The 133,704-nt window shown below is 69.8% G+C and overlaps 6 protein-coding genes and 1 long non-coding RNA gene across 7 annotated transcripts; 3 read left to right on the forward strand and 4 right to left on the reverse strand.

The window, feature by feature from the left end:
• Positions 1-9,129: 9,129 nt before the first annotated feature.
• EGFL7 (EGF like domain multiple 7) lies at positions 9,130-16,018 on the forward strand. The gene is made up of 10 exons (XM_084239151.1): positions 9,130-9,396; positions 10,581-10,654; positions 13,097-13,218; positions 13,338-13,454; positions 14,264-14,379; positions 14,480-14,575; positions 14,642-14,764; positions 15,154-15,218; positions 15,559-15,721; positions 15,810-16,018. Exons 3-10 carry the CDS (start codon positions 13,139-13,141, stop codon positions 15,830-15,832), a joined length of 783 nt encoding a protein of 260 aa, XP_084095277.1. The 5' UTR covers positions 9,130-9,396; positions 10,581-10,654; positions 13,097-13,138; the 3' UTR covers positions 15,833-16,018.
• A 698-nt stretch (positions 16,019-16,716) lies between these two features.
• On the reverse strand, positions 16,717-25,286 carry AGPAT2 (1-acylglycerol-3-phosphate O-acyltransferase 2; the record flags this gene model as incomplete). Its single annotated transcript, XM_084236280.1, has 6 exons — positions 16,717-16,889; positions 17,255-17,327; positions 18,186-18,281; positions 18,423-18,598; positions 18,809-18,942; positions 25,105-25,286. The coding sequence occupies 6 exons, from the start codon at positions 25,284-25,286 to the stop codon at positions 16,717-16,719; spliced, it is 834 nt and encodes a 277-aa protein (XP_084092406.1).
• A 12,064-nt stretch (positions 25,287-37,350) lies between these two features.
• DIPK1B (divergent protein kinase domain 1B) lies at positions 37,351-41,494 on the forward strand (the record flags this gene model as incomplete). Its single annotated transcript, XM_084238266.1, has 5 exons — positions 37,351-37,413; positions 39,674-39,808; positions 39,960-40,067; positions 40,149-40,325; positions 40,685-41,494. 5 exons carry the CDS (start codon positions 37,351-37,353, stop codon positions 41,492-41,494), a joined length of 1,293 nt encoding a protein of 430 aa, XP_084094392.1.
• A 355-nt stretch (positions 41,495-41,849) lies between these two features.
• On the reverse strand, positions 41,850-44,821 carry LOC311172838. Its single transcript, XR_014617066.1, has 3 exons — positions 44,694-44,821; positions 44,011-44,163; positions 41,850-42,365 (listed from the first exon to the last, which is right to left on the reverse strand). It is a non-coding gene; the product is annotated as an uncharacterized lncRNA (long non-coding RNA).
• Positions 44,822-51,256: 6,435 nt separating this feature from the next.
• On the reverse strand, positions 51,257-53,458 carry MRPS2 (mitochondrial ribosomal protein S2). The gene is made up of 4 exons (XM_084236923.1): positions 53,396-53,458; positions 53,153-53,272; positions 52,587-52,716; positions 51,257-51,875 (listed from the first exon to the last, which is right to left on the reverse strand). Exons 1-4 carry the CDS (start codon positions 53,433-53,435, stop codon positions 51,266-51,268), a joined length of 900 nt encoding a protein of 299 aa, XP_084093049.1. The 5' UTR covers positions 53,436-53,458; the 3' UTR covers positions 51,257-51,265.
• Positions 53,459-54,185: 727 nt separating this feature from the next.
• PIERCE1 (piercer of microtubule wall 1) lies at positions 54,186-57,111 on the forward strand (the record flags this gene model as incomplete). Its single annotated transcript, XM_084237149.1, has 3 exons — positions 54,186-54,328; positions 55,443-55,521; positions 56,812-57,111. 3 exons carry the CDS (start codon positions 54,186-54,188, stop codon positions 56,998-57,000), a joined length of 411 nt encoding a protein of 136 aa, XP_084093275.1. The 3' UTR covers positions 57,001-57,111.
• Positions 57,112-59,681: 2,570 nt separating this feature from the next.
• On the reverse strand, positions 59,682-63,122 carry PPP1R26 (protein phosphatase 1 regulatory subunit 26; the record flags this gene model as incomplete). The annotated part of the gene is made up of 1 exon (XM_084236281.1): positions 59,682-63,122. The coding sequence occupies one exon, from the start codon at positions 63,120-63,122 to the stop codon at positions 59,682-59,684; it is 3,441 nt and encodes a 1,146-aa protein (XP_084092407.1).
• Positions 63,123-133,704: the final 70,582 nt, after the last annotated feature.

Raw genomic sequence — 133,704 nt, forward strand, 5'->3', positions numbered from 1 at the left:
CCCACATGACTGTCCTGACCTCTCGCGGGGACAGAGAACAGAGCCAGAGTGACGCCCCGAAGTGGGGCAGGACCTCGGCCCTCTCCACCCAGAACCGGACAGCCGCATGGAAAGCCAGGAGTTTCGGGGTGCAGACATGGGGTCCCTGCCATAGTCCTTCCTGCAGAGAGCTCTGGGGCCTCCCTGCAGCTGGCGTGAGCGGGGCCACTGTGTGAGCACAGGCCGGGGAGGTGGCTGCCAGGGCCCCCTGCCCACAGCTCTGTCCTGTGCTTTGCCTGGTACCCCCCAAAGCCCCCCCACATTCTCAACAAGACAGATTCTGGCCTCACGCTGGCACCCTGGGCATAGGTCCAAGCCCCTGTGCCTGCCCCCTGACCCGGGCTGGGAGGCCCCGGTGCTGGGCCTCAGCCATACTCTCCTGCCGGCCCCGCCGGCTCGTCACGTGGGAAGGGACCGCGGTCGCAGTCCAGGCCCGGAAGCACTAGCGGGCCCTTAAGACCAGGCCTCACCAGGCGGGGACCCCAGAGAACCAGACCCTTCGCAGAGGGTCCTGGGCCTCAGACGCTGTCCAGGTCAGCGCCCGTGGCCCCCGGCCTGCTGCTGTGCCCGGGGAGGGGCAGTCGCAGCTCCCGCCCGCGTGGTCACGGGGGCAGCCACCCGCCCTGTGCCCCTGCGGAGCCAGAGGCACCCGCAGGCAGGGCTTGGCACGGGGCCCACCCCCGCAGCCCCGGAGACTGGCTGCGCCCCCAGGGTCACCACTGGCTCCTGCGCCGCAGCGGGGAGGGGAGCGCTGCGCCCGGCATCGCGCTGAGGCCTCCGAGGTGAAGGGCGCGAAGAAGGGGGCCTGGCCGGCCGGCCTGGGGTCTCGGCGGCGGGTGCGCACGGTCCCTGGGGCCCTGTCCCTGCCAGCCTCCCCGTGGCCGGGCAGCGCCCAGCAGAGGCCGCGGGGCCTGGGGGCCGGACCCGGGGTTCCCCGGGGGGCGGGACGGAGGCGCGTGTCCTCCAGGAAGCCCCCGAGCCCCGGCCCAGGCCGCCGCTGGCGAGGCCCCCTCACGCCTCGTCCTCCCTGCGCCGTGAGTGGCCCGTCCCGTGGCCGGCCTGGGGGCGCCCCGGCCCCGCCCCTCCGGGCAGGTGGGGAGCGGCGCCTGCGGTCCCGCCGCCGGCCGGCAGGGGGCGCCCGCGCGGGGGCAGGTGGCCGCGCCCCCGCCCGGCCCCGCGCCCCCCGCCCGGCCCCGCGCCCCCCGCCCGGCCCCGCGCCCCCCGCCCGGCCCCGCGCCCCCCGCCCGGCCCCGCGCCCCCCGCCCGGCCCCGCGCCCCCCGCCCGGCCCCGCGCCCCCCGCCCGGCCCCGCGCCCCCGCCCGGCCCCGCGCCCCCCGCCCGGCCCCGCGCCCCCGCCCGGCCGGCCCCGCGCGGGCGGGCGCAGGAAGGCGGGAGCGCCGCGTTTCCGCCCGGCCCGCGCCCCCGCGAGTGCAGGCCCCGATAAGCGCGCACATGGCCGGCCGCACGTCCGCCCTTTGTCCCGGCCCGGCCGGCCTTTCCTGCCGCGGCGGCGGGCGGGGCGGGGGCGCGGGGCGGGGGCGGCGGGAATCTGGCCCGGGCCCTCCCGCCTGCGGCTCCCTGCGGCCTCCCAGGGCGGCGGTCCGGCCCGGCCCGGCCCAAAACGACCTGGTCAGCGAGCGCCCCGCATCGGGCAGCGCGCCCCGACCACTGCCCGGGGCGCTGCCCAGGCCCCGCAGGGCGCACAGCCGGGCACATCCAGGCCCGCAGAGGCCCTGCCCCGGCCCTGGCGCTGACCCCCACTGGCTGGGTTTAGGGGTCCCCTAAGAAGGCCCTGCTTGTCTGGGGCTGGTGAGAGCCCAACCCTGGAGGCCCTCGGCGGGGCGGGCGCCCTGAAATCCCCCAGACCAGACCGGGGCGTCTCTGCAGCGCTGGGCGCGGGGCCGGCCACCGGCCGCGCTGGGGTTCACATTTTCAGTCCTTTTAAATGTGGGGATCGCGGACAGCGCACAAACCTGCTCTTTTCACCCCTGTCGTGTGGCTCAGGAGCCTGCGCCCACACTGCCTGCAGCCCCCATGTATCGCCCACCGCAGCGCGGCTGCTCTCCAGGGCGCCCCGGGCCCCACAGCCACCGGCCCCTGCCCTTGGGGCCAAGCACCACCCCTGGCTCCACTCCCCGGGGTGTCAGCCTCCTCAGGCCCTCAGGGGTGTGGGCAGCCCCAGGCCGTGTCCCCCCGGCACCAGCTCCCTGCTACCCCTCAGTGGCTGTGACGGATCCACAGCTGCGGGGTCCCCGCCTGCCTCAGCCCCTTTGGTGCACCCCGGGACTGGCAAGCGGGTTTGTGCTGACTTTTGGAGAGGCCGTGGGCCCCCCTTTTAAAACGCATTTGTCATACACGGGGTCCACCCACCGCGGAACCCTGTTCAGTTACAGTGGGGCCAGGCACAGCCCTGTGGGGAAGCCGTTTCCGGAGTGGCGGAGGCCAGTGTGGGGGCCACTGTGGGGAGCGTCCACTGCCATCAAGAAGTGTCCCCGACAGCATGTCCTGCACGCACGGATTCGCGTCTGCACAGAACCAGCCCAGACCATGCCCCCAGCGAGCCTGAGGTCCACATGGGCCCTGGGGGCGGCTCAGCCTGCGACAGAGGCCCTGGGGGCCGCGTGGGGGGCCGCCACCCCTCTCGCAGCCGGGAACCCCCCACAGCAGCAGCCAGCCAGGACGCGGGGCCAGTCACCAGGCCCAGGCCCACACGCCCGTCCCCTCGCTGCCGGCCGCGCAGCCTGAGCCCTGCAGGGCCCCCCCTCTGAGAGCAGGGCGTGGGGGGCGTGGGGGGCCCGGGACCCAGAAACGGGGCCGGGCCCTGCCTCTAACCCAGCTCTTTGGAAGCGAGCACCTCCGCTCGGGCTGGAGGGAGAGGGAAGTGGAAGGAGCCGGGCCCGGGGCGAGCTCCTGCCCAGCACAGCCGCCCACCGGGGCCCCGGGCCCGCTGCAGACGCCCGCCCTGCGCCCGCACAGCCCAAGCCCAGCGCCCCTTGTCTCCCAGGAGCGGCTGCAGGGGCCTCTCTTTGTTCCCCTGCCAACACCCCTGTGGGAATGAACGGGGAGGTGGTCAGGCCCTGAAGCCACACCCGGGCGGTCGTGTCCACAGGGGCACCCTGGGAACCCGCTTTGCCTGTGAACCCAGCTGGGGCTCCTGGGGGCTGCGAGGAACTGGGGCGCCCTGTCACACAGGGCGGGGGCCGCGAGGGGGGAGGCAGCCATGGCCCCACAGCAAGGGCAGGCAGGGCCAGCGGGCAGCCCGTCCCCACTCCCAGGCTGCCCGGGCCGAGGCGGAGTGAGGCTTTTCCGGCCATTGTCCAGAGGGGCCGGCTCAGGAACCTAAGCTGCCGGCGCTGGCCGGGCTGGACTTTTGGCTGAGTCCAGCTGGTCGCTGCAGGGCCAGGGCGGGCAGCAGCACTGGGGGAGCCTGTCAGAAGCCGGGGGCATCGATGCAGGTCCCCCTGGCTCCCCAGGAGCGGGCCCAGGGCACAGCGCCCCTAGCAGGAACTGGGGCCTGATGACCCGGCCCCTCGAAGCCAGGAGTGAGCAGGTGCCTACTGCGAGGCCTGGGCCCCGCTGGGCATCCCCACCCGCTGCCTGAGCCCTCACCCCTCCACCATGCCTGGTGTAGTGGGGGTCAAGGTGCAACCCTAAGATTTACTCAAGGGGGCCTGGTAGTGCAGCAGGATCAAGGCCACTGCCGGAGGAGGCCAGGACGGCCCCGGACCAGGACCCTAACCGGGGTCTGCCCACACCCCTGTGCCGCTCCCAGCGGAGGGGCTGCGGCCCCCGTCCCGCTCCACTGCCCCGCATTGGGGGCCAGGGCGGGAGAGCCTGTCCAGCTGCAGAGGCTTCCGGCCCCCAGGCCAGCATCCCAGTAGAACATTCTGGGTGGAGTCCTGGGGACCCTGAGGCCAGCACATCAGGGGACAGGCTCCCACGGGGCCGCCGTGACCCCTGGCTCCCGGTCAGTTGAAGAGCGCCCCCTCCTCTGGGGCGCTTGGGCTGGGAGAGCAGAGTGCAGGCCCTGCTGAGCTGCACCCCGGACCCGCGCCCCCCACGTCTCTCGGAGCCTCCCCAGCGGCGCGCCCGGAGCCAGCTCCCCAGCGCCCCGCCCCACCAGCTGACCCTGGCGGCGCCCCGGGCCCTCGGCTCTGGTCAGGGGCCACCAGGCCTCCAGGCCGCACGCGGGCGCCCGCACCACGGCGGGAAACACCCCGATCCCCCGGGTCGCGGATGGGGCGGAGGGCGATGGGCACAGGCGTGCGGCCAGGCCCGCGGGGGTGGGGGCGGGCACTGGGCACACGCGCGTCCCCCCACAGCCGAGCGCAGGGGGCGCAGGGCGGGCCTCCGGGCACTCACTCAACTCCCAGAAAAGGTGGCCCCAGGGCTGGGGTCGCGGGGGTGCATGCCCGGCCTGGCATGCGGGCTCCTGGGGGGCTCCCACGTGTAACGGGAGCCGTCTCTTCCAAGGTGACCGTGTCCCAGAGCTGCGGGGCCGAGGACGCGCTCCAGCCTGCGGCCACAGGGGGGGGGGGTGAGGGGCTTGCCCCAAGGTCTGCCCTCCGGCCCCCGCCCCTAAAGGCTGGCAGAGTGGACCCAGGGGTGCGGGTGGAGGCCGCAGCGGTGTCGCCGGGCCTGGGGGCTCTGTCCCCCCCAGGGGGCCTCTCCGGACTCAGCCGAGCCCACACCCCAAGGCCCCAGGCCTGGCCCCCCTCTCTCGGCCTCACGGGCAGGCCTGAGGGCCGCGCCCCTCCCCCAAGCGGCCACTGCGCTTCTCATCAGAGAGGAAGCCCGCCTGGATGGACGCCCCCGCCTGGATGGACGCCCCCGCCGGGAGGTCAGGCCGGCCTCTGACGCAGCTCCCTTGGCGGGGGTGGGGGGCTCCATTGTTCCCCGGGCCTGGTGCCCAGCACCCCCACACTCACTTCCTGCTTCCTGGCTGAGAGGAAACAGAGATTTCTGGGCAGGCAGATGCCGGCCTTCCTCTTCCTCGCCCCTTGCACGTTTTAAGGATGTAACGGCGACACGGACGCGGTCTTCGGACCGCGGGCAGCTGGGCGCGAGGAGCCGCACAGCAGCCCCCGGCCCAAGAGAGGCCTGGGCACAGCTGCCCTCCTCCATGGGGGCTCAGGGACCCCCTCCCAGGGCTCCCAGGCCTCAGGCCCTGCTCGGGCTCATGGGGAAACTGAGGCGGAGAACCCTCTCTGGAACCCAGGGCACCCCACGGGGGAGACAGGCTCTCACTGAGACCCTGGGTGAGGGGCAGGGCTGGAGTCCCCCCCACACACAGAGGACCGGCGCTGGCCATGGGCTCCAGGTCAGGCCCTGCCAGTGCCGGTCTCACGGCCCCGAGGGGCTCCTCCCCCGTAGAGGGTCAAGGGGTGGCGTCTAGCTGCAGGGGGGCACGGCCGCCCCACGAGGTGCCCCGCAGCCTCTCCCTAAGTGGGCAGGGCGGGAGGGGAAAAGATGGCTCCCAAGGGGGGCTGGGGTGGGGGCCGGGCTGTGGCCCACCTCCATTAACCTGCCCCCCCCCACTTCCCTTTCCGTCCCGGGCGATAAAGTGTTTTTTCCCCTGGATGTTAACGGCTGCCCCGTCGCCCGCTTGGCAAACTGCAGCGGCTGTGACCGGGGCTCCATGCAGGGGCTCAGTGGCCAGGCAGCCCCTTCCCTAGTCCCCAAGGGGAGGCCACTCCAGGGGTGGGGGTGCCCCAGAGCCCGAAGCAGCAGCACAGCCGTGGGGTGGGGAGACGCTCCTGGAGTCAGAGCAGCCCTGTCCTGCAGGGCACCCGCTCTGGGGTGCCCACGCGTGAATGCCCATGGCCACGGCGTCCCTGCAGCCTCTGCTGTGCGAGCCACAGCCCTCGGCAGGGCCACACGTCCCTCCCCGCTGAGCCCCGGGGAGCTGGGCAGGCCTGCAGGGAGCACAGCACACCAGGGAGGCCCTGGGATGGTGCCCAGGGTCAGCGCACACAGGACGCCCCGCAGGCTGAGGGGGCCGTGCTGCCCAGCAGGACGCGTGGCCGGCAGGGACGGGCCATGGCAGCAGTGGCGAGGGGTTCCGGGGGCAGAGTTCGTGGGGTCCTGTGGGCAGTGGTGCGCAGGGCAGCCCCAGCCAGGGGCCCGGGAGCCGGGGGACAAGGCTGGGGGTGGTGGGGGGAGAAGGCCTCCTGAGGCTCAGGCACCCCTGGGCCCCACGTCTACCATTCCCAGTCCCCACGGCTGACCCTGACCGGGCAGCTGCCCCCAGGGCCCCCAGGCCCTGCACACCCCGCCCCGGGCCGCTGCCACACATCTGAGCGGTATGTCGTTCTCAGGTGGGGGCGTGACGGGGCGGACACCGCACCCAGCGCGGGCTCCCAGAGGCCCGTCCCCCACCGAGCCCTCTCTCCCCTCGGGCCTGGCCCACACCAGGCGCCACAGCTCACCTGGCCAGGGCCTCACACCAGGCCACCTGCCGACCCCCACTGGGCACCGGCCACGGGGCCAGGCGCATCCTGGATGCAGGTGCAGCCACATCTGGCGTGAAGCTGGGCCCAGCCGTGGCTGACAGAGCCCCTGTCCGAGCCCGCGGCCGCTGGGGGTAAACAGGAAGCCTGTCTCCTCCCTGCTCTCTCTGCTCTGCTCTTTCCTTCTGCGGCCACGCTCACAGCGCGCCTGGTGACCCTCTGCCCCACCGTGGGAGATGCCCACTTGGGCCTCTGCTGGGGGCTCAGTCCACACTGTCCTGGGGCTGCTGAGGCCAAGCGCTGGGAGGTGAGGGGCCGGGGCCGGGGCGGGCCCGGGAGGACCCTGGAGGCCGGGCCAGCACACCCTGGAAGGTAAGGCGGTGCCCTCCCCTCCCAGCAGCCGCAGAGCCCTGCAGGCGGCCAGTGCAACCTCGCCTCCTGGCCGAGGCGCAGAGGGGGAAGTTGAGGCCTAGCGGGGCAGCATTCAGCAACCGGAAGCAAAGCTGGGGTCCTGTGGGCAGTGGTGCGCAGGGCAGCCCCAGCCAAAGCTGGGGCCAGGACACCCCCCGCCACCTCCACCTGGGCCTCCACCTGGGCCCCACACCTGAGGTGGCGCCCCAGGCCTCTGAGTCTCCCGCCAGGTGCGGCCACTTGTTCCCAGCAGGTGCCACCTCTGTGCCCGGCCCGCCAGGGGCAGGGGCTGTGGCCAAGACATGCAGTCTCAGGAGTCACAGGCCCGCGGCAGAGGCCAGGTGACGCGGGGGCTCCTGGGGCGGGGGGCGCCTGGCCGGGCCCAGGCTGAGCCCCCTCTGGCCTGGAGCACGGAGCCCACCCCAAGGTCCTGCCCACCCCAAGGCCCCAGGGCGGCTCACAGCGCAGTGACCCCAGCCCTCCTACCCCGGGACCCTCCTGGGGCTCAGGGGCTCACAGAGCAGGTGACATGCGGGGAGACAGGACCCCGGCCCACTGCACGTCTCCCTGGCGGCGCCTGCTTCCTCGGGCGGGCTTCGGGGCGGGCCTCAGGGGCCGGGGGCGGGCTGAGCAGTGGGGTACCCCACAGAACACGTGGGCAGCAGGCCGGGTCCCCCCCGGAGGCAGCCGTCGGGAGGACGCCTGGCTTGCAATTCCCCTCTGTGCCCCGGCCATCTTTCCAGGAAGTTCCCCAACCTGCCCACGCTTCAGAGAGGGGGGCGGCCCACTGGCCATCAGAAATGTAGCTGACTGCGGCCCACCCTCAGCCGCTGGTGGGGGGCCGGAGGACCGGGGCGCCCCTGGGAAGGGAGAGCAGAGAGCAGGGCCGGGCCCGGGCCTCAGTATCTCCCGTGCCGAAAGGGCGGGTTCCTCCAGCCAGGGGCACTGAGCAGACCCCTGGCTGGGCCTGGGGACGTGGGTAGGGGGGCGCCTCCGGGAGGGGCACAACCTGGCCCTGACACGTAGCTGAGAAGGGGCCACGTGAGCGAGGGCCCCAGGGGTGCAGCCCTGTGGGGGGCACGAAGGCTGCCGCCGCCCCGGCCTCAGGAGGACTGCCCGGGAGGGACCCCAGCCGCTCCCTGTCCAGACCAGCGCTGGCGCCTGTGTCCACGAGCAGATGGGGACACCGAGGCCCAGAGAGGCCACCCCACCCCGAGTGGCAGGGCCGCCCCAGCCAGGATCCCCAGCACTGTGCCCACCGCGGGGCTGGCCCCTCTGCCCTGTGAGTCCAGGTGGGCTCTCCGGGGTCCCCAAGCTGCTCCAGCCTTGCCGCCCTCACGGGCTGGGCCCCGGTGGCGTGGGCAGAGTGGGGAGTGGCCAGTGGGGAGTAAGGGTGTCCCTGCGCGGGGGCACGAGGACGGGGACTCCCAGGGGAGGAGCACCTCGGCTGGCTGTGAGCAGGGGCCGGTCCCGGGCCCCCCACCGACAGGGAGCCTGCCTGCTCAGCCTGCGGGCTCCAGGGGGCTGCGGGCCAGGCCCTGGCTGGGCCACCCGCAAAATCTGCAGAAGCGCCTCGTGGCCGCCTGAGGACGCTGCATCGCCCCTGCCCGGCCTGCGGAGGCGGAGGGGGACAGGCCAGGGGACTGGCCAAGCCCTTGCCCCTGGGTCCTGGGTGTCATCACCTGTGCACCCCAGTGAAGTGAGACTGGGTGCTTTAGGGCCTGCCTGCACCCCTCCAGGGGTCACTGCCCCGCCCCCAGTCACGTCTCCAGGGGCTCACTGCCCCCTGCCCTGGGCGCCCCCCAGGGCCGCTCGCTCTGGCGACCCGGTGTGCTGAGCTGGCTCTGCCCCCGCCTGTCACCTTCACCACGGCCACTGGGGACCCAGGAACCCAGAGAGGCTGCTGTCCACCACCCTGGCCCCGAGGCCACTTCCAGCGGGCCCACCCACGCCAGGAGCCGTCCTGGCGCTCACAGCGTGGCGCACGCATCTGGGGGGCAGGGGGAGGTGCAGGTCGCCATCTGGGGAGCTGCTAAGGCTGGGGAACCTCGGCCCCGGTCACGTGTCAGCAGGGCTACCAGCCCACGGGCGGCAGGGCCTGGCTGCTGGCGGCCGCAGGGCTAGACTCTGGAGTCCCAGGGGACGGCGCCCCCACCCCAGCGCCAGTCGCCGGCCAGCCCCTCCCGCGCGGCCCCCGCCGCCCGCCCCGGCCTCCTGTTTGTTCGCTGACAGATCCCCGTTATCAGCGGAGAACACGCACAGGAAGTCCTGCCGGGAAGGGCCCATCCCAATCCCGATTTACAAGGGACGGCGCATAAAAAGCCGCCCTTCCTCAGCCCGGGAGGAGCCTCCCTGCCCGCGCCGGCCGCCCCGCACCTCCCGGCGGCGCTCGTGGGACCGGCCATGCGGCCTCAGCAGGTGCTCTGGGGCTGGGGCGGCTGCCCAGCCCTGGCAGGCGGCGCGGTGGCCTCGGCGGAGCCCGGCCGGGCAGCAGCAGGTACGGTGGGGGCGGCTGGAGGGCAGGCAGCGGGCAGCCGAGCGGGCGGGGGCCGCTCCGGGCTCTGCCATCTCGCCCCCGGGGCGCCCCCGGGCCCAAGTCTGGCCCTGACTCCACTGGCCCAGCTTTACATCAGGGCCGCGGCGGCTGCGATCCCCGCAGGGAGAAGCCAGACCGGCTGGCACCCCTGCCCCGACCCACGCTCTTCAGAGGGGACCTTGGGTTCCCCCCCTCGAGACGGGTGTCCCAAGGGCATCCCTGAGGTGGGCGCGTCCTCCCGGGAGGCTGCGGGGGTCGTCCACGGCCAGGATGAGGGTCGGGGCTCGGAACCAGGACAGGAGGCGCCCGCCGCTGCTGGGCGGGGGGGCAGCGGGGCGCAGGGCAGGGAGGCGCCGCCGCAGCCCCCTCGGGCCCTGGCCGCCCCGTCCTCCCGTGGCTGCCCCGCAGCCTGTCCCCGAGTTGCCCACTTTCCAGAGGAGACAGCAGAGGGGCACGGCCCGAGGGTCAGCAGAGAGGCACCAGCTGACCTAGGCCAGGCAGCCTTCCTGCTCCGCGGGGGCCACGCTGGTCAAAGGGTCAAGTGACCGCAGCTGAAGGCACAGGGCCACGCAGGGCAGGGCGGCGGCAGGGCGGGGTGGGGAGGCCCCACCAGCTCTTAACCCTTTGCCGCCTGGGGGTAGGGGAGGGCTGCCCAGCTTGGGTTTGGGGGTCAGGAGACCCAGGGGGCCCCGCGGCACAGACCGCCCCCTTTCGCGGTCACAGGCTTCCCAGAGCAGCTGCCCCACCGAAGGCCCTCGGACCCCCCGCCGCGGCCTCCCGCCCGGGCCAGGGCGGCTCTACAGGCGTGGGAAGGGGCCCCGCACAGACGCCCCCTGGCTCCAGCTCCCTGCACCCAGGCAGGCCTAAGCCCAGGGCCCCACAGGGGCTGCACGAAGCCCCCCCAGGGCCCTGCAGCACCCGCGCCCAACAGCGGGCTTGGCGGGCCGCTTCGGAAACAGCTGTTGCCACCTGTCTCTGGGGAGCCCAGAGGTGGTGGCCCCGTCCAGAAGGGCGACCTGGGGTGTCCTAGGCGGAGCCTGTGAGCCGGTGGGGGGGTCTCTCCGCAAGCGAAGGCTGAGGTGCCCCGTCCGCCCCAGATGTGGGGGGGCCAAGGGGCTAACCCCCACTGTGTCTCTGACCCGCAGCCCTGGCACCGGGGCGGCCTCCCCGCCCAGCTGAGCCGCCGGCGCCCCGGGGATGACAGCGCTCTCTTCTGCAGGTGAGCCCGGCAGGCCCAGCGCTCCGGAGGGAGGGCCCGGGCTCGCTGCCCACGCAGGCACCCGCCCCTGGCCAGGCCAGCGCTCAGGTGTGAGGGCAGAGGGTGCCGGGCGGCAGGCCCGCTCCTCACCCACAGCCGCGGCGCACAGCGGGGACGGGAGGGACCCAGGGGGCCGGGCGCGTGTGGGCCACTGTGTGCGCTGGGCACCGCCCCTCCTGGCCACCCCATCCTCTGGCCACGCGGGAAACGCATGCCCGGGGGGAGACAGGCCCAGGAGCCCAGCGCCCACGGCTGGCCGCGGGGTGGGCGCCCGGAAGCCCCACCACGCCCGGCGCAGAGCGGGGCGGCGGGACCCCAGCACAGGCCGGACGCGGCGGCCCCGCCGGCTCCTGGGGAGGCCTCTGCGGGGGCTTCGGGCCGGGAGGTCGGGCTGCCCGCCCAGGCGTGGCGCGCGGGCGAGGACCTGGGGCGCCGCCCTCCGGGGGTGCCGGTCTCGGGGGGCCCTCGGCTGGGGCTGGAGAGCCGCAGGGACCCCGCCGGGCGCGGCGCAGGCGGCAGAGTCGGGAGGGCGCGGGGGCGCGGGGGGCGCGGGGGGTCGGCGCCGGCTCCCGCTGACTCACCGGGGGCGTCGCGCGCCGCGGGGCCTCAGTCTCCGCATCCGCGCAATGGGGCCCCCGGGCGGGGGGGGCGGGGGGGCGGGGGGGCGGGGGGCGGGCCCTTGGCGCGGGGAGGCGCGGCGCGTGCGCGCCGGGCAGGGCGGTGAGGCGGGGGGCGGGCGCGGGGGGCGGGCGCGGGGGGCGGGCGCGGGGGGCGGGCGCGGGGGGCGGGCGCGGGGGGCGGGCGCGGGGGGCGGGCGCGGGCGGGTGGGCAGAGCCCTGCGGGGCGCCCGGGGGCCTCGGCGCCGCGGACCTGGGGCGGCCTCCGGGGCGACGCAGCGCGACCGCGGGGACCCGAGAGGTGAGCGGGCCGGGGGCGCCGGCGGCGGAGCCCCGAGCCCAGCCCGCCCCTGACCCGCGGCCGGCCCGGGGATGCGCCAGGGCCTCGGGGAAGGGCGCCCCCTGCTGGCGGCGGGGCCGCGGGGGGCGCCCCCCGCCCCGCCCCGCCCCGCCCCGCCCCGCCCCGCCCGGGGCTGCGGACCCTCGGGGCCCGCCCGCTCCCCGGGACCCCCCGGCCGGCGCGGGGGCGGGTCGGGGGCGCAGCCCCGCGAGCCGGCCGGGGGGCTCCCTCCGCCCCGCCCCGCCCCGCCCCGGCGGCCCCGCGCGCACAGCCCCGCGGCGAGAGGGGGTCGGGCCCCCGCCGCGGCGGACCCCGCCTGGGGCGGGCCGGGGGGCCGGGCCGGGCCGGGCCGGGCCGGCAGCCGCGGGGAGCGCGACTTTCAGAAAATGGCCTCACGGCTCGGGCGAGGCGCCGCGCGCTGGCGGGGGGCGGTCCCCGCGGGCCCGCCGCAGCCGGTGCCCCCCAGCCCCGCCCCGCGCCCCCCGGGCCGGGCGCTGCGGGACGCCCCGCACCCACCGCCAAGTCCCGCGCCGCAGCCCACTCTGTCCCCTGCGCGCCGCCTTCGGGCCCCATGGGGGGCGCACGCGGCACCCCCTCCGGCCGCCCCCCTGCCCAGGGCTGTGCTCCCCGTGACGGAGCGCGGGCTGGACTCCAGCTGCGGGCCGAGGGGGGGGCCTCGCCCCCCTGTGGGCCGGGCTTGCGGGGGGGGGGGGCACGGCCCAGCGTGGCCCAGCGTCAGGTCACTGGAGGGCGCAGGGCGGGAGGGGCCCCTCGCGCCCCAGGGAGGGACAGTCCCGGAGGAGACAAACCTCACTCGTGTTCTGCCCCCCACGTTCTTTCCTTGCTGTGCTGGGGGACCTGCAAGGAGCTGCCCCCAGGCTGCCCAGGAGCCAGACCCCCTCACACTGCAGCCCCCCGCCCAGTGCAGGCTGCTCACTCCCAGCTGGGGCTCCCCACATGCCCAGGATTCCCCCTGCAGCCTCCCTGGCTCCCCTCCACAGCCTGGAGAGGGCCCGGGCGGGGGCTGCTCTGCCCCCCAGGAGGTGCAGCTGGGCTGCTGGAGCCTGGTGCTGCAGACTGGCTTGGCCCCCAGGGGGGGCGTGAACCCCCCTGAAGACAGCCCACCCTCCTGCACTGGGGCCCCGGCACCCCCTCAGCCGGCTCCCCACTTGGCCCGAAGCCCAGAAGGGCTGGGTTCCAGTGCTGCCCACCAGCACCCCGTTTACAGGCTGAGCGGGGCACATGTGTGCCCCTGCCAGGCAAGGGGAGGCTCTCACTTCCCTTCCGGAAGCCAATGTCGGCGCCCCTCCGGGTCCCCAGCCGGTTTGTGGCGGATGAGGGGAGGGGAGAGCTGGCCGGAGGCTGTGGGGTGGGGGGCAGTGTCCTCCAGGGCGTGGGCTCCCACGAGGGGTCTGCAGTCTCACGGGGTCCTATTTTGTGCCCCAGGCCACCCAGCAGAGAAGGCTGTCCGGGGAGGACGCACGGATCATGTGGGGGCCCCGCGGGCTGCCGCTGCTGTGGTTCCTGGTGCTGGCCGCGGGGGGCGCGGAGCACCTCTACCGGCCCGGGTGAGCCTCAGGCCCCTCCCCGGGGCAGCCCCAAAGGCTCCCGCGGGTCCCTCCCCGGCTGGGGGGCCGGAGGGTCCTGCCTCGGGAGCCCCGTCTGACCAGAGCCCCCGCCCCTGCAGCCGCAGGGTGTGCGCCGTCGGGGCGCCCGGGAGCCGCGGGCCCGAGTCCTTCGTGCAGCGCGTCTATCAGCCCTTCCTCACCACGTGTGACGGGCACCGAGCCTGCAGCTCCTACCGGTGAGCCCGCGCGGACCGCGGCTGGCCTGGGCACGGGGGCCTGGCTGGGGGCCTGGCCCGTCTGGGGCCACCCCTCTGGGGCGTGCAGCTCCTCGGCCCCACCCTCGGGTCTCAGAGCGGTCGCCCGCCCTGTGTGCCCTCCCCACTCTCGCGCCCCCCCCAGGCACCGCCTGCAAGTCCTTTCCCACGTGCCTCCGTCCTGCCTCCCAGAGCCTGTCCTTGGGGGTCTGGTGGGCACCCTGGCCTGAGGGCCCCAGCAGTGACCACACCCCAGGCCCTCAGCCTGACCCCAGTGGGGGCCTGTGTCCCTGGCTCTCAGCCCTGGGGCTGGGCTTAGAAGGGGCTTTTCTGTAAGGCTCTGGGAGGCCTCCCTGGGGAGGGGGGGCCGTGTGGGGAGAGGCGGGGGGCAGGTCAGCCTCCCTCCCCAGCCGGGGGCACAGGGAGACTCATCTGCGGGGAGGCCGAGGCCGGGCCTGCGGGGTCTGGCAGCCGGCCGGGAGGCGCGCTCCACGCTCCACGCGCGCAGGACGGGGCGGGTGGGCGGCAAACCCTCCCCTCTGGGCGAGCCCCAACCCCTAGGGCAGGAGGCCTGCTCCGGGCCTCTGGGCGGCTCCCGGCCGGGCCTCCTGGTGCTGCTTGATGCCACAACTGGGGGGGAGGGCGACGCCCCTGGCAGTCTCCCCAGGGTGCCTTCCCCGGGGCAAGGACCCCCAGAGCACGCCTGGGTGGTCTCATTTGCGCCGGGACTCTGAGCATGGTGTGTGGGTGCTGCCTCTTGGCCCCCGCTGAGCCCCCAACACCACCCACAGGACCATCTACAGGACGGCCTATCGCCGCAGCCCCGGGCCGGCCACCCCCAGGCCCCGCTACGCCTGCTGCCCCGGCTGGAAGAGAGCGGGCGGCCTCCCCGGGGCCTGCGGCGCAGGTGAGGTGCCCCTCCTGCCCGCCGCCCCCTCCCCACCGCAGCCCTGTGGGCCCGGGCCCCTCCTCCTGCTTCGGTAACAGGCCCCTCACCCCCTCCGCAGCCATCTGCCAGCCGCCGTGCCAGAACGGGGGGCGCTGCGTCCAGCCCGGCCGCTGCCACTGTCCCGCAGGGTGGCGGGGGGCCACCTGCCAGACCGGTGAGGCCGGGTCCCGCCTGGGGGGGGCCTGCGGGGGCGGCCGCGGCTGACTCCCCTCTCCCGCAGATGCGGACGCGTGCCGTGCCCGGGGCGGCGACTGTCCCCAGCGCTGCAGCCCCGCGGGCGGCTACCCGTGCGGGTGCCAGGAGGGGCCCGGCCCACCTGCGGACGGAGGGGCCCTCGCCACAGGTACCCGCCCCTCGCCGGCCCAGCGGCGGGCGGGGCGCCACAGCTCCAAGGCTGCCCGGGTCTCTCCCAGGGAGGGGGGCGCGGCCTCTGCCCCGGGCGTGGCTGGGTCCGGCGGGGGGAGCGTGAAGGCGGGCGGCGAGACGAGCACCTCCGCTGGTGACGGGGCATTATTACTTTTGGTACGCGCTGTGACACTCCAAACTCGTACCGTGAGTAATAATGCGCCGTCGGCAGCCCGGCACCGCGCCCAGAGGCGGACTCGGCCAGCACCGGCTCGCGGACGCGCGCGGGGGGGGGGGGGGGGCGCCCCCAGGCTGGGCGCCCGTCTGGGATGAGGCTGGCCTCGGGGGCAGGACGGGGCCGCCCTCACGCAGCGCCTGGTCCCCCAGGAGTGGACAGCAGGGCGGAGGAGGAGATGCAGAGGCTCCGCTCAAGGGTGGACGTGCTAGAGCAGGTGAGGCCCGGCCTGGGCTCCTGGGGCGCGGCCCCTTCCTTGGGGTGGCTGCAGGACTCGGTGGGGCCCAGGGGAGGGCCCCGCGCCAGGCAGGGGCTGCGAGACGGGGTTGCCCGCAGGCCAGAGAGCCGAGCCAGGTCTGGCCCACCTGCCTTTGCCCCAGACGAGCCTGGTCATGGAGCACCGCCCGGGCCGCCCGCCCCCCGGCCCCTGCCCGCCCCGGGACTGTGGGCTGCAGCCCCCGTGGCACCGCCTCCAGCACAAGCCCTTGCTGACCAGCCCCGGTGGGGTGGGGGGTTGCCCGGCACGGCCCGTCCCCAGCCAGGCCCTCTCCCCACAGCAACTGCAGCTGGTGCTGGGCCCGCTGCGCGGCCTGGCCTCCCGGGCACTGGAGCAGGGCCTGGCGGATCCCGGCCGCCTCCTCGCCCACTCCCTGCAGCAGCTGGACCGCATTGACTCCCTGAGCGAGCAGATCTCCTTCCTGGAGGAGCAGCTGGGGTCCTGTGAGCCCCCCCAGTCCAGACCCCAGGGGGTGGGGGCAGGTCGCTGCGGGGGGCGGGGGGCAGTGCAGCTGACCCCCCGCTCCCCCAGGCTCCTGCAAGAAGGACCCGTGACAGCGTGACCCGCAGACTCGTCTCCTCGCCCCCGCCCTGGCCCGGGCTCCGCGGCAGGGGGTGGCCCAGCCCCCAGGACAGACCCCCACACCCCGGCCGGCTCGGGGCTGTGGGGCCCTGCTGAGGGAGGTACGAAGCTCCTGCCGGGGCCGGGCCGTGCTGCCCGCCGGGTTGGTGGGGAGCCCGCTGAGCCTCTGTCGGAATAAAAACGAGACCAAGAAACGTCTGTGTCTGAGGATGGATGGATGGATGGATGGATGGGGGGTGCCCAGTGCAGACCCAGCCCTGGGTTGGCTGCGCAGGGGGCCCACCCGGAGGGTGGTCTGTGGCGGCGACAGCCCCTCCCCGTGAGCGCGGTGCCCGCCCTTGCGCAGGGACTGGGGGGCGCCCACACTGTGGGGGGGGAGGTGCAGGCAGCCCGAGACTCCCCTGCCCGGCGGTGCCTCCCCGTCCCCGCCAGGACAGACGCCGCAGCCCCGCCGCCCCCAGCCCCACAGCACGCGTGCACTCGAGGCTCCTTTATTGACAGCGCAGTACCAGCGGCGCATGCGCGGGGGCACCCGACCCCCCCAGGCCCCAGGCCCGGAGCCCGAGCAGGCAGTGGCCACACCGGGAGCCTGCCCCGTACCCCGTACCCCGCGGCCAAGGCAGGAGGGCCAAGCCTCAACTCCGGCCGCGGCCGCAGCCCCGCAGCCCCGCCAGCAGCCTCAGCCCACCACGCCCGCTGAGGCCGGAGGCGCCAGGGCTGGGGCCGTCCCGCTGGCTCCGGAGCCTCAAGGGCCAGCCGCTGCTGCCCGGCGGCGGGGAGGGGTCCCTCTGTCCATTCTCCAGCCAGGCCCTGCCTCCCTCCACCCACCCCAGGTCCCGCCTGGCCCTGGCCTTGGCTACTTGGCTGCCGGGCTGGCCAAGCACCGGGCCCCGTTCTCCTGGGGTGTCTTTGACAAGCGGAAGAAGGTGGACCGCATGGTCCGGTGGCAGGTGTCCATGAGCTGGGGGATGTCGGCCACGGTGAGGCCTGTGGTGGGGATGGGGTCCAGCACCTCCACCTTGATGGTTCCTGATAAGGGGGTCAGGAGTCAGTGGCGGAGACTGACCGCCAGCACCACTGGGCTGGCCTCCCCGGCGCCCCCTCGTGGCCAGCCCCCAGCTCCGGAGGCCGCGGGGAAACAGCGGCTCCCCCTGCCGCCTGTCAACGCGGGCCCTCCTCCCCACCTGCGCCAGGGAGCCAGGCCGACTCGGGCTCCCAAGCCCCCCAAGTCCTGCTCTGGGGTCCCCGCGGGCTCAGCTGCCCCAGCTGGGAGGTGCCCACCCGCCGCACGGCCCACGACTGCTCCCTGTCCAGCTCTCACAAAGGCCACGGCCCACGGCGGCCGCCCAGCATGGGGCCTGTTCTGCTGGGGGGGGCCCAGGGGAGGCGGTTACCCGAAGTGAAGAGTTTCGTCTGGGGGTTGTAGAAGGAGGAGTAGGAGGAGTACACCACGGGGATGATGGGTACCTGCAGAGGGGGTGCAGCGTGAGGGGCTGGGGCCCCGAGGGCAGCGGGTCGGGGGGCCCCGCCGGCCATGCCCCAGCCCTGCACACACGCCAGGCGGCCAGGGCCCCAACCCCGTCCTGCACGCCTTCTCTCAAGCACCCCCCTCCGGGAAGCCTTCCCAGCTGGCTTACACTGCATCCCCACTGGCACCTGCGATGAAGCGGTTTAGGAAAGGGGTGACCGGCATCTCCCGCCCCGTCCCTCACCCCCAGCCCTGTGGGGTGTAGGGCAGCTCCAGCCGGGCAGGGGGTGGACCTGCTGCCCTTCCCGGCAGGCCCCAGGGTCCAGTCCAATGGTGACGTCAATGTGAAAAGCCATGCCTGGGTAATCATTAACCCAGGCAAGCGGCCAGGACAGAGCAGGTAGTGGGGGGCTGTGGCCTGGCCACCCCCAGGAGATGTGGGAGCAGCTCAGGGCTAAGGCTGCCCTGACCCGTGTGCCCCCAGAGGCCTGGGTGTCCCTTCTCCCACAACCCTCCTCCACGAGATTCCAGAATACCTGTGGGACTGACTGGCCGCCCAGAAAAGCCCCAGGCCGACCTCGCCGCGCCCCAGCAAGCCTCCTCCGCACCCGCAGCCCCGCCCCCAGCCCGCCAGGGTGGGCGCCAAGCTCCGGGCAGGCCGTGTGACTCCAGCGGAGGCCCGGCCCGGCGGGCACCAGCCCTGCACGTGGGGTGGGAGAGGGGCCGCCGTCGGGAGGCAACGGGGGCCGTCTGCGGGGGCGTGGCCCTGAGCACCAGCAGCCCAGCGGCCCGGGTCACTGCCACAGGGCAAACCCCGACGCGCTTCCCACACCCTGACCGGAGGGCGGCCCGCGCACCTGGGCCTTGATGGCCAGGTAGAAGGCTCCTTTCTTGAAAGGCAGCAGGTCCCCGTTGTCGTTCCGGGTGCCCTCAGGGTAGATCCACACTTTGAGCTGCAGGGGAAGGGGGCAGCTGCAGGGGCCAGGCCACAGCCAGGCCGCCCCTCCCGCCCAGCCCGGCCGCGCCTGTCGCGCGCGGTCCCTCCCAAGGGTCACCCGCCGCCCCCGCCTGCACAGCCGCCACCCAGCACTCACGTTGTCCGCGACCATGCGCTGGCCCACCTGGGCCATCACGGACACGGCCGTGCTGGAGCGCTGCCGGTTGATGAAGAAGACGCCCCCCAGGTACATGATGAGGCCCACCGGCCCCAGGAAGAGCAGCTCCTGCTTGGCGATCTGCACACAGCGCTCAGGCAGGATCTCCATGAGGCCTGCGGGGACACCAGCGGCCTCAGGGGCGGACGTGGTGGGGGGAGCGTCGGCCGGGCCATGGGCTGGCAGGGGCTGGATGGGAGCTCCCCGGGGCGACGGGAGAGGGCAGAGCCCGAGCTGGCCTTGGCACTGGCAGTCCCCTGCCATGCCAGCCCCATGTGCCCCCCACCAGCCTGGTGTCCAGGCTGGTCCTCTGGCGCCCGGCCTACCCATCATGTCCAGGATGCTCTGGTGGTTGGAGATGATGACGCAAGGGTGGTCCACCTGCAGCTTCTGGCGGCCCTTGATCTGGAAGCGGAGACCGTACAGGTACTTGAAGTTCCGGACGAACCACCTGATGATGCTGCGGGAGGACGGCCGGTGGGCACAGGTCCTGACGGACTGGCCTGGCTGTCCCCGAGTCTTCAGGCCCCGTCCCCGCAGGGCAGCGCTGCGCCAACTGGTCCCTAGCCCCGGGGGGCGCAGAGCCACCCGGTGGCGCCCGGCAGAGGGGCTGGTCACACATCCACACCGCCCCGCACCCCGTTCACTCGCCTCCCAGAGAATGCGCCTGGCCCTTGCAGGGACTGAGCTGGCAGAGCGAGGCCAAGGCCCAGGCCGCGCTTAGCACACGGAGAGGCCCATGGGGCACGGCGTCCCCTCACCTATGAGCGCTGAGGGAAGGAAGAGGGCTGGGGAGGCTTCCGCGCCCCGAGGCCTGCTCCTGGAGGACACCCCGGGACCAGCCCTGCCCTGCGAGCCCCCCAGCCCCAGCAGAGCCATTGCCCCCTTCTCATGAGGCGACACGGCTCACGGCTCGCCCGAGGCCACAGGCCACCCGGAGAGGCGGGTCCAGGATCCCGGGAGCCCCCACCTCCATGGGCAGCCACCCTGAGCCCAGAACGCGGGGGGCCTCCTCCAGACAGTTGGGAGGCGTCCGGGCTGGCGTCGGCGCCAAGAGCCGTAGGGACGGTGGCGGCAGGCGGCTGGCCGGGGGGAGGCGACTTTGCTCGTGCCTGGGATGGGACAGCGCCCGCCGGATCAGCCCACGGGTGACGGAGTCTGAGTTGGACGCTCTGAGGGCCCTGCGGGGTCCCTGTGCCCCCAGCTCCAGGCAGGGGTTGGCTGATGTGCCGCCGCCCACCCAGAACTCTCCCTGCTGCCAGAGAGCAGGCCCCCCCCCAGCCCTCCTCTGCAGCCCCGCAGGGAGCTTCCGACTGTAAACTAGACGGGCGGGGCCGAGCGGAGACGGACGAAGCAGACCCAGATCCGACCCCACTCGTCTGACCCCGTGGGCCGTGGGCCTGACCTCAGAAACACACTCCGGTGCAGGCGCGAACCCTCGGGCCCCGCCCGCTCCAGTCCCGCCAGGTCTCCCTGGACCCCAGGGCGCGGGCCTTGCAGGGTGTCCTCGGGTCCGAGGGGCGCCCTCACCAGCTCCCACAGAACAGAAGCCTGAGCTGGGGCTGCAGGGGCAGGTGGGACCCGGCCGGGGGTGCCTCTGGCATCAGGGGCCAGACCAGCACCTCCTGCTCCTGCCAGCCCCGCCTGCCCCCAGCCCCGGCCCCAGCCCCACCCTGCCCTGGCGGTCCCATCTGCCGTGGGGGGGCTCCGGGCTCGGCCGGCTTGGAGGGGACCGAGAAGTCAGGAGCTGAGGCTTCACGGAAAGAAAATATCCACGGGACATGGGAGTGAATCCAGTCCCACGGCAGCCGAAGACCGGCGCGCTGCACCCGGAGGCTCGCTCTCCCGCCTGGGACCGCGCCGAGAAGGCCGGTCACGAGGCGGTGCGGGCGCCAGGCTAGCAAGGGCCTCGGGCAGGCCAGGCCGGCCGTGCTGACCCCTGCGCTCCGCAGTCCTCTGCAAGAATCTGTCCCCAGGCCGGTCTGTCACCAGGCGGTCACGAGGCCGGCCACAGCCACCAGAGGTCGGAGTAGAAAACCCAAAAATGCGTCATGTCCAGCAGCAGGCAGGTGAAATGACCGGGCCACCTCCTGGCAGGGCGGTGGCCACGGGACTGGAGACCTTCCTGTGACTCTCACACCCTCGGGCCTCCTCTGGCAGCGGCCGTGGGCCCCGCTAGTGGCATCGGTGGGTCCGCGTCTCCTTTGTATTGCAGGAAAGTGCACGCGACTCACAGCCGCGGGCAAGCGCGGAGCCCAGGGTCCGGGGGTGCTTCCCCAGCCCCGCCCCCGCCCCCGCCGCTTCTGAACTGTCCTGTATTTTCTGTGCGCTGTTTCGGAACTGCGGTGGGGACCGGGAGCCCTGGGGTCTGGAGGCCTTCCCTCCCCGGTCTGGAGGTGGCCCAGGCGCCGGCGAGGTTGCCCAGGCAGCTGCCCCACCGGCTGGTGTGGTCACGGCAAAGTGCGGAACTCTGGGAAGGGCGGCGGCGGAACGAGCCGCTCACTGAAGGGGGTGCGTGCAGCGCCGGGCTCCCTTCTCTGAGCGGGTGTTCACGCTTTCTACACCAGTGGCAGCAAAGTTTCATCCTCACGCTTTCTCCAGGAGGAAGGAAGCAAATGGCGATGCGGAGGCGGCCGCGGCGGGCAGGCCTGTGGGCAGCCGGGAGCGGCCAGGCCCCGACTCTGTGAGCTGCCCCTCCTTCCCCCACGGGAGCCAGGGACCCAAAACTGGGGCAGGTGTCCCCAAACTGACCCTGGTCAGCTGACATGGTCACACACCTCTGCCCCACATATGCCAGCTCCCCAGTCCTGCCCGGGCCTCCCCGGAGACCGCAGGGGCCGGAGCCAAGGTGGCCCGAAGCCCGGGACCCTGGGGTGGCCCCAGAGGGCAGGCTGTGGGCTGTCGGTCAGCACCCGGGAGGGGCCCTGGCTTCCAGGGCCTGGTGCAGCATCCGCCACCGGACCCCGGGCCGGGCCGTTATGACTGCTGGTGCGGAGGGAGCTGGGTGGCGGCCCCAGCAGCACCCCTTGGCCCTCGGGGTCCCCTACCCCGAGCTCTGAGCCAGACCCAGCTCCCGTCTCACCTGCTGCGACCCTGGGCAACAGACTTGACCTCCCCAGGCTGCCACTTGTAAAATGGGAAAGGGGTGAAGGAAACAAACTCCCCAGAAATCTGGGGACGCTGGGAGCCCCCCACCCCCAAGCAGCAGCTGTGAGGCTGCACATGGCACAAGCAGAACAAGATCCAAAGTAAACCCGACCGAGGGGCCCCTCCGCTGACCGTCCGCCCTGCCCGCCGGCACCGGCCCAGTGGGGGTGGGGGGTTCAAGGCCAGGGCCCGGGCTGCCAACACCCTCTGCCCTCTGCCCCTGGACTCGGGCGAGGCGGCTCCCGGGGGCCTGGGCAGCTGTTCAGGCTGAGGCTCACAGTCCGCAGCCAGACCCCACAGGCCGTGCCCCGGACAGCGAGGGCCGGAAGGTGGCCCCGTCACAGGCTGCTCAGGGGACGGGGTGCTGGGAGGCTCCGGGCAGACCCGTGCCTGACCGGGGCGGGGGGGGGGGTGTCACGCAGACACCAGAAGCGTTAAGGGGGTAGGTGGGAGGGTCAGTCTCGAGGGGAGAGGGGTGGAAGGAGGGGTGCATCCCCCGGCCTGCAGGAGCTCTGGTTTCACCCCACCCAGGGCTGCTTTCCTTCCAGGCCAGCCCCCGGCCAGTCCCCAACGCCGCGGCCCTGCCCAGGCTGTGCCCATCCAGCCTCCTCCAGGCCGTGCGGGCGGCTGGCAGCTCTGGCTGAGGCTGTGGCCCAAAGGGCGCCCGCCCTCTCCCCAGAGTGTTCAGCTACGTGTTCAGTGTTCAGTGCTCGCTGCCCACGTCCCTTACAGCTAAGAGCAGCCGGCACGCCGGGCCCTGGGTCGTGGGGCCAAGGACGGAGCAGCCGAGGCTCCCCGGGGCCCCAGGGCAGCGCTGGTCCCGCGAGCGTGAAGGGCAGGCTCTTGGCTAAGCTACGGTTGTGAGGCCTCCCCGGGGGACGGGGCTGGAGCCCACACACAGCCGTCCGCTGCCACGTTGGCATGACAGGGCACCTGCCTCCTGGGAGCCGAGGCCGACACCTCCACCGCAGCCCTGCACGGCCGCCGGGAGGGGGCCCTGGTCTCAGGCCCTGCAGCGGGGTCAGAGCTGCCCGCCTGGCCCTTCGACTTCCATTGCTGGTCCCTGACACTCAGAGCCAGTCAGCACCGGGGCGCCCTGACCCCTGCAGCAGCCCCAGGAGGCCCCGCGGCCCCGTGAGGCCCAGCGAGTGCGAGGCAGGCGCCGGGAGCAGGAAAGCCGGGCGGAGGCCTCTTCAGAGGCTGCCCCCCAGTCCTCCTGCCCTGCTCTGCCCTGAGGCCTCGCCCCCCCCGGGCCTGGGGCGCTGCATCTCCGCAGCAGAGCTTAAGTCCCCCTCCCAAGGGCCAGGCAGCTGCTGCGCACAGTAGGTGCTCAGGAGAGGAGCAGAGACTGGCCTTGAGGGTGGCGGCAGAGTCCTCCTGGCAGCCGGGCGCGCGGGTGCTCGCGGGACCCTGCGGCTCAAGCCCTCCCCACCACTCCCCCCGTCCCGTCAGAGGCTGGCGCCCTGCAGCCCCCTCCCCGGCACGCTGAGGGCCCGCCCACCACACGCAGGCCCCTCGGGGGTGAGGTTCGCATGTGCACACGCCTGACTGCTGACCCTGCCCCACCACGGGCCACTGCTGGGGCGCCCTGGCCGTCCGCAGCCGTGAGAATGAGGGCGCGGGCGCAGGGGAAGGAGGCTGCCCCATCGCGCCCGGCCGGGGACCGCCCTGGGGAGGGCGGCAAGAAGCTGCCCACAGGCGCCAGACTCGGGGGTGCCCAAATCTGGGGTGAGCCCAGGAGCTGCAGCCGGGCAGGGTGGGGCAGGAGGTCCACGAGCGTCTGGCCAGCCTCTCAGGTCCAGCCGCCGTGTGGGCACGGGCAGCGGTGACTTCCGACGTGACACCCCAAGCAGCTTTGAAGTCCGGGCGTGCCCTGGAGGGCGTGTGGGGCTCTTAAAAGTCCAGGAAGCCACCTGTAAAGTGGCGGCTGGTGCCGCAGCTGGTCACCAGGTCCCGGCAGGACCTCGGGAAAGTGACCTGCCAGCCCCCATCCGCAAGGCCGCCCACCAGCAGAAAACCCCTCCTGCCTGCCGCCCCTCCGAAGAGCCCACGCGGCCGGCCCCCTGACCACCCCTCCAGGGGCTGCCGCCCTCCAGGCCGGGCCCAGCAGCACCTTGTCCAGGGGCGGCCGTTGCCTGCAGGGGCCTGCAGCCCTAGCTTCAGGCCAGGGCCCAGCCCAGAGCCCCGACGCTACCCGGGAGGCCGAGCAAGCAGGCCCTGGGCGCACCCCTTTCGGGGAAACAGGCCCCAGCCCGGCAGGGAGCGCCCCACTGGGGAAGACTGTGGCAGGGCAGCTCCTGGGCTGCCCGGAGGACACGGGCCGGGCCACTGGGGGGCGGGTCTGGGGAGGGCTGAGCCCTCGCCCCTCTCTGGGCTCCTTGGGGACCCCACGAGTCACAGAGCCTGCGCCAGGAGGGGCACAGCCGGCCAGGAACCTTCACCCACTGCCCGGTAACCACAAGGCAGGGCGGCCAGGGGACCAGGGTACGCCCGGCCAGGCCACAGGGGGCCCTTGCAAAAGCCGCCAGGGCGTCCAAACCGGGCAGAGAGAAGCCCAGGACGCCAGATCCGAGCCGGTGAGGGCATGGGGGGCCCCCTCCGCAGCCACGCCCCCAGCCTCTGACCGGGGAGGCTCGCAGCTCCGGGTCAGGCCGTCCAGCCCCACCCTCCACCCCACCCCAGCGGCTCTGGGAGGCTCCGTAGGAAAATTCCAGCCGCCGCCCCCTTCCTTCCCCGGCCTGAGGCAGGAGCCGGGGCCAACCCCGTCCGTCCTCCGGGCGCCGAGCCCCCCAAAGGGGCAGAGCGGGAGCCCGCGGCCGGCGCGGGGCGCAGGTGCACCCGGCGGGTGGGCGCGGGACGCGGGCGCCCAGGGCGCGGCCACCAGCCCCGCGGCCCCGGCTCCCCGTGGGCGAGGGACGGAGCCTCCCGGCGCGGCCCGCCCCTCCCCGCGAGAGCCGCCCCCGCCGGGCGCCGGGCGCGCCGCGGCCTTTCCAAGCCCCGCCGGGCAGGACGCGGGACTCTGTGACGCCGGCGCCCGGCAGCCCTGCCCGCCTCGCCTCGCCGCCCGCCCGGAGCCCGGCCCGGCCCGGGAGGCGCGCGCGGGCGGGGCAGGAGGGCGGGAGAGGGGCCGGGCCGCCCGGACGCGGAAGAGGCCGCCGGGGGTGCCCCCGCCCCGCGCGCGCCCCAGCCCTGCGCCCCTGCCCTGCGCCCCCGCCCCTGCCCCGCGCCCCTGCCCCGCACCCCTGCCCCGCACCCCTGCCCCGCACCCCTGCCCCGCGCGCGCCCCTGCCCCGCGCCCCTGCCCCGCGCGCGCCCTGCCCCGCGCCCCTGCCCCGCGCGCGCCCCTGCCCCGCGCCCCCGCCCCGAGCCCCTGCCCCGCGCGCGCCCAGCCCCGCGCCCCTGCCCCGCGCCCCTACCCCGCGCGCGCCCCGTCCCGCCCCGCCCCGCCCCGCGCCGCCCCGCGCCCGCGCCTTGCCTCATGTTCTCCACCGTGCGGCCCCCGTGGCGCAGCAGGCACACGACGGAGGCCGTGGCGGCCGTGGCGAGGCAGAGCGCGCAGTACAGGCTGATCTTGGCGTAGAACTTGGCCGCGCGGCTCCGCCGCACCAGCAGCAGCAGCAGCAGCAGCGCCGCGGTCAGCCAGGGCAGGAGCTCCATGGCCGCGGCCGCCCGGACGGCGCACGGCCCGCGGCGCCTCGGAGCCCCGACGGCGCCGGCCGAGCTGCCTCCCCGGGTCCCCTCCGGCCGCGCGCGCGGGCCGACCTGCGAGCGGGCGCCGGCTCGCCCGCCCCGCCCCGCCCGCGCCCCTTATTGCGAGGCAGAGGGGCGGGGCGGCCGCGGGAGGACGCGCCCCGGGAAGCGCCTAGGTGCGCCCGCCCCGCCCCGCCCCTTCCCCCGCCGCGCCCGGCCCGGCCCGGCCCGGCCAGGCGCCCGCCCGGCGTCTCCGCCCGCTCCGCGCCCCGCCCCACGCGCCCCTGCCCGCCGCCGACCCCTCCCGCTGCGGGGTCTCCTGCGCCCTGGCGGGGGGCCCCCCAGTCCGGGTCTCCTGTCCTGCCCGGCCCCCACCACTGGGCCAGAAACGCAACCCCGAAGGTGCCAGGGAGGGCCGCCAGGCTGGTGGCCACACAAAGGAGCCCTTGAACCCCGGGGTGATGAGGACCCCCTGGCCGGCACTGCCCCTGCAGCGGCTCCAGGGTGGACCTGGTGGGCTCACTGGAGGGGGCAGTGGGAGTGGGGTGTGTTTTGGGGCAGGCCTTGGGTGCCAGAAAGTGGCACCCCAGGCTGCTGGTGCAGGGCCAGTGCAGATAAGAGGCAACGGCACCCACGTGGGCAGAGTCCGCGCAAGCCTGGCACAGGGGGGCAGTACGCTTGGGACAGAGAACCCCTCTTACAGGTGGGGCTGTAAGGTGGGTCCCCTGGTCCCTTGTGGGATGACCTCACCAGGTGGGTGGGCGCCAGCCTTCGGGGCCAGTGCCCGGAGGCCAGTGCCCAGCGTGTGCTGAGCAACCCGTGCCTGGGCAGGCACATCCTCGGGTGTCACCCCCAGGCCTGGCTGCCGGGTGCTTGGCCAGGCACGCCGGCCCCGGGACCTCGCCCCTGGGGAGCCGGGAGGCCCGGCTGTGGTGACCGGCCTGGAGGTCTCACTGACAAGCACCGCGGCTTTGCGGTCAGAAGGGACGGCTGGCCCGAGGGAGGTGGGCTCTCCCTACTGGGGCTGAGGGGCCCAGGAGCTTTTCCTAAAGTGGGGGGTCCCTCCATGCCTTTTACCACAGACGTGTGGGCTGCAGTCCAGGCTGCCCCTGCCACGCCTACTCCAGCCCGGGCCCCGCCTGCCAGCCTGTCTCTCTGAACAGGGCGCCTGTCTGTCCATGGGCGCAGGACTCTGCCAAGGCCTCCAGAGGAGGTCTGTGCGCCCCGGGACGGGGGCATGGCTCTGCCCAGGCAGCGGTGGCAGGTGGCAGGGCTCCCCGACACCTGGACACTTGACAGCGGGACTCCGGGAGAAGGAATGCGCTGGGTGCAGAGGGCTGCGCCACCACAAGCCGGGCGCAGGGGCAGGTGCAGGCGCTTCCGGGAGGGGTGAGCCATTCTTGCAGCTAGGTAGGGGTGTACCTGTGAGTGGCCACCGGCCCTTACACCTGCACAGGACCCTAGGGCTCCCCTCCCCGTCCTGCGGCCCCGCCCACTCCTCTCCTGCCCGCACTGCCCCCCCCCACTGGCACACTGCTGGGGTGCCGCCCCGCCCCTCCCCCACACTGCCGCGCGTCCCCAGCCTCAGGACTGGCCTGCCACCGCCCGGCCAGTGCCTGCCCTTTACAGACGCGGACAGGCCCCGGGGCTGAGTCACCCAGCCAGGAAGTGATGGGGAGGAGGCTCCCCTGCTCACAGTGTCCCTGCCCGGCTGCCCAGCGTGTGCCTGACCTCCTGCCCCCGGCCCTGGGCGCCGGGGTGGCCTCAGGCAGACGTCCAGGCTGCTCCCAAGCTCAGCCCTTCCTTGCCCTGTGCCGCAGAGGAAGAAACGTGGGTTTTCCTCCAGAGACGAGGGGTGGCGGGCGGGCTGGGGCTGGGGGCGCTGGGGGGGGCGTCAGACGCTCAGGGGATGGGCTTGAAACCGCCGCCAGCTTCTCATGTTCGAGCAGCGCGGAAAGCTGAGGACAACTCTGTCTCGGAGAGGAACCCCCGGGTCGCCTGGGTCGGCGAGACTCAGAGGGAACTCCCCAGAGTCGGCCCTCAACCACCCCAGGTGGGGACCGCGGGGCTCCGCTCCGTCCCCCCCAGAGCACCCGGTGTCCCGGGGCTTCCCGGCTGAGTCGGCCGTCCCCCCGGCACGGCGGCAGGGACCCCAGGGCAGGGGTGGGGAGCAGGCCGGGGCAGGCCAAGGGGTCCCAGGGGGAGCCCAGCGCCTGCCCACTGGCCTCCTGCCGCCAGTCCAGCTGCTCCTGCGGTCTTGTGTACCAGGTTGGGGGCTGTCCGGGGAGCCGAGGTGCACCCCACACCTTGTGACCCCTCCCTGCCTCGTGGCAGTAGGGCTGGGCGGCCGGAGCCCAAACTGAAGTCGGGCCCGCTCCGTCAAATCCAAGCTCCCCGCCCGTGCCTGAGCCCCGGCCCCCATCTGTGAGGGGGGCTCCTGGCCCCCCCAGCTGGCTGAGAGCCACGTCCCCGTGCTGGAGCACAGCCAGGCTGCTCCGGAAGCTGCAGCCAGCCAGGGCCTCTCTGCCAGGACACCGTGGGCTCCTCTCCCCGCGACCCGCCTGCCGGGAGAGGGGAGGGGCAGACGGAGGCCCCGAGAGGAGCCGGGGTGCGGGGACGCCCTCCTGGGCGCCGCCCCGGGGCTCCAGGCCTGGAGCTGAAGCAGAGGGAGGGCCGGAGGGCTGGGCGCCGCGGGAGGCCAGGCTGCGGGCGGGGGGCTGGGCACTCGTGGGGGTGCCGCGGGGCGATGCCCTCCTGCAACCTGTAAGTGACACAGCCCGTGAATCTTTCATGGGTTTGCGCTGAAAAATAGATGAGGGGAGGCCTCGGCCCACTTCCCTCCTCCGCGGCAACCCCAGGGAGGCGGCCACGGAGAGGCCCCGGGGCCCAGAGCGGGAGAGAAGGGGCTGGCGCCTCGGGGCCTCTTGACCCGGGAAGAGGCAGCCCCTCTGCCAGCCGCTGAAGTGGGCTCCGGGGCCGGTGGGGCGGGCCGGCGGGGCGCGCTGGCCAGGGCTTGTGGCCCGGGCATGGGGTCTGGGCTCGGGAGCCAACAGGAGACGCCTCGAGTGTCCCAGCCCTCGCCGGGAGCCAGAGTGGGGGACAGGGGTTCCTCCTCCGGGCGGGGAGGGGCTCTGGGCTGGGAGACAGGGCGGCGAGGGCGAGGACAGCTGTCGGGGCCAGGCCCGGAGGCGCAGGAGCCGGACTGGGGCCAAGGGCCGCGGCCCCTTCTGCAGCGCCATGTGGCTGCCCGGGGGAGCCGGCGGGCGCCACCGCCAGCCTCTCACGCCCGCGACGTGTCTGCGTGCTGGGGTTCAGGCTCGCGCCCGGGGCGGGGGAGGGGGCTGCCGTGCAGAGACCCAGCACCCCGAGCCGAGGCCGGAGCCCGGGCTACCCGCTGCCTTGCTGCTCTGGGGTGGGCCCCGGGCCCCCCAGGAGCCCCGGGTCAGCCCCTGGCCCCGGTCAGGCCCTCCTCTGGGGCCCCTCTGTGGGGCATCTCTGCGGGGTCTCTCTTGCAGCCCCCCCCTCAGTGCCAGGGCCATGCTCCTGGGTGACCGCGGGTGGCTGGCACCAGGCTCTGGCGGTGCGTCCTCCTTGGCCAGGCCCCGGCTTCCTCCTCCGACCCATGGCACTGGGGAGGGGCGCAGGGACCGCAAGGGAAGGCCGCGTGCAGGACGCCAGCCCATCCGCAGCCCCTCCCTGCCGGCAGCTGACCTCTGGCCGCCTTACCCCGGGCCCAGCTGGCATCCAGACTCGCTTTGTTGCCCCAGGCCAGCGTGAAGAACTGGATGGTGCCAGAGGCCCAGCAGGCGGTCTTGCCAGGCCCCGGAGCCCACTTCAGCGGCTGGCAGAGGGGCTGCCTCTTCCCGGGTCAAGAGGCCCCGAGGCGCCAGCCCCTTCTCTCCTGCTCTCGGCCCTGGGGAGCGGGTGGCCTCTCCGTGGTGAAGCTCAGCCCCTGCCTCTGGCTGTGGGCACCAGGCTGGGCGGTGCTGCCAGGCCCCCCCACCGGCCCCCTGGAGAGCTCGGGGGCTGCTGCCCCCATGTATCTCCCGCCCCCTGCAGCCCCCCGGCCGGGATGGGGTCCGGAGGCCTCCGGGGACTCACACCCCCACTTCAGCGCGAGTCATTACTCTTCAGCAGGGTGGCCCCGTGGAGGCAGAGGGCCTTGCCCTCCGCCCCCCACGACTGCGGCCCTCCTCCGGGGCCCCTCTGCGGGGCATCTCTGCGGGGCTCCCCTGCAGCCCCCCCCCAGCGCCAGGGCCATGCTCCTGGGTGACTGCGGGTGGCTGGCACCGGGCCTCTGGCGGCCCGTCCTCCTTGGCCAGGCCAGGGCCGCGGGGAGGGCGCGGGCATGTGGGGTCCTCCCCGGCTCAGCTCCCATCATGCTGTCACCCTGGAGCCCTCTTGGTGCTGCCTCCGCCCCCCCCCCGAGCCTGCCTGCTGGCCCCCAGCCGGGGGGGAAGGACAGAGGGAGGCCCAAGGGGGGAGGACGGGGGGTGGACGGAGGGGGAGGACTGAGGGCATCTCCCCCAGAGCCCGGCAGAGGAGCCTGCAGGCTGGGGGTCCTGCCAGCTCCGGGCACCCGCAGACAGCGGGGCCCAAAGCGCTGAGCTGGGCCCGCCGCCCGCAGGAAGGGACGGGGCTCCCCCGGGGTGTCTGGGAGAAGCCCCTGGGGGGCACGCGGGCACCCGGCGCACACGTCGTGAAAGCGAGGAGCGGGCCGGGACCTGCCCCAAGCCCCTCAGCCTCGGGGCCGCCGCCAGGGCCGCCTCGGGCCGCATCTGACTGTCTGCCCGGCTCTGCCCCTCTGGGCCCGCCCCCCTCGGTTTCTCTTCCCCGGGGAAGACCCCACTCGGGGCTGGTGCCTCCGTCCCCTCGGGGCCGGCCCCGCTGTGTGTGCGCACAGGCCGCGCCCTTCAAGGGAGCCTGGACGCCCCCAGCAGCGTGTGGCAGTGGATCCGCCTGTTCTGCTCCCCACTCTGTCTCTGGGGAGCCCTCTCACCCCCACACCTCTGACCCACACCCCAACTCTTCTCCGCATACATACATAAATACAACCAAGGACACTCATGCAGCCTGGCAGGAGAGGCGAGGGCAGCCCCCAGGGAGAGGGAGCGGCACCCGGGGTCCCGGCTCAGCTGCGGGGCGGCACCGCGCACACCTAGAGCTTGTCGGCAGCACCGTGCCCGGAGCCGCCCCTTCCTGCCAGCAGACGCGGCTCTCTGCCCCTTGACCCGCGCCGCACCCTCGCCACCCAGACGCCCCCGGGACTCAGCAGAGGCGAAGGGCCCTGCCGCCTCTGGGGGAGAGGTCGGGGCTCGGCCCGCCTCCGCCGACACCGCCTGACTGCAGCTGGGCAGGTGTGGCCTCGGGGACCCGCCCCGCCCGGCCGAGCTCGCGCCCTTGACTCAGCGGCCACGGCCACGTGGGCAGCGCTGGCTCCGCCGCCCCCGGGCAGCAGGGAGGCTCAGCTCCCGAGGGGGTGAGCGGAGCTGACCAGGGGGCACTTTCGTGCCGGCCCCAAGGGACCTGCTTTCACCCAGAAAGACGACGGTCTCCCCAGCCCCGCGTGTCCCCTGGTGACCCCTGTGCCCCTGGGCTGGTCCCGGGTTCTCTGCCCTCAAGCCCCAGCAGGCGCCTGACCTCCCGACAGAGGCCGGCCCTGCCCTCTAGTGGACAGACCCTTCCGGCGGCAGAGGGCTGCAGGCTCCATCTCTGCCCAGCTGGACGCTACCCCCCCAGTGACCGCAGCCTCCCGAGGGGAGTCAGCTGCCCTCCCGGGGCGGGGACAGCGGGGCCTGGGGCCGCAGGCTCAGAGGGCTCCCCTCCATTCCCCTCTCTCCCTCGCCAGCCTTTCCTGCCCTGTCCCCCCAGCAAGCAGGCCCTGCGGGCACCCTCTGGGCAAAATCCTTGGAGACGGGCTGCCTGCCCCCGCGGCAGGCAGTGTGCCCAGGCAGGCCCTCCCAGTGGGGTCTCCCCGGGCCCTGCCGACACAGGGGCACCCACCTGGGTCACGGGCTGGCACGGATGGGGGGCTCAGTGGTCTGCTGGGGGGCTGGGCTCACCCACTTTCAACACAGCCAAAAGGGTATGCTGGACACCTGGACCGGCCTCCAGCTCTCTGGGAGTGCCCCCCAGGTGTTGTAGAGCAACCCCGGTACAAAACGGGGTGCCTGACTGTGAGTCCTCACCCGCGCGCTTAAAAGGACTTATCCACGCTCTACTGCAGGCGCACGCGGAAGGTTCATAAAAGGTTTATTGACGAGGGAAGGGGAAAGGAGGAGATGGACAGCTCCGGGAGAAAAGTGGGAGACCAAGTTTTAAATGCGTCCTACCCGATCCAGCGATCAGGAATCCCAGATGGCGCCCTGAGAGCTGGCGCGAGCCAGGAGCCGTGAAGCCGGGAGGCGAGCGACAGAGCGAGAGAGACCCCAAGGCCCGCGTGTTTGGTTTTTATACCCAACCTGGCTGCCCAACTCCACCCTCAGGTCCCAGCCTCCCTCCCTTTGGGGGTGACGGGATTTGTCTTTCCCAATGTCCTGATGGCTTTGGTCTGGAGTGGGGGTGGCGTCCACAAAGCCTGCATGGGATTAGCTCAGGACATCCCTTCCCCCTAACACAGGGACGCGGCCTGCACTGGGGTCCTTGTCCGGGGCTGCTGGTGGGGACAGCCTGCACATGGCCACCCCCGCTCGCCACACCGGTCAGGGAGCGAGCGGACGCCGCCCGGGGGGCAGCGGCAGATGACAGGATACATGGACGCGGTGCACACGTGCCCGGAAAGCCTGCCCAGGGGCCACCGCACACCCCCTGCAGGTGCCCTTCGAAGTAGGCGCAGTGGGGGCGGCAGGCGGCGAGGGGCTCCCGCGGCGGGGGCGGCCCCGGCCCACGAGCCCTGGGTGGAGGTGTGTGAGAACACAAGGAGTACAGTGCCCGAGGAGCCCCCCAGGCTGTCCCTCCCGCCCGGCCGGCAGCCCCGAGCACGCTGGGTGCTTGCTTGGGGTGGGGTCTGGGAGCGCCCGCTGGCGTAGGGAGGGCTGGGTGGAGGGAGGAGGCCGAAGGCACCGCCCAGGTGGGCTCTCCAGGCGTGGCTCCTCCTCTCACAGCGACCCCGCGGGCCTGGCACACCTCCACTGACCCCGCAGGGGCGCTCCCTCCGCTGGCATTTGACGAAGGACCGTCCACCACCAGTGGGGAGCAGGCTGCCCCTGGGGGAGGGGGACTGGTCATGCCAGCTCTTCCTCCTCCCTCTCCTCCAGCCAGGTCCAGGGAACATGCAGAGAGGGAGGGGGGCGGGGGAGGGGCCTGGCCCAGGCCTCTTGCTGACCCCACACCCTGATGCCTCCCTTCCCTTGGCTCCCTCAGATCCTGGCTGAGACTCAGCACTGGAACCCCCTCCTCCGGGAAGCCCTCCTGGGCTTCCTTCCCTGGTGCCCCCTTCCCTGTGCACACTCTGTCTGCCCTGGCGCTAGTGTCACTGTCAGCGTGTGTCTGCGGGGCTGGCAGCTAATTACACCTCTAACCCCAGCGCCTGCTGGTGCCTTCTTAGTAACAAGGAACCAAATTCCAAAAGCAAGAAGAGATTCCTGCCTGGGGCTCTGTCCAGATACCCTCTTGACTTCCCTAATCCACTGATTCTGTCTCCACTTGCACCCAGCCCAGCCCTCTAGGACTCTGCCCGGGGGCAGAGGTGGCTTGAGCTGTGAGCGCACCTGCGGAGGAGCGCACCTGCGGACCATCAGCTCAGCTCAGGGAGCTCTGAGTCACCATCCTGAAGTTCTCAGCAGGTCCCAGGGAAGGAAAGAGGGAGGGAGGCGTGTGGACGAGAGCTCATGGGGCACAGACACAGGCCTGGCCTTAGGCCTCCCCCACTGTGCCGGGCAGACGCCTGTATCGGCTCTGGGGCTCGGGGGCCGGGCAGATGTGCCAGGCAGTAAGCATGGGTGGGGGGCACCCGGCAGCTGAGGGGGCAGTGGGGTGGGCCTTCCAGAGCCTTCCCCGGGCGCACAGGAGGGCTGGCCCCTGTGTGCACATGCATGTGAGCTGGCGCCTGTGTGTGAGCGCGTATGTGCCCATGCCCGGGCTGGGGTCAGGGCGGCGGGGCGGGGCACAGGCCTCAGCCCTGGCTGCAGGAAGGCCCCGTGGAGAGCCCAGCATTAAGGGGGGCTCCTGGGGCTGTGTCCGAGGGCGAAACCAGCGTTCAGGGGGTCTGAGCAGTCCGTGAGCCCAGGAAGGGAGGCGCTGTGAGAGGGGCGGTTTCAGCCTGGCCGCCCCCACTGAGCAGGGCTGCCGAGGGGGAGGCAGCTGGTGGAGTTCCCCACAGAGGGAACAGCATTCCCAAGGCTCGGGGGCAGGAGAGAGCAGGTGCGTGCTGGGGCGGAAAGCAGGACGAGCGGGGCACGTGGTGAGGGGGTCCCTGAGCAGCCTGCAGCCCCCCGGAAGGCCGTGCCACTGGGCGGGAGGGAAGCAGGCAGGAGGGCTGAGCCCCCCAGGACACCCCACACCATCAGGGGCCCCTGGCCTGGGGCGGCCGCTCTTCGTTATCAAGGGAAGTAGCTTTTGACCTAGAAACATCCTGCAGGGACCTGCCTGTTAATGATTAAGGGGCGGGCTTGGGCTGAGCCGGGCGCTCCGGGCCCCTCTCGGAAAGAGAAAGGTCAGCGCGGGACGTCCGCGGCCACAGGCTGTGCACTGGCACCGGGTCCACAGGTCCCTGCGGAGCCAGCCCGCGCGCGCCCCGGCCAGCGGGAGACGAGGGAACACCAAGAGCAGGGCAGAGCGCCCCGGTTCTATTGAGAAAAGCAGGTCAAAGAAAAGTGGGGGCTATGGGACCCCCACCTGCAAGCGACACCCGTGGGCACGTGGGTTCCAGCTGCGGCGGCGCCCGTGGGGGAAGGGAGACCCCACGTCTGGGAAGCCGCGGGGCACGAGGCCCCCCTGGCTTCGCCGCCCACCCCGGGGCTGCCCTCGCGGAGGTGACGCGCCCGCAGCGTGATGGGCGAGGTCGGAGCGCGGAGCACACAGCGGCCTGCTCGCTGCTTCTGCTCATTCCAGAGCCTCGTCACGGCCCCAAGAGAGCCCCCCCTGCCCTGGCGGCCCCGAGGTGACCTCTGTCTCTGCAGATGGCCCCTCGCCCATCCTCCGGCCCGCCGCGCCCCGGGTGCCCCCAGCCAGCCTCGGCCCTCTGCCTCCCCCTCCTAGCTGGCCTCCCGCCTCTGTTGGGGCCCCTGGGCCCCGGAGGGGCAGCTCAGCCTCGGCAGTGGCCCCGCAGATCCTCAAGCACAAACGCCCCCAGCGCCCAGTGGACAGTGGGGGCCGAGCGCACAGGAACCCCGGCCGGTCGGGGTCAAGGTCACACGGGCGGCTGCCGCGTGTCAGCGGGAGGGAGCCGAGGGAGCAGCCTCTGTGGAGGTCACCGCAGCCCAGGTGCCGGGAGGATCCGCTGAGACCCCAAGGTCAGGCCCCGGTCTCGCGGCTCAGGCCCGGGCGGCAGGCACGCAGCGGCGTCCGGCTCCAGGTCCCAGGCCGGGTCCCCCTCGGCGGGCTGCTGTCCTCGCACGTGGGCGAGCAGCCCCCCGAGTCCTCTCCCGGGGCACCGTTCCCATCTTGGGGACCCCTCAGGCCTCAGCTAACCCTAACCACTCTCAGCGCCCCCTCCTGGCACAGTGAGGCTGGTTCAGTGGGCAACCCTCCCCCCCACAAGGCCGGCCGGCACCCCTGGGGTCCCGTGGACTGCAAGTGTGTCTCTGCAGGTGCGGCCAGTGGAGGGTCTGGACGAGACATCAGCCTGGAGTGGGAGCGCCCTAAATCCAGCATGTGAGCTTAAGAGTTGCAGGGAGGAGACACCGGGCGAAGCGGGAGGCCTCGTGGGGACTGGGCGGGGGCGGCGCTGCCAGTCGAGGGCGCGGGGCTGGAGTGGGCCATGCATGGGACCCTCCCCGGGGCCCTGTGGGGAGCTGGCCCTGCCGCGGCCTTGAACTCCGCCCTCCGCTCTCGAGAACTGAGGAGGGCACAGCCCGTGGTCTGAATCCCTGGGCCCAGCGCAGGGGCGGCAGCGCTGCTGGAGTCGTGCCCGCCGGCATAGAGCTGGGTGCTGCGACCCTCCCACGGTGCACCCCGTGAGCCAGGTGAGCACCAGGGCAGGAAGCGGGGGGTATTCGAGGCTCGAGGCCAGCGCAGACGTGGGCTGGGGGGCTGCGGCGGAGTGTGCCGTCAGCAGGGGCGAGGGGCTGGTCCTGCCAAGGGCGGAGGCCACCACTGTATTTAAACTGCCCTGTGGACTCCTCATCACTTGCTCTCCTTCCTTCTAGAACAGTCTCCCCATGGCAGATTCTTCTTCAGCCCCTGCACAAACACACTGGGGGAGTTATCTGCTGAGGGACAGGGCACCCCGACTCAGCAGCCAAGACGCTGCCAGGCCCGTGGGTGAGGAATTCGGGAGCAGCTCGGACTTGCTGCGACACGCTGTCAGATGCCAGCCCGGCCCCGGGCACCTGGAGGTGGCGGGCCGAGGATCCTGGCCGCGCCGCCTCTCACGTGGCTTCTACTGGAGGGCAACGTCCTAAATGTAAAACCCTAACACTCAGGACGACCAGAAGAAAACAAAACCACCTTTGTGACCTGTGGCTGGGCAAGATTTCTGAGCCTCATCACACACGGCCGCCGGGGAAGGCACGGTGAGTCGGAGCTCATCAGACGCGGAGCCCTGCTCTTCCCAGGCTGTGACAGAGAAAGACGAGGTGGCCTAGGGCTGAGCGTCAGCGCTGCCGCCGCTGGGCCTGGGAGCCTCCGCCAGGGGGCTACCCACACGGCGCAGCAGACCCCTCCTGTCTCCCCGCTGCCCCCTCAGCAGTGTGTTTCGGTGGATCCGCCTGTTCTGCTCCCCACTGTCTCTGGGGAGTCCTCTCACCCCCGCACCCCTGGCCTGCACCCCCGCTCTCGTCTGCATAAATAAATAAAAGCAAATCTTTAAAAAGGAGAGACGACAAGCCAGTTCGGGAGAAAGTCCAGGCAAGGCTCAAATTTGGTAACACGCTGGTGCCAGGAGATGCCCGGGGCCCGGGTGCAGCAGGGAGTCGGCACAGGACAGCGGCAGACTGGGCAGACCCTGCCCCGGGACACGGCGGACGGCGCGAGGCGGGTCCCCCTCCGCGGGCGCGTGGGTGCCGGGAACGCCGCCGAGACAGCAGGCGCCCCGCAGCAGAGCCAGAGGACCGCGGGGAGCCCCCAGCCTGCCCTGCCCGGCCAACCATTCGGTGCCGGCCTGGGCAGGGCGGCGGCTGCAGGGGCCTGAGACCACGCTGGCCCTGGCCCCGGCCCTCCCAAGGGGCCAGGAGACTCGCCCGCCCGCCCAGCTCCCCAGGCCAGCAGGGCACACGCGAGGCCGGAGAGGGGCGCAGGAGGGGCCGCGGTGGCCCAGCGCCCCGGGGAGGGCCCGGCCGGCTCCTCACGCGCGGTCCCCCGGAGGAACCTGTGACTCCTGCCGGGGCGCCGAGAGGAGTTTTCGGGCGCAGCGCCCCGGTTCAGAGAGCCGCAGGCAGCCGGGGGCCTGGGGCACCCCGCGCCCCGGACCCCACACCCCCGCCTCCCGGCCCCCAGACCCCGCCCCGGGGTCCCCCGGCTCCCGGCCGCAGCGGCGCCGGGGCGCACGGAGGCTCCAGCCCCGCGGGGGCCGCGGGCGCGCGGGGCGGGGCCTTGGCGCCCTCCCCGTCCCCGTCCGGGCCCGCCCCGGCCCTGCGCGCCCCCGCCCGCCTCCTCCGCGGGCCCCCGCCCCCGGCGCCTCCCCCGCCCCCGGCGCCTCCCCGCCCCCCCCGGCGCCCCCGCCCTCCGAGCGCCCCGCGCCCCGCGCCCCGCCCGCTCCCGGCCCTCCCGCCCCCCGCGCCCGCGGCCCCGCGCCGCGCGCCCGGAGCTGCGCGCCCTCGCCGGTGCCGGTGCGCGCGGGCGGCGGCCTGGCGGGGAGCGAGCGGCGGCCGTTCCGGGCCGGCCCGCGGGGCTGAGCCGAGCGAGCCGGGCCGGGCCGCGCACCGCCGGCACCATGCGGCGGCTGCGGCGCCTGGCGCACCTGGTGCTCCTCTGCCCCTTCTCCAAGGGCCTGCAGGTAGGGCCGGGCCCCCCTCGGGCCGCGCGGCGGCGGGGCGGGGGCGCGCGGCGGCCGGGGGCGCGAGCGCGGGGCGGGGCCGGGCCGGGGGTGGGGGTGCCCGGCTGCCGGGCGCGGGGGCTCGGGCGCGGCCCGGCGGGCAGCGTGCGGGGCGGGCGGCCGAGCCGAGCGGGGCGGGTTCCCGGGCCCCAGAAGGCCCCCGCCGCCCAGGAGCCGACCCTGCCGCCGCCCAGAGGCCACCCGAGGGGAACCGCCTCACCCCAAGCTGGGCTCTCCTGTCAGATGCTCCCGTCACCCTCCAGGGAGGGGTGTGCCCGACCCCGTGACCTTGGACAAGTCACCCTGCACCAGGCCCGTCAGCAGGGGGGGCGCGGGCACCGGGGGCTGTCGGGAGCCTGGTCACCTCCGCGGGGCGGGCAACCACCCGCCCCACCGCCGCCGCGCATCCCAGCGGGGATCAGAGGCGCCCGCCCAGCCTCTGCGGCCGTCCCGGGCCAGGACAGGCCAGGCCGGCAGGGCTGGGGCCTTCACCTGGGCCCGGCTGGCCTCAGCTCCGGGGGGGACAGGGGCGGCGCATCTCCCTGCCGCCCGGCCTGCGGCCCAGCCCTGGCCAGGGGGAGCTGAGGGTGCAGGGCCCCTGTGCCCGGCAGTGGCGGGTAAGGGTGTCGGCCTCGCCCTGGCACTGGTCCCCAGGTGGCCCTGGCACCTGGAGCCTGGGGGGGCTGGGGGGACCCTGCCTGAGAGAGGGGGCAGGACCTGGGGTCCGTGCAGGGTGGGGAGCGGGTCAGGCGCTGCTCCTGGGGAGAGAGCCGCTGCAGTCAGCCAGCCCGGGCTGAGGGCCCCGGGGCCTGGAGGGGTCTGGCTGGAGGATGGGTGGTGTGTGGGGGGCCCCACGGGCGGTCTCTCCTGTGGTCGCTGTGAAGCGGGGTCCCCTCCCCGGGCACCAGCCCTCAGGGCCCCGTGGAGGCTGAAAGCCCACCCAGAGGCCTGGTCACCGCGGCCCGGGGTGTTCTAGCAGCGGAGTCTCCCGACCTTGTCCTGCAGAGCAACACCCCGGACTGGGGAGCGCAAGCGCGCACACCCCCCGCGTCTCTGCTTTCCTGTTTTTCCTTCTGAACAAATCTGCCGGAAACAGACGTAGCGCCGGGGACCAGCAGGCCGGGCCCAGCCCGCACGCTACGCAGGGGCTGTCTCTGCAGCCAGGAGCCCCCGCCGCCCCCCACCCTAGCCCTGGGGACGTCCCACTGCGGGAGGCCAGCCGCGTGCTTGGCTCCAGGCGGCAGGGGTCCTGGTGGGAGCCAAGGCCGACCCCAGCCCCGTGACCCAGGCTAGCCCGCGCGGGAAGCACAGCCCCGGCCCCCGTGAGGGGCGCGTGGCCAAGGCGGCACGGTGGTCCACACTGGCAGTGGCCGTCCCGCTGGGGGCAGGCTGGCCACGAAGCCCCGGCTCCTGCCCTCGTGGGCCCAGGGCCCGCCCCCGCAGCTCAGACACACCCGCCAGACCCGCTCCTCGCTGAAGCCCGGGTTCTGCCACGCGCCGCCGCTCCAGAAAGTGCAGGCCAACCGGGTAACCCTGTCCCTCCGGCCGGCCCCCTGGACAGCCCCGAGACCTGGGGTGCGTCAGAGCAGGGCGGGAGGGGAGCTGGCACCCACGTGCGCCCAGGAGCTCCCGCTGTGATGCCACGGGCACCGGGCACCCTGGCAGAGGGACGGGGCTGGGCCGCCATGACCCACCCCACCTCCGCGGGCCGCGGGCGTCAGGGCCCGAGGTCTTATTTCTTCTTTCCCGTGACAAGTGACACGTCACGTCACATCACGTGTTCCCTGCCAGGTCCCGGCACAGCGGGGGGCACCAGCACTTGGGGCCACTCAGCCTCCCCGGCCTCGCCCGAGGCCGCTCCTGTCAGACACTCAGCCCCCCGGCTCCCCTCTGCCTGGCCCCCAGTCCCGAGGGCGGAGGTGTGTCCTGGGCCAGGCTGGCTGTCCCGGGGTCCCCGCGGGTTCCCGGGCGCCGGACCTTGCCTGCCCCAGCCCTGCCCCCCCGGACTTGGTGCCGCCGGGGGCCGCGGTTTGTGGCGCTGACGGTCCCCGGTGACGGCGCGAGGTGAGCACAGGCGGGAGGGAGGCTGCAAGAGCAGATGTCACCCAGCACGATACGCCTGCCCCCCTTTGAATGGCCTTTAACTGCGCGTGTGAGCGAGCCTGGGGCCGCTGGGGGGGCTGGGTCTCAGGGCGGCCCTCCTCTCGCGCCCCTCCCGCAGGGCCGGCTGCCGGGGCTCAGGGTCAAGTACGTCGTCCTGGCCTGGCTGGGCGTCTTCGCGGGCGGCTGGCTGGCCTACGTGCACTACGCGTCCTACGCGGGGCTCTGCCGCGGGCACGTCTGCCGCGTGCTCATCGTGAGTGCGGGGGCTGCGGGGGGCGCCTGCGGGCTGCGGGCCAGCCGGCAGCACTGGGGCCCGGGGCCCTGAGGGAGCCGTGCCCGAAGACGGGGGTCCCTGGGTGCGGGGCAGCCCCGGCAGGGCCGCCAGCCCGTCTCCTCCTCCGCAGTGCGACCAGTACCACAAGGGCATCATCTCGGGCCCCCTGTGCCAGGACCTGTGCAGCCTGCACCGGGTGGAGTGGAGGACCTGCCTCTCCTCGGACCCAGGCCAGCAGGTAAGCCGGAGGGCGGGTGGCCGGCCCCCTCCCTGCCTGGGGCCCGGGGGTGTGCACGCAGCGTCCCGTGGCCCTGTCCAGGTGTACAGCGGGCTCTGGCAGGGCAAGGAGGTGACCATCAAGTGCGGCATCGAGGAGAGCCTGCAGGCCAGGGCCGGGCCGGACGCGGCCCCCCGGCGGGAGCTGGTGCTGTTTGACAAGCCCACCCGGGGCACCTCCATCAAGGAGTTCCGGGAGATGACGCTCAGCTTCCTCAAGGTCAGCCCCGTGGCGGGCGCCCTGCACAGGCGCGGGCGGGAGGCGCCGCTCCAGGGTGGGCGGCCCAGGGTCCCAGCGGACCCTGCCAGGGAGGCCCCCTGGGCACGGAGGCCCTGGTGCCTGGGGGCAGCGTGCAGCGGAGCAAGCTGGGTGGGGCAAGGGCCACCAAGCCCGGGGGGCAGCAGGTGGCTGGTCAGGGCGCGCTTCCAGGGGGCGTCCCCCTTCCGGGTGGGCCGCGCCGGGCGAGGGTGTCCGGGGTCTCGCGCTCAGGCTGCCCGCCAGCCCCGCAGCGCCCGGCCGCGTCCAGGTGGGCTCCCGCGCCGCTGACCTCGGTTTCCCTCTTGGGTCCCAAACGCCAGGCGAACCTGGGGGACCTGCCCTCGCTGCCCGCGCTGGTGGGCCAGGTGCTGCTCCTGGCGGACTTCAACAAGGACAGCCGGCTGTCGCTGGCCGAGGCCAAGTCGGTGTGGGCGCTGCTGCAGCGCAACGAGTTCCTGCTGCTGCTGTCGCTGCGGGAGGGCCACGCCGCCCGGCTGCTGGGCTACTGCGGGGACCTGTACGTCACGGAGGGCGCCCCGCTCGGCGCCTGGCCCGCGGCCGCGCTCCCGCCCCTGCTGCGCCCGCTGCTGCCGCCCGCCCTGGCCCGGGTGCTGGCGCGCTGGCTGGGGCCCGCGTGGCCCTGGCGCGCCAAGATCGCCATCGGGCTGCTGGAGTTCGTGGAGGAGCTCTTCCACGGCGCCCACGGGACCTTCTACATGTGCGAGACCACGCTGGCCAACGTGGGCCACACGGCGCGCTACGACTTCAGGATGGCCGACCTGCAGCAGGTGGTGCCCGCGGCCGCCGTGCGCCGCTTCCTGCGGGGCCGCCGCTGCGAGGGCCCCGCTGACTGCACCTACGGCCGCGACTGCCGCGCGCCCTGCGACCAGCTGCTGCGGCAGTGCAAGGGCGAGCTGCTGCGGCCCAACCTGGCCAAGGTGTGCGAGTTGCTGCGCGACTACCTGCTGCCCGGCGCGCCCGCCGACCTGCGGGAGGAGCTGGGCCGGCAGCTGCGCACCTGCAGCACCCTGAGCGGGCTGGCCAGCCAGGTGGAGGCGCACCACTCGCTGGTGCTGAGCCACCTCAAGACGCTGCTCTGGAAGCGGATCTCCAGCACCAAGTATTCCTGAGGCCGGTCTGGCCCGGGGCTGTGCCGGGGCTGTCCCAGAACCGCCCTGGGGGCCAGGGCTGCAGGGACCAGCAGGATGAGGCCGAGAGCCCCGCCCTGGTCCGTGGAACTGGTGTAAATAGCGTGTAGGCGAGGGCTCCGCCCCAGCAGGGCCGCGTGGGCCTCCTGCAGCAGCCCTCAGGGCTCGGGCGGAGGCGGGGTCTTCCCTGGGCTGGGGGAGCTTGGGCCCCCGAAGCTTGGGTTCCTAGGTCAGGGCAGCTTCCAGAGCCGGGGGCGGAGGGCAGGGCGACACCCTGCTGTAAGCAGCGCCTCCCCCGCATTAAAGCTTCCCACCCAGCTGGCACCCAGCAGCCTGTCCAGGGACAGTTTTTAACACCCGGTCGTGATGAAACGCCGGAGGCAAGCGGCCTGGTGCTCCTGCTCCCCACTTTCCGCAGCCCAAGGAAAAGACAAGACGCGGCTCACCCAAGACCCCTTTATTCAAGTTTTGCCAACACAGAAGCGCCAGCCTTGAAACTTCTTCCCACAAACCCCTCAGCACGTCCTTATACCCCACCTCCGCACAGCCCCCCCCACCCGCCGGGGGTCCAATCAGCCAGCCACCCCCCAGGGCCAGGGGAGAGCATCAGCCAGCCCACTCCACGTGTCCACCCTGGGAGTTCCCAGGCCAGGGCGCGGGTCTCCTCGTCCCCACTGCGGGGCACCTTCCGAGCCCTTTCTTCAGGAGCGCCTGGGCAGACAGCTTTGCTCCCCAGGGACTGTGTGCTCTGGCGGGGGGTCCCCACAGGCGGGCAGCCACCCAGCCCCATGACGCCGGTGCAGCTGCTCCCAGGAAGAGGCTGGTGGCCTCCGGACGCGGTGCAGCAGGGTCTCTGGAATGCAAAGACAGGGCCAGTCGAGGCAGCCTCAGCACCCCCCACATCCTGCTTAACCACCCCTTTCCTGGTGGAATTCACCCCAAAACCACTCAGCCAGCCTCACAACCCCCATCCATCTTTTGCCCAGCCTGGCTCGCCCGGAGCACCCAGGACCTTCGCTGAGCCGGAGCCTGGCTCCTAGCGGGCTGTCATCCAGCCCCCTGCCACCCTGCAGGTGAGCCACGGGCAGCTGGGCCTGGAAGGGGCCCGAGAGCTGGGACCTGGGGGCTGCCACCCTTGTATGAGGGAGTCAGCACCTTGCCCTGCCCCCCACCCCAAGTTCATGAGGCCATGAATTTGGTGGTTAATACACCCAGGGCACGGGCAACTGTAACTGGAACCGCACCCCCACCCCCACCAAATCACCCACCTCCCAAACCCCCTGGCTTTGCGAGTGGCCTACCCAGGCTTCCCTCCGCACCCACCCCTCACTGTCACCTTTCATCCCAACCCTGGGCGGAGTCTGCACCTGGAAGATGCACAGACTGAGGCAACTACACATACCCCACAATCCTTTTAAGGGCAGCAGGGTGGTAAGCACAGCCTCCCCAAAGGTCTGGGGGCCCGGGCAACCCTCCAGCTCCTGCGGGCAGTGACCTCAACTCCCAGGCTCACCTTCCTTTCCTGGGAGGTGTAAACAGCCCAGGCTGGTGTCCCACCCATGTCCAGGGCAGGGGCCTTGCGTGGGGGGACGGCCCATGCCCCTCCTGGACCCCGGGGCTGAGGATGACAGCGGAAGGGACGCTGACCCAAACTTCAGAGACCACTGGAGCCTCCAAACTGTATTCAAGATGGGTTTTTTCTGGCCCCAGAGCAGGGTTGTCAAGTCTCAGTGCCAGACTCTAGTTCCACGAGTTGTGGGGCCACCTGTGCGGCAGCACCCCATTCCTGCCCCTCTCACCCAGCCATTGCCCTGGGAGCAGCGCTACAGCGCTGGGCAGCCTGCCGAGGTTCCAGGCATCTCCCGCAACCCTCCCCTGGTGTGCACAGCTGGTCTGACTGAGGCGGAGGCCCAGCTTGCTGCATGGAGCCGGAGCAGTGTCAGGCCACGAGCCATTCCCAGCGCCCACTGTTCTAAGCACTGAGTGTAGAAAGAGCCACTTTCTCTTTGCCCCGTTGTGCAGGCACAGCAGAGCCACTGGGTCTGGGTGCCCCAGGTCCCACATCACAGGGCACAGCCCCACCCACCCGGTCTTCGCCTTCTCCCTGGGGGTGGCCAGGCAGGCAGATGCCTGGGTGAGCTGCAGCCAACCTGTGGGCTGTGGCAGAGGGAGCAGGTCTGCAGGGCTGGAGAGTGGCCACAGGGCACCTTTCCACAGCTCTTGAGACCCCAGAGGGAGCGCCCAGAGGAGACTCGAGGACTCAGAAGGCCTCCACCAGCACCAGGCAGCTCCTGCCCTCCCTGAGCTCACAAGGCAGAGATTAAGGCGCAGAAAGAAATGCTCTGGGGCTAAAACCAACCAGCGAGCGGCCTGTGAGCCGGCCGAACCGCAGGCCAGTTTCTGCCGCCAGCTCGTAGTGTGTCCCGAGGAGCGGGAAGCCGGCCTCTCCAGCCACGGATGCTTTGCAGCGTTTTCATCCCTCAAACCACCGGACTTACGTCGGGCTGTTGGACGATGTCCCCCAACACACAGCTGTCGGGCAGGCGCACCCCTTGGCGATCGCGCGCGACGCCGACTCACCCTCCGGCTCCGCGGGCAGCAGCTTCCACCTGCCGAGTTCAGGGCGACCTCGCCGGGAGGCCGGGCGGCACCTAGGAGAGACCCGGGGGCGTCAGGGCTGCCCGGGGCCAGCGGCCGCGCGGGCACCCGCGAGTGTCCGGCTACCAATCACCCGGCGGCCCACCCGGGCGCCGGCGGAGACCAGCCGCTGCTGTCCAGCCTGACGACGCACGCGCCGCACGGCAGCCCCGCCCGCCGGCAACGCCTCCAGGGGCCGCGCGCCCCGCCCCCCCGCCCCGCCCCGGCCTCGGCCCCCGCCCCGCCCCGCCCCGGCCCCCGCCCCGGCCTCGGCCCCCGCCCGGTCTCGGCCCCCGCCCCGCCCCGGCCCCCCCGCCCCGCCCCGGCCCCCCCGCCCCGCCCCGGCCCCGGCCTCGGCCCCCACCCCGGCCCCGGCTCCCGCCCCGGCCTCGGCCCCCGTCCCGGCCCCCCTACTCCGCCCCGGCCCCGGCCCCCGCCCCGGCCCCCGCCCCGGCCCCCCGCCCCGCCCCGGCCCCCGCCCCGGCCTCGGCCCCCGTCCCGGCCCCCGCCCCGCCGGCCGCTCCCGGAGCCGCAGACCCCGCACCTCGCGGGTCCCGCGCCTCCGCCGCTGCCCACGGGGGACGGTCACCCGCCCGGCGGGAGCCGGCGCCGGCAGCCGCCCCTCCGCCGCGCCAGCCCGGGAGGCCGCGGCCACTCGGCCGCCATCGCCGCCGGAAGGGACGCGCGTGCGCGCGAGGCGCCCTTTATAGCGCGTACGGCGGCCCGCGAGGGCCACGCCCGCCGCCCGCCCGCCCGCCGCAGCGCCCTCTAGCGGAGCCGCCCCGCCCGCCCGCGCCCCCGTCTCTGCCCGTGCGTCCCCGGGCGCCCGCGGCCGTCCCCCCCCTCCGCCGCCGAGGCGGCTGAGGACTTGGGCGCAAGGCTCTTCCCAACTGCAGACGCCAGGGGACCTGGGGACCGGGCGGCGCCCACAGGCCACCCCCATGCACACGTGGCACACACCATGGACCCCAGCGACCCCCCAGGGCTGGTCCCGAGGGCCCCTGGGCCCTGCCACCTGCTCTGGGACCCCCACCTCTGCCAGGGCCCTGGAAGAGTTCCGCGGGCTCGCCGTGCCCCGGGGGGCAGAGAACAGAGCCGGGGGTCCCGTCTCCAGAGAGCACACCCCAAGGTCCAGCCGGGGCCCAGGGTCCTCCTCAGAGGAGGAGCCCGCTCAGAAGGGACTGGCCTCTGAACCTCAGGACCCCACTGTGGGTCACCCTCCGGCTGCACTCAGTGGGGCGGGACTTTGCTGTGTCCGGGTCCCTCCCCGGGGTGGGGTCTGCTGTCCCTGTGGCTGCAGGTGAGGACACCCCCCTGCCACCCCCGCCTCTGGGTGGAGGAGTAGGGCCTGACCAGCCACCTCGCCTGCAGGTGAAGGCCGACCCCACCACACTGCTGCCCCCCAGCTCTGGAGGGACACGGCTGTGATGATTGACAGCAGGGCTCACCTGTCCTGGGGGCGGGGGCAGGCGCACCTGTATGGGCGTTGACACCAGGAGACAAACGTGACGCTCATTTGTTATGAGCTGATGAGTTTTCTCCTGGTTGACGGTAAGGCTGGGGCTCGCGGTGTGGGGGCAGGTGCACTGTGGGTTCAGAAAACCAATAATGGGGGCCTCCCTGGTGGTGCAAGGGGTTAAGCGTGGGCACTGTGAAGCTGTCCATAGCCTCTGCGGCAGCACGAGTGCGATCCCCAGGCAGGGAGGTGACCCCCAGGGCACAGCAGACCTCTCCTGTCTCCCCGCTGCTCCCCTCAGCAGTGGATTTCGGTCCTTCTGCCTGTTCTGTTCCCTGCTCTGTCTCTGGTGAGTCCTCTCACCCCCACCCCCACACCTCTGGCCTGCACCCCAGCTCCTGTATGCATAAATAAATAAATCTTTAAAAAAAAAAAGAAGAAGAATATAAACCGACAACGGAGCCGGTGCAGACCTGCCAGGCGCTGAGGCTGCAGCAGAGCCTTGAGCAGATGTGGCCGCAGGAAGCGGGCGGGGCCGGCAGCTCTCCCTCCTCCTGGCACGCCCTCTGGCCTCCCTCTCAATCTCCCTCATCTCTGACAATCGCTCTGGGCGCCGCACCTGCAGGTGCTCGCCCGCTGCTCGGCGCAGGTGTCGGCTATCGCAGGTGCACGCCCCACGCTCACGTCTCTCGGCCCCGTGCCCTGCGTGCCGTGTGCTCGCGCCTCTTGCACCGACAGGCACGGTGGGTGGGCAGTGAAAACTGGCAGGCTAGCCAGGCGGCAGGTGCGGCCATGGAGGCCGGCGGGAGAGCAGGCCAAAGCCCAAGCCCCTGCGCTTCCCTCCGAGCCCCCGCGCTTGCCCGGCAGGGTGGTTTCCTGGGGCGCTTCTGGCCTTGAGGGCGGGGGCTCGCCACCTGCAACAGCCTGTTGGGTTTCTGCGCCGGGGAAAGGACAAGGTCCTCGTATTTTACCCGGTGCAGGAAACGAGGCCTCCAGCCTTGCTCTGTGTGTAAGCGACGCGCGGCTGACGACCTTCGGACCGTGCTGAGGCCCACGGCAGACGCAGCTTCCGCTGACGAAGACCGAGTCTCGCCGTCTCCACAGCCCACGCGGGAGGGCGGGTTCCGGGGCGCCCCATGAGAGGCCGTGCAGTCCCCTTGGCCTCCAGCTCCTCTCGGGCCTTGTTTCCTCGCCCGTGAAAGGCGCCGGGAGCAGCGGCCCCCCAGCAGGCCTGGGGCAGGTGCGGGCCTCCCTCCCACCGCCAAGGGAAACAGCCAGCGAGGGCGGAGGGCTGTGCGGGCGGGTTCCCGGCGGGCACGCAAGGACAGGTACCCTTGCCTGCCCAGCTGTGGGAACGGCGCCTGGCACAGCCTGCGGGGCCCTGGGGGGCTCCGCCTGAGGCTCCGCCTCCACTCTGTCCAGGCTGGTGCTGACCGCCTGCCGCCCGCTTGCGCCAGGAGAGCTGGGCCGGGCCTCTCTTGGGCTCCCAGCGGCGCCCACGTCGGGACAGGACAGACGCCAGATGCAAATGCCTGGTGAGCTGGACGTCCAGGGCCTTAAACACGAGCACAGAGGCTCCGGGCTGCAGCTGGCCAGAGAGCCGGCCAGCGGGGGAGGAGGGAGGAGCTGGCGCGGGCACGTGTGTATATTTGCGTGTGTGCGTGAGTGTGCACACGCACGCGCTCTGTGCACACACACGTACACGTGGGGTGGGCTTGGTCTGAGTGCACCAACGTGTGCTCAAAAGGATGGTGTGGTCAACCCTGCAGGCGGGGCTGGCCGGTGAGCTCAGGTGGCTCCGATGCTGTCCCGGGGATCATCTCAGGGACTCCAGGCTCTGCTCCTCAGCCTGGCTGCTGCTGGGGCCCCCACGAGACCAATGCACCCCCCGGAAGCCCCGCACGCTGTCCCTGTCACCCAGTCTGCAGGGCCACACACAGCACACAGAGCAGCGGCTGGTCACGGGCAACTGCAGGCCACAGTGTCTGTGAGAGCCAGTCTTGGAGAGGATTTTATTCTTTGGTGCTTGTCGGGCCTGGGAGCCACGGAGCCGTCAGCCTCGGCCCCGGAGATGCAGTTGGGAGTGGCGCCCCGAGACGTGCATGCACAGTGGGGCTGTCCCGCGCAGCTTGTCCACGGTGGGACGTGACAGCAGGCCCGGGAGGTCGGAGAGAAAGGACACACACTGCAGTCTAGGGGAACTTCCTGGAGGGGGTGCTGGGGCAGGTCTTCTCTGGAAGGCAGCGGGACGTGGTCTGTTGTGGGAAAGACCCACAGAGGGGCAGACGTGTCGGTGACCTCCTGTCCGGCGGCGCCAGCTCCAGCTTCCGCGTGTCACTCAAGGCAGCTCCCGAGCTTCAGCAGAGCCTCTGTCTGCACCAAAGCTCTCACCACCTTCCGTGCCAGATCGTCACCAGCCCTAGAGCAAAACCTGGCTTCAGAGCCACTGCTTCACCTGCCTGACAGACGGCTGGAAGGCCAGCGTGGAGCTGGGGCCAACTCCAGCGTGGCTCCTGCAAGCCCCAGACTGGTGCCAGCTCAGCACGGAGGCTGCCGTGCAATGCGGGCCAGCTCTGGCGCCAGGTCCGTCAGCTCCAGAGCTTGAGGGCTCCTCCGTTGGTTCGCGTGAGGGGCCCGGAACCACGGGCGGGCCTGGAGCCTGCTCTGGAGCCTGCTCCAGCGCCAGCTCTGCCAGCTCCGGGGAGAGCAATTTCTGGGCCAGCTCGCCCACCGACGTGTTTGCCCGGCAGCTCCGGCGGCCCTTCAGGTTGAAACAGAGGCGTGGGGGAGTGGCAGGCAGCCTCAGTGTGCTCACCGCAGCCCTGACAGCCCCGCACTGGTGTTGGAAGCTTCTCAGCCGCAGCGCGCGCTCCTGCCTGCAGAGGCCCCGTGCCGGGGCCACCCGCGGGTCCCGAGCCGGGCGGCCAGCAACGGGGTTGGGGCAGCGCTGTCTTTGGCCTGAGCCCGCCCAGCGCCCGCTCCAGCACCAGCTCGGGGCGCGGCCCCCGCGGTCAGCATCGTGGGGACCAGCATGGGGGTCCTGTCGGGCCCTCCGTCACCTCCACCCCTCCCCTCACTGCGCTCTCACCCCTGGGGATTTTGAACCCCCAGTTTCCCAAATAAGGCCTCAGGGGGATAGGAGGCCTCTGAGGTTGGAAACGGTGGCCAGACCTTAGCCTCAGTCCTGGAGCCTAACAGGTCAGCGGGGTGAGCGTGGAGAGCAGGAAAGGGCACAGGCGCAAGCGGGGCCTCTGCCTAAATCCTGGTGCGGGGCCGACAGAGCGGAGGACGAGGAGGACTGACTGGCCAGCGGCCCCCTGGGGCAGTGAGGTTCGGGAGAGCTGGGCCCCGGCACCCTCGCCCGCGCCTCCCGAGCCCACCCCCAGGACAGCCTCTGCCAGAATCGCCTGCACCTGCGCTGCGGGGTCGGGGCCTGGGGGCCGGGCTCTGAGCTGCTGCTGGAGGCGCTGCCGGCCGGGTGGAGGCACCTGGTAGGGCTCGGGCCTGAGCTCTGTTGCTGCTTCTGCAGCCGGACCAGCTCTTGGGGTGGCATGGGGGCTGCTGCTGGCACCACGGCTGGGCCCTGAGTTGCCCACAGAAATGGGAGCATTTCCGTGAGAGGAGCCAGAACAACGCGCCCGCCCCCATGGCCTGTCAGCCACCGACCCTCCCGCCGCCTGCTACAGCCAGAGCCACCGGCGTCTCTGCTACAGCCCGCCTGAGGGGGTCTGAGAATCGAGTTTGCTCCTGGTGCAGCACCAGCCTGGGGGGCTCCTGCCCTGGCCCCCACCCACTGCCCCGGGCCCCGCCTCCGTGGGCCCCAGGTCCTCCATCCGTGTGGGAGAAGGTGGACACGACACTGCAGGTTGGAGCGGAGCACGCTCAACAGGACACAGGGTGGTGGGCAGTGGCTGCCACAGCCCTGGCCTCTCCTCCCTGGACCAGGGGGCCGTGAGGGGGCTGGGCTCCTGGGCCCCTCCTCAAAACCCTGAGAGGTCAGCCTGCCCCCATGAGGTTGTCCAGGCAGGGGCTGCCAAGCCTCCCTGGGAGGGTGCCCTCCAAGGCCTCCACCCGCTGTCATCCTGAGGGAAGTGGCCGCTCCTGCCTGCCTGGCCCTGCCCAATGGGGGAGCCCCCCCGCCCCTCATGTCCTGGCCCCCATCAGTGTGGGTGGAGGTCCCCTCAGGTGGCCGAGCTCCGACCCCTCCCCTCCTGCAGGGGCCCCAGAACGCATGGAGGGGGTGCTGCCGCTGACCCCCCTCACTCCAAGTTCACTCAAAGCCCCCCCCTCCTGGGCCTGCAGGGCGGGCGCTGTCTGTCTAGAGGAGCTCTGACGCGCCCCACTCACCTGCATGGCAGCTGGACGCCGGGTTGGGGCTGCCCCACTTGGGGATTCTAGAAGCGCCTGCCTAGAAGCGCCTGCACGGACACCTGTGCCACCTGGGCCCCTCCCCTGCCCAGCCAGCGGCCAGGGCTCCCTGGCCTGGCCGCACCCCCAGCGGCTGCTCCCCACGCGTGGGAGCCAGGCTTAGCCACAGCTACGGGAGGCTCGCAAGACCAGCGCAGCCCGGCCAGCCAGGCGGGCCCAGGTCACCTTCGTGTCCCAGGCACTGACCGAGCCCAGCAAGGGGTGCGGGTCACCTTTTCAACAGCAGGTCCAGGGCCTGCTGGGTGGGGTGAGGGCGCTGCCCTGGAAGGCGGGGCACCCCCAGCCTCTCACAGGCAGGTCTCATTTTCAGCAAAGGAGGGACAGTCCAGAAAGCAGCCCAGGAGCCGCGTGTCCTGGGTGCAGCACGGCTGAGGAGTCAGCCGTCTCCTGGTGCCCGGGGGATCCTGTGCAGGAGCGGACTCTCCCCCAGGGGACCCATCTCCAGCTGGCCGGCCTCTTAGCGGTGGCTGGGCTGTGACCATCCTTGGCCGGGGGAGGCCTGTCCAGTTAGCAGCACTGGGCATTTCTACACTGACCTCTGATTTCAACAAACTCCCAGAGTTCCAAGTGATGGGAGAGTCAGGCGGCCTGTGGGGAACCCATGTGCTCCCGTCTGTGCGCGTGGACATCGGTCCCTAGGGCGGCACTGCTGAGGCCCGGCGAAGTGGCTCAGCTCCTGCGCCTCGCGAGGGGCTCCAGCGCCTGCCCCTTAGGCTGGCACCCCGTCCGGGCCTCGCCAGGCCCTGCTACTGGACGTGCCCAGCACAGGTTCCTGGCAGGGGGTGCTCAGGGACACCAGAGGGCCCCACAATAGCATCACACCCGGGAACAGCCCCGGGTCTTCCTCTCGTGGGCGGACCCTGCCCTCTGTCCCACCAGCCAGCGCGTGGTCGCCAGGCCTGAGCCCCACCCACGTGCCTGTGAGGGGCACCCCTCCCGGAGAACCCCAGGTGTCCAACATGCAGAGGGCTCTGCTGGGACCAGGCTGAGGGCTGGCCCTGCGCCCGGCCAGAGACCAGCTCCGGAGCAGACACCTGGGCGGAGACCTCGCGCACGGGCCCAGGCCAGGCTCCCCGGCGCAGGGACGAGGGGCGGTTGTGTGAGCAGGCGCTCACCGCAGCCTCCCTGGCCTCGCCCTTGGGCTGTGCATCTGAGGACACGGGCGGCGGGTGCCCAGATGCCCCGTGGAGGGGGAGGGAGGGCGCCCCGGCTCGAGAACAGTTTGGCGGCTTTTATTTGGCAGGAGGGCGGGCACCTCCCGGGGAGCGCTCCTGGGCCCACGGGGCTCCCGGGGGGCTGGGGTCCTGGGGCGCCTGGGCCTGCAGCCGGCACAGCGCATCCACCTGCCTCCGCTTCTCCTTGGCGCGGGTGATGGCGGCGCGGAAGAGGCCACAGAAGAGCTGCACGGAGGGGGGCGAGTCGTCGTTGCCGGGCACGGGGTAGGTGATGAGGCAGGGATTGCAGTTGGTGTCCACGATGCCCACCGTGGGGATGTTCATCTTGGCCGCGTCCCTCACGGCCACGTGGGGCTCGAAGACGTTGTTGAGCGTGTGCAGGAAGATGATGAGGTCGGGCAGGCGGACCCCGGGCCCCAGGAGGAGGGGGGCGTTGGTCAGCAGGCCGCCCTTGAAGTAGCGGGTGTGGGCGTACTCGCCGCAGTCCCGGGCCGTGTTCTCGATCAGGTGGGTGAACTGCCGCTGGCGCCCCACCAGCAGGATGATGCCCTTGCGGTAGGCCACGTGTGCCGTGACGTTCAGGGCCAGCTGCAGGTGGGCGGCCGTCTGGTCCAGGTCGATGATGTCCTGGCCCAGGCGGCTCCCGAAGATGTAGGGCTCCATAAACCTGCGGGGCGCCCCGGAGGCGGTGTGAACGGGGCTCCACGGCCTCCTGGTCCAGACCCACAGCACCCTGGGGCAGGGGCGCCCCCCCAGGCGGTGTGCTGGCCCCCAGCGTGAGGACCCCGAGCAGTGGACGAGCCATGATGGTCAGGGGCCGGATCGGCCACCTACAAGCCTCCGGCAGTGGCTTCAGCCCTCTGAGCGCCCACCTCTTCCCACAGGCACCCCCAGAGCTAGCCTGCGTGGATGGCGGACGCCCAGACAGGCCAGAGGCTCCCTGGCTGGTGCTGGGTTAGCGGCGGCTTCTGTCTGGACTGTGGTCATCACCACAGCCTCCGAGCCCTGACCGCGCGAATTCTCTGAACCCACGGTGGACCGCAGGCCTCCAAACTGACCCAGTGCCCGCGCCCAGGCTCCTAGGCTTGCCCCCCAACATGCAGCGGCGGAGGGGGTCCCCCTCACAGGTCCATGATCACAATGTCCTCCACCTCGGTCACCTCAGGAAAGGGCAGCAACACCCCCAAGGTCCCCTGGGTGGAGGTGGGGGGGCACCTGCCCCTCCTGCCTCTCCACCGCTGACCAGACCTGGGCCCCGCTTTGCCTCATCACCCCGGGAGGCGGCCTGGCCCGCCCCTGCCCCCGGCCCCAGGCCGCCGCCTCCTGCCCGCCCCGCCCCGCAGCGGCCTCCCCCGCGGCCCGCCCACCTGTGCCCGACCTGTGCCGGCAGCCGGCCTTGTGGCCCAGGTGCACGCGGGCGTCGAAGAGGCTCCGCAGCGAGAACAGCTCCCTCAGGTTGAAGAAGTCCGCGTGCCGCAGGGGCTCGCCCAGGACCCTGGCGCCGAGACCTGGCGGGGGGGGGGGGTGCGGTCGCCGCCGGCTCTTCCCCGGCCCGCCCGGCCCCAGCCCTGGGGTCCTCCCCGGAAAGGGGGGGCCCAGCGGGTTTCCGAGGCGCCTCGGGTACCGGCCAGGGGTCCCCACGAGCCGAGGGGGGCTCGGTGCCCGGGTCCCGCCCCAGGAGCGCGCGCGCTCACTCCCCGGCGCGGGAAGGAGGTGCAGCCCCGGGCGCCCCGCGCCCGGACCCCGCGCCCCGCGCCCGGCCCCCCGCGCCCCGCGCCCGGCCCCCCGCGCCCGGCCCCCCGCGCCCGGCCCCCCGCGCCCCGCGCCCGGCCCCCCGCGCCTCGCGCCCGGCTCCCCGAATCCCGCGCCCAGCCCCCAGCGCCCCGCGCCCGGCCCCCCGCGCCCCGCGCCCGGCCCCCGCCTCGGGGACCCCGCCGGCCTCACCGCTGCTGGCCTCGGGCTCGCTGACCGCCGGGGCCGCGGCGCTCCCGCGCGTCCTGCTGGTCCCGCCGGCCGGGCTCGCGCTCGGGCCGATCAGCGGCCGCCGCCACGCGGGCCGGACGCCTGCGGACAGGACGGGACGGGACGGGGGGCTCGGGCGCGCTCCCGGCCCGGCCCCCCGCCCGCCCCCCGCGCCCGCCCCCGCGCGCCCCCCGCGCGCCCCCCGCGCGCCCCCCGCGCGCTCACCCGCGCCGAGCAGCCGGGGCAGCCGCGGGCCGGGCGCCATGGCGGACGCGGCGGGCACGGGCGCTCGGGACGGCGGCTGCTCCCCGGCCCGCCCCGCCGCAGCGCCGCCCGCAGGCCCGGAGGACCCACCGCGCCCGCCCCGCCCCGCCCCGCCCCGCGCGCCCGCTCCGCCCCCCGCGCCCCCGCCCCGCCCCCCGCGCCCCCCTCGCCCCGGCGCCCCCGCCCCGCCCCGCCCCGCCCCGCGCGCCCGCCCCGCCCCGGCGCCCCCGCTCCGCCCCCCGCGCCCCCGCCTCGCCCCGGCGCCCCCGCCCGGCGCGTGGGACCCCCGCGCTGCGGGACCCCCCTCACCCCCGACGGGAGCTTGCCCCCCGCGTCCAGCACGGCCGCTTCCTCTCCAAGGTCGCTCTGTTTTCAGACATTTAACTTGGGAGATCGACGAATCTGAACCCTACATCTAGACTCATGCTGGGGGGCACGGCGGCACCGGTCCGAGCGCCCCACCACCCGGCGGGCACCCGCCACTGCCCGCCCGCGCCCCGCCGGCTGCCCCAGGACCGGGGGTGCCGCGGCCCGGGAACCCGCCGCTGCGTGGGGGCCCGCGGGGCCCGCGCCCGCTGAGCACCAGGAGCCCCCCGCCCCCCCGCCCCCCCCGCCCCCCAGGGCGCCGCGGCCCGGCGCGAGGCGGCTCCTTCAAGGCCCGCCCCGTCGCTTAGCAACCGGACGCCCCGCGCGCCGCGGCCAGGGCTGCCCAGAGGCGGTTCCCCAGCGGCTCAGGGGCCGTCGAGGCGCGATGTCCCCGGGGAAGCCCCAGCGGCGCGCAGAGCCCGTGGGCCCCGAGGCCGCGGCCGCCCCCGAGCGGACCAGCGACTTGTACTGCGTGAGCGACGGCCTGCCGGGCAGGTTCAACCACCCCGCGTGCTTCAGGGGCTACCGGTGAGGAGGGGGGGGCCCTGGGTCCCGCTTGGTTCGGGGGAAGCAGAAACCTTCAGCGCGGGGACTGGCTTCGCGGCAGGCGCTCGCCCCGGGCCCTCGCGGGAAGTGTACTCTGGAGGGGAGCACACGGCCTCTACAGAAGTGACCCCAAAAAACCAGCCCGCACCCGTGACCCCGCTGTCAGGCGGGGTGGGGGGTGGGGCGAGGCGGTGCAGGCCTGGGGAGGGCGTGCCTGCGTGCTGGTCTCGGGGGGCGGCTTGGTCGGCACCCGTTGCTGCAGGGGCTGCACGGGGGTGAGGGGGCCGCCCCCGCAGGACGCTTGGTCCAGCCCCTGGGTCTCCACGGGTCGGCCTGGCCGGGCAGGGCCAGCCTCTCTAGGCTGCCGAGGCTGTGGGGTCCTGTCGCCGCACAGAGCTCGCGGGGTAAGTCTTCACAAACTCTTGCCTTTGGCCTGAAAAACATTGGCCGGGTGAGGGCCGCCACTGTGGATCCTCTGGGGTCCGTCCGCTCACAGGGGTGAGCACCCAGGGGTGCTGCCAGTTAGCTGAGACCGTCCTGCCCCTCTCACCGTGGCCCGTCAGCAACCCCAGTTCTGCTCCCAGCTCCCGTTTCTCCATGGCCCGAGGCAGCCGTGCTCTCCAGGCTGACCGGCAGCCTCTGCGCACACCCGGTACTCTGGCACCCGCCTGCTGCAGGGGCGCCTCCTCGGTCCTGTGGGAGAGCGGGTGGTGGCCTCCTGGCCCAGCCGAGCCCCGGTAGGGGAGCGGCCGCCCCATGGGCGGAGTTTGCTGAGCTGCCGTCTGAGTGGCCAGCACGGGGCCTGCAGTGATACCCCTGATCTGCACTGGCCTCGGCTGGGGCCTCCCAAGAGAAGGGGGCCCTGGCGGCAAGGTCTGGGGGCCGGCACACGGCTTACCCACCCACCCACCAGGAGAGTCGGGCTGCCGGGCCGGGCTTGGGGGCTGCCTTCAGGGAAGGGCCAGGGCGGCAGAGGCTGAGCCCGCCTGCAGCGGCATTGCCAGCCTGGGGCATTTCCAGCAAAGCTGCGTCCACCGGCTACTTCAGGCAGAGCGGGGCAGGGTTTGGAGAGTTGAGGGTGCTTCTGGCCTGGCAGGAGCGGGGAGCGCGCCTCCGTGTACACGACCAGCAACCAAACTTACGGGAGCCGAGCGCCCACCGTGCACGAGATGCCGGTAAGTGGGGCCCGCGCGGGGTCCTGGCACCTCCACCCTCAGGCAACCCCAGAGCCCCACGCCCTGGGCCTCCCATTTTGTGGCGAGGGTATTGTTTTTTTCTTCCCAAGTAGTCGTGATCCCGAAAGCCCCGGGTCATCCTTATTCGGGAGCCCCCGGGCACAGCTCCGAGGGGATTGCCTATTCAGAGTGTTCCAGAGCGTGCGGGGGCCACTGGCCCGGAAGCGGGTGCCCCATGCTCTCCAAGGATCGGGTGTTTCTATGACAAACCCACAGCCCAGGCCCACACGGGGCGGCGGGTCCGCTCTCACCCGCACGGCGAGAAGGCGGCTGCTGGGGAGGGCGAGTTGGCACCGCTGGAGCGAAGGGCAGCTGCTGCCCCGCCTGCTAGTCTGGAGCCTGTTTCCCAAGTGCGGCCGCCCCTCTGGCCAGCAGCCGTCCGAGCTCCCCGAGGGGAGGGCAGAGAGACCCCGCGCTGCAGGGAGCACAGGCCTGCGGTCCCTCCCTGGTCTGCTGGGGCCGTGCCCGCTCCCCCAAAACCCGGCTTCAGGGGCCGGCTCCCCAGAACTGGCCCAGGTGTAACGCACGTGGGTGCCGGCCGGGGGTCCACGCTGGGAGGGCGGCGAGGCCACCGGTGCCGTCCTGCTTTCCCTGTGGGCCCCGCACGGCTCTCGAGGCTGCGTTGAATGAGGGCGCGAGCCCTTTCTCTCGCCTCTGCCTCCTGCCCAGGAGCCGGTGCCCGCACCCTCCAGCCGGGCTGCTCCCTGGGCCACCGTCCAGGCTCAAACACCCACAGCCGCCCAGCCCCCACGCCCGGCCTGGGTCACAGAGGTGTCACCTCGCTGGACTAACTCCTCCCCCGGCTCAGCTCCCCAGTGGTCACGCCTGAGGCCTCACAGCCACCCCCGCAGCCCCTCCCCAGGCCCCCGGGAGCAGGGTGGACCCTCAGGCCGTGCAGTCCGGCGCATGCCAGGGGCCAAAGCTCTTTGCACAGAGGGATGAGGCTCAGCCGTAGCTGCCCCGTGGCCCAGCCGGTCACCACAGACCCCGGCCCCTTCAGGCCGGACGCCCAGCGCTGCGGCCTGCTGTCCACCACCCGCCACAGGAGGCGCTCAGCCACGCTGCCCGGACGGCAGGGCCGGGATGGCCGGACGCCATTGTCCACCCTGGCCTCCCTGCTTCCGGGGAACGGGGACTCCATTTGCTCCCCAATTCCTACGTTTCTTCCCAAATACCCAACAACTGGCCGCTCACCACCCGCCCTACCACCCGGTTCCTTTTCACTTCCAGAAAGTATTTTATCCCAATTCGAGCAAGTTCTCCAGGCAGCTGGCCACCGGGGGCATGTTCCAGAGCAACGCTCTCAACGTCAGCCTGGACAGGAGCGTCGTGACCGGGCCCGACAACCGCATCACCCCCTACGACCGGCTCGACTTCCACCCCAGCTACAACGTCAGCCAGCCGTCCATCTGCAACTGACGGCCAGCTGCGACTCACGTCCACCTGCAATGATGAGGGGCGGCCCACCGGCGGCTGGCCGCGCCCCTGCCTTGGGCAATTTGCCCGTTGGCAGGTAGAGACGTCCCTTCTCCCCCGGGAAAGAGTTTTCTTCTCTGGATTAGAAACAGAGGTTCCTGATTTGGTTTTCCATTAAAAATGTTGCCGCATCCTGAGCCTCTGCCTTTCATCTGGGGCTGTGGGCATCCGGCCCAGGCCTGGACCTGGGGGCGCCGCGGCCTGCCTCAGGGAGCCGTGCTCTGCCCACGCGGCTCATGGCAGCCTCGGAGGGAGGGGCGCTGGCTCCGGGCAGGAAGGGCAGCACTGGGCGGGGGCGTTCGGCCCTCACCCACCAGCACGAACTTGACCTCGGCGCCGCAACATCCGACAAGGGTGGGGGCAGGTGACCAGTGCTTGCGAGTTCTCTGCGTTCAATTTATTTTAAAATTTCAATAGAAAGTCCTCGAGCAGGTGGGGGCAGCCACTTCCTGGGGGACCGTAGGGAATTGGCAGATCTGGCTGGACGCCCTTGGGGGGCAGACGGGTAAAGGAGGCATCCTGGAGCCCTCAGGGGCTTTTTTAGGCTTTTAATGATCCTTCTGCACCATTTGTAGTGAGGCCTCCAGGCGAGGGCAGGTGGGGGCCGGGGCCAGGAGGCTGGCAGCCCCCCCCCCCCGTGAATCTTTACTCCTTGCGGGCTCTCTGGCATCCGCGTTCCCTCCTGGTCTCCGCTGCACCCACTGCTGCGCCCTCTGCTGCACCCGTGTCGCCGCCCGGATGGCCCCAGCCTCTGGTTCGGGTGTGCCTGCTCACACACGCTCACACCCTCCTCCAGGCGCCGCCATCAGGCGCGTGTAAGCCCACGGGGGCCGATCACAGACGCCAGTGGCAGGAGGGCGTGAAACCCGATCACAGCCCTGCGCAGGCCGCCCCTGAGAGCGCGTCCTGGAGACGCCCATCCAAAAGGATTCTCCGTGCAAACGCGTTGGGAAGAAATCACTCCTCCTCCCCTGCAGGGTCAGGCCCGCTTAGGGAGGGGCACGGAGCTGTAGATGTGCCCCCGAGGTGAGGCCCCCAGCCCGGGGAGGCCCCCAGTGTGCAACAGACCGAGGGTGTGGTGTGAGCAAGCTGGGGGAAGAGGGCATCTGGGGGGCAAGTCTGTGAACAGCCCCTTCCCATCTACCCAGGAGAGCGCCCCAAGGAAAACCCCGCAGGTGCCGCCCTGAGCCCCATCAGGAGGGCCATTGGGTCAGCGCTTACCAGCGATAACACTACACCCCTGGGTGCTCGGTGGAGGCTTCGCTAGGGTCTTCAGGCAGCGCCTCTTTCCACAAACAGGAGATGCACCCGCTGGTAGTGCAGGGAACCCTCCCCCTCCCGTGCTCTTCACAGGGGGTGCGTGACCCCCGCCCGTCGTAGGCCCAGGCCTGCGCTGCAGTCAGCACTCATGAAAGTGCTGGGGGGCGGCGGCCCTGGAGGCTGCACCTGTGGGCTGCAGGTGTGAGGGGCCCCTGTGGAGGACAAACTGCAGAAACCGACTCATGGGCAGTGCTTGGTTTATTAGCTTAAAAAACCAGTTCTGACAGACAAAACAGACTGGTTTCTGTCTCGAGTGTTAAAAGCACTCCTGGCAATTTACATGAGACTCCCAGCAGGGTGCACGGCAGCCTTTCCTGGAAGCACGTGACTGACGTGGGGGTTTCGGCGCACCCGGACGCCCTCTGGCAGGTGCCCGCCAAGGCGCTGGCGCAGGTGTGCTCACAGGGGCCACGGTGAGTTCCTGCTGGACCCCCGGGCGCAGGTGCAGGGAGTTCATGCACAAGCCAGCGTGCCCACCGCCCTGCCAGGTCCCGGTCCTGGGAGCCCAGCGGCAACCGTGGGCTGCAAACTCGGCAACCGAGCAAAGTCCGCCAGAAATTGCACAAAAATGCCGCAGGGGCCAGGGCCCGGGCCGGGCGACACGGGGCCCGCCAGCCACCAGGAATACGCTTCCTCCTGCGGCTTGGGGCTCAGCAGCGCCACCCTGAGCACTGGCTCCGCAGGCAGGTGGGGCCTCTTCCCCCAGAGAGGATGCTCAGCCCGCAAGAGCCCCCCGCCCCCCAAGGACCAGGACAGGAATGAAGCGCTGTGGTGGCCACGTTGGATGCGAGGCTGCCGCTGTCACCAGCAGGACAGGACACAAGCTGGCCGGCCGCCGCCTGGGACTCCACAGGGCACACCAGATGACCCGCCTGCCGGCCCGTGTCCAGGCAGCTCCCCGAGGAGAGAAGACACGCTCCGCCCCCTCTCCCCCATAGAAAGAGGGCTGGGGTCCTTCCTCCATGCTGTCCAGGAGCCCCCAGCGAGGTCCGGGCCCAGCGGGCAGCCTGCGGTTCCTGGGCGCCCACCGGCTGCCAACCACAGAGTCCATCAGTCGCTGGAAGCCGGCCAGGCGGCTGGAGGCCAGACGCTGCAGCCGGGATGGCCTACAAAACCCAACTACTATAGTTTCCAAAAATATTTCTTTACAGCACTTTAAATAATTTACCAAAAAGCTACAAAAACCCTATTTACCAGGACACGCCTGTTCAACACCTGCTGCTCCCCGCGGCCACGGCCAGCTCCCGCACCGCCCAGGCACCCAGCCTCCCGCGGGGGCTGCGTCCACAGACGCCGGGGCGCGATCACAGCTGGAGAACGCTGCTCCTGGCCACCGGGCTGCTGCTTCCGTCCTCCGCGGAGGCGTCGCTGAGCTCGCTGGCGTCGCTGCCCAAGGCCTCCTGGTCCTCCTCGTCACGCTCCACCACCCTCTGTCTGTCCTTCAGGCCTCCCCCGTCTGCCGGGCCCCCGTTCCTCCTGTCCGGCAGGCTGAGCCCGGCCTGGGGCTTCCTGGGCGGCCACTGTCCGCCCGCCTTCTTCACGAGCGTGGACGAGCTGCCAAACACCGGGCCGGGGCCTGCCTGGGCCTCCCGGAAGGCGGAGAAGGACGGGCCCGCCAGAGGCAGGCTCAGGGGGGCGCTGAAGAGGCTGGCCGGCTTGCCCCCCCAGGGGACGCTCTTCCCGAAGTGGAACAGCTGCGTGGAGAGCAGCGGGGAGAAGCTTGAGAAGGGCAGGCCTTTCTTGGGGTCCATCACCAGGCTGGGGGCGCACCGGGCCTGGGCGCCCTTCTGCATGCCGCCCAGGTCCCCTCGCCACGCCGCGCCCCTGCCTTCCGGGCCCAGCGCCCACGCGCTCTGCAGCCGGCTCTGGTGGGCAAAGTCTCCCCACGGGAGGGCCGAGCCAGCGGGCGGCCCGGCCTCCCTCCTGCAGGCGGGGTTCCGGACCAGCACGCCCTGACCCCGGGAGCCCGCCGGGAAGGCCCCGCCGGCACAGCTCGGCAGCTGACCGAAGGCGCCTTCCCCGGCAGCAGCGGCGGGCTCAGCCCCGCGGGGGCTCGGGTCTCTGTGAGCACACGCGTTCCTGCGGCCCCTGGCACACGCCGTCCCGCTGCCGCTCCTGGGCGGCGCCGCCTCGCACCTGGTCAGGGCAGCAGGGAGGCCGGCCTGCTCGGCCCGGGGGTGGCTCCTCCCTCCCAGAGCCGCGGCGCTGGCTGGGCTGGGCACCGCCGCGCGCCCCGTGCCCCTGGGAGCTGAAGCCAGCTGGGAGGCCCCGCGGCCCCGCTGGCTCCGGGTGCACACGCCGGCCGGCGGGGCCGGGAGCCGCCTGCTGCCCGCTCCGGGGGTGGCCGGGCCCGCTCCGCGCACGTCGGGAACACTCGGGGACTCCTTGGCCTTTGCAGCCAGAAACTTCCTGATCTCCAACTCGATGCTATCGTCACTGTCCACGGAGCTGCTGTCCTCAGATGGGGGGCTGGGGGCTGGCGGCTCTGGGGATCCTGAACCGCAGGGGAGCAGCCCCCCTCCCGTGGCCCTGCTCTGTAACTGCAGGGCAGGGGCCGCGCTGCTCTCTGCTCCGCTGCAGCAGAGGCCCAGGGGCTTCTGGGCTGGGCTCTCCCTGCTGTCCCCCGCAGCCCTGGGGATGCAGCTCTTCAGCCAACGCGGGCTCCTGCCCGCCCAGCCTTTCTGGAGGCCGCCCGCCGCATCCGAGAGCTGCGTGGTGCCGCCGAAGCGGACCCTCTTCCGGCACGGTGCTCTAGGGTCCTTCCACCTCTTTCTGCGCTTGGACCTCAGCAAGTCCTTGATGGCCGTGTCCAGGTCCTCGTCGCTGTCCAGCGAGCTGCTCTTGTCCCCTGAGCTCTCTCTCTCCTCTCCGCTCCTGGCCGTGGCTGCCGGCCCCTGCCCGGGCGCCGGGCTGCCCCTCGCCTCCGGCACCGGCCCGTCCCCCAGCCCCAGCGTCCTGGTGGGGGGCTGGGTCCTGCTCTCGCCGTCCCTCCCAGGGGCCTCGCTGGCGCTGCCCTGGCTGGGGTCTGCATCCTGGGGACACTCCTTCGCCGCCTCCCTGGCTTTCTTGGGCATGGACAGCCGCTGGGCGTGGCTGCCCCTGCGTCTCCTCCTGCAGCCGAGTGGCGGCTCCATGGGGTGAGAGAGAGAAGCCTTGGGGCCCCCGGCCTGGCTGAGGGCGGGGGCCGGCCGGGGGCTCTGCGGGGCCGGGGAGCCCGCCGACTGGGCCTTCAGAGCCAGGAACGTCCGGATCTCCTGCTCGATGCTGTCGTCGCTGTCCACGGAGCTGCCGTCGCTGTGGGCGCAGGAAGGCACGTCTGGGGTGCGGGTGCACGGGCTCACGGGGCGGGGCCCCTCACCGCCCTCCACGGGGGCCGGCAGGATGGCCTTGGAGATGTCCAGGATGGCTTCTGCACACATCAGCTCGGCAGAGGTGTCGGCTCGGCTGGAGGCCCGGCCCCCTGACTCGCCTCTGGCCATGGCGCCGACGGTTGGGGCCGGGCTTTCCCGGGGTGGCGGGCAGGGGTGGTCAGGGTCCAGGCCGCCTGGGCCAAGGTCCAAGGCCTTTGTGGCCGCCGGCTTCTTCCTGCCCGGCGCTTTCCTGTGGGCTTCGGGCAAGGCACTTTGGGTAGCGGGGCTGGGCCCCTGCTCCTCGCCCAGGGGGTCCCCGCCCGCCCCCCTCCTCTTCTCCAGCTGGTACAGCTGAATGGCCTCCTCGATGCCGTCATCGCTGCTGGACTCAGAGGCCTCGTGCGCCAGGCCCGTGCTCTCCGCCCGCCTGCCCCTCCTGCCCAGGCCGCCGCCCCTCCTGGCCTCCTGGCCTTGGCCATGGGTGGCCTCCAGAGGGCGGCCGGGAGTGGCCGGCTTTGTGCTGCCGAGGCTCCCTGGCCCAGGGGTGGCCCTAGATCTTAGGGTCCTGGGCTGTGCCTGGACCTTGGTCAACCTAGGGGGCTTCCGGAAGACGAACTCCCGACAGGCTCCGGGCAGACCCCGTGGGCGCGGCCTGGCTGCGGGCTCTCTGCCAGGTCTGGGCGCCGGTCGGGCCGGCCTCCCGCCGGGCTCCATGCCCGCGCCTGCGGAGAAGCCACACTTGGTCTGGTGCTGCTGCTTCTCATGCAGAAACGCCTCTATCTCCGCCCGGATGCTCTGCTCAAAGGAGTCCTCGCTGCTGGCGCTGACCGGGGAGGTGGCGCCCGGGTCCTCGCTGGCAGCCACGCAGCAGCCTCCCGAGCCAGGGGCGGGCCTGGGGGGGCCCGGGGCCGTCGGGGTGCTGCTCCGCAGCTCAGGCTCTCCCCGGCAGGCCCTGTCTAGGGCCCTGGGCGGCTGCGCGGCCCCGCTCTTGGCCTGCAGGTAGGCCTGGATGGCTTCTTCGATGTCCCTGTCCACGGAGTCGTCGCTGTCGGAGTCCAGCACCAAGGGGCCGAGGCCTGTGGCTTCCCTGGCGCCCGCAGGGTCCAGGGCTGCAGCAGGGCTGTGGGCAGTGAAGGCAGGTGGCGCCGGCGGGGTGTCCGCACCCCGCTCTGCTGGCGGGCTCCCGTGCAGGGCCCGCGCCCGGCTCCGGCCCAGAGCCGCCTTGTCGCAGCGCAGCCGGCTGAGGACCATCTGCACCCGGGCGCTGACCGCCGAGTCCCCGCCGCCCTCGGGCGACTCGGAGCAGCACCCGGGAAGCCTACAGCTCCCCGGTGGCCCGAAGGCCTCCCATGGGGACTGGAGAGCAGCCACAGGGGGCCCGTTCATGAGGAACATGCTAGCGGGCGGGGAGGCGCACGGCGAGGCGGCTCCTGGTCTCCCAGCCCGTTCACACCCGGGGAGGCGGGCAAGCCTGTCGGCAAAGCGTGACTGGGGGCTCTTTGTGCGGGGCCGCCATGGAGGGCGGCCGGGAGAGGCTGGTCAGAACTGGGGTCCAGCGGGCGGGCCTGGGCGGGGGTGGGTCGCCCCGGCCTCAGTCTCCTTGGCCCGCCAGCTGCCCCCCACCCGGTGCCGCTGTCCCCCAGAAGCACAGGCGAGGCCATCTCCGTCCCTCTGCTCTCACTGTGGGCATCATCCTCTCGGCGAGCGAGCAGGTGGGTTACCAGCAGAGGTGGTCACGGGGTGTTAGCCAGGGCGTGTGCGCACCTGCCTCTTTGCGGGCTGGAGCGTGCGATGGTGAGAGGCCTGGGCTGCAGGAGGCTGCGGGGCTGGTCCATCCTGGGCGGGACAGGCAGCTCCTGAAAGAGAGGTGGGCAGGCGCGGTGAGCGATGCAAAGAGCATGTTTCTGGGCCACGAAGAGCCACCTGACCACAGCCTTCACTGAAAATGGCAACGTCTGCCCGCCAGGCGGGCTCGCGGGGCCTCGCTTCTGGTCAGTGGGCACAGGGTCGGCCCAACGACCACATGCCCTTCTGCGCCTGCGTGGCCATCGCCCCACGGTCTCCAGGGCTCCCTCCCCACGTGGCTGCATCAGCAGGACGCCGAGCCAGGCTTGGGAAGACCTGCTGGCAGGCTTGACACGGAGCCTGTGGGCTGCAGCACCAGCAAGGAACTGAGGGGTGTCGACCTCTCCCGGCTCCCCGCCCCTCAGAGTGGAGAGCCCTGCAGCAGGGGGGCAGGAGGAGCGCTCCAGGGAACAGACTGCCACCCCTGAGGGTGCCGCAGGGGCGGACGGGTTTGGTGAACAGGCCCCTCCACCCGGGCCTTCCTTTCTGGCCAGCTCCTCAGCTGCTGGTGCTGGAGAGGCCAGGCTGGCCCTGAGGGCGGCTGGCCACAGAGGCACAGACCCACCCACTCTCACCATGCGACCAGAACCCGCCAGCGGGCACGGCTGGTCCAGGCCCAGACGTTTACCGTTGCTGGTTTGTGATCCTAAAGTGAAGCTAAAGAGTCAGAGTTTATCGCCACGACTTGAAATTCTCTCCAAGGCGAGGGGCCGCCTGTGGGGAGCAACCGTGTTGGCAAAATGTCCCGGGGAAGGTCTTCCTGGGCCCCACGTGCCGGATGCCCCGGCCCACTCTTCCAGGGACCCCTGGCTGCTCGGCATCTAGCTCAGAGGCCGAGGCCAGTGCTAGGCAGTACTTTGGGAAAGTCTCCGCAGGACTCACCCCAGACGGGAAGCGGCTCATCACGGTGGCCTCACCATCTCAGGGGGGCGGCTCCCGGGCTGCAGCGTGTGCAGGGGGACGTACGTGACCGACCTACTGTCCTCAGGCCGCTGCACCCCACCATCCGCCCGCACACCACCTCCGGGGGGACCCCCAGACTTGGAGTAGAGGGGACCCCGATGAGGTCTCCCCCACCGGCAGGGTCCTGCACACACCTGGCCGCCTCGGTCGAGGCAGGCACGTCTCAAACAGCAACACAACCCCCCAACACCGGCAGTGACTTCCACACCAGGCAGCAAACTCGGGGAAAGAAGACACGCCGGGCTCTGCCTCGAGCGACGACTGCAGGCCCGGGGTACCCGCCCGAGGGGAGGCTAGAGACACGGAGGGGGTCTCCCGCCCCTGGGGGTGAATCTTGCTGGAAAATCCCCAGAACCACTGGCAGAAATCCCGGGCCGAGGCTGTCAGGCTGTGCCCTGCACCGGAGCACCCTGCCGTCAGGTCTCCAGGAAGGGGTGGGGACACCAGCCCAGAGCGCCAGGTCTGAGACGCGCCGAGGGCACCTGGCTGGGCACCCGCGTCCTCGGACGGAGGCCTGGGCTTTGTCCCTGCCAGCCTGGCCCCCTGCTGGGAAAGGCCAAGTGCTTACCTCTCAGGTGGGGTCTGCTGCAGACAGCAGGCCTGGCCCACAAGGCGGGTCTGCAGACCTGGGGGGGGGGGTGCAGGACAGCACCCCCTGCTTGCCTGCCAGGCCAGACTACCCAGCTGCAAAGCGGCCCCCGCGGGGGCACTGGGAGCCCCGAGCCCTTTCACCTCCTGCCCCTCCTCCACGCCTGCCCAGGGCGCGCACCTGGCGAGGCACCAGGAGCCACCGGGCAGCCACCTGTGGCTCAGCCCGCTACATGCCAGCCCCTGCCCAGGGCCGGGCCAGGCCTCCGGCGGGCGCGGCGCGCGGCTGTCTGCCGGGTCCGCGGGGCGCGGCGGCCCGAGCCCGAGCCCGAGCCCGAGCCCGAGCGCAGCCCCCCCCACCCTCGGCGGCCCGGCCGCAGGCCCGACCCGGGGCCTCTCCGCCGGCACCGGCCCTGCTCGGAGGCGCGCCGGGGCCAGGCCGAGGCTCCCGCGGCCTCACCTGCGCCTCACCTGGGCCCGCGCCCGCCGCCTCCGGGCACGCGCGGCCGGGGCACGGCGGGCACGACCCCCGCGGCCGGGTCACGCCGGCCCCCCGCGCCCCCCGCCCGCGGCCGCCCGCGCGCTCACCTCGCGGCGCCCCGACCCGCGCCGGCCGCCCCCGCGCCCGCCCGCCCGCGCGCGTCCCGGGGGGCGGGGGCCGGCCGGGCGCGGGGGCGCGGGCGGCCGCGGGGTCCCGGGGCGCCCCGCCCCCGGCCGCGCGGGAGGGGCGGCGCCGCGGGAGGCGCGGGGCGGGGCGGCGCGGGGCGGGCGCGGGGCGGGGCGCCCCCCACGGCCGCCCTCCCGGACCTACCCGCGCGGCGGCGGCGCGCTCCGGAAGCCGTGCCCGGGCCGGGCATCATGGGAATGGCACGGCCAGTTCCGGCGGGCGCGCGGCCCGGCCGGACCCCCGCCCGCCGCGCGCCCACCTGCCGGCCCCGCGAGGCCCCGCCCGCCGCCCGCCGCCCGCGGGGCCGGGGTGGGGCGCGGGGTGCTGGCGCGGGGGGCGGCGGGCGGGCGGGGTGCCCCCTCCCCAGGGCCGCGGCGGCGAGCTCGGGGGGCGAGGACCGGGCCGGGAGCGCCGCAGGGCTCCGGTTTGCACCCGGTCGGTCGCGGCCGCCCGCGGGGAGGCGGCCACCTGCCCGCGCCCCGCCCGCCCCTGCGCGCCCCTGCCCACCTCTGCCCGCCCCTGCCCACCCCTGCGCGCCCCTGCCCGCGCCCCTGCGCGCCCCGCCCGCCCCTGCCCGCCCCTGCCCGCCCCTGCGCGCCCCTGCCCGCGCCCCTGCGCGCCCCGCCCGCCCCTGCCCGCCCCTGCCCGCCCCTGCGCGCCCGCGTCCCCGGCCTGCCTACCCTGGAAGAGGCCTGTCCCCTCGCGCTACCCTCACGGCTCCCCCAAAACTCTGCGCGCTGGAAAGTGCAGCCCAGGCCTGCGGCGGGCCTTGCCTTGGGGTTTGCTGAATGCCTGCCGCGGCTGCACCCCGCCGGGCCCAGGCTCCCCTTCAGGAACCTGGCTGAGAACCACGGTCCCCTGGCCAGGTCGAGGCGGGAGGCAGGGCTGACACCTGCGCTGCACCGACGCCCAAACTTAAGAGTAGCCGGGGACCCGGTCCCGTCTCCCCCATGCTGCGGCCAGTGGAGGCTGGGGGGTCCCGGCCCCACCGGGCAGGCAGCTGTGAGAGTGGTCAGTCTGGCCGCGGGGGAGGAGCCCCGGCCTCCGCAAGGGCCGAGCCACCGAGCTCTGGGGCTGCTCGTCTCAGACCGCTTGACCGTGACGCCTTTCCAGTTTTGTTTTGTGTTTTCAAGTCTCCCGTGGCCTGTGGTGCCCCCGGCCCTGCTCAGAAGCTGGGGCTGTGGCCACACCTGGCCCTGGGGACAGCCTGGCCCGACGCCCACCCACTCTCCGCAGCACCTGCCCCTGCGCCGGTGGCCAAAGGCTGGACTTAGGTACCTGGAGACGGGCGCCTGCCTCCCTGGCTGCCCGGGGTGCCCTGGGGTCGTCTGGCCTAGAAAGTCCAGAGGCCTGAGGGTCAGAGGCCAGAGGAGCTTCCTCAGGAGTGGAGAGGGCAGTGTTTCCATTCGCACCAACGTGGGGCATTCTGGGAGCCGATTTCAAGAAACTCGTGAAAACTATAGCTCATTAGCGAGCCTATTTTTTTAAAAAAAGATTTATTTATGCACACAAGAGCTGGGGTACAGGCCAGAGGTGCGGGAGGTGAGAGGAGTCACCAGAGACAGAGTGGGGAGCAGAACCGGTGGATCTCCTGAGATGCACTGCCGAGGGGAGCAGCGGGGAGACGGAGAGGTCTGCTGCGCCGTGTGGGTAGCCCTCTAGCTGGGGATGGAACTGTGCTGCAGAGGCTGCCCACCGCTTCACAGGGCTGAGACTTAACCCCTGCGCCCCACGGAGGCCCCTGGCGAGCATGTTTTTATAGACACTTTTCTCATCTTAAGGGTAGAACTTGCTCATTCCCAACAGCTTGGAAACTCGGGCCTGACGAGTGGCCCAGCGGCGAGGGCGGTGATTCCCGGGGCTGCTGACAGCGCGCACTGCCCGGGGACATTCCTGGAAGAAATCCCGCCTGGCCAAGGGCTGCCGCTTGCTAAAATGCCTGGAGGCCAGGGCGGGGGCCAGGGCAGGGGCCAGGGCGGGGGCCAGGGCAGGGGCCAGCGTGGTGTCCTGGGCGGGCGAGCGCTGGCCTGCTCTAGCTGCCCTGACCCCACGCCCCCGCCGCAGCCGGCGGGGAGAAGCCGCTCCGGCCGCCTGATTTTGATGTCTTTGGCGGCTGGCGGGGTGGGTCACCTCCTCATTCTATTACTGGCCATTTGGAAAGTTGCCCGTATGTGCTCGCTCATTTTAATCTTTCTGTTGGGCCGTGGGTCTTGTCCTGGAGCCCTTTGGTGGAGGGGGTCAGCCTCCTGCCCCCCCGCCCCGCGGTGCCTCGTCCTTGCTGGTTTTTTAAAAATTTTTTTCTTTTTCTTTCTTTAAATCTTTTTAAAGTTTTATTTATTTATGCATACAAGAGCTGGGACACAGGCCAGAGGTGTGGGGTGCTCCCCAGAGCCAGAGTGGGGAGCAGAACAGGCAGATGGACTGAAATGCACTCCCGAGGGGGCAGCGGGGAGGAGGGGGAGGGCGCCGCGTGGGTAGCTCCCTGGCCGGGCTTGGCACGCAGGCCGCAGTGGCGCCGAGAGCCGCTTACCCCCGCGCCCCCAGGGAGGCCCCGTCTGGGCTGCTTTACTTTCACCTTGGGGTTAGCGTCTCACCCCGTTCGTCTCCGTGCCCGAGTCCCGTGTCCTCACGCGGCCACATCTCTCAGCCTTTCCTTTGCGGTCTCTGGCCCTGGGGTGAGGCCGGGGGCAGCTGTGACCCCCTGAGACTTCACGAGTGCTGGTGGCTGCGTTGCGGAAGGGGGCGCCGGCAGGCACAGAGGGCCGCGCCGTGACTCGGGGTAACAGAGGGGTTCAGGGAGGAGCGTTTTCTCTCTCTGGGCAGCCTGGATCTTCCGACACATACACACACATGCACATGTGCACACCTGAGCGCACACACGTGTGCACACACACACACTTTACCCAGAGGCACGCTTGCCTCCGGGACCTGAGGCTCTTCATCCGCGGAGCCAGGGCGGCGTCGGCCGCAGCCCCGTGCGCTGCAGCTGGCTGTGGGGTCGGTTTCCCCTGCGCGCCTGCTGGCCTGCAGCTGCTGTGGCCCGAGAGCCAGGCTCCTGCACAGACTCGTGTGTCCTGACACGCGGGGCCCCCCCTCTCCGGGCTTTTCTCGGCGCAGCCCAGGTGGGAGGGCGGAGGGAGAGCCATGGCCGCCCCCATCCCCGCCGGCCGGACCGGAGAGAGCGGCCGAGCAGCCACCTGAGGCCCGGGGCAGGGCCGGCAGCACGGCCATCTCCGCTCCGCTCGGCCCTCCGTGCCCTCTGGGAGGGGAGAGAGGGCAGGGGCCCCGCTCGCCACCCCGCAGGCAGGTGCGGGAGTCGAGGTGTGCTGGGCTCCCTGCCCGACGTGCGCGGCGGCCGCTTACTCTGGCCAGCTCTGAGAGGGGAGTTTACTGCAGGTCTCCGGCAAGAGGAGGCGCAGATCTGCGTTCTGGAGGGCGAGACGCGGGCACGCGTGGCCGGCGGGAGGGACGGAAGCGGCGAGTGGGCGGGCAGCCTTCGCGGCCCTGTGACCCGGCCCTCGGCCCCTTGCTCTTGGCGATTTCCGCTCTGTGAGCCGAGAGCTCGCCCGAGGACGGCCAGTGCTCGGCAAAAATCAACTTCTTTACGCCGGTCCGGGTATTTTTTGTTCCATCGTTTCGTTCTAGTGACACAACCTTCGGTCAAGCTCTGCTGTGCGTGTGAGATAAACAGAAGCAGGAAGGTGGCGGAGGTCCCCTCGGGGCTCAGAGCCGGTGCCGGAGGCCGAGGGCCCAGCCCGGCTGGCCAGAGGAGCCAGGGCCCTTACTCACTCCTGCCTCCCTTTGGAGAGTGAATGACCCAGTCCACGCGAAGGGAGGCCCCACCCTAAGCGTTGACCGGCTCTCTGGGGCGTTGGGGTGCAGGCCCCGCCCACCGTGAGGGTCAGGCCACCGGCCCGGGCATCCATCTCGGAGCTCGCTGGTGCGGCGCACGCTGGGTCTCTGCAGATGCTGTTCTTTGTCCGGCAAGGCCACGTAACCCAGCGACTCCGACCGTGGAAGTCTGGGGTGCAGAAGAGCAGGGGTGCAGACCAGTGGGGCAAGCCAGGGGGTCAGCTATCCACATGCCCGTGCGAGGGCGGGCACGGAGAGCCTCGCTCTTGCCGACTTCTTTTAGACAAGAAAAGTCCGTGTTTTAAAGCACGAGCGTTTCCTCCGCGTGTGCAAAACAACGCAAAGCATCTGATGGCAGCACCTGCGCCTGGAGGCCGTGGCTGCGGCCGTGGCGCCCGCCAGTGCCCGGCTCCAGGAGCCTGGGGATCTGAGGGGGGAGCCCCATGGAAAATCCCCCAGGCCGGGCCCATGCCCCAGCGTGGAGGAGTCGGCGCAGCCGACGGGAGCTCTCTGTGCGGCGTCCAGCTCCCCCAGGCAGCAACTGGGCCCGAGCCTCGGCCGGCGGCCCTCACGCGTCCCCACGAGCGCGGCTGGCCGCGGCTTGTCCCTGCCGCCCGACTCGCTGCGCGCAGCCGGAGGCTGCAAGGCCCGACTCGTTGAGCAGAAACCGCAGGGTCCGCTTCCTCCTCGGGGCAGAATAATGTTCCGGCCCACACGTAGCTCACGTCACCTCTACCCGGGGTGGCAGGCGGATGCCGAGGCGCCCCGAGTCTTGGCTGTCCTGGAGAGCGCTCAATGGACACGGGGTGCCGACATCTCATCAAGACCCCGCTTTTGTTTTCGTTAGATAAACGCCCCGGGGCGGGGTGCTGGGTCCTGCGGAGATTCCGAGGACGGCCCTGCTGCTCCTCTCGGCTGCGCTCCCCCCCCCCTTCCTGTCTGAGAAGGCTGCTGGCGGGTGCCCTGGGGCCCGGCCGCCCTTGGGGACTGCGGATGGGCATGGCTGGGGCATGAGGGTCGTGCGCAGGTGCCGGGCTCCTGGTGCGGTGTCTGGAGCATGCTCCGGGGGCTCCGGAGGCCGGGGAGGGGAGCAGGAGCCGGCTGGGGAGGAGGGGAGCCCGACACCCCCCAGGCTCCAGCTCCTCCCCACGGCCACGGAGCAGGTGGGAGGCCCCCAGGAGGGTGGGGAGGAGGAAGGCCCCCGGGGCCCCTCCCTGGGGATGCGGGCTGAGAAGGCACAGCAGTTCCCCGCCCCGCGCCCCTGGACAGTCCCTGATCTACCCGTCAGGAGGGCGCTTCCCGGGGGAGGCCTCTGCACCGGGCTCTCGCCTTCCTGGCGGGGGTTAGTGGCTGCGGGGCCCGAGGGGGGCTGGCGAGCTGGTCCACCCCAGCCCGGGGCGTGCGTGTGCACAGCTCGGCCTTGGGGGCTGAGGGCTGGACAAAGGCCCGTGACCTGCACCCCCAGACCGGCTCGGAGGCCTGGGTGGTGGGGGTGGTACAGCAGGGGTGGGAACCCCTGCACCCTCGCTGTGGGGTTCAGCTGAGAGCGGCGCGGCGGCGGGAATGGCCGGGCCGGGCTGCCTGGCGCTGGACGGAGCCCTCCGGGCCTGGGACTGAGCAGGCGCAGGCGGCTGGGCACGGGCACCCGGGTGAGACCCCCCAGCGCGGCCGCGCAGGGCCTCAGCCTCGGGGCGCCCAGGGCTGGTCTGCCCAGATGTGGGGCCAGCACCTGGGGCCCGTGTCCGCCGCCCCCAAGGGTGGCCTCCCCCTTCCTCTCCTGTGAAGCCTCCACCGTCCTCGGGGGCTCCCTCGCCCACCCCAGTCCCTTCTCAGACAGACTCTGTCCCCCGCCTCTGCCCTGTCCCCCGCCATCCCGTCCCTGCCCTGCGGCGGGAGGGGCGAGGCCTGGCGCTCGGGGCAGCCGCCCGGCCAGTCCACGGGTGTCCACGAGAGGGCGCCGCGGGCCCGCGGATGGCTGGACGCGCGGGGGGTGGGGCTTCTGGGGGAGCCGCGCTCAGCTGCAGGGGGGGCGCTTGGGCTGGGGCAGCCCCGAGTGATGGGGCGCGAGTGCGCAGGGTGCGGGGGGGTGGCGGGGGGTGGCGGGGGGGGCAGCTGCCCTGGGGTGGGGGGGGTTCAGGGCCCGGCCCCCGCAGGCCTCAGCGCCTCCCGCGTGGCTGACCGAGCCGGCGGCGGGTCCCGGAGCCCGCGTCTGTGTTGGGGCGCTCCAGAAGCCCCCCCGCTGCCCCCCAGCTTGTTCTGTGCCCGAGGGCGGGGCCTCCGGCGGGTGGGCAGGTCACTCACAGCCTTGGGGGGCGCCGCCGGGCGGCGGTGGGCGAGCAGGCGGGCGTGGGGCCCGCGGAGACGCCCCAGCCGGTGCAGTAGGGGGCGCCGGGCTTGGGTGAGCCCAGGATCTCCCCAGCAGGCGCCCGCGCCCCAGCTCGGGCTCCACCACAGCCCAGTGGGTCCTGGGGCTGCACCCTCTGCGGTGGGGGCGCGGGCGGGGTCCCACCTCCACGGCAGCCCCCGCACCTGCGCCGCAAGCACACCCGGCCAACCCCAGCTAGACCAGGTCGCCCCAAGAGCACCCCACCTCCACCCCTGCCCTGGCGCTGCAGCGCGGGTGACCGCCCGGCCCCTGCCTGCCCGCACCCTCACCAGCGCCCTCCTGCTGCACCCCAGGCCTCTGCCCTCCCTGACCCTGCAAGGGCTTCCCTGGGGCCCTCAGTGTGGCCAGCCCGGGAGGCGTCCACGCAGCCTGCGAGGCCCTGGCTCCCCGCCACCCGCCAGAGCCGTGGCTCTAGCAGGCACGCGGAGACTGGCTGCTGGCGGGCGCCCTGGGGCCCGGCCGCCCTCGGGAACTGCTCACGGGCACAGCCTGGGCGTGAGGGTCGTGTCCAGGTGCTGGGTTCCTGGTGCCCGGCACGCACCTTCCCTGGGGCTGTCACCCCCTCCACCCGGAACATCTCCTGCTGCTGACCCGCCAGCACTCGGCCGGCTGCCCAGCTCCGGGCCAGCGCCCGCGCAGGAGGCCCCCGAGGAAGCAGCCGAGGACAGTGTGGACGAGACTCCCTGAGGGCTGAGGGTCAGGCCCGGGTGGCCTTGCCACCTCCCCCTGGGCCCCCTCGTCCCGAGCTAGGAGCCGCGCCCCGGACTGACCTGGCAGTGGGCAGCTGGGCCGGGGCAGCTCCTGCCAGGCTGGACTCCTTCGAGGGCAAGACGGACGCATTTGAATTTGTCCCAACTTGACCTGATGTCCCCCCTCCCCCGCCCCAGGAAGTTGGGTTGCCCAGCCAAGGAGCCCTTGGTTGGCTCCAACCCACGGCGCCACCTGCAACGCGGCCCTTGTCCTGGGCATCGCCCGAAGCGCCCCGCAGCCGCCCCTCGGTCGTGGGCTCAGAGGGCCCCAGACATGCCGGGCCCTGGGGAGCTGCTGGGCAGCTCGGGAGGGAGCCCCCAGACCCTGGGGAGTCAGGCCTCCCCATGCCCCCTTAGGGAAGAGGAAGTGGCGGAGAGGGGAGGGGCTCGCTGGAGTGGGCAGTCCCCGGCCTGCCACACGGGTGCCCAGCCCTTTCTGGGCTCCACGCCCTCACCTGCCCCCAGGTGTGCAGCTGTGGGGAGCCCGGCAGTTCCCCAGGCCACTGTGGGTGCTCAGGGACTCACACTCCGCAGGTCCAGGTTCCCGTGGGGTGGACGCGGGGTGACCAGCAGCCCCCGTGACAGCGTGTGGTGGCGGGGGCCTGTCGCCGCGTCCCCGGAGCAGGCGAGTGGGCCGCCGGCCTGGCCGCCTCACGCACTGCTGGCCCAGGCAACCCACCGGCCTCCAGGGCTCAGCTTCCCCGCCTGGGGTCTCCAGGTGGAGGCTTAGCCTGCAGCCAGTGTGGGCCCCAGGGCGGGCCCCGTTCACAGCGGGACAGGCCTTGCCTCTCCCTGGCTGGAGGAGGGACAAGTGGGGCCTTGAGCGTCGTTCGAGCTGCCCCCGGAGGGCCCCCGTCCGGGCCCCAGGGTTTCCTCGCGGCCCCCTAGCAGCAGGCAGTGGCGCCAGGGATTCCCGGCTCTGTCCTCAGGCCTCCTGGGTCCCAGGCCCCGCCCATCACCTCCGCGCCTCCGCCCCACGCGTCAGCCTGTCCCTGTGTCCAGGCGGCGTCTGTCCCTGTTCACTTGTCTCCTGCTTATCTGGCCAGTCACTGTCCAGCCGTCCAGCGCCACCCTCCCTCGGTCCACCCGCTACCCGCCCTCCTTCATCCATCGCCCGCTCCCGCCCACCCACGCCCCACCCGCCCGTTCTATGAGTGTTTTTCTTGGCTGAGTGAAACACCAGTCTAGGGAGGGCAGTGGAGAGAGACGCGCGGGGAGGAACCGGGCAGCTCCTGCCCTTGCAGAGCCCGAGAAGCCAAAGGCTGCCCCGTGGGCGAGGGCGGGTGGGCGAGGGCAAAGCTGGTGTTAAGGGACACAAATGAGCAAGGCCTGGTGTGTGTGTGGTGGTCAAGGAAGGCTTCCTGGAGGAGGGGTGTCTCCTGGCCAGACCACTTCTCCCCGGGAGGCTTCCGACACGGCGGCGGCAGAGGAGCCTGCACTGGCTGCCCTCGCGGGGCGGTGCCGTCAGCCTGCCCACGAGCCCCCTGCCCCGGGCCTCCCTCCTCCGAGCGAGATGGCGTCGGGGGGCTGCTGGCTCCCTGGGCAGTTGCCAGCTCGCACGTGGGCCCTGGACTCCTGCCCCTCTGGGGAGCCGGGGGTCTCGTGCCTTGCTGGAGAAGGGGCTGCGCCTGGTGGCCCAGCAGGACAGAGGACACTCCTCGGGGCCAGCGCGTCACAGTTTAGGAGGCGCGTCCCCGTGCCATGTGGGGCTCCCTTGTCAGGACGCGGGGAGGCCAAGGCAGGGTCAGTGCGGCCTTGTTGCTGTGACTCATCCCTGCAGAGTCCTGGGGGGGCTGGGCCTTCCTGCTGTGCACCCCAGCAGGCACAGCTTGCAGGGCACTGGGGTGTAGGGCCCGCGAGGTGGTACAGGCTCCAGGTAGGTGCAGGGACAGGCCGTGTCTCAGGAAGACGCCGAGTGACCGGGGGGCAGGTGACAGGGGTGGGGGCAGCCTGACGCCCCCAGGATAGCAAGGTGCTGGCCAGAGGCGCAGACCCACCATGAGGAAGACACAAGGCAGAGAGGCGCTTCCTGGGCAGACGCTGCCGCCCGGGTTTGGCCGACTGGGCACAGGGCTGTTGTGGGGACCTGGGCGGTGGGGCTTGCCCTGTGCAGGGGTGTGCTGGGGAGGAGCTGGGTGCAGGTCCTGGAGACCCCTGCTCCGGGGGCTCCCTGCCCCGCAAGGGGTGCTGCTGCGCTGAATGGGCGGGTGCAGCCTGAGGACAGCCTGCAGCAGGCGGGCCGGAGGTGGGGAGCGGAAGGGCGTGTGGGGAGCAGAAGGGCATGTGGGCTGCCCGGGAGGCTGTTTAGGGCTGGGCGCTGCGGCTCCTGGGGAGGGAGCCAGAGCTGGAGCGGGAAGAGGGAGGTGGGCAGGAGGCTGGCCCTGTGTCTGGGGGCATCTGGGGCGCGTAGCCCACAGTTGCCCTGGCTGGGGGTGGGTGGCTGGGGAGGACTGGGGAGGAGGCCGCTGTGCCCTCACCGCCCTCCATCACACCAGCAACGGCTTTGTCCCTGCTGGTCACCCGGGGCCCTCAGGGAGACTGAACCCTGACCCGTGGGCCTGCGTGCTGATCCCCCACATCTGCCTCTGAGCCCCGCAGGGAGTCTGACTGCCACTCAGCCAGCACATGGCCCGGCGCCTCCAGTGCAGGTCGGCGTGGCCCCGGGGAAGCCTCGGGACGGCGAGCTGGAGGGCGGGGCGGTGGGCACGCTCCTCTCCTGCGGCCCGGCTGGCCCCGTGCAGAGGCTGGCACCTGTGAGCGCCACGGGGGGTTCTCATCCGCAGCCCACCCCGGCCACCAACCGCAGTGAGGCTCGGGCAGCCGGGAAGGACGCCCCCTCCAAAGAGAGGAGAGACGCCTCCAGAGAGGGGAGCAGTCCTGGGGGCGGGGCGGGGAGACTGGAGGGCGATCCCTTGAAAGGGAGCCCTGACTGGCTGGTGTTTTGGGGCAGCAAAGGGCCGGCGGTGGGGTTGAGTGCCTCTGGGGTCTGGGCACCAGTGGGGGTCACGGGCCTCCAGGACGGGGTGGGGGGCTCCACTTTCGGTGCCATTTCCCTGGTTTTCGGTGGCTGTGGGGCTTCGGGGCTGGGGGTGGGTGGGGCTTGGGCCCTCAGGGCTCCCACTACCAGCGGGGAGGGAGGCGCGTGTCCTCAAGAGTGGGGCTTAGGGCCTCCCTGGTGGTGCAGCGGGTTGAGCGCCGCGCTGTGAAGCTGGCCGCAGCCTCTGCAGCGCAGGTTGGATCCTGGCCGGCCGGCGAGGGTCCCACATGGCGCACAGACCTCTCCTGTCTCGCCCGCTGCTCCTCTCAGCAGTGTACTTCTGTCGTTCTGCTCCCCGCTCTGGCTCTGGTGAATCCTCTTACCCTCCCGCGCCTCTGGCCTGTACCCCAGCTCTAGTATAAAAATAAATAAATCTTTAAAAAAAAAAAAGAGCGGGGCTGAGCGGGGTGATGAATGGATCTGCAGAAGGGAAGTTAGGGTTCTTCAGGGAACCCGGCAGATTTTTTGCAAGGAAGGAGCCATAAATCAGGCTGTGGTTTGGAGCTGTTAGCGCTAACTGGATGAGCTGGTCGACAGGCAGCGTGGGGGTCCGCGGGGCCGCTTGCCGTGGGAGCAGGGAGGAGAGCCTGGCACATACCGCTCCCCACCCCATGCTGGCCCACCCGAGACCCCCAAAGTCGCTGCCCGGTGGGCCTGAGGGGATGCCTGTCCTGGGGTGGCCCCTCCAGCCTCGGGCCCTGGAGGGGGACAAAGAGGGTCCTCTGGCTCATGTTGGACCCCCCAGTGGGCTGATCTGACTTGGTCCACCTGTGCGGCTACCTGCACCCTGTTGAAGAGGCTGCTGACTCTGGGTTACCTTCAGGGTGAATCCAGGCAGGTCCTCACCACGACCTTGACCTAACCTTGACCTTGAGTCTGTGGGACGTCCAGGCATCCAGGGGGACGGCCCTGCTGTGCAGGGGAAGGTGTGAGAAAGCCAGGCCAAGGGCCAGCTGCTGCCTGTACAACCTCTCACCATGCCATCCCCAAGCCTTTAAGTCCCCCACCCCCCGCCCGGCTCCAGGGCCGAAACCTCCTTTGGGGCATCCCTGAACACCCCGGTAATGCCCACGGTGCCGGCCATTAGCGCCACCATTGCATTATGACAAAGAACTCGCCGAGGGCATCTAAAATGCATCAAACTACTCAATATTCCACATCTGATCATAATTAAAAGTAAAAATATGGGCCAGGAGGGGCCCGTGGTGACAGGTTTGCTTCCCGGGCGCAGGGAGGCATTATTAACACAGGAAATTGCTGGACATGGCTTGGCCTGACGCCTGGCTCTGGGCTGTGACAGGCGTGGGCCCAGGGCGGTGCCACCAGCCCCCAAGGTGCAGAGGACCCTGGCCCAGCTCTGGCCTGACCCCCCGGGACAGGGGGCTTGGCGCTGTCCCCAAGACCGGGCTGGTACACAAGGGCTGGGCTGCGGGCGGGGCTGGGCAGTGCCAGTGGATAGAGGCTGTGTGCCCATCTGTCTCGGGGACAGTGTCTCAGGGACTGTGTGAGGAAGCGGAGTCGATGTAGGCCTCGCTGGGCACGGCTGGGAACCACCCGCCCCCGTTTCCTTGAATGTGTCAAGGTCCCAAGGCCGTGGGGCTGGCGGCTGCCCCTCGGCCCCTCTGCGCTCATCGACCCTGAGGGCAGCCCCCAGCACGGCGGGGAATGGCCGTGCCAGCCTGTCCGGGCTGGGCGGCGAGGAGGCAGGGCCCGCGGGCAGGGGTGCAGCGGCAGGTGCCTACCTGGAGCCCGGCCGCCCCTCCTGGGCCGCCTCTCCGCAGGGCCCCAGTTCAGGAGCAGAGGGAGGCGGGCGGCCGGGGCGGGGGAAACGCAGCCTCCGGAAAGCACAAAGAGTGGCTTCTCTCAGGCCTTCCCGGTGGCCCCGATCTTTGCCGGGGACCCTGTAAGTGGATAAACAGGAAGGAGATTTAATTAGGAGCGAGCGGAGGAGCCATGATTAGTAAACGGATCCTCTGGTGCCCTGCCTTCGTGCAGTTAATTACACAGATTGCAGGGGAATTAATGTCGGGCCCGACTAATGATTTTTTGGGGGAGGAATAATTCTATTTACACAACAAGGGCTGCAAGAATGATTGAGATGAGAAAAATGGAGGCAGCAGCGAACGCCCGCCTCTGGGAAGGGGTCCCCATCCTGGCAGATGGAGGCCCGGGGGCCGGGGGCCACGCGGGAGGCAGTGCCGGCGTCAGCCTGAGTGACCCCTGGGTCGGCTCCAGAGCTGGGTGGGCGCTGCCCCCACCAGGGCGCTCAGAGCTGCAGGCCGTTTCCACCAGCCCCCCGCCCACTGCCCCTCCCCCTGCCTCCCCCACCGGCAGGTCAGTGTCTGAAGCAGTGACACCTGCAGCGTGTGGGAGGCCTCGGTGCCGGGTGGTGGGCCCAGGGCCCGGAGCCTACGGGAGGCAGAGAACCATGGGGGGCCTCACAGAGACCCCACAAAGATGGGCTCCCCGTGGGGAAGGCTGGCGCGATGCAGATGCCAGACCCACAGTGCATGCCTGTGGGCCTGCACATGTGAGTGAGTATGTGCATGTGCACACGCAAGCACACACATGTAAGTGTGAGTACACAGTGCACACGTGCAGGTGTGTCTGTGTGCACATGAGCATGAGCCCGTGTGCATGTGTGCCTGTGTGCATGCACACGAGAGTGTATGTGCACACATGTTAGAGCACACCCTTGCACATGTGCAGGCGTGTCTCTGTGCATGAGTGTGAGACTGTGTGCGCATGTGTGCACATTCGTGCACATACATGAGTGTGAGCACGCATGCACAGCACCCTCAGCAGCTGTGAGTGTGTGAGACGTGCTCGCTGGAAGCACACAGACTGGCTGGCGCTCGCGGCTGTGACGGGCCGGCCGCTACTGGGCGGAGCTGGCGGGAGCAGGAGTGTCGGGCAGCGCGTCCTGGCTTGGGCCTGACCACTCACAGAGGGGGCCTTGGCCCCTGCTCCCAGGCTCCAGACAGGGTGGGGCTTGGCCACGCTGGGGAAGGTGCGCAGAACCCCTGCGAGGTGCTGATTGGGCTGTGACCCCCACTCCTGGGGAGTGCGCTGGGGCTTGCAGAGGCCTGCGGGGTGCTCGCTGGGGGCCTGGTGAGTCCCCACGCCGGCCCAACCTCCTCCTCTATGAAGCAGGGAGCGTGCATGTCGCTGTCCCGGGGCCCTTGGGGATTCGGGAGGTGGGGTGCACAAGAGCTCCCACCCGGGGTGCAGGGCATCAGGACCCTGATGGCCTGAGGGATCCCCCCACAAGGAAAGAAAGCGTCCTAATTAGAGCTGCTTCCAACGGGCAGGCGTGGGCCAGCGCTACCCTGGCCTTTCCCGGGGCCCGATCTGCCGGCTGCTAATTTGCACCGTGCGGGGAGCAGGTGTCAGCTTCTGTGGGCCCAGACGGCTGGTCGCAAGCCCCTCATTAGCGGTGCCTGAGATGACGCGTTGCTCTGTCCTCATTACGTGGAGGCCATGTAGGGTAAGGAAAAATGTCAGGCTTTCCTGCCCTCCCGCCATGAGGACAGATGACGGATCCCTGCGGTCCCGAGTGCCTGCCTGATGGCGGCACCTGCAGTGGGGTGCGGGCCTAGGGCGATGGGAGTCACCTGGGCTGAGACTGGGCTTGCAAGGGCGGCGTCACGGGGACGCCAGCAGAAGCCAAGAACGAGCAACAGCCGAGAGAGAAGCAAGAGAAGCAGAAGCCGAGAGAAGGCCGGAGAGCCCGGAGAGAGTGAAGGCTTGCTGGGGGCTGGGAGGCCTGCCAGCCGCGTACCGGGTAAATCCCAACAAAAAGACCTGCAAAAAGCCACTGAGGACTCTGACTCCTCCTTCACCCGGTCTGCTAGGTCAGGAAACCTGCTCAGTGGTCCTTCCTGCCTCTACAGGTCACTTCTGAGAAGCCACTCGAGGCCACATGGGTCTGGGGTGGCTCCCCAGAGGGGCACCGGTCCTGGGACGAGCACCAAGGGCGTGTGCCGGCAGGAGGGCCGTGGCCGGGGGCTCCTGCCTGCCCGGAGGCCGCCCCTTCGCCCGGGAGGGCTATGGGGGTCAGAGCTGGAGGTGGGAGTCGGGAGGCCCCGTGGCCATGCCTGCCCGGAGGCAGGGATCGGGGTGCCGGCATGGAGGGGGTAGAGGTAGGGGGGCTCCTGCTGCCTGGCTGGACAGTCGGGGTCACAGGCGGGGTGTCCCTGGCTCCCTGTTTCAGAGGACGTGGTCTGCAGGTCTCGTCACCCCACAGGCTCCCCTAGAGGAGGGTGGCCGGCAGAATAGAGGCCGAGAGGGCCTGAGGTCGAGGCGGAGGGCGAGGGCGGAGGTGGTGGGGGTGGGAGAAGCAAAAGACGCCCGTGCTGGCCAACCACACACTTCCCTCCTGACACCCTTGGACCGTCCAGGCCTGGCCCCCCACCCCCCCCTGCCGCCCCGTGTGTACGGCACAGGTCCTGCTGTCCTGGTGGCCAGGAGCCCCGCCGCCCGCCGCTGACCAGGCCCGGGCCCCGCCGCTCGGCCCCTGCACCTGAAGGAGGCTGCAGCCGCCCAGGGCGCTGGCCCCCTGGCCGCGCGGCTCCTTTTCGGGGCTCCTGCCTGGGGTGGGGCGCCTGGCCCTGGACGCGGACGGCTTTTCTGCAATGATTTCCCTGCTAATGAGAGTCCCAGGAAAGCTCATTAATCTCGACAGCCCTAATGAGGGCTCACAGCCTTCTGCCGGGCCGGGATCCGCTTTCTTCCTGGGCGCAGAGCGCGTGGGGTGAGCGTGGACGGAGCGGTGGGGGCGGTGCTCCCGCACCTTGGGCGTGAGTGAGTGGGAGTGGACGCTGGCTTCGGGTGGGGGAGTGGGGCGGCGGCCTCCAGTCCGCCTGAGGGGCCCGCAGCTCCCCTTGCTGCCGCCGGAGGGTGGGGAAAGAGCCCCGCCTGTGGGGGGAGTCCGTCTGCTTCCCACAGCCACCGTCCCTGGTTTTGCTGGGGGAGGACCCCCCTTGCCTGGGAGCCGGCTCACCGCCTGGCCCGGGGCTGGCTGGACCCCGGCTCGGGGGCTCAGGGGAGCGGCCCTGGCGAAGCACTGGTGAGACGCCCTGCCAGCCGGCGCTCTGCGGAGCCGAGGACTCAAACCTGGCCTGGGGTGCAGGGGAACTCAGGGCCCGGAGATTCACTCTCCGAGGACGGGCAGGGCTGGCCGAGGCCCTCAGACTCCACTCTCCACTCCTCCCGGTGCGGGCCTGGTGGGCCGGGACCTGCGCCGGAGACCACCCCGCACCCCGTCCCTCCTGCCCCCGCCCCCGCCCCCGCTTCCCACGATCTTGCCGTCTGTCCGCCTGCCGCCGTCTGTCACTCCTCCCTGGAGCACTCGTGGAGCAAGCAAGCCCGGCAGCGGGTGCAGCGGGGGGTGGGTGGGGGGGCGCCTGGCCACGGGGGCCACAGAGAGGAGCGGCCGTTTTTGAAATAAGCCTTTCGTGAGCACCACCGCGCGGCGCCCAGGCTTCCGCGGGACACACGCTCCCCTGGCCTCGGGGGCTGCTCCGGCGAGTCTTGTCTGGACGTAGGACCCTGGTTCATCCAGAAGGATCCCCTCGCCTCAAGTTCTTTAGCTTAATGCCAGCTGCAGAGGCCCGAGCGAGGTCACGGGCCGTGTCTCCAGGGGCCTCCCTCCGGCTGCTGCCATCGGAGGCGGGCAGGTCCCGTCAGGGGAGCCGCGCGGCGCCGCTGTCCCTGCTGGAGGACCAGGGCCCTCGCCCCCGGCACCCGCGCTGCCTCGGGGACCCAGCCCCCGGGGGCTGCGGCCGGCCCGCCCTCCGCCAGGGGCAGCACGCCTGTCCCTGCCCGCGCCGAGCCCCGCGCCTGGAAGGGGATGGACGGGGTCCCACCGCGGGCGCTGCCCCGGGGCTGCTCGGAACGGCTCCTCCCGTGGCCTGGCCTGGCGCGGACGGCGGGGCACTGGGCTGGGAGAGCCCCCGGAGCGGGGAACTCCACGGCGTTTCTTCAGTGCGTCACAGCTGACCGGCGGCAGGTGCCTCTGCTGGCCCCGGGGAGACGGCAGCAATCCGAGCAGAGAAACAGCGATTGATGGAGGCACCACGTCGCCGCCGCCGAGGGCTCGACCCCTCCCGCCGCCCGTTCCCGGGAGCCTCCCGCTTCCTGGACGCCGCTGTCGCGGCTGCGAAGTCAACACTTCCCGGCTGGGCCCTCCCCAGGCAGGCGCCCGGCCCAGGCCCTGGCCCCCGCCTGCCGCCGCCCTCGCGCCCTCCTTGGGCAGCGCCGGACGTGCGGTCCCCACCCAGCCCGGGCGCTCCGCCCCAGCTGTGTGGGCATGCACGGGCACTCCCTGCTGTGGCCGCCTGCCCGCGGCGCGGGCACCTCCCGGCCGAGGCTGCTGCTTCAGGGCTGGCAGCCCATGCTGGGGACAAGCTGATGTGGGGCACGAAGGCCACCCCGCGCCTCAGTTCAGGGCAGCTCTGAGGGGTCAGCCTGGCACAGACTACCTCGCCCCCTGCCCCTTGGGGGCCCCCTGAGGGCCCAGCAGCTGCACCCCCTTTGCGGGCATCCAATGTGGTGGCGCTTGGCTGGCTTTGCCCGCGTGCTCCCCCTCGGCCCTGTGGGGACACCCCCGGGGCCTCTCCACGGAGGGCTGTCTCCAGGGCATCCCAGGAGGGCGTAGGCCACCGCTGACAGGCAGCCTCCCCACTTCCTCGCGGCTCTGAGGGCTCAGGCGGCCTCGGCCCCAGCTCCCGGCCTGCTTGCCTCCTCGGAGCCTCTAGATACCCCTTGTCGGGAAGTGCGGGAGCAGTTTCCGGAATCTGCCCCCCCAGTTCCTGGCTGGGCCGCTGCTGTGCGGAGCCCTGGTCTCCCCTTGGTGTAAGGGGCACGGGGAGACAGCACTTCGTAGGGGCTCACCCAGCTCAGTGGCCACCGCAGGGCCGCCCCGCCCCACCCCTCCACGATGGCCAGCGCTCTCCAGGGGCCTCGCCTGCCCAGGCCAGGGTGCCCTCGGTGGCAGGGCGGCTGAGGGGCTGGGCCTGTGCTCCAGCGGGCGCGTGGGCCCTGGAGGCTGAGGCGGCCCTGCTGGCTCCCAGCGCCTCTCGGTCCCGGGAGGAAGCAGATGGGGCTGTCAGCTCTGCTTATGCCCAGTCCTCCAAGACCAGCCAAGCGTGCCCGGAACAGGGGAGTGGCTCCTCAGCAGCTGCTGGGGCTCTGGGGCGTCTCGGGGGGCCAGGGAGGCTGATTAGCAGGAGTAACGAGCAGGCAAAGGAGCCAGCCCTGCCCCGCCTCCTGCACATGGAGCTCAGCGGAGGCTGGTGGAGCTGCTCAACCGGCCTCAGCTGTGGCCGCAGGGAGGCCGCTCTGGGCCCCAGGGGGCTTCACAGCCTACCCCAGCCCAGTGGCACTGGGCCTGGCTCTGCGTGCCCAGCTCAAGGGGTCAAGCGCGCGGTCCCTCTGCACCGCGCTCCCCTTGGCATCCCGTGGCCCCAGAGACACGGGATTTCCTGGGACACCCTCAGGACAAAGCAGACCCTGAGGACGGGACAGGAGGACGGATCCGCCCAAGCCGGGTCTGCACCGGGCCAGGCTGCACCTGGCGGCGCCTTCCGCACCAGGATGCAGCCTCCTGGACGAGTCCGCAGGCCGCGCGCCAGTGTCCACCTCGTCCGCGCTGCGGCCGCCCTGGAGCCGGCGGTGATGCTCACGAAACGCGGCTTATTTCAAAAACAGGCCCAGGTCTCTGTGCACACGCGCGGCCGCTCGTGAGGACGCACCGGCTCCTGGGCTGGCGGGGGCCTGGGTGCAGGCGCCGCCCCCGGGCAGTGCCAGCGGACGGGCCGCCCACGCGCCGGGGCCCTGGGGCCCCGAGATGTGATTCACGCGCCACCCAGCCGTCCATTTAAGCCACGGCGCAGATTCTAGTGTGCGCCCACAGGTGTGGCCACCGCAGTCCAGCTTAGAATGTCCACCTCGCCCCAAACGAAACCCGACGCATTGGCCCTCGCGCCCCCAGCCCCGCCCCCAGCGCGCTCCCGGGGCCTGGCACTGGACACCGGGCAGAGGCCCCGCGGCTGTCCCCTGCGCGTCTGGCTGCCCACCTTGCACCCTGCATCCCGGCCTCTGCTGAGGAAATAAGTCAGTACCCCCGCGCCCGCCGTTGCTTCAGCCCAACAGCACCCTGCGACCCCCCAGAGCCGGCCACTCCCTTCACAGGGGGAAGCAAGGTCTGAGGAGCCAGGTCTGGGAGGTGTGCACCTGTCCCAGCACTCGGGCCGCACCTGGGTCCACGCTACCTGGAGCCCTGCCTCCCCCTCCCCCCTGGAGCCCTCCCCGCCGCCTGGACCTACTTTACCTGGAGCCAGTCTTGCCCAAGGACGGGCCTCCTGTGAGCTCGGCTTTGCCGGGGATGAGACGGCAGCCCAGGCCGGCCAGCCCCTGGCGCCAACCCTCCCGGCCCACCTGCCCAGAGAAGGCTGGCAGACCCGGGGGGGCTGGCCGAGACAGGGGGGCGGGCAGCTGAGGACTGCTCCCGGCCTGGAGATGCCGTTTGCCTCCAGGCTGGATCAGAGTCTCCGACTGAGCACCTCAGGGCGCAGCAGGTCAGCAGGGGAGGAGTCCTGAGCCCCCCCCCAGGGACACAGCCCCCCCACTGACACCCCATAATAGGGACTCTGCTCCCCTGCACTCAGTTTCTTTCTTCCCTTGAAGTGGACCAAGAACGGGGGGCTTCTGTACGAGGCCCGAGCCCACGCAGAGCCAGTGCCCAGCGGCGGAGCCTCACCGGTGGCCCTGACCGTGGAGCCGGGGAGGGCCGGGCCTGACATTTGGCCAAACAAGAGCAGGTACACACCGACCTCAGCCTCCTGTCTGGGCTTGGGGGCGATGAATATTTCATACCCCAAGAAGGCGCTGACATTTTGCTGGATGGCTTCAATTAGCTCCAGAGCCTCATTCTCATGCTAATAATCAGCTTGCTTATCATAATGGTTTATTAATCTGCTGCCCGGTGTGAAGCCGCAGCCAGCGTCAGCGCCGCCTCCCGCTGCTGCCTTGATTAGGTGGAGCCACACGGCTGCCGGGGCGCAGGCTGCGGTCGGGGCTTCAGTTCTTGGGGGAGCTGGTAGTTCTGGGTTCCGTGTCCTGGGCGGGGGCTCCCGGAGAGGTCGGGGGAGAGGGCCGCGGGGGGCGTCTCTTTCCTGGCTCTGTCCATGGATGTGGCTCTTGGTCACGTTCCCCAGAGATGGGCTGGGGAGGGAGCGCGGGGGAGATTTTTTACAAGAAATTTCGAAGTGGAGATTCAGACGGGCTGGGAGGGGGCGGGGCGCGGCGGGGTCTCTCGGGGGCAGTTTCTTCCAGATGGGATTTGCATCAGAGGCTGCCACGCCGGGTGCCGCGGCCTGCCCTCCTGACAGGGGAGGGACGCCCGACCCTGGCAGCCACCGCCCACTGGCCAGAGGCTCCGATCTGGCCTAGTGCCGCAGCGCTGCCTGACAGCCCGGCCTGCCCAGGAGCGACTCCGCCTGCGGCGTGGCTCCGGCCAGCACGGCATGCGGGCAGCCACTGCAGGCACTCAGAGTGGGCACTGCGGGGCAGGGCCCCGGGCACCTGCAGCGGAAGGGGTTGCCCCTGTCTGCCTACCCTGGCCTGCACGGCCCCCTGGAGGGGCAAATGGGCTGGCTGCTGGTCCCTTGCCTCAGGGACCACTGGTGGGGCACCCTCACCCGAAGACCCCAGAGCGCAGTCAAAACACTCGGGGGAGCCCGGCTTTCTGCAGGCACTTCCAAAGGCCTGTTTGGGTCCAGGTCAAGGGTGCATTTCCTGACCCCAGGGCCCCCGACCTGGCTGGTACCCGACTGAAGTTGGCAGGAGGGCTGGGCGGGAGCTGTGTCTGGGAGCTGCCGCCTGACTGGTCGAGGGACAGGGCCCGTCCTGAGCTGGGCGTGTGCGCCTGTGACTGGGGCTGTGGCTCCAGCTTGCTGGCGTGAGGGGGGCGGATGCTGCTGACCATGGGCAGGTGCGCAGGCCGGGCAGCCGCTGGGTGGGAGCCCTGCCCTGTGCGGGGGTCCATGCACTCAAAGCTGGGCCCCCGGCAGCGGCCGCCTCCCTGCTCCCACGCTCGTCCTCCATGGCTGCCCGGCGGCTCCCAAGCCCCCCTGGCCCTGGAGAGCGGCCTGGCCGGGCGGGGGCTTGAGACCGGGAACCTGCTCAAGATGCGCACTCAGGCTGCAGCCCGGCCCGCTGAGTCGGAACCGGGTCCCCCAGTGGCGGGGCCTGCGAGTGCCTCAGCGCCGCCCAGGTTCCTGCCTACCGACCGCGGGCGGTCACTCGGCCCCTGTGGCCTCGGGGGCCAGCGGACGCGCGCGTGTCCACGTGAGGCTGCATCCCAGCCCAGACGCGATGACCCGGGCCGGTCTTGGTCGCCCTGGGAGCGGGGTCGGCAGCACGCCCGCGGAGGCGCGGGTCCCGGCCCATCCATCCGCGCTGCCCCTGCGCTGACCTTCACCGCGCGCACCCGTGGTGGCTCCGGGCCGCACTCCGTCTCCCCACGCAGCCCGGAGACAGCCCGGCCGCCTCCTTGGTGTCGCAGGCATTTAAATTGCCATTTTATTTAAATTTATGTCCGAGGATCCGGGCGGGGAAAGGGCCGTTTCAAAGTCAGTTTCTGCTTTATGGCTCTGCGGGGCCGGCCCGGCAGCGCTGGCGGCTCCTGCTCCCCACGCGGCGGAGGGGTGCGGGGGGTGGGGGGCAGCACGCTCCGCCGCTCTGGGAGGGGATTCAGCTTCCTCCCTGGGAGCTCTTGATTTGCGCCCCAGTTCTAGACTGAACTTTGATCCCAGTGTTAGACTAAGACCTGATCCCCGCCCCTGGCTGAGCCCGGGTCCCAGCCCCCTGTTCACCCCGACTTGGCCGAGGCTCTGAGGAGTCACCCGGCGCTGCGCTTACTGGGATGCTTTGTTGTGCTCAGTTTCCGCCGTCCCGGCGGCCCCTGCACAGGCACAGGCACAGGCACAGGCCCGCGCGGCTCGGGCAGGGGAGCTCCACAGCTGGAGGAGCGTCTGCCCACAGGCCGACAGCTGGCGAGGGGGGAAACGGGCAGCTGCCCCCACGCCCCTTCCCACGCACAGGACAGCAGCAGCCCCCGGGGCCCCTGGGCATGGCTTGGGGGCCGGGCAAGCCCAGCTTGGGCTCCGGGCACTGGCTGAGCGCCCCCCCACACCCCTCGCTGGGCCTCCTGGCTCCCTGCAGTCTCTCTCAGAAACGGCTCGGACTTGGCGCCCTCTTGGGGCGGTGCTGCAGGTTGAGGGGGTCCCGTATGCAGAAGCACCGTGCAAACCCCTCTCCTTGAGGAGGAGCCGTAGTGGAGCACCAGGTGGCTGGATGGGGGTCGCTGGGGCAGGCGCTGGCTTCTGCAGGGCTTGTAGGGGGGCACCCATCTCAGCACCAGGTCCTGCCCTGTTGGGGGGACGCACACCCGACCTGTTCGCCAGCTCCCTGCTCCGGCCAGAGGGCTTTGACATGACCGGCCTAGGCCTGAGACACGAGGGGCTGAAGCCCCTCCCGTCCGCCCCACTCTGGAGCAAGCTCGCGCTGAGGGAGCAAGGCGAGGCTCAGAGCCGTCTGGGCAGGTTGCGATCCGGGCGGCAATGGGGGCCCAGCCCTGCTGCTGCGCTCACGGGAGCCCACCCCCTCCCGCGGCTCAGGCCCGGCCTTGCAACCCTAGTGGGTCCTCGCCTCCCCAGCGCCCACAGCACCTGGCATGCCCGCCCTGCTCCAGCGGCCCTGGGGTTCCCCCGAACGAAAGGTGCCTGGTAACCCTGCCCGGGGGCTGTCTACAGAGGAGGGTGGAGACAGGCCCAGCCGCCCCCTGCACCTCCCCCCCGCTCCCACGCCCCTCCTGTGCATGCACGTGCAAGCCCAAGGCAGCACACAGGTGGACGCACACCCGCACACCCGCACACCCGCACACGCCTGTAGACGCTCGTGTGCACACAGGCAGGCCTCGGGCCGCGTTCACCAGGGGTGGGTGAGCCCATGGCAACCCTCCTCTTCCCAGGCCCCATCCAGCTGTTCCGGACCAAGCGGCCCACTCCCCGGGGCCTGCCCCTCTTGCCTAGGGCCCTGCGGGAGAGGGCATGAGGGGGCCACTCCACCTGAAGGCCCTGCCCTCCTGGGGTGCCAGACAGGAGGGAGCCTGGCCCCAGGCTGGCAGACAGCTGTCTCTCGGGTCTGCTAGAGCCAGCGCCTCTTGCTGCTACCGCCCTGCGGGCCTCACATCTGGCGCAGACATCAGCACCTGTCACGTCTTCCTGCTGAGCCAGGGTGTGCAGGGATGCTGACCCTCGTGCCACTGGCCCCCAGTAATTGTCAGACTGTAACATTGGGGACCCCAGCCATGGTATCTGGAAGGCAAGCTTCCAGCTAACAAGAGTGAGGCTCCTGGGGGTGCTCTGCCCCCAGTGAGGCAGGGATGCCACAAAGGGGACCCATGCCCTGGCATCGTGGAGCCTTACTCTGCAGCCCTGCCGGGGGACGGTCCTGGGAAGCAGGCCTGGAGTCCGGGGGGGACAGCCACTTCCTTGAGGCCACCTGGCCGGAGGCCAGGCCGCTGCAGCCCCACGGTCCCCGTCTGTGAATGGTTGAATGGTCGTGGGTAACGCTCCGCGGGTGTCCCCGGGTGCCCTGTCATTCCGCCCCTTCACTGCCTCCCCCTGTGGGGGAGCTATGGCTCGGTCAGGCCAGGGTGGGGTCAGCAACCTTGAGGCCCGGGACAGGCGTCCCCACCAGCGCTGGCTCTAGGGTGTTGCTGAGGATTTAAAAAAGATCTTTAAAAATAGGTAGAAAAAAATCCCAAATCATCCTAGCGCTTCTCTGCATCCTGCTGCTGGGAGTCCAGCTGGGAAGTCCTCTCAGATGGAGGGGTGGGGGTGGAGGGTGCGGGAGTGGAGCGTGAGAGTGCAGGGGTGGACGGTGTGGATGTGGAGGGGTGGAGGGTGTAGGGGTGGAGGTGGGTGTGGAGGGGTGGAGGGTGCGGGGGTGGAGGTGGGTGTGGAGGGGTGGAGGGTGCAGGGGTGGAGGTGGGTGTGGAGGGGTGGAGGGTGTAGGGGTGGAGGTGGATGTGGAGGGGTGGAGGGTGTAGGGGTGGAGGTGGGTGTGGAGGGGTAGAGGGTGCAGGGGTGGAGGTGGGTGTGGAGGGGTGGAGGGTGCAGGGGTGGAGGTGGGTGTGGAGGGGTAGAGGGTGCAGGGGTGGAGGTGGGTGTGGAGGCATGGAGGGTGCAGGGGTGGAGGTGGGTGTGGAGGCGTGAAGGGTGCGGGGGTGGAGGTGGGTGTGGAGGGGTGGAGGGTGCGGGGGTGGAGGTGGGTTTGGAGGGGTGGAGGGTGCGGGGGTGGAGGTGTGTGTGGAGGGGTGGAGGGTGCGGGGGTGGAGGTGGGTGTGGAGGTGTGGAGGGTGCGGGGGTGGAGGTGGGTGTGGAGGGGTGGAGGGTGCAGGGGTGGAGGTGGGTGTAGAGGGGTGGAGGGTGCAGGGGTGGAGGTGGGTGTGGAGGTGTGGAGGGTGCGGGGGTGGAGGTGGGTGCGGAGGGGTGGAGGGTGTAGGGGTGGAGGTGGGTGTGGAGGGGTGGAGGGTTTGGGGGTGGAGGTGTGTGTGGAGGCGTGAAGGGTGCAGGGGTGGAGGTGGGTGTGGAGGCGTGAAGGGTGCAGGGGTGGAGGTGGGTGTGGAGGGGTGGAGGGTGCGGGGGTGGAGGTGTGTGTGGAGGCGTGAAGGGTGCAGGGGTGGAGGTGGGTGTGGAGGCGTGAAGGGTGCAGGGGTGGAGGTGGGTGTGGAGGGGTGGAGGGTGCAGGGGTGGAGGTGGGTGTGGAGGGGTGGAGGGTGAGGGGGTGGAGGTGGGTGTGGAGGGGTGGAGGGTGCGGGGGTGGAGGTGGGTGTGGAGGGGTGGAGGGTGCGGGGGTGGAGGTGGGTGTGGAGGTGTGGAGGGTGCAGGGGTGGAGGTGGGTGTGGAGGGGTGGAGGGTGCAGGGGTGGAGGTGGGTGTGGAGGGGTGGAGGGTGCAGGGGTGGAGGTGGGTGTGGAGGGGTGGAGGGTGTAGGGGTGGAGGTGGGTGTGGAGGGGTAGAGGGTGCAGGGGTGGAGGTGGGTGTGGAGGCGTGAAGGGTGCAGGGGTGGAGGTGGGTGTGGAGGGGTGGAGGGTGCAGGGGTGGAGGTGGGTGTGGAGGGGTGGAGGGTGCGGGGGTGGAGGTGGGTGTGGAGGGGTGGAGGGTGCAGGGGTGGAGGTGGGTGTGGAGGCGTGAAGGGTGCGGGGGTGGAGGTGGGTGTGGAGGGGTGGAGGGTGCGGGGGTGGAGGTGGGTGTGGAGGGGTGGAGGGTGCGGGGGTGGAGGTGGGTGTGGAGGGGTGGAGGGTGCAGGGGTGGAGGTGGGTGTGGAGGGGTGGAGGGTGCGGGGGTGGAGGTGGGTGTGGAGGGGTGGAAGGTGCGGGGGTGGAGGTGGGTGTGGAGGTGTGGAGGGTGCAGGGGTGGAGGTGGGTGTGGAGGGGTGGAGGGTGTAGGGGTGGAGGTGGGTGTGGAGGGGTAGAGGGTGCAGGGGTGGAGGTGGGTGTGGAGGGGTAGAGGGTGCAGGGGTGGAGGTGGGTGTGGAGGCGTGAAGGGTGCAGGGGTGGAGGTGGGTGTGGAGGGGTGGAGGGTGCAGGGGTGGAGGTGGGTGTGGAGGGGTGGAGGGTGCAGGGGTGGAGGTGGGTGTGGAGGGGTGGAGGGTGCAGGGGTGGAGGTGGGTGTGGAGGGGTGGAGGGTGTAAGGGTGGAGGTGGGTGTGGAGGGGTGGAGGGTGCAGGGGTGGAGGTGGGTGTGGAGGCGTGAAGGGTGCAGGGGTGGAGGTGGGTGTGGAGGGGTGGAGGGTGCAGGGGTGGAGGTGGGTGTGGAGGGGTGGAGGGTGAGGGGGTGGAGGTGGGTGTGGAGGGGTGGAGGGTGCGGGGGTGGAGGTGGGTGTGGAGGGGTGGAGGGTGCGGGGGTGGAGGTGGGTGTGGAGGTGTGGAGGGTGCAGGGGTGGAGGTGGGTGTGGAGGGGTGGAGGGTGCAGGGGTGGAGGTGGGTGTGGAGGGGTGGAGGGTGCAGGGGTGGAGGTGGGTGTGGAGGGGTGGAGGGTGTAGGGGTGGAGGTGGGTGTGGAGGGGTAGAGGGTGCAGGGGTGGAGGTGGGTGTGGAGGCGTGAAGGGTGCAGGGGTGGAGGTGGGTGTGGAGGGGTGGAGGGTGCAGGGGTGGAGGTGGGTGTGGAGGGGTGGAGGGTGAGGGGGTGGAGGTGGGTGTGGAGGGGTGGAGGGTGCGGGGGTGGAGGTGGGTGTGGAGGTGTGGAGGGTGCGGGGGTGGAGGTGGGTGTGGAGGCGTGAAGGGTGCAGGGGTGGAGGTGGGTGTGGAGGGGTGGAGGGTGCAGGGGTGGAGGTGGGTGTGGAGGGGTGGAGGGTGCAGGGGTGGAGGTGGGTGTGGAGGGGTGGAGGGTGCAGGGGTGGAGGTGGGTGTGGAGGGGTGGAGGGTGCAGGGGTGGAGGTGGGTGTGGAGGGGTGGAGGGTGCAGGGGTGGAGGTGGGTGTGGAGGCGTGAAGGGTGCAGGGGTGGAGGTGGGTGTGGAGGGGTGGAGGGTGCAGGGGTGGAGGTGGGTGTGGAGGGGTGGAGGGTGAGGGGGTGGAGGTGGGTGTGGAGGGGTGGAGGGTGCGGGGGTGGAGGTGGGTGTGGAGGGGTGGAGGGTGCGGGGGTGGAGGTGGGTGTGGAGGTGTGGAGGGTGCAGGGGTGGAGGTGGGTGTGGAGGGGTGGAGGGTGCAGGGGTGGAGGTGGGTGTGGAGGGGTGGAGGGTGCAGGGGTGGAGGTGGGTGTGGAGGGGTGGAGGGTGTAGGTGTGGAGGTGGGTGTGGAGGGGTGGAGGGTGCAGGGGTGGAGGTGGGTGTGGAGGGGTGGAGGGTGCAGGGGTGGAGGTGGGTGTGGAGGGGTGGAGGGTGCAGGGGTGGAGGTGGGTGTGGAGGGGTGGAGGGTGCGGGGGTGGAGGTGGGTGTGGAGGGGTGGAGGGTGCGGGGGTGGAGGTGGGTGTGGAGGGGTGGAGGGTGCGGGGGTGGAGGTGGGTGTGGAGGGGTGGAGGGTGCGGGGGTGGAGGTGGGTGTGGAGGGGTGGAGGGTGCAGGGGAGAGTGCAGGGGTGGAGGTGGGTGTGGAGGGTGCAGGTGTGGCTGAGCCCTCTGCGGCCGCGGTCTCACCTGTGCAGTTCCTACCATGCCCACTAGATGGCGCTGCCTCACGCCGTGTCCTGCGCAGGCACCAGGGGTGGCCAGGCGGGGGGTCAGCAGAGGTGGGGACTGAAGCCCTTGTCCCAGGTGTGAAATCCCTCCTCGCTGGCTTCTGGGAAGCCGAGGGCTGATTCTGTCCACTTGCAACCAGAGAAACCCAGTTCTGACCAGGAAATTGCCCCCTCCCCACCCCCGTGAAACTGGCTCGGGTGCAGGTATGCGCAGGTGTGTCCAGCTGTGCGTGCTTGTGCCTCCCGTGCACACGGGGTGCCTGGTGTGTGTGTGCGTGCAGCACGTCCATGTGCGCGGGGTGTGCTGTAGGGAGGCAGTCCGAGCCCCGGCCCACCCGGGCCCCGTGGGGTGCTGCACTCTCGACGCCGAGACCTGCCTTGGCCTCACCTGGCCTGGAGGTCTCTCTGAGCCTTGGTTTGCTTCTCTGTAAATGGCGGCGCCCACACCTGCCGTCCACCTCTCAGGCATGTGAGTCTCCCACCAAGGGCCAAGGAGCACGCGCCTGGCTCAGCGGGGCAGGAGGAAGGAGCCTGGCGGGGCCACCGGTGCGTCTCCTCATAGCCTCCCGGTGGGACCCTGCTGGCTGCTTCCCAGCCTGTAGGGCGCAGCCTCCTAGCAGGGCCAGCGCTGGGCGGAGCCGGCCCCAAGACCCAAGACACCATGCAGGTCCTGGAACAAAGCCCTGGGGGTCAGGCCCGGGGGCCGCTGTCGGGCGCGGAGGCATGCGCGTCTCAACTGGCCAGCATCCGCCTGCCTGGGGCCGGTGCGGACTGTCCGCAGCGCTGCCGTGGCCGGGCTGGTGGCCGGATGCAGTCACGGTGTCTGACCTGGCAGAGACCAGGCAGGGCGGGTGTCCCTGCCCAGGGTCAGGCTGGCAGACCTGGTCCCCGCCCTTGCCAGCCCTTGTGGGGCCTCTCCCATTGCCCTTCTGCAGAGGGAAAGGGAGGCGCCGGGCAGGGCAGAGCACGGCCCCGGAGGGCTGGCTGCGGGGGCCCCGTGGACGTGGCCCATCCCGGGCCTTGTCACGGCACTCACCGCCCCAGAGGACAGTGTGGACACGCAGGCTGGGCAGAGGAAGGGGCCTCACGGCGGCCACGCTGGGAAGCGGAGACCCTCCCTGGCGCTGCCACTCGGACTGTCCTCAGTGGACCCCACGGGCCATCACCGAGTCTGGACCCGTGTGCCCACTGCTGCCTCCCTCACCCCCACCCACGGCCAACAGCCAGAGCACCTTCTGGATCTTTCCGGAGCCGTCCATAGCCGTCCGCAGCCAGCAAGCCTTCCCATCCCAGTAGGCCGTATAAAGCTTCTCGCCGCCAGCGTCCCCCTGCGCACGCAGGCCTCCGTCATGCTGTGGGCGATAGCTGCACCCTGCTGGGCCGCCGCGCTGTACCCCAGGGCCATGTCTGCGGGTGCCGGGCTGCCGAGTGACGTGTGCCCCCTCCCCCCAGCCCTGCGCCCCCTCTAGGTCCACATCTGGCTCCCCGTGTGTGGCCCGGGATGGTGGATCTGCCCTCAGGCCAGGCTCGTGTCGCTCTCAGTGCCACGTACGATGCCATCTACCGGCTCCCGGTAAGCCCTGCCGAACCCCCTTGTCAGGGAGAAAATGGGGCCCCCAGCTCACTGCAGGGCGGATGCCGGAGCCAGCTCCCCGTCCCTGCGCTGCTGGGGCCGCTCTGCCTGTTTGTTAGGTTTCAGGGGCCTGGGCCACCCCCCTCCTGAGCCTGCAGGACCCCCGGAAACCATTACACAGGATTTCTGGAGAAGCCACATGTACACAGAACCCTCAGGAAGCCAGATGGGCCCCCCCAGTTAAATCAAAACGAAGTGCGCGGGAGCCTCTTCCTGATAAATGTTTAAAGCTGCTCGTCCGAGGCTCCGCCTTCCTGCCTCCCTGCCGGGCCGCGCTGCAGCTTGCAGGCCTGGGGCCTCGGCCCAGAGCCGGCTGGATGTTTCATCCGCCAGCTGCAGCGGGAGGCGCCGCGCCAGGGAGGGTCTCCCCACCCGCCGCGCGGCCTCCAGCGGCCTCCGAGCTCTCCCGGAGACATCGGGGGTCTTCTGCAGACGTGCGCCCCCAGCTGCTCCTCCCCACCCCCAGGCCCCTGCGCCTCTGGCCGCTGCTCCCACCGGCCGTCCCCCGAGGGAGCCCCCAGGGGAGGCAGCTCACAGGCAGGGCGGGGAAGACTCCGCTCAGGCGGGGTTTGGGGCCACACGGCACACACAGCAGCTGTGCACACCCCTGCACACATACACACATATACACACACCTGTGCACACCCCCCCCCCACGCAGACAGGCTCCCCGAAGGGCCCCCTGGGCGCGTGGTCACGGGCGGCTCTTGCCGTGGCCGGGACTGCGATGCTGTGTCCCCCGGCAGCGGCCCCTCGGCGGGGGACGATGTGGATGGGAGGCCTTCCCGGCGTCTCCCTGGCCCGCTAGATTCACGACGCGTCACTCTGCGCGTGGGGCTCGGAGCCTGCAGCGCTGGGGTTTGTGGACAAAGCGCCGTCGTCTTCACCGAGACGCGGACGGGGCGAGCGGGGCCGGGCCAGGGCGTGAGAGGCTCCCCCAGGCGCCCCAGCTGCTCCCGGGGCGCTCGGATTCTGTTTCTTTGTTTTCAGTAAGTTTTCCAGTCGAACAATATTTTCTTCCTCCCCCCAAGGGCAGTCGGTTAAGTTGAAATTAAATTCGGGGACTGCACACGCACTGGGGGTCAAGCCCTATTTCAAAATTTGGGGATTCCCGATGGAAAAGCACCCAGGTTTTGCCCCGGAGCGTCCTGGACTCGAGTGATGGAAATTTTGCAGAATTCACGCGTCCTCTCCCCTCTGCTCCCCGCGCTCTGCGCCGCCGCGGTGGGGGGAACCGCCCAGGCCAGGGCAGGAGCGGGCTCCGGGGAGGGGGCGCCGCCAGGGCCCTGCCGGCTCGCGGCCGTCGCCACCGGAGAGCGGAGGGCAGCCGGAGTGCGGCTGTGGGCTGGGTCCGCTGGAGACCTCGAGGGGCCGGGCCCCGGGCCTGGGCCCACTTCCTCCAGCGCGGGTGGGTGGGGTGACCGGCGCCCCCACGGGCCGGGGCAGTGATCGTGGGAGTCAATTTAGAACGGACCCTGACACCCTCTCCCTGCCGAGCAGGCGGGAAGCCCCTCCCAGACCCACCCCCCATCTACATTTAGGGGGTTCCAGGAGGGGCCGAGAGCAGCTCCAGAACCTTCCGGGCCTCTCCCAGAGCCAGGCTGGGTCCCTCCCATGGTGGGGGCTCAGACAGCTGTGGGCTCCCCACCCAGCCAGCCGGAGCTGAGCCTCCCCTGCCCCAGGGCTCCCCCTGCGGCCTTTCCTCAGGCCCTGGTGCTGGTCCCGCACCTGTGAGGCCCTGCAGGGGGCCCGCCTCCCTCCGCTGCCCGCCGAGGCCTGTCCACTTCCAGGTCTTGGACATGCGGCCGGAGGTGCTGGCTGGCCGCCTCCCCGCCCTGCTGCTCAGCCCCGTGCAGCCTGCTCTCCCCACCCCACCCCGGAGGCGCCCTGTGCCGGGTGCTGGTTGGCGCACAGGGGCGGGGGGCAGCACCTGCCAGAGCGGGCTCCAGCCAGTGGGGGGCAAGGCAGCCAGCAGGAGGCACAGGGGGCTGGTGTGGCCTCGGGGCAGTCTCACCCACTGACGGTCACCTGGCGGGTTCCTGGGGCAAAGTCTGCATCCTCTGCCCGTTTAAAAGTGGGGTTTGTCTGTCGGTGGCTGAGCCCACAAGTCCCTCAGGTTCAAGCCCATGCTGGGCGCCTTGCCAGGCCCCGCCCCCCGCATCCCGCGTCCTGTCTGGTGTCCTCCCGGCCTGCTGCTGGGGCGGGGCCGCCTGAGTGTCCTGTCCTCCTCGTGCGTGGCCTCCATCCCCACCTGCGCCGCTGCCTCTGCTGCCCGCCAGCCTGGCCCTGCCCACCTGCCAGCGCCTGCGGGAGGGGCGCCCTCTGCCCTGTGGCACCCGGAGCCTGCTCCCCATACACACCCTGACATGTCCTCCCAAGGTCTGGGGCCCAGGGCCTCAGAGCTGGCTCTCCAGATCAGGGCTGGGGGTAGCCCCGGGGCTGGGCTCTGGGGTTCGGCCTGAACCCGAGCTCAGCCCCTCCTGCACACAGGAAGTGGCCGCTGCTGCCCAGCCCCAGGCCGTGCCCAGAAAGCACTTAGCTCTGTTGGCAAGAAAGTGACGGGCAGGCGCCTCTCCTCCCGGCCCCAGCAAGCCGGTGTCCGCTGCGCCCAGCGCATTTCATGTCAGGAGCTGAGCCGCCACCGGGCTCCAGGGCACCCCGCTGGCGCTCCCAGCCCCTTAACAAGTTCAATTAAACCGGTGAGTCCGCCCGGGAGACGCCCTGTGGCGCGTCCTGTGGACCGTCCCTGGGAGCAGGCCCCAGGCAGGGCTGGAGGGCGAGACCACCAAGCCTGTCTTTATGGGACTTTCGGCCGTTTGACCCTCAGGGCTGTTTCTGGATTAATCTTGACCTAAAACCTGTGGGGTGAATTGTCTCGGTGCTGCACCGAGGTCTCGGCAAGCGCCCTCCCCTCCTCTGGGCGCTGTGTGGGGGGTTGTGTCTAGCCTGTGGCCGGCGGGGAGGGTTGGGGCGTCCCCTCCAGGGCGAGGGGAGGCGGCCGGGCTTGGGCCTCCCGAGTTCACCAGACAATTGAACTTTGCCTCTATCGGTTACGGAAGGGCCCCCCTAAATGAAGGGCCTGCTCGCGGCCTGATGACGCCCCCTCCTCTGCCCGGCCCTCCGCCCTGGCTGCCTCGGCCCACCCCACGCTGGTGCCGGCGTTGCTGCGCCCTCCCAGCACGGCCCTGCGGCCGCCTCCGTGGGCCTGGCAGGGGTGCCGGGGGTGCAGGGGCCTGCGGTTCCAGGAGGGGCTGGCAGCGCCCGCGAGCCTGCTTCCTGTGGGGAGGGCACCGGGCAGGTGCCTCCTGAAATCTTGGCTAGGATGCACGGGGGAGCGCGGGGCTGGTGGCTCTGCTCCGGAAGGTGCGTATTATTGGCTCGGTTTCCTTGCTAGACAGGACCCGAGCCCTTGTCTTCTGCTCCCGGGTGCTCTAGAAGGGACATCTGTCAAGGACTCCACCCCATCTAGGCAACTGGGCACAGCCGGCGCGAAGCTCCCGTCACTGGTAACGCTGCCCAGGGCGTCTGGCGTCCGCTCGCCACCCTGCAGGCCCGCGCAGCCTCCTACGGCCCAGCCGCCCCCTTGCTGCCCGCAGCGCCCACCCGCTCGGCCGCGCGGTCCACTCCCGAGCACCCTGCGTGGTTGGCAGCCTGGCTGGAGTAGAGCTGCTGGGAGAAGAACCCCTGCTGCAGAGGGATGCCCCAGAAGGGTCTTCCAAGTTCTTGCACCGCTTTTTCAATTCCCCAGCGGAACATGAGAATTCAAGTTGCTGCAAGTTCTCCTACCCTTACCGCTCCGAGCGCAGCAGCCTGGAGGCCCGCGGGATGTCTCGGGGCTGTCACTGCATCTCCTGGACGGCTGCTGGTGTGAGAACCGTCTCCGCATTAACGGACCGTTTGTTTATGTTCTTCTGAGTCGTGTCTGGCCTTTGTGGTTTTTCCACTGGTGTCTGTCATTCTCACTAATCTGCGGGCGCTCTTCATGTGTTCCTCATCCTCATTACTTGGGATCTGTGTTTTGCAAACATCTTCTCACCCGTGACTCACTGCTGTCATTTGAGCCACGCAAGTGTGTCATTTCCGCGAGGTGCAACTTTGCAAACTCTTGCCGCGGGGTGACTGCTTTGTGCACCCGAGACGCTCAGGCTGTCCCGGCGCCGTAAAGACGTGATGTCATCGCTCTTTCCTTGGAGGAGTTTTAATGTTTTCCCTCTCACTATATTTAGGTCCCATTTTGAATGAATTTCTATGCGTGGGTGTGAGGTAGGGGCCACGGCTGCTTCTTCCCCACGTGGGTCTCCGTTCACCCGCACCTTTTATGGAGAGGCCTAAAGTCCCCACTGGGCTCTCATTCTGCCCCACGGGCCTCTGCGTCTGCTCCGGGGCCAAGGCTGTGCTGTTCCTGGTTATGCTGGACTTGGTGTCTGGTCCTGCAGCCTGTGCTGACGCCCCCAGATCCTTGATTCTTCGAGAGCCTTTGCTTTCCTTACAAAATGTAGAACCAGCTTTTCAATTTACAGAAAAAATGTCATTATTTTGTCTGGGATCAATGTGAGAGAATTGACATCTCGACAATGCTGAGCTTTCCAAGCCATGAGCACAGAATCACTCTCCATTTATCTTTGTCTTCTTTCATTTATTTCACCCGTGGCTCGTAGTGTTGAGTGTAGCGATCCCACCCATCTCAAAATTACTTTTATTCTTAGCTACTTGGTGCTATTTAAATGGCATTAACCTTTTAATTTTCCAAGAATGTGTTGCTTACTATGGAGAATTAATTTTTGACCTTGAATCTGGCAGTCTTGTTCGCTTCAAGTCGTCTGCAGCCTTTCCTACGCACACACTCATATAACCTACAAATAATTTTATTTCTTCTTTGAAATATTTAGACTGCTTGTTTCTTTCTCTTGCCTTAGTCTCTGGGTCGATGTCCTAGCGGTGTTGGGGAGACGCGACAGTACCCCAGAGCTTACAGCGGGTCCTCTGGAGCCCGGGTGCAGGAGGCACGCAGCCTGGCGGGGGTGCCCCGGCCAGCGTCATGCTCCGGCGAGCTCGTGATGTGCTCACCATGGAGGCACCCACACCCGTCGCCACCCACCGCCCCGGTTTCTCTTCTGGTGAGGAGGATTTTTAAGGTCCCCTCTCTTAGCGACGTCCAGCTTCGCGGTCAAGTGCTCTTACCCCGGGCACGATGCGGACGTCACACCATCCCTGGGCCTCCCCGGGCGGTTTTCTCCAGGAGACTCTTTGCTTCCGTGTCCACTGCCGTTACATGGACATATTGGGAGCAGATGCTCAAGTGGCCCGCAGGCTGGGTAGTAGGATCACGGAACTCACACGCCGCGGGGGTGTGCGTGGCCGCTGACGCAGGATGACTTGTGTCCTGGCGCTCGCACACGATGTTTCCCCATTTTCCCAGTGAGCGCTGCTGGTTTTCCCTAGTACCATCTCGCACACCTTTTGTGATTCCTATTCCGGGTATGATAAGCTTTTGGTGACATTATCTGCCTTGCGGCACATCTCTGCCCTACCCGCTGGTTCCGTGGATCCCACGCCCGCCGCTGCCCCGCCCACTGTCCTGAGCCCCGCAGCACGGGCTCGAGCGGCAGGTGAAGGACGCTTCTCGCCTCCTTCCTCCAAACTGTTCTCCCTCGTGCCAGACTCTGAGTCCATCTGAGCTTCTCGGTGTCCTTCACCCTTTCAGATGTTAGAATAAACTCTTCTCTACAAAAGCCTGACATTTCGATAAGAATCACACTAAATCTGTAGTCAGTTGGGCGGGAATTGGTGTCATTGCTGAGTCTGCCAACCCATGAATACCCGGGTCCACGTGTTGAATTTTTTTTCTTTCTCTCATCAGCATTTTATGACTTTCCACATGCAAGTGCTCTCCTTGGACTCTCATCTGAGTCTCCCCTTCCCTCTGCAGATGGCGTCGCTTCCCTTCAGGACTCCCCTTGCTGCCGATTCAGTTTTGTGTGTTAGTTTGCGTCCTAGACCTTGCTGACCTCACTTAGTTCTGCGAGATTTTTGTAGGTTTCCTGAGGTTTTCCACAGAGACCATCATGCCCTCTCCAGATGGGGCAGTTGCACCCCCCCACCCCCCCGTAGCCTCTTATTGCTTTTCTTGATCACCGTTGGCTAACACCGCGAGTACATGCTGGAAAGGAGGGCTTGTCCCAGGCCCCCCGCTGCTGTTTAGAAAGATAGTCTCATCAGGTATGAAACTCTTGGCTGGCAGCTACGTTCCTTCAGAACGCGAAACAGCATCTTTCTGTATGTCAGAGTTTCACGCTCCTCCTTGGAAGGTAATGTGCCTTTCCCTCCCATCTCCGTTAAAGAATTTCTTTAATTTTCAGCGATTTCTGCACGACGGCCATGTCTCTGTGTGCGTTTCTTTGTGTTTATTCTGCCTGGGCCTCACGGTCTTTTTTTGAATTGGTGGCTTCATGTCTTTATCACTTTGGGAAAATGTTGCTCTTCTCCCTTCTCTCTCCTTCGTTGCTCCACCTGTTTGGGGTGTCCTCTCTGGCTCCTGTGTATTTTTATTTTTTTTTTAATTTTTTTTTTAATAGAGGCATGCTTTATTTATTTGTTTGCTGGTTTGTTTGTTTGTTTTGTTTATACATGCACTGGGTACAGTCAGAAGTGCGGGAGGGAGGGTGAGAGAATTCACCAGAGCCAGAGCAGGGAGCAGAGCAGGCAGAAGGACCGAAGGACACTGCTGAGGGGAGCAGCGGGCGGCAGGAGAGGTCTGCGCGCCATGTGGGACCCTCTTCCGGTGGCCGGGGAGCAGCCGGGGATCGAACCGGCGCTGCAGAGGCCGCGCGCAGTTTCGCAACCCAGCGCTCAACCGCTGCGCCACCGGGGAGGCCCTCCTGTGTATTTTTAAACCTTTCCCCTTCCCCTTCTTCAGTAGGGATATTTTCTGCTGACCTGACTTCCAAATACCAATTTTTTTCTTTAATGCAATTTATCCTGCCATAAATCCCTTTCTTAATGTTGACCGCTTAGTTCTCAGCATTGGAATTTCAACTAGAATTTTTATATAGATATATATTTTTCAGTTCTCTGATGCCTCCATTGCTTTCTTTGCACTGTTGACAGTTATGCTAAAGTCGATGTTTGGTCAGTTTGCATCCTGAACGGTCATGTGTCGCTTAACACTGGGGTATTTTCTGAGCAAGGCACCGTCCCTGCTGGCCTCCCTGGGAAGTCACAGAGTGTGGACACACAGACCCAAGTGGGGTCTCCACTCCCCTCAGCACTGGCCTCTGGGGCCACCGTCACTCACAGATGCTGTCTGGCCTTGACTGGGACTGTTGCTGTTTTCCTTTCTTGATCTGCCTGGGATGGGCTGGTGATACCAGGCATATTGCGGGGCAAGCTGTGGAGGCTCTGGAAGGTCAAACAGATGGCTCAGACAATTGAAAGCAAGAGCAGGTCACCTTAGCCTAGTGAGGGGCAGTTATTAAACATCTAACAGGTGGATGGATGGATCTTCTCCTTAATTGCATGTCCTCACCATAGGTCACTGCCTAGTTTACAGCCTTGGGGCCCGGGAGGCGCTCGGGCAGAGTGCACCATCTTTTCTCTATGCCGCTGGGCCTGCTTTGCTGGACTTGGACGGGAGCTCCAAGTGTGCTCGGGAGTGAGGTTGGTCCTTATTTCTCTCTCTCTCTCTTTTTTTTTTTTAAATATTTATTTATTTATTTATACAAGCACTGGGTACAGTCAGAAGCGCGGGAGGGTGAGAGAATTCACCAGAGCCAGAGCGGGGAGCAGAGCAGGCAGAAGGACCGAAGGACACTGCTGAGGGGAGCAGCGGGCGGCAGGAGAGGTCTGCGCGCCATGTGGGACCCTCCTCCGGTGGCCGGGGAGCAGCCGGGGATTGAACCGGCGCTGCAGAGGCTGCGGGTAGCTTCGCAGCCCAGCGCTCAACCGCTGCGCCCCCAGGGGAGGCCCTCTCTCTTTTTTTTAAAAGATTTATTTATATATTTATACAAGAACCCGGGTATAGGCCAGATGCGCGGGAGGGTAAGAGGATTCACCAGAGACAAAGCGGGGAACAGAACAGGCAGACTGGCTGAAATCCACTGCTGAGGGGAGCAGCGGGAGAGACAGGAGAGGTCTGCGCGCCGTGTGGGACCCTTGTCGGCCGGCTGGGAATGAACCAGCGCTGCAGAGGCCGCGGACAGCTTCACAGCGCAGCGCTCAACCGCCTGCCTGCCCCGCCAGGGGAGGCCCTATTTCTCTTTCTTACACTGCCCTGTGTGCCCTTCCACATGTGAGGGCGTGGCAAGGTTATCCCTGTCTCTTTAAGTACGCAGTTTCCCTCTCTCCCTTCTGGAATGGACTTTTCCAGAGCCCACCTGCAGGTTGCATGTTTGCTAGGACTCACGGATAATGGCAGGGGCTGGTGTCTTCTTTGGGGAAAGATGTAAAACTTTGAATTCAGTCCCTTGATCGGTGGTGACTGCTGAGGTTTTCTACTTACTGGAGAGTCTGTTTGGAAGGTGTTTTCACTCCAGGGATTTTAATTCCCTCTAACCCTCACATCTGTCCTCTCAGCCCTGGACCGTGGTGCTTCCTTCCCTGGATGGCTTATTTGTCCCATTCTCCTCTCCCCCTTGATCAGTGTCTCCAAAGGCTTGTCTCGCGCATTGATTTTCCTCCCGGTCAACTCTTTTTTGATGTCCTCTAATGTTTTTCTCCTTTAGTCATTAATTTCTTCCTCCCCCTTTTTTGTTTCAGTCTGTTGTTCTTTTGATAATTTATAGATGAATGTTTAGTTCACACGTTTTCAGCTCTTCTCCCCAACATGATCACTTAACACTATTATTTTCCTTGTAAATATTATCCCAGCAGCATTTCTTCTCACGTTTTGACAGGCAGTATTTTCATGATTTTTCAGTAGTGAATATATTCTTTTTTTAACATTTGTTTATGTACGCATACAAGAACTCGAGTACAGGCCAGAGGTGTGGGGGTGAGAGGATTCACCAGAGAAAGAGCAGGGAACAAACAGGCAGACTGACTGAAATACACCGCTGAGGGGAGCAGCAGGCGAGACAGGCGAGGTCTGCTGCGCCATGTGGGCTGCTCCCTGGCCGGGGATGGAACTCGTGCTGCAGTGGCTGCGGACAGCTTCATAGGTTGCCTCTTAACCCCTTGCGCCACCAGGGAGGCCCTCAATAGTAAATACATTCTGATGTCTATTCTGATACCTCCTGCAACCCTGAGTTATTAAAATGTTTAAAATTTCTCAGCAAAGATTTCCGCCCACTTTTGCTTTCGTCCCCGCTCGCTGACTTAATTGCTTTGTGTCCAAGGACTGTGGTCTTGATGCCCCCAGAGCATGTGTTTAGACTTGTTTTCATCCCGATGCGTCATCAAGCCTTAAAGACATTTCCCTTGGCTCAGTGAGGAACGGGCCTCGAGTTCGGGAGCTGCTCTGGTGTCCTGGCTGGGCTGGCCTGCTGTCCTGGCCTGTGACTGCTGTCCCGCCCGTGACTGGCCATGGTGTGCACAAGGTGTGCCCGGGGGCCACGTGGGCGGCTCTCTGCTGGCTGTCAGCTCCCCTCCGTGGACACCACCACAGCTGCAAAATGTTGCAGCGTCTCGGTGGAGGGAAGCTTCTGTGGTCGGCTCTCCTGTTCTGGGGTGCTCGGCCCAGGGGCGCCCCCATCAGATCTGACGCAGCCACCCAGCTCCCTCGGTTAGAGGGTGTCTGGCAGCATCTTTCCAGATTGGAACCCCAGGTCTCAGACAGTCTGTCATAGGCAGCACTTGGCCATGCCCACCCCGTCGACACTGGCCACACTTTACTAGAACATTCTGTCCACATATGTATGTGAGGCTCCTGGACACGCTGGGTCTCTTTGAACGCCCCTTGGAAGGCTGCTGGTCCTAGCTCCTCTCCCCCGCCCGTCCCTCCTCCTCCCAATACTCCACATGTTTTTACTGTGTTTCTGCTCTTTTGGTGTCTGGTTGAGGTGGAAATCTTGACAGGCCTAACTTCTCAGGGCGAGGTCAGCAGGGTCCCTGGTGTTGTCGGGGCCCTGGACACGCGGCCCTGCTCTGTGCCCCGTCGGCGAGGCGATCGGCTCCTCTTTGGGGCCCAGCCTTCCTTGAGCCCCGGCCCTGGCGGCCCCTGAGTGTTCTTCGGTGCTGGCAGGGCTGGGCTGGCTTCCCGCCTGCTGGCTGCCCGCCCTCGTGGCCACGCGTCCGCTGGGCCCTCCCTGGTCAGGAGGGGGCGGACGGTGGTGGGGAAGCCAGGGGTTGGGTGTGCCCTCCTGGCACCTGGGACTCAGGAGACCAGATGGGGCAGAAGCCTCTGAAAGGCTTGTCTTGAATCCAGGCTTTCAGAAGAGGATATTGAGGAGGAAAACTCTTTTCTTGCACTCTCACCATTCTGGAAGCTTCTGTGAATTTGATACCCCCTAAGCCTCCCCCTGCCTATGCACCCCTGTCAAGCCCTCTCTGATATCAGCACGCAGCCCCAGCAGGGCCCCCTCTGGGCACCCCCCAACTGCTTCCAGGTTCCCGCCCAGGGCCTTGCTGGCACCCGCCTCCTGCCCCAGACAAGGGGCCGAGGATCTGGCCCCCCTTGCTGGGAGCCTCTGTGTGAGGTGCCAGGCTGTCTGCCTGTCCACTAGCCAGGCCGGAGGTCCTGCTGTCCCCTCCCCCATCCAGAGATGAGAAAATGGAGGCCTGAGGCCCCAGCCCTGCGTGGTGCGGGCAGCCGCTGGCTCTGCTCTGCACCACCCCAGAGCCCAGCCCGCCCAAGACAGACCAAGAACACGCTGGCCATCCCTGCCCCTCCTGTCCGGTCGGGTCCCTAGCTCCAGCTCCGGGGTGGTGGGCACAGGTGGTCCTCTTCCCTGCTGGGGCACCCTGCTGCCCTCGCCCAGGCCACCCTATCTGGCTCAGCTCCCCTCGCCCCTCTGCCTCTTGGTCTCCCTAAGCCCTGCCTCTGGAAATTGCCTCTGTCACCTGCGGGGACCCCACTGAGCACACGGGCCAGAGAACACCCAGAAGAGGAAGAAGTGTGGCCCCTCCCCTTGCATGCTGGGGAGCTTGTTTGGGGACACAGATGACCATTCAGAGACCCCCTGATCAGCCCAGGTGCTGGCCACTCTGGCTCCACCTCCCAGGGCAGCCGGGCCCAGGAACCGGCAGGGGATGGAGGCTTCTCCCGTGGAGCCGGCTCTGCCCAGGCTGTGGGGGCTGGAGGCAGCGGGGTGGGGGGCGCCCTGGGGCTCGGACCCAAGGCCAGGCACTGTCTACGGACATTTGGGGAGATGTAGGCCGCTGGCCGGGAGGCCCGGCGTGGAGTGCTGTTCCTTGGGAGAGCGCGGAGGAGGGAGGAGGAGGCAGGCGGGGGCGCCCGGGCTGTTGCTGTCTGCAGGGCTGTATTTCTTTCAAAAGAGGGTTCTGGAACATATGGTGAAATGCTAGCATCTGTTAATCTGGGTGGTGGGCACATGGGCATTTTTCTTGCTAATTCTTTTGAAATATTTCATAATCAAAGTGTTTTCAGAGGCTTGTAGGGAGAGCAGGTGGCCGGGGTGGGGCAGCTGTGGCCTCCACGTTTTTGAACAGGGGTGACTGCAAGGGGCTGATTGAGGCCGCTGGGGGGCTCCGGGGGGCCCAGGGACCCCTTGGCCCCAGTGTCCAGTCTGGGGAGAGTCTGAGACATGCTTGGGGGAGCGCCCCCGAGGGGCACGGGGTCTGAGCACCCTGAGCTTCAGCATCCTTGCCAGAGCTGGGGGTGCCCCCTGGGGGCCAGGAGGGCCCTATGAGCTGTGCTGGAGGCAGGCGCTGCTCCCTCAGCTGCCCCTTGTCCGGTGACCTCCCCCACTTGTGGATGCGGCATGTGTGCAGCTCCTCCAACGGCCTTGTCACCTGGCCAGCAAGGACAGACGGCCGAGGGCTCAGGTGAGACAAAGTGACCCCCAGGAGAGCTGTGGCCACTGGTGAATGGTGACCCTAGAAAGCAGTGCTGCCCCCAGGACCACAGCCAGACCCTGCGGCCCACCCTGAGGTGCCGCCTGCACAGCACAGACTCACACATGTTCTCCCGCAGCAAGGGTGGCCGGTGCATTTGGAGTGTGGGGGACGTACCCTAGGGCTCGGGGAACATCGGTCAGCGGGTTGTGACCGAGTCTCTATACTCCCGGTGGCTCAGAGCCAGGAGGGCTCTGTGGGTGGCCAGGGGTGTGCACGTGTGTGCGTGTGTGCATGTGTGCACATACCTCCCTGTGCATGCATGCGTCTGTGTGTGTGCACGCGTCTGTGAGTGTGTGCGTGCACGTGTCTGTGTGAGTGTGTGTGCGTGCACACGCACGTGTGCTTCACTTGGTGTGGCAATGCGAGAGCGCGAAGGAAACATGCAGCTGCTCCTACTTATTTTGAAGCATGAGGAGGAGGAAGGAAAACCCAAAAAGGAAAGTCGCAACCTTGGGGAGACTGACTCCCGCGGGTGGGGGGCTGTGCAGGGTGAATGGAGACTCGGGCTCCCGCGCCGCTGGTCCCTGTGGCCGTCGCCTGCGGCCTGGCGTGCAGAGGCGCTGGGGCGGGCTCGCAGCCTGATGGCGGCACCTGAGCTGGTGGGGGCTGCGTGAGTGGGCGCACCTGGGCCTGGAGGCGGGGCTCTCAGGGCTCGTCACAGGGGACGGGGCAGCAGAGGACAGCGGCGGAGAGACTCTGAGAGAACGTCAGAGCGAGCCCAGGAAGAGCAAAGATTGGCCGGGGGTGGGGCACCTGCCGGCCTGGCCCCCCTGCCTGGAGCCTGGTTGCTTCACTGCAAGTGGCCTAGAGAGATCGTCACAAGCCTGGAAGAGCCACCGAGGGCCCCAGAACTGTCCTTCCCCGTCTGCCCGGGTCCATCGAGAGCCTGTCCCGGGCCTGCCTGCCACGACAGGCTGCTTCTCCCAGAGCTCTGGGGACACCCTGGACATCACACACGCAGGCCAGGGCACCTCAAAATTGGAGGTTGACAGAAGCTGCAAGTCCACCTCGAGACATGGGCAGCCCCAATGGTGCCCCGAAGGGCACACGGATGCACCTGGGGTCAGCAGCCTGGGGCTTGACCAGCCCCTCCCCCAGGGCACAGGGTTCCCCCCACTCTAGGAGAAACTGGCCTTAGCTGGTGCCGGGCCAGGCCTCTGGGTGGTGGCGTTTTACCCCCCAGGCCACCCACGGGGCTCAGGCTGTAGCAGAGGCATATAAGGGGGCAGCGCCCGCCCAGAATGCTAGGACCCTCGGCTCCTGAGGGGACACCCTTCCTGGCCCCTGAGGAGAGAAAGGCCCTTCGGCTTGTCCTGGCCTCGAAGAAGAGAGAAGCGGCCTTCTGCCGCTGAACCCTAGGAAGGAGAGAAGCCGAGAGCCCGCAGAGGCCGGCCTGCCTCTGACTCTGCCTGGAAGGCGCCCCGCCCGCCCGGCTCGAGAGCTGGAGGTAGTGTGCGCCCAGCACTCACCTAGAGCTGCCGACACCACCGTCTCCTGGGAACTGGGGGACCGGCACCGTGGACGGGGACCGGCATCCAGCGTCCGGGCCCGCCCCGAGAGCCGCTCCGGTGGTCCGGCACCGCCTCCCTGGCTCCCTGGCCTCTGGCTGCAGGATAAGTGAAGCATCGGGCTTTTCTGCCCTCCCGCCCTGAGGATGGATGACGGGTCCCCGCGGCCCTGGGCGCACGGCTGACGGCGGCCCCCGGAGCGGGGCGCGGGCACGCGAAGGGAGGTGCGCCTGGGCTGAGCGACTGGGCTTCGAGGGCGCGTGGCGGACGCCAGCAGAGAGAGCGAAAGAGCCTCCAGCGGAACAGCAGAGCGAAGGGAGCAGAGAAGTAAAGGCCCGGAAGACCGCCGGCCAGCCCAGGAGGCGAGATGACCTGCGGGCCGGGCGGGCTGCCTGCTGCGTGCTGGTCACTCCTAGTAAAGCCCGCGCGAGCCACGGAGGGCTCCGGGCTCCTTCTGCGCCCGTCTGCTCGGGCCCCGGGGATCCTGCTCTGTGGCCTTCCTGCCGCTACGCCGGCCCCGCCTCCGGTGCCCTCCATCCTGACCCGGGGGCTGGGCCGGGCTGGGCCGGGGCTGCCCCGCCATCTGGGCGCCTTCCCCTGCGGTGAGTGGATCCCGGCCCGGGCTGCGGCTCCGGCTCTGGGGGGGGGGGGGCATCTTGGATGAGCGGCCTTTGTTTGGGTTTCTGGGCACCGCGGGCGCTCTCGGGGCTGAGAGGCGGCCTCCTGCCGCCCGAGGAGCCCTTTGTCTCGGTTTGTTCAACAAGCCCTGCTGTCGTGAGCCCGAGCTCAGGTCTTGCCTTTGTGCGCAGTGAGACTGACCTGCGGGCCTGTGCTCTGCGAAAGGGTGGCCCCGACATCCTCCTGGGCGGTCCCTGAGCTCACGCTGGAGGCAGGAACATGGCGCCGGTCACGCCCCTGCTGCCCTCCCCCGCCCTCCTCCTGGGGACCTCACACCACCAGGGTGCACGTTCTCTTCGGGGCTTTTTTTTTTTTAAAGATTATTTATGCATCCAAGAGCTGGGGTGCAGGACAGAGGTGTGGGGGTGAGAGGACTCACCAGAGACAGAGCGGGGAGCAGAACAGGCAGACGGACCGAAGTGCACTGCTGAGGGGAGCAGCGGGGAGACAGGAGAGGTCTGCCGCGCCCTGTGGGTAGCTCGCTGGCTGGGGATCAAACTCTTGCTGCAGAGGCTGCAGACAGCTTCATAGTGCTGACACTTAACCCCTGCACCCCCAGGGAGGCCCTCTTTGGGGGTTTGCTTCTCTTTCTAGTTCTGTGCTGAGCGTCCTTCCAGCACCATCTTGCTTGGGCTTGGAGTTTGTTTTTTAAAGACTTCGTTCTCCAGGCCTGCCCGGCGCGCTGCTGGCCCCTGCCACTCGGTGCCGTGCCCACACGGGGTTCTCTGTGCAGGCATTACAGTGGCCTCATGTGACGCTCATGTGACACCAGAGTGTCCGGCACCCAAACCCTCCCACCCGCGCCCCCCATCTGGCCCCACAGCCTCTGCTCTGTCTCAGGCGCGCCTCCCAGAGCCTCACGCCCAGCCCCGCCTTCCCACCGGCTCCTCTGCTCGGCCGTGGACCCCAGCCCTGAGTCTCAGGGCTCACCCCTCCTTGCAGCCCGGAGGCGCCCGCGGGCTGACGGGTCCCATCCACCCGCCCACCTGCCCGCCGGGGGCCTTCCCACCGCTTCCAAGGGCTGGTGTCCAGCGTTCCCAAAGTGACCGAGCTTTGACCTGGCTCCCCGAGGGGAGGGCGGCGTGTGGCCCCAGGATGCCCGCGGGGGGACCCACGCCCCACGGAGAGCCACGGCCTGTCCACGGCGAGTGTGGGGCCGGGGGGTGCCGTCAGGACCCCTCGCAGGGAAAGAGAGCGTCCTCCATCCTGGAGTCTGCGGGTGAGGGGCCCCGAGGAAAGCGGCCTCTGTGCAGCCGGCTGAGGAGATGGTGCGGACAGCACAGCCCCTGCCGCCCGCCGTGGCCCGTGCAGACATCTGCGGCTCACACGGTTAGGTCTGGAAATAAGCTCACCTGTGAACAGGGGCGCCAGCAGAACCCCTCGGGGCCCCCTCCGGGGCCGCTCCCAGCCTGAGCCTGCCCTGCTCCCTCCAGGGCCTCCCGGAGGCTCCGGGTGTGTCCAGATTTTCCGGCACAGGCCTGCAGCCTCCTGGCTCTCCTCGGTCTAGGCCAGTGTGGCCAACAGCACTGAGCCCTGCCCTCTGGTCCCCTGGGCAGCAGCTGCAGCCTCCACCTGGTGTCAGTGGATGCTTGGACCTCGCTGGGCAGCCAGGGGGATTCTCCGCTGCGGTCTCCAGCGGCTGCCCCTTCACACGCTGAGCCATTCCATAGGCTCCAGCCAGAATGCCGCCGCCTCCAGGAAGCCTCCCGGCCTCCTCCCTTCTGCCCTGGTGCTCTCCTGTGCTTGCACAACTTGCCTGTCCAGATTCCAGGGGGTGTCACTCCCCTGCAGGAGCTGCTGCTGGCTGCTTCTCTGTCCCTGCCACCACGGCAGTTCCAGTGCGCCCCAGGCCCACTCTGGCACCTGCCCCCAAGCCTGGTGTTTTGAATAAATGCTTCGCATGGCGTGTGTGCCCGCCCGTCACCTCGCGGGCTTGTTCTGAACATGTGTCGTGCACACAGGAGGCCGGCACACGGCGGACACTGCCTGCCCCTCCCCGCTTGCTCCCGGGCAGCATGTGGGGCCACCCCTGCCCACCTAGTGCCTGGCACTGCTCTGCCTGAGGCTGGGGGGCTGCGCGAAGGGCTGCCCCACTGTCCCGGAGCCAGCACCAAGGCTTATGCTGGGCCCGGGGGCTGTAGGAGCGCAGGGGATGCGGGTACAAAGAGCCGCAGCAAACCTCACGGGTCTCCCTGAGTTTCAGAGCTGCCCCTCCCGCCCCGGCGGCCCGCGCTGCCTGTCAGGGAAAGTGGAGGAGGCTTTGCGTTTGGGGTGCTCGGCTCTCTTATCCGTTTCTGTGCCTCTGAAATGCGAGTGACTTGCCAGATGCCGTTTCCATGGCAACCTTCTTCCTCCCGGCAGTAGCGATGCTGGAAAAGAGAGTTTTCAGCTTAATCTTCCTGGAAGTCCCCTGGTGCCACAGCGCTGTTTAGGAGGTGGGGGGGGAGCCGCCTTGCCCTGCCCGTGCCCCCGCCCCCAGGCCCGTGGAGCATCCCGTGTGTGCTTCTTTCTGGAGTGAGCGGCCCACCCCCTCCCAGCCTGGGGTGTGCCCGAGTGGCTCCCGCACCGCTTGGGAGCTGCAGGGTGGGCCGGGGCTTGCTGGGGCACAGGGTACCTAAGGGCAGGGCCAGATTCTGAGCCCCCGACCCTATTCTATAAAGACTGTCCCTGCCTCTCATCATGGCCCTGCGCCCCAAGCTGATGGCCCAGACCATGCCCTGAAGCCTCCCTGAGCCTGGAGCTGGGAGAGTGGCCGGGTAGCACCCCGGGACCTGGCAGGGCAGCCCCCACACCTGGAGTTGGGTCCTGCGTGGAGTTGGGTCCCCAGTGAGTGTCCCAGCGCGGAGGCAGCGCCCGGGGGCTGTGCTCTGTCCACTGCAGGGAGCGGCGGGCCTGGAGCGGCGGGCCTGGAGAAAGTTCTGAGGCTCAGTGCCCCGCCTCGGTCTGGGGAAGGGCAGCAGAGCCTGCTCCTCCTCACCCTCTGTCCACAGCTGCTGCCCAGGGGGCTGTCCACGGGCGGACACGGGGCCCGCCGAGCCTGTGTGGGAGAGGCCCTGCAGCAGGGGGCCGGCCGCAGGGCGGTGGGAGGGCGCAGCTCCACGGGGGCGGCTATGGGCGGCGTAAAGCGCGGCAGGCCCGAGCATCCCCGATTACGCAGTGACCGCTGTGGCCACGGCGCCCTGAAGGGCAAGTGTAATAAGAAAGGAGGCTTTGAACTAAATTGCTACTGAGAGATCAAGTGAAGTCAGCGCGGGAGTTGTTGGAAGCGGCGGCCGTGGCTGACCCCAGCTGGGAGAGGGGCTGGCCCAGGCTCGGGGCAGGCAGCAAACGCAGGCCCCTCACGCCCGCAGCCCTCAGCGGCTGGGCCCGGTCATCCTGATCAGGGCTCATTTCTCCCCTGAAGGTGAGAGGAACCGGCAGCAGCCGGGCAGCAGGAGGGCATATGGGTGTCCGCACCCTGGCGGCCTCCCCAGTGCTGCAGAGCAGGCCCCACCTCTGCACAGTGGACACCCGGTGGGTGGTTTCCATGGTGGGGTCCCCTGGGTGCTGTGGAATCTTCAGAGCCCCCGCCCACCCACGAGGCCTTAGCAGCGCCCTCTCGGTTGTGGACCCCCCAGTGCCCCAGACCTTGCCTTGGGTCCCCTGGGTGTGGGAACCCACTGGCCTGGCCATTCACCCTGTCCAGCCTCAGGCCTCAGGCCCTGTGAAGAGGACGCGAGCTGGGTTAGCTTTAACCGGAGCCGCGAGGGACCCCATGGCCCTGGGACGCCCGTCCCCATTGTCTGGACACGGGGCTGGTCCATTCCCAGAGAACAGCCTTTGGCTCAGTCCTTGCTGGCCTGGGCTGGCCCAGCCGGCCTTGGCCTCTGACCCAGCTCCAGCCGGGTCCGAGGCCCTGCCTCCCCATTCTGAACCCTGCGCCAGCGTCAGGCTTTCTTTCCCTGGGGCTCCCTGGAGGAGGCAGCTCCGTTGGCAGCTGGTGATGGGCCACATGGACTGGCCCTGGGGCTGCCTCACAGTGCCTGGCATTCTTAAGGGGCCCTGGCTGTTTCCTGGGGGCCCTGGAGCCCCTGGCGAGCTCCTGGCAAGTCCCGATGGGCACCACCCGTGAGTGCTGGCCTCCTGCATTCTGTCTGCCCCAGGAAGCTGCTCTTGCTGTCCAGGCCTGTTCCTGGGGTGACAGTGGATGCCGATCTCCTTTGGACAAAGGTGGACACTCCGCAGGGTCTTCTTTCTCCTGTGCAGGGAACTTCTGCAGGGCCAGGCACCCACTGGCCCAGGCTCCTGTGGGACAACCCCAGCCCTGTATGGAGATTCCAAGGGACAGCGGGAGGAGCTGTGAGGGGAGGGGCCTGTGGGGCGGGCAGCATGTCCACATTCTGGCCACTGTGACCCCAGGCCGAGCAGGCTGAGTGCTGGACATTGTCATGGTTTAGAAAGTCTGACCCAGCTGATTCAAGAAGAATAAGCAGTGGGTGAAGGAGACACCCCCACCCCGGCCCCTGTGGGTGGAGCGGAGCCCCCTCTCCAGCAAGGCTGAGGTCACTCAGGGTCTGTGTGTTCCTCTGGTTGTGCGGTCAAGATGGCCTGGTCAGCTTCCGCTGAACCCGGAGCCCAGTGTGGGAGAAATCTCCAGGACCCCGGGGCTCTGTGGGGCTGACTCTGGCCGCCGTCCTGCCAAGAGTGCAGCACCCCGGAAATTGCTCCCTGGAGTTGCCCCTGTGGCCGCCCGAGGGCCAGTCCACAGGCAGCCGTGACTGGAGAGCTGCAGCCTGCAATTTGCCTCGGAGTCGGTCCCTGGAGCGCGGGGGAGTTGAGCAAAGGCGCTGGGAGTTAATTCGATAATTAAGAACAAGCACTGCTTGCTGGAAGCCCGTCTCCTGGCTGCCCGCTGCCCGGGGCTGGCTGGCTGGCCCGTGGGCTCCAGATGGGACGTGGCACCAGCGAAACACTTGCTCCAGGGCAGAGCACCCCAGCGAGGAAGGGGGAGACGGACAGCACCTCCGGGCCCCGCTCCTGCCCTGCTGCCGTCACCCGGGCTCCAGTCTGCTGGACAGTCACGAGGGGGTCTGGAGTGAGAGGGGGGCCCGTGCCCTGTGCAGATGGGTACTGGGGGGCGCGGACAACTCCCCTTGTCTGGCCACCCAGCTCTGACCCCGGCTGAGCAGATCCCAAAGGGTTAGCTGGAGGCCCCGGGCTGCAGCCCAGCCGTGAACAAGAGCCCGGCGGCACCCATCCCCGCAGTCAGGCCCATCTTCCTTGTGCTGGACCCAACTGCGATCACGCCGTGTCTCCACGCACAGTGGTCCCTGTGGGCGCCGGGCCTCGCCCACCGTGGGTGATGGCCGTCCTGGCCGCGGCCTGGGCTGCACTGGGAGGAAGCTCCTGTGCCCGGGGCCAGAGTCGGGGACGTGGAGGGCATGGCTGCGCCGTGTGGCCGCAGTAGCCGCCCGGCCTGGTCCACGTTCGCGGGCACCGGCCCAGGGAAGCCCCTCCCAGACTCTGGCCTCCCCGCAGGAGGGGCCCGGCTTCCACGGGCCCGGAGCCCTCAGCCCTGGCAGCGCGCCCTCGGTAAGCAGGGCCGCCAGGATCAGGAGTGAGGGACCGGGAGGTGCGCTCACTGTCGCAAGCGTTTACTGAGTTCCGACCGTACCTGCAGGGCCACGCCGGGGCGGGGACACCCTGCTGCGGGGTGGAAGGCTCCGGGGCTGGCTGGGCTGGGATGCAGCCTGCAGGCTCCCAGGAGGCAGTGGCCAGAAGTGGACGGGACTGGGAGATGCACCAACAGGGACTGAGGGCAGACCTGAACCTCCCGGGGGTGGTGGGGGCTTGGGGTGCTGGCAGGGGCCGCAGCTGGACGGCCCCAGGCTGTTACCCGCTCACCTACCAAGGACACTGGTCTCCAGGTTCGGTCATGATGACGCCGCCGCCACGCCGTCCGTGGGCTTCTGTGCTCTGTGCCCACTTCCCGGGGGAAGCTCGGGGCGCCGGGGCTGGATCCCCTGCAGCTGCAGGTCTCGCTCCTCGCGAGAAGCACCACAAGGTCCTGCACTGGCGCCGCCCTTCCCTCCGCCTGGGGCCTGGCTTCTGCCTCCTCCAGCGTCTGGCTCATTCCGGCCATCCTTGCGCGTCAGAGTTTCCCCGCCATCTGCAGCTGCCGACCGAGCGTTCTGTGGAGCCGGGAAGACCACACCAGCGACCCCCAGGAACCTCCTCATCGACCCCGTCCCCCCAGCAGAGCTCTGGGAAGAGCTGCTTTGTGGCCAAGCGGTGGCCCGTCCTGTCCTTGGCAGCGCTGCCCCCAGGTGTGGCTGGGTGGACCCTTTATACGGGGGGGGGGGGGGGAACCGAGGCAGGAGGGGCAGCAGCGCCTCCTCCCGCCCTGTGCTGGCGACTGGCAGTGACACCAGCCCTGCAGGGACCCCGCCCTGGACACAAGGCCCCTGGAAGCCTGGGCTCCACGGGCCGGGCTGCCGCCCCCTCCCCGAATGCCGTCTAGACGGGCGTGGGCCCCTGCAGGCGAGAATTTCTGCCCCCCCGCCCCGCATGTGCGCGTGTGTGTGGGGTGGGGGGGCGGCCCCAAGGGCCTGCACAAGGCGCCAGCGGGGGCTGAGGGGTGGTGTTGGGTTGGGGCTCCCGGAGGAGGTGTTATTTGAGCAGCGAGTGAATGTCAAGGAGGCCGTTAAAGATGGGGGGCGTGCGGGGCCCGGCAGGCTCTGCTGCTGCAGGACGGTCGTACCTGGGGCCTCGGAGCCAGGGTCAGCAGCAGAGACTGACTTCGTAGGGGAGACACAGGGTGCCCTGAGGGGCCCTGGGGCTCATCGCCAGCACCTGTCACGTCTGGAGACTGCAAGGCCGGTGGGGGTGGGGGGGATTCTGCTGAGGGCCGGCCTCCCCGGGCAGTCAGTGTCCAGGACCAGGCTCGGGGCTGATGTGTGGCCCAAGCGCTTCTGCCGCAGCCAGGCCGGGGTGGGCGGCTGTGCCCTGGGTGCCTCGGTTTCTGTGGGACAGCGGCGGGGCCAGGGAGAGCCCGGGACACTTGGGCCCCACCGGTGGGTGCTCGGCAGCAATGGTCGCCCCCGTCACACCTCTGAGGGGAGGTCAAGGGTGCCAGCGATCCCGGACAGGGCGGCCTGGGCTGGACGCCCAGGACAGGAGAGGTCTTGCAGGAGCAGGCCGCAGGCTTGGGAGGGGAGATGCAGGGGAAAAAGGGGCGCTTTTGCTCCGCCCGTGCTGGCCCAGAGCCCTGCCCAGGGCTGAGGTTCCCTCACCCCCCAGCCCTTGCCCCTACCGCTGGGGTCCCCAGGCCCAGGGCTGTGCTGGGCGGCTCCAGGAGAGCTGCCTCCGTCTCCCTGGGCCAGGTGCTGCCTCAGGCCTTCGCTGCTGGCCCAGGGCTGAAATCAAAGCAGTTCTGGGGGGCGGGGGAGCAGCGGGTGCTGCAGCTCTGTAGTGCTAATGAGCGCGTGTACCCCGTCCTGGGGCTGATTCCCAAACAGAGGATCAGAAGCCGGCTAACTGCCCCTTGATCCGCTTCTAGGACGCAGCCCCGGGGGACTGGAAGGGCTGGGGATGCGCGGAGGCTGCTCCCACAAAGTCCTCTCCTCCTCCCCCCCTTTTCATCTGACGCCTTCTTGAGTCCCCCATGGGGCCTGTGAAGCCCACCCTGACCCCGCACCCCAGGGGGCCCCTCCCGGGGAGGCTGGGGCTGTCCCGGCCAGCTGCCGGCCATGGACAGAGCCCCCGGGCCCAGGCAGACGGCGGGGGCCCAGGCTTAGTCTCCGAGGCTCCCCGAGAAACCCGGCCCAGCAGGCAGGCAATGTTCCGAGCCTGGAGGCCTCTTCCCTGCGCGCCCCGGAGGGCCCGGCCTCTCCCCTGCGAGGGCCCAACAAACAGCCCGCCCTGGGCAGGGCCTCCGCCTGGTTCATATTCCTTCCCCTCTGCCAAGTGGCTTCAACAAGGACCAAACCACACACACAGGCCTCCCGCCTCCCGCAGAGACAGGGTCTGGGTGAGGCTCCTCCGGGGGGAGGGGAGAAGAGGGAGGGAACACGCCAGGAGTCTCTTTGAGGAAAGGGCTCCCCTCAGGTTTTGGGGGCCAACACACTCGGCCCGGGCGCTGGGGCGGGCATGGGGCGCATTCTCCCCCTCCCAGGAGCCGTGTGGCCTCTCATTCCTGCGCCCCTACGGGGCTCTTCTCCCTGCCCCCTGCCCCCTCTCCCCTCCCCGCCGGGCCCCACAGACCCCAGCTCCTCCTGCCGGCCTCTCAGGCCCAGGCCCTCCCCGGCCCACAGCACAGGCCTCAGCCCTGCTCTGGAGGCTCCTGTGGGTCCCTGGTTGGCCGGGGCTCAGCCCTCGCTTGGAGGGAGGGGGAGAGTAAGCAGAAAGAGGGGGGTCTCCCTAGAGCAGCCCCCTCCCCCCCCCCGCAAGGCACTCCCTGCTGCCACCTGGAACAGCCTCACCCTCGCCCTTGGTGGCCTCTGAGCAGCCCCCCCAGAAGCCCCCGCCCGCCCCCAGCCCTGCCACCTGTCGCTGTCTCCCTGCAGCACCCGCCCCTGCAGCGTCCTCTCCCCAGATGGCCGCGCGTTCTCCATGGAAGCAAACTGTTTCCAAACACATGTCCCAGCCCGCGGCTGCTCGTGATCTCACGGCCTGTTTGTTTATCTGCTTATTTATCAGCCCTGGGGCGCCGCGTCCCCCACAGACCCAGCAAAGAGCCCGCCTGGCACGGCCCCCTGGGGTCCCTGGTGTAGGACAAGGGGTGGGCTCGCTGGCTCCCCGGGCCCAGGCTGACCCTGAACCTGAAGCCCGAGTCGCCGCTGCTCTGGACTGGAGTTGCCGGGTTCAAGCCCCCCCAGCTGGGGCAGTGTCCCCCAGATTCGGTCCTACCCTTGTCTGCAGCCCCAAGCAGCTGGGGGCCTCGGGGGAGCGTGCCCCATTCAGGGGCCGTCTGGGGGCTGCTGTCCTCGTGAGAAGAGACCTGGCCACAGGGGAGGCCCGAGGGGAGAGCAGAGCCTGGGGCCCTGGGCCAGCCACCCCCGCGGCGGGAGGCGGGGGCGGGAGGCCGGGCCGGGGAGCTCACTGCCTCGCAGGCAGCCTCATGACAAGTGCGTGTGGGCAGCTGAGCGGGCTCCAGCACTGCCCTTGGGGCACGAGAGGAACACAGAGGGGCAGCTGCAGGGCACAGGAGCCACCAGAGCAGGGCGGCTGGGGGCCTGCGGGGTGAGGGTCCGCGTGAAGGGGTCACCTGTCACACGGCCCGCCCTGGCTTCCGAGCACGGCTAGAGCAAGTCACCTGGGGAGATGCCGATGGCCTCAGGGCCGCATGGCTGGGGTGCTCCAGCGGACACACAGGCTGGAAATGGGGACAGAGCAGCGTGGACAGGCCGGCCCCGGGCCTCAGGCACACACCAGCTCTGGGTTCTTGGGCGGGAGTGAGGCCCAGGACCAGTGGCCTCTTGTCCCAGGCCCCAGCGCGGGCTGCAAGGCCCCCTGGCTGCAAGGCCAGGGCGTCTGGGGCATCCTGATGCCGAGGGGGTGTCTGCATGTGAATGTGCACAGAGGCCCCCCTAAGGTGTGGGGGTGCAGGGGTGAGGGCATGTGGTGCCCACCACGGACAGACACGCCCGGATGTGCACGGTGCCCTGGCTCCCTGCACAGACCCTGGCCGGCTGGTAGCGATGGGCAAACAACATATTTATTCCCCGCCGGTGCTGTCACTCAAGTAGACGAACCCATTTTTATTTTGAAATATTGAAGCTGGAAGAAGTCGGCGGGGTAGAGGCTGGGGTCTCTTTCCTCTGCTGCTCGCTCCAGGTAAACCACCTTCACCCGCGTGGGCACGTGGCCCGTCCCTCCCCCCCCCCCCCGCCAGTAGCCGATGGCGCCCCTTGCTGCCCGCAGGTCAGGCTCACCCCTGTGACCGAGGCAGAATGACGTGGCGCGGGCAGCTTCGGTCAGTGTGGGTGCGGGGCGACGCCGGCCTTCAGCGTCCGGCTCTGCAGGTCAGGTACAGGGGCTCCGTGCACAGCTGGGCCGGGAGATAGAGAGGCTCCCTCCCCGCGACCCCGAGGCTGCCAGATATGCGGGGCCCCGAGCCCTTCAGAGGCCAGAGGTGCCGGCCCGACAGGCCTCAGGACCACACCAGGGCGCCGCCAGCCGCAGGTCGCGGGCACGGCCTCCTCGCCCATCCTCGCCCTTGGAATTGGAGAAATAGCGTCTGCGGTGAGGCAGAGCTGAGCGTCTTCAGAGTCCAACGGGTCAGAGGCCCCTCACTTTCCCCCTTTCTGCGTTGCGCCGCCCACCTCCTCCTTCCCGTACCTCTCACCGAAGGACGCGCGGCTCCTCGAGCGTCCAGAACCGCCACAGCCTCCAAATGCCTCCTTCCCGAGCTCCCCGGCACGGCCCGATGGCACGCGGCGGGGGTGCTGCTCTCCCTGGGCAGCCGCGGCGCAGGTGGCTGTGGAAGGCCGTCCTGCCCCGCCGGCACAGCTGCCTCGGAAGCCGCAGGCCCCGCGCGCCTGCCCCGAGTCTCGTCCGTTCGCCGGCACGTGGGCCTTGCTGCTCTTGGCCGTGAGGCTGGAGCCGCCGCGTCAGTCCTGTCTTGGGTCTAACCTTCCCCCACCCCCGAAATGGCTTTGACTCTTCCAGCTCCTTTGCTTTTCTGTGTCCATTTTAGGCTTTGCTCGCCGGTTTCCACAGAAGCCTGCGGGCACTGGCTGGGACGGGGTGTAGGTCTAGTGATCTATAGATCAATGTGGGGGAATCGGTATCTCGACCACATTGACGATTCCAGCTCACGGCCGCGGTCTCATTCTCCAGGCAGGCAGGGTCTTTCATCTCTCCGAGCAATATTTTGTCATTTTCCCGATAGACAGGCCTTCTCGGACACACTTTGCTGTGTTCATGACCAGGGGTTTCATTGATGATCTTTTCCATGGTATTTCAAAAAGCAACGCCAATTACCGATGGTTGCTAGGATAGGGAAATAAAATTGATTGGATTTCCTCATGGCCTGTAAAATTGATAAATGGACGGATCAGGTCTAGTTGCTTTTTGTACATTCCCAGACAGCCGTGTGCCGCGGCGAGGACGCACCCTCTCCTCCCCGGTCCGCATCTGTACTCGCTCCTGCCAGGGGCGCCAACGGCCTCCGGCAGCTCGCGGGACGGCGTGGTGGGAGAGGCTGGCCCGGCCCCGCGCAAAGCCTGGTGTCGCCGTCCGGCGGGCTGCGGGGCCGGGGCAGCTGCCCTCGTCCGGCTGGGGCTCGCCCGCTCCCCAGGGCTGGGCGTCTGAGCCGCGAGCGGACGTGCGTGTCGGCTCCCCCAGCAGTCAGGGGGAGCAGCGTGCTCACGGCTGGTGTGTTAGACCAGCCCTGCGTCCTGGCCCAGGCCTGTGTGGCTACGTGTTGTCCCTCTCCGTGTGCCCATGTCCTGCTGATTTGTGTGACCGCACCTGTGCGGGGACTGGCTTGCGTCCTGGCCTTGTACCGACGGCTGGTGCCTGCGGTTCTGGGGCCAGGGCGACCTCAGCCTGCAGCGGCAGCTCCCCCTCCTGCCCTTTCTGGGCCTCTCCAGGTGGCGCTAGTGTCCTTCCGCATGGGGCGGGGCAGGGGGCGCGGAGCTCCTCCTGCCCAGCAGCTCTGCCCCCACCTCACTCTCCCGCGCGTGGGCTGGTGCCCCTGCGCCCCACGGGCAGCTCCATGCCCACGGCTCGGTGCGCACATCCCCACCCCTTCGTGGCTGCGTGGCCGCCAGCGTGCTGTGGGGTTTCCCGCGGCCCGGGCGGGGGTCAGTGGAAGCCCAGGAAGGTGGGCTCCTGGGGGATCTGGGGTGTCCTGTGTGGAATGGGAGTGTGGGGGGCAGTGGGCAGGAGGGCTGGTCAGATGGGGGTGCCTCCCGCCCTCCCCCGTGGCTGCAGCCCACCTGTGCACCCCTTCTTTGGCGCGTGGGTGGGGCCCGGCCGCGTGGGGGGGCCTCCGTGGACGCCGCAGAGAGGAGCCCCCGCCGAAGGCCACCGTCCCGCACAAACACACAGGCGCGCACGGCCGGGAGTCCCAAGGGACCAGGATTCCGGATGCAGAAGGGGGCTCGAGGCCCATTATGGCCCAGCTTATGCAGGAATAATGAGGGACGCCGCCGTGACCGGGGGTGTGTGTGTGTGTCTAATAAAGGGAAATTTATTCCAGAGAAGCCGAGCGCCGGCTGCTCTTAAAACAAAGCCGGGAGCCCGCTGCGCCACCCAGGCAGGCGCTTGGCGGACGACCTCCGTGGCCACCTCAGCCGGGGCTGGACGAGCAGCTCCTGGGGGGGCGGGGTGGGGGGCTGGCGCGGGGGGTGGCGGGGAGGCAAGGGCAGTTAAGGTCCCACCTCTGCTCGGTGGGGCCTTCCTGGGAGGGCTGGCTTGCCTTGATGTGGATTGGAGCCTGGGGCGGCCCCCTGGGAGTGACCCCCATGCCGCTGCAGGGTACTCACCTGCAAACCAGGCGGCCAGAAGTCACCTGCGGACTGTCGGGGTGCGAGCAGGGCCAGGCTCCAGACCCCACTCAGGCCCACTCTCCTGGCCAGCGACCCTGGGGTTGTGCGCGGCAGCGGCGTCCAGGGAGGGGTCAGGCCCGTGTCCTCGCTGAGCCCCTCTCCTGGGGCTGCCCAGGAGACAGGGAGCTGGGGAGCAACGCCTGTGCCAGGCACCAGCTGGGCAGAGGACGCGGGAGAGACAGGGAGCTCTGCCAAGGAGTGGGGCCACTCCCCTGGCCCTGAAGACAGGGCTGAGCCCCTGGCGACGGCCTTGCGGGTTGTGAGAGCAAAGCTCTGAGGATGGGCTGAGCCCAACAGGCACGACAGGGCCCTGAGAGCCCCACCTGGAGCTCTGCCCGGGCGCTGTCCAGGAGGCCCCCGTGGTGGGGGGCGCTGGGACAAGGGCTGGGGGGTCAGATGGGGTCAGGGCCAGATGGGGCCTGAGGGACCACTGGCCACCTGTCCAGGTAAGGAATCACGAGTCGGGAGGGCAGGGCCTGGCCCTGGTTGCTCACCTCCCACAAGGAAACCCTCCTGTCACCCTGGGGGCCCGGGGCGTGTTGGTGCTGCCCGTGGGCACTTCAGGGAGGGCCCTTCTGGACACACTAGCCTGCTCTTCCGTCAGCTGCCCACCAGCCTGGACAGGGCCCCGGGAGGCTCTGGGCGCCCCACGGGCACAGGAAAGGCATTTCTGGATGCACGTTCCCCCGCCGCTCCGCCGCTCTGGCGCCCTCCATGGCTCCCACCACTGCAAGTGAGCCCGAGCAGCTGCCCCACGGCGGCCCTGACCCTCTCGGGGCGCGCTCCGGCTCCTCTGCCAGCGTCTCCACCTCCGTGGCCTCCACCCACGTACCCCCAGGCGCCCCCACAGCAGGCCCCGAGCAGTGTCTACCCCCCAGCGGCCCGCCAGGTGGGGACCCTGGACAGCGGGCCCAGGCTGGGGGACCCGCCTCCTGTCTGCCACTGCCCGGCTCTGGGCTTCCCCGGGGAGGGCCGGTGCCCGGTACCTCGTGTGGCTCCGCGAGGAGGCGGCTTGGGGAGGCCTGGCCACGGCCGCGCGGGGCTGAATGCCTCCAGCGGGGGAGACAGCAGGCGCGGGCGGCTGCCGAGAAGGGCGTGCGTGTGCGTGTGCGTGTGAGTGCGCGCGAGCGTGAGAGGTGTGCGGGGGAGCGTGCACGCACATGGCCCAGCCTGCTGCTGAAACCCGACCCTGGCCACCTCCCGGAGCGCCGATGAATATTTACTCCCTCGGTTTTTTTTTTTTGCAAAAAAATGTAATTTCGCTGTCTGGTTATTAAATCTATTTTTATTGCTACAAAACCACCTCCATCCATTACAACGAGGGGCGCCTGTGCCGGAGCGCGGCTGGGCGGCCGGCCCCCGTTCTGGAGGGGAGCGGTGACGGGGCCCCGCTCACTCCCGCGGCCCTGGTGTCGGCCGCCTCACAGGAAACACAGCTTCCGGTGGGGGGGTGCTCAGACCGAGTCACCCACAACCTGGATGCCCCACAGGGCCTCCCAGTCCTGCCGCGGTGCCCTCTGTGGGTCCTGGAGACCCTGGGCCTCCCCCATCAGCCCGATGCACCTCACAGCTCTCCGTGTACCCCACCCCAAGCCCCGGAGAGGGGCGCCCCTCTGCCAGCTCTGCTGTTGACTTGCTCCCCGCCTTCCCCGCAGGCGGTACCCCGGGTCACCGGAGTCTGCCCGGTCGCCCAGGGAGTGGCTCTGGGGTCTGCGCTGAGGGTTGGGTGTGCACTGGGGGTGCTGTCACGCCCCAGTGGGGCTGGTTCAAATGAGAGGAGCTATAATCCCCATGATACCCCAGAGCGGTGGTCGCGAGGTGTGTCCAGCCCTGGTCTCGCCCCTGCCTCCCTCCTGGCCTCAGCTGTGAGGAGCCCGGACGCCTGGGTGGTGGCTCTGGCCTGGCCACCAGGGCCAGCAGCTGCAGCTGGCTCAGGACTGAAACATACGTCCCCTCAAAATGTCAGTTGTGCCACCAAGTTTTCAGGGCTTCGCGCCGGCAGACAGCCCCCAGAGAGTTGCACCTGCTTTACAAGGAAATTTAATTTAAGGCCAAATGCATTTGGCACCGTGGGATCTGGTCCCAACTGGTGTCACCCAGTGCCCTGGGAGGCCAGCCTGAGGTCACTGCTTCGACTTTGGAGCTGGGCCTTTGGCATCCACCGTTTGCTGTGGACGCCAGCCCGGCGCCCTGACCACAGGAAACACAGCCCCTGGGCTGGGTGTCAGGGCTGGAGGGCAGGCTGGGCTGACAGCAGAGCCCCGAGAGTGCCGGGGCCTCTGTGGGTATGGGGACGGCTAGGGAGGCGCCCATGGGACTCCCCTTGGAGACGGCATTTCCAGCCACTGGCCCGGGCCCCTGCGGCCGTCCCAGAGCTGGAGGGAAGGCAGGTTCGGCCTCCGTCTGTGAGGTCCTGCCCGTCTGCCTGTGTGGCCCTGAGTGCTGGGGGACACTCAGAGTCCCCACCCGCCACCTGCAGACCCCGCCCGACCCAGTCCAGGAGTGCGGCCTCCGGCACCCAGACCCTCTCTGGCCAGCACCTGGCTACTGCGCCATTTGTCCACAGAAGATGAGGGGCCAGGCCTCATGCGGGGTTGGGAGCTGCCCCTACCCTGCCCAGCACCCTGGAGAAAGAGGCAGCCCTGAAGGCCCAGCAGAAGGTCGCCCAGAGAGCCCCGGGGCCCATGGACAGGATGGCAGGTCCTGTATCTATGAGACCTTGGCCTGTGTGGGTGCCCGTGTCCTCGTCTCTGTGGAGATCACCACCCCGCACCCCCAGGCACAGTGGAAGGTAAATGCACCCCCATGGGCTGGGCCTGGCCACTTCTGGCCTGGAGCGTGCCTGGGAGACAGTGCAAATCCCAGCGCTGCCCCTCGCTGGCCGGGCACGCCCGGGCCACGCCCTCCACCTGTCCCTGCGTCCAGCTCGTCCTCTGCAGGGCCAGTGGCGCCTCTTCCCGAAGGGCTGCTGAGCTCCTGTGCCTGGTGAGTGGCCCCGGCAGGGCCCAGTTCCCGTCCCGGCTCTGCCCCTGCTTGCAGAAACCCGGGCCCACTGCTGCCGGCTCTGGGAGGACAGCGGCAGCAAGGCCGGGGGTCCCCACTGGGTCCTGTTGCCCCCAGCCCAGCGCAGCCCGGCGCACCCTTTCCCGAGAGCCCCGCGTCGGCCAGCCCGAGGCCCCGGTCCCCTGACTCATGCGAGCCCGCTCGCCCCGAGGCGAGGCTTGTGGGGTGACGAGAGCGGAGATGGCCGTGAGGACAGCGCAGAAACCGGATTTCCTTTTTGAGTTTTCCCAGGATCTGTCTAAAATGAAAACCTCCTTGGTGGAGTCTTTCACCAAAGAGAAGGTACTTCGGGGCCCCCTCCGTGTCCGGCCCTCCACGGCGCCGGGGGCACTGGCCTGCGGGCTGGGCCTGCGGAAGGGCCGGCGTCCCCGCGGCTGACTTCGGGGTTGGCTTCTGGGCCTGGGGGGCTGACGAGCTCCCGGCACGGCTGACCCGCCTGGCGGCAACGGGCAGCGGCAGCTTCTGTGGAAGAGCCTTTGAGCCTCACCGCCTGGGCACGCGGGGCCGGGCTGCACCCCGGAGCAGATAGTAGCGGAGCAAAGTGCTCTGTGAACCTGAGGCTGTGTGGGGGGACCCGGCGCCCTGGCCCCCCACCCCCTGAGCTGCAAGGCCCCCTGAGCCATCGGGGGGGGGACCCCCTGAACGGCAGGGTCCCGGGGCGGCCCCCTGAGCGGGGGGTGGGGCGGGTGGCCGGGAAAGGCTCGCCGCCGGCGTCTTCCCACTCGCCATTCCCGGGTGGCTCTCGGTGTCTGACTTTTCCATTTCTTTCTTTTTTTTTTTAAATCTTGGTTGAAAAGCTGGCGGGTGTTTAGCTAACATCCAAGCGCACCCCCACATTCTCTCCTCCTACAAGGCTGCAGATTTAGCAAAAACAAAGCAAAGTAGGACACGCCGTGCAACGTGGATTTCGAGAAACTATGACATCTCCTCTCGGCAAGCGTGTCCTGCGTGGGATGCGGGGCTCGGGGCTCGCCCGCGGGGAGCCGCTCTCTGGACGCCCAGGGTCGTGCGTGACTGGGGGCGGCAGCCACCACAGTCGGGCTCGGTCAGCAGCTGCCAGCCCCGGCCCCTGCCCTTTGCGGGGCCCAGAGCCGCCGCGGCTCAAGTTCTGGGGGCCTGTTTCCACAGCTCGGAGGATCTGGGCTCACAGAGGGGGCGCTAGGGGGTGCTGAGAGGGGGGCCGGGCATTGCAGAGCTCCTGGGGGGCCTCCACGACGGGCTGGCAGGAAGCACCCCTCAGCCCAAGCACCTTGCGGGCAGGGGCTCCAGAGACCAGCCTGCCTGACCCCCCAGCCCAGCCTGGCGCCACGGGTGGGGGTGGGGACAACAGTGTCCTGGTTCCTGGGGAACAGGGAACGGATCTGGAGTGGGGGGCAGGGCCTACCTTTCAGTGGGGTACTGAAAGGAGAGCGGCCCTTGACGGGGTGGGGGGGATCCCTTCCCATCCCCCCCGTGCCCCCCTCTTGCTCTCTGGGCTCTGCCTCACACTGGGGCCCTCGGCCGGGGGCGGCTCTAGATGCTGGGGAGCCCGGGAAGCAGCGTCAGCAGCTCCCCTCACCTCTCTACAAGCCCCAGTTGGTGGCTCAGCCACGCCCTTACAGGTCTGAGGTCGGGGTCCAACACGCGGCCTCCCAGACCCCGTCAAGGCGCCGCTGGGCTGCTCCTCAGGCCTGGGGGGGCACCCGGCTTCCCTGCCTTCCCAGCTCCTGGAGCAGGGGCCCCGGACCCCTCCCCAGAGCCGCGGGGCAGGTCCCTCACGGCCGCCCTCCGCACGTCTGAGGCCCTGAGCCCCAGCGGCGTCGGCTGCCAGGCGGGCCTCGTCCCAGGGCACCTGGATGGGGGCTGGGGCTGGGGGTGGTGCCGGGTGCTGGGGCTGGGGGTGGGCCTGGGAGAGTGGGTGCGGGTCCCGTCTCACCGCCCCTTCCCCTGGGAGCCGGAGGCACCTCACTGCTCCGCTCATTGTCTCCCCAAACACGTAAGAAAGTCCCTGTTTCATGCCAGAAATTGCACCAAGTGTCAGACGTTCAGCTCTGAGTGTAGACGGCCCCTGGGAGGGACTCGCCTCAGGGCTCCTGTGAGGAGGGCGCTGTCTCGAGTGGACGCGGGGTTCGGGTGGGGGTTCCCCAGGGCGAGCTGCAGGGCTGCCAGCAGGGCTGGGGTGAGGAGGGCGGGTGCCAGGGCCCCAGGGGGGCTGCGGTGCGAGGCGGGCACTTTCTGTCAGTGGACAGACAGGACACCACCTTCCGTGCCCATGGCTGGACCTGGCCTTGGTGCGCAGGGGCCCTTCTCCCTGTAAATGGGGCTAACGGAGACCCATGAGTTGCTGCTCCAGGTCCCTGCTGTCGCACCCCAGCTCCCCCATGTCCAGCCCGGCGTCCCTCTCCCTACAGCCTGTCCTCTAAGGCCGCCTCCCCCCCACTCCTTCCTGCAGGCCTGTGTGGCCCATGGGTTCCCGGCGCTGCTGGAGCAGCTGGCACCCAAAGGTGGGGAGACGGGGGCTCACTCAAGGTTGGCACAGGACGTTTTGAAAAGAGGAGGGGGGATGTGAGGGAGGACCCAGGAACCAGGGGAGGGGGCGGCTGAGCTACCCCCAGGCCCAAAGGTGCAAGGCCAGGGGGTGTCCGGGGCCCGGGGCAGGCAGGCAGCACTGACCGTGAGGGACAGGATCCAGGTGCCTGTGCAGGGAGGGACTTGGGGACAGACCCTGAGCTCTGACCCCCCTGCCCCCCGTGGCCAGTCCCCTGCAGAGGCCGGGGCCCCCTGGTGGCTCGCAAGTGTCCAGCCTCTGGGGCAGGTGGAAGGTGGTGGTGGGGAATAGAAGTGACCCTGGACGGGGCCACCCGCCCTGCTCCCCCAGGACCCCAGCCCGGCGCTGCCCTTGCTGCCTCCAGGAGCAGCCCCTGCTGGTGGGTGCCCTGCCCTAGAGCCCCGTTGGGCTGGGGTGGTCTGAGCTGGCAGGGCGCCTGCTGGGGAGGGCTGCTGGGCTGCAGAGGCGACTGCAGGAAGGAGCGGGGGTGCGGCTTGCTTCCAGCGCTGTGTGGGCCAAGATTCCACCCGGAGCAGGCGCCCTCCAGGGTCCCCCAAAGGAAGGCGTGTGTCGCCAAAGTGCTCAGCCGCCCGGCGCCAGAGCAGCAGCAGTAGACAAGGGTCGGGGCCTTCGCCTGGCCGAGCGGCTGCCCTGACTCGGGCCTCCCGATCTGCTCCCATCCGACTCTCAGGGGCGCTCACGGCGGGGCGGTGCTCGGCGCTGGGGTGTGGGCGCTGCACACGGCCCCTACGGCGTCCTGCAGCTCTGGGGCACCAGATGGGCCTTTTAATAAATTCCTCGCTGTCACAGCCAGAGCTGGTGTTGTGCTGGTTGCAGGAGGCCCTGGCTGCCCTGTGCTGCACCCCGAGGAGCAAGCAGGGGTCTCCCCGGAGCCCCACAAGCAGCACAGCCTGAGAGCCTCACTGTGGCTTTGGGTGCCTCGCAGGGAACCAGCCACCCCTGGGCCCTGATCCGTGGGCATCACGGCACCGCAAGCGTGGATGTGGTGGTCACCTGTCAGCCCAGACCGCCCGTCACAACCTTGGCAGCAGATGCGTGCTTCCTGGGCCTCGGGGGCTCTGCCGCAGCCCCCCCCAGGCCACACTGCACACTCAGTAGGGCCAGCCTTGGGGCCCGATGAACTTGGTGTGAATCCCAACAACTGGATCACAACCTACACACCTGGGTGTTTCCACAATGCTCTGTGCCTCAGTTTCCCCATCCTCAAAGGGCAGCCATGACAGCAGCTGGGGGCCCCAACCAGAGGATGCTGGGCATGGAGCTTGGCCCGACGAGGCTGGGTGGGCAGTCTCTGAGTGGCGGTCGTCTGGCCTGCTGGATCACCTCCGGTCTAGGGAAGCTTGCTCTCTTGTGAGATGACCAAGGTAAAAACCCGTGTCCTCACGAGGAGCACACGGGTGTTCGGGATGGGCGCCGGGAGCACAAGGTGCCAGGCCTGGCCTCGGCACAGACTAACTAACCTGCTGCACGGGCCACCGTCCGTCTTTCTGTCTGGGCCTCAGTTTCCCCAGCTGTGAAAAGAGGCCTGGCTCTAACGTGCCTCCCTGGGTTTGAGATTTCCTGATGCTGTGAATTCAGGTCAGAGCTACTCTGTTGATCTCACATGTAATTATTTTTTCTCAGGATTACACATTCTTGAATAAAAATGAAATAAGACCTTCAGAATAACTGATGAAATGCTTTTTGACCTAACATTAATATGCCACGTTGAAGGCAGGGAAATGAATCAGGAAGATTAAAGAGTGGGGCGCCCAGGAGCGGCCGCGGCCGGGTGGGGGCCCTCCCCCGTCTGCTTGTTTGCTCTGACAAACAAGTTGGCTCTGAGCTGGCGTGTGAACGCCGCGGCGCGGAGGGGCCTGTCTGTGGCTGCCGCGCCCGCGCCAGAGCCTCCTGACGGACACCCGAGGCACCGCACACCCCCAAATCCACCCGACAGTGTGCCACGGCACACGCTGAAGTCGCTCCTCTGGGGAGACAGGATTTGGGAGGTGCAGGGGGCCGCAGGCGTCTAGGGAGATGGGGGAGTGTCTGGCGCTGGGGACGAGGGCACTGGGCCCCAAGCGGGCTCTGCCGTACAGGGCTCCCCACCCCCGCGCCGGCCCTGGGGGCGCAGGCAGGGCTCGAGGGTGGGGTGGGAGGGCTGGTCTCTGCCTCGGGGCGTCAGGCCGCCCCTCCTGCACACGGCCCCTCTCCTGCCCGGTGCCAGCCTTCACATCAGACGTGGGGCCCGCTGGTCTGCTGCTGACGCTGACGATGGGCTCAAAGAGCCGACCTGGGCGCTGGGGCCCGGCTGAGAGTCCTTCCGCCTTTGCCTGCACCTCCCGCAGCCTCTCTGACAAACCCACTTGCTTGGGGATGGACGCATTTGTTTGTGCGTGCAAACGCGTACACATGGACACACGCCAGCACGGGCACACACACGTGCACACACAAGGGCGCGCACACACCCAGACTTGGCGCCTGAGGCCTCCCTGCTTTTCTTGTTTTCCTCCTTTTACTTTGGCTGCCAGGAAGCTCTAGTTAGATTTAGTTTGCAGCTGCAGGAACTACGTCACGTGCTGTGGTGTGAATTTTAACTCAGTTCCTCTGTCTTCTGGCCACCCGGGGGGCAGGGTTGACCACAGAGCATGCCGCCGCGGCGCTCATGAGACAGTGCTGGTGCTGGGCCAAGGTCCCTGGGGCTCAGGAGGAGGAGCACAGCCCTAGCTCCAGATCCTCAGGCCCCTGCGGGCAAATGCCAGCTGCCTAGGGCAAGGTCAGAGCCCTGGCCTGACTGATCTGGACACAGGGCAAGTCCAATCCGGGATCCACCTCCTTGGCACTGTGGGTCCAGACACGGCCCTCGCCCGCGGGGTGAGCCCACAGCCCCAGGCGGTTCACCTTCCCTGCCCGGAGCCGGCTCCATGTCCATAGTAGCTGCAGGTGGCGTCGCATAAGCCAGGCCAGCTCAGCTGCTGCCGCTGGACAGACTCAGCCACACACAGAGCCGTGCAGAGGGGCCCTGAGTCCCTGCGGCCTCCGTGGGTGGGCAGCATGGCCAGCGACGCCCGCCTGGCTGTGCACGGGCCTGGCGTGCGAGAGGCCCTGCAGACCCGGTGTGCTCCCCACCTTCGCTCGGACTCCACCCTCCCCAGGCCTTGAGGGCAGCATGGGTGGCGGCCCTTTCCAGCCTCGGCGGAGGGAGGCGTGGAAAGCCTCGCTCTCCCCGACAAGCCCCGGAGCCCGCCGAGGAGTGTCTTGCCCGGCTCTTTCCATCTTGCTCCTGGCAGGCTCATTATTTTAACAAATCCAAGCGCCGAATAACCCAGGTGGTTTCCAGGAGATGCAGCGGTCTCCGTGCTCCTGCCGCCGTAATTAACTTAGGGCTGAGTTATGGCTGCAGTGCCCGGAGCCGGTGCTCCCTCCCGGGGTTGGTGTGCCAGGCGGGGTGCTCCTGGGCTGTGTCAGGGAGGCGAGGCGGCCGAGTGGAGGGTTGGGCCGATCCTGTCCTGTCCCTCTGCCATGTGCTGGCTGTGGTGCCCTGTGGGCTGCAGGCCAGTGGGGGCCAAGAGGCCTTCTCGGAGCTACAGTAGCATCTGCAGGGTGAAGAGGACAGAGGCGCAGGGACTGGCCAGGGGGTGGGGGCAGCTCTTGGCACCGCTGCTGCTGCAGGGCACTGTGTGCTCACGAATGTGGGGCCGGGACCGGCCGGCCTGGCCTGCTCTCCTGGGGTCTGCCTTTCCTCTTCTGCATGTAGCAGAATTTGGGGGACCCCAGAGCAGACACCGGGGCCTAACTGGGGGCTGCCAGGGATGCAGAGCCCAGGATGCAGGGATATGCTCTGCACGTTGAGGGGCACCTGCCTCCTGCCCTCTGCCCCCGCCCGCCGCAAGGAGGCCTGCCGAGCCCGCCCCAGCAGCAGCGGCTGAATTGAATTAGTCTGCACGTGGGGGCCGCGGCTGGCTTCACTCAGAGTCATTCCCCAGCTCATTTCCCATCTCCGCTTCCATGCCTAACAGCTGGCAGCCAAGTGGGGCTCAAGTGCCTGGTCCGGCCTCGTGCAGGCCCCTGGCCAGCCTCGAGATGCCCAGCCCCACCTGGCCCCCGCCCCACCCGGCAGCGGGAGCAGAGGGGCTGTGCCCGCGGGGAGCAGGAGGCCTGGCCGGGCCCGTCCCATCCCCTCCTCCAAGGTCCCCACAGCCGAGCCGCTGCGGAGGAGGAGCTTGGGGGAGCTCCTTCAGCAATGGCCGATGTCCACCTGCCGGGCCGGCTCGGGCCACTCTGAGGCCGTCTGATAAGAAGTGGGGGGACGCCGCTGACTACAGAGATGGAGCCTCCTTGCAGAGGCTGGGGGGCTGAGATTTGTGGGGGCACGGCAGCAGGGGCGTCAGGGGTGGGGTGGGCACAGACACCCCACTTTGAACTGTGGAGTGGACATGGCCGAGTCGGCGCTGCGGGAGCCGCCGGAGGCGCTGGGGCAAGGGCGTGGCGAGGTCCTGCTGCTGCCTCGGAGGCTCACGCCGCCCAGGGGGAAGAGCCTGTTGTGGCCAGAGACCGGGCAACCCGCAGCTCCAGGGCACCTCGAGGGCGGGCCAGGCGCAGCTGGCGAGGTGGGGCGGTGCAGGCTGCTGCTGCCGGTCCCCCTGGCTGACGGAGCCCTCATGCACCCACCACCCCGCCACCTGCACCCCCTCCCCCCGCGGCTCAGGCCTCTCTCTCTCCAGGGGTGTCGTCCATCACAGCTTCTGCAATTCCAGTCTGTGTGGGTGGGGTGGCCCTCCCGGCGCCCCTTCCCAGTGGCCCCGCCCACTCCGGGGCTCCTCCATGCCCCACCCTCCCCGCGGCCCCTCCCCATGCCCGGACCCAGCCTGGGGCCCACTGGCTGGAGGGCTTCTCATTAAGAAAATGGACGGGGTGTCCTGAAGGCAGAACCAGTCCGGTCACAGCCCATATTTGGAATCGATGCTGCGTTTCGAGATCGGCCACGACGGCACCTAATAAAGGCCAATCCCTTGGGAAGCCTCGGCCTTGATGTGAGAGTGATCCGTGGGGTGATCACAGTAATGACGTCGAGCCCAGATGGCTCCCGGGGGGCGGGGGGCCAGTCCACCTGGAGGCGGCAGGCCCGCCGTCTGATTGGGCCACCCGAGCCTGGGCTGGCTCTGCCGAGGGTGTGCGCTCCCCGAGGGCGTGCGGACACACGCGCCGGCCCCCACCCTCAGCCCCTGCATTTCTCACCAAGTTTTCACCTTTTAATAGACGGGACTATTTTTAACCAGCCTGTCAACACCTCTGTAATTTTTTATTCTTCGCTTGAAAACTGATAAAGATGCTACATCCGAGGAGGCAGGAGGCTCCAAGCCACGGGGCCTGGGGGAGGGGCCGCGTGGGGGGCTTGAGGACTGTTTGGGGGCGAGGACTGTTTGGGAAGAACCGAGGCCGCTCTGGGCTTGCAGGGGGAGCCAGGGGGCTGCTGGGGCCCATCCTGTGAGGAGCGTCCTTCACGCAACTCCCCCCGCATCCTGGAGGGGCCCAGCCCAGCCCGACGCACAGCGGCCTGGGCAGACATGCGGGAGGGCCGAACAGTGCCCGCCGTCTGGGCTCCGGTGTGCCCCTGAGTGGCTGGAGTGACGGGGTGCGGCCGCAGGGGGTGAGCGACCTGTCTCGGGGTGCTCGGGCAGCATGCCGCTGTCCTCTGGAAACCGAAGTGGTGGGCGGCGGGGAAGTGTCCACCAGCAGCCCTCAGGCTCCAGCCCGGACATTCGCAGCCCTCAAACCCTGCTGTGCATGCCTCCTGGGCCCTCCGGCTCCCGCGGCCAGCCACGCACACGGCAGGCACTGCACACGTGCTTGTCAGGGCGCCCCTCAAGGACAGAACTGCGGGCTTAGGTCACGAGACGCCTGGGAGCAGGGGAGCAGGGACTCTGGCTTCTGAACCAGCTGGCCCTCCCTTTGCGGGCCCATCCGAGTCCCCAGACACACTAAACCACCACGCGTGGGGGGTTGGGGAGCCCCGGCCAGAGGGTCGGGCAGGGCAGCGGGCCGTGCTGACTGACGCTGGGAAGGCTTCCGCCCACCGCGGGCAGCGGTCCCCCTCCGTGTGGCGAGCCCGCAGTGGCTCTGGGCTCAGGCAAGACCCCGTAGGGCCCCGCAGGCCGGGGTCTGCCCAGGGCCTGTGGTGGGGGTCACAGAAGCAGGCCCCGCCCTAGCCCGGGCCCCCAACTGGGGGCCTCCCCTGGACACAGGGCTGGCAAGTTACCCCACCTGGAAGGGACCGGCCACCTGGCACGATCGCTCACACCTCCCAGGCCACACGGGTCTCCTACGCCCCCACCCGGGGCAGGACTGTGAGCAGGGGTCTGGTGAGCACACGGCACCGTCTCAGCCCTTTATTCTTATCCGCAATGAGCCTGGAGGGGCCGCTGGGCAGCCAGGGTGGGGGCGCCCAGGGTGGGGGCGGCCTGGACTGAGAAAGCAGAGCGATTATTTACACCACGCGGCGCGGGCAGCTGAGCCCCACCGCCGCCGGCATCTGCCAGGGCCCAGAGGGCAGCGCTGGGCTTCGGCTTGGGCTGACGGGCTTCTGGAAGCGACTGTGGCCGTGGCACGCCCTTCCCCCACGTGATGGATGTGCCGAGCCAGCCACTGACCCGGGGCAGGGCAGGAAGGCGGCTCCAGTGATGGACGACCCGGAGCCCGCCGAGCTCCGCATCACCGCCATCTTCGCGGGCCGCGCCGCGGCCATCCATCAAGTCCACGTGAGGTCGCAAGGGCCGTGACTGCCTGACCGGGGCTCGGGCGGGGCGGGGACTCCTCAGAGGCAGTCGCAGGGTTGAGCAGGGCATCGTCAGGCCCACACGGGCCCAGCTGGCTCGCGCAGGGGCAGAGCCGGGTGCGTCCCTGACACCTGGCTGGCCACTTCCGGGGAGGCCCGCTGAGCACAGCCCTGGGGAGACTGCCCCCCTGAGCCCCCGCTTCTGGGGACCCCCCCCCACCCTGGTGCAAGACCAGACTGTGGTTTGTGCCCCGCCGCCTGCTCCTGGAGGGCCAGGGAGCAGCTGGAGAGCCTGTGACTGGTGAGTGGGGGGCGCCCACACCCCCATCCTGGGCCTCTCCTCCTGGCCCTGGGGGCACAGCCTGGGGAAGGGCAGCCCTGGGCCTGTGGGCCCCTTAGCACCTGTGCTAAAGGTGGTAGGGGCCCCAGATGATCCATCTTAGCCCATCAGCCCCCCTGCAGGGTGTGATGGCGCCTTATAAATAACTTCATTGCTTCCTTCTGATGATCAAACCAGCGTGGCTAGGCAGCCAGAGTCTGAAGGAGGAAACCAGCTGGGTAGCCACCCCCAACCCCACACATGCAGAAAGACGCACCTACCCCCACCCCAGGCGGGGAGCTGTGCACCTGTGAGCAGCTGCGGTCCACCTAGGGCCCCCACATCTGCCCCCCCATAAACGTTGCTCCCTGGGTGGCCCGCCTGTGCGCTGGGCCCCGAGAGAGCGTCAAAAGCCTGTGAAACTCCACCAAGGACCCCCGGAGGGGCCCCTCTTTGTGCAGGAAGGAGGCCAGGGCGGGCCAGGGTGACGATGACCTTGGACGCGGGGCTCCTGCCTCGGCCCGCACACCCGTCCTCTGCCGTCCTCTTGCTCCGGCCGCGCAGGGCGAACGGGCTGGAGTTCAGGCTCCTCACCCCTCCCGC

Source organism: Talpa europaea (genome assembly GCF_964194135.1).
Source record: "Talpa europaea genome assembly, chromosome: 7".
In the NCBI taxonomy this organism is placed as follows: domain Eukaryota; kingdom Metazoa; phylum Chordata; class Mammalia; order Eulipotyphla; family Talpidae; genus Talpa; species Talpa europaea.

What these genes read in the sequence shown, in the direction of transcription:
- EGFL7 (XM_084239151.1), top strand. Translation starts at nt 13,139, where the DNA reads ATGTGGGGGCCCCGCGGGCTGCCGCTGCTGTGGTTCCTGGTGCTGGCC. An exon ending in GGGGGCCACCTGCCAGACCG is followed by an intron (nt 14,576 to 14,641) that starts GTGAGGCCGGGT and finishes CCTCTCCCGCAG; the next exon opens with ATGCGGACGCGTGCCGTGCC. An exon ending in GGGTGGACGTGCTAGAGCAG is followed by an intron (nt 15,219 to 15,558) that starts GTGAGGCCCGGC and finishes CTCTCCCCACAG; the next exon opens with CAACTGCAGCTGGTGCTGGG.
- MRPS2 (XM_084236923.1), bottom strand. Translation starts at nt 53,435, where the DNA reads ATGGCGCCCGGCCCGCGGCTGCCCCGGCTGCTCGGCGCGG. An exon ending in GCCCCGGCTGCTCGGCGCGG is followed by an intron (nt 53,273 to 53,395) that starts GTGAGCGCGCGG and finishes TCCTGTCCGCAG; the next exon opens with GCGTCCGGCCCGCGTGGCGG. An exon ending in AAGGCCGGCTGCCGGCACAG is followed by an intron (nt 51,876 to 52,586) that starts GTCGGGCACAGG and finishes GGCGCCCCGCAG; the next exon opens with GTTTATGGAGCCCTACATCT.